The 132,777-nt window shown below is 35.4% G+C and overlaps 12 protein-coding genes and 2 long non-coding RNA genes across 25 annotated transcripts; 7 read left to right on the forward strand and 7 right to left on the reverse strand.

The window, feature by feature from the left end:
- The first annotated feature begins 328 nt into the window (after positions 1–328).
- LOC125221993 (protein KINESIN LIGHT CHAIN-RELATED 1-like) lies at positions 329–5,087 on the forward strand. The gene is made up of 3 exons (XM_048124363.2): positions 329–1,256; positions 3,202–4,110; positions 4,615–5,087. The coding sequence occupies exons 1-3, from the start codon at positions 589–591 to the stop codon at positions 4,847–4,849; spliced, it is 1,812 nt and encodes a 603-aa protein (XP_047980320.1). The 5' UTR covers positions 329–588; the 3' UTR covers positions 4,850–5,087.
- Positions 5,088–14,670: 9,583 nt separating this feature from the next.
- LOC125223855 (bidirectional sugar transporter SWEET4-like) lies at positions 14,671–17,297 on the forward strand. Of its 2 annotated transcripts, XM_048127158.2 has the most exons (6): positions 14,671–14,873; positions 15,827–15,871; positions 15,966–16,002; positions 16,280–16,658; positions 16,753–16,872; positions 16,962–17,297. In XM_048127158.2, exons 2-6 carry the CDS (start codon positions 15,829–15,831, stop codon positions 17,133–17,135), a joined length of 753 nt encoding a protein of 250 aa, XP_047983115.1. In that variant the 5' UTR covers positions 14,671–14,873; positions 15,827–15,828; the 3' UTR covers positions 17,136–17,297. The 2 variants fall into 2 exon arrangements, with proteins under 2 accessions (XP_047983115.1, XP_047983114.1); XM_048127157.2 differs by lacking the exon at positions 14,671–14,873 and having other exon boundaries at positions 15,708–15,871.
- Positions 17,298–22,034: 4,737 nt separating this feature from the next.
- Positions 22,035–26,688, reverse strand: LOC125221614 (protein NLP7-like). Of its 3 annotated transcripts, XM_048123778.2 has the most exons (6): positions 26,410–26,688; positions 25,261–25,838; positions 24,514–24,561; positions 23,519–24,446; positions 23,312–23,385; positions 22,035–23,125 (listed from the first exon to the last, which is right to left on the reverse strand). In XM_048123778.2, the coding sequence occupies exons 1-6, from the start codon at positions 26,612–26,614 to the stop codon at positions 22,244–22,246; spliced, it is 2,715 nt and encodes a 904-aa protein (XP_047979735.1). In that variant the 5' UTR covers positions 26,615–26,688; the 3' UTR covers positions 22,035–22,243. The 3 variants fall into 3 exon arrangements, with proteins under 3 accessions (XP_047979735.1, XP_047979732.1, XP_047979733.1); XM_048123775.2 differs by having other exon boundaries at positions 22,035–23,385; positions 26,410–26,687; XM_048123776.2 differs by having other exon boundaries at positions 22,035–23,385; positions 23,519–24,443; positions 26,410–26,685.
- Positions 26,689–36,082: 9,394 nt separating this feature from the next.
- On the reverse strand, positions 36,083–37,545 carry LOC125218455 (uncharacterized). The gene is made up of 2 exons (XR_016136065.1): positions 37,324–37,545; positions 36,083–36,269 (listed from the first exon to the last, which is right to left on the reverse strand). It is a non-coding gene; the product is annotated as an uncharacterized LOC125218455 (long non-coding RNA).
- A 444-nt stretch (positions 37,546–37,989) lies between these two features.
- LOC125218971 (uncharacterized) lies at positions 37,990–44,125 on the forward strand. Of its 4 annotated transcripts, none has more exons than XM_089069840.1 (11): positions 37,990–38,183; positions 38,758–38,974; positions 39,135–39,206; positions 39,455–39,529; positions 39,680–39,777; positions 40,370–40,610; positions 41,149–41,259; positions 42,544–42,829; positions 43,308–43,480; positions 43,554–43,615; positions 43,794–44,125. In XM_089069840.1, the coding sequence occupies exons 1-11, from the start codon at positions 38,079–38,081 to the stop codon at positions 43,902–43,904; spliced, it is 1,551 nt and encodes a 516-aa protein (XP_088925966.1). In that variant the 5' UTR covers positions 37,990–38,078; the 3' UTR covers positions 43,905–44,125. The 4 variants fall into 4 exon arrangements, with proteins under 4 accessions (XP_088925966.1, XP_047976756.1, XP_088925971.1 ...); XM_048120799.2 differs by having other exon boundaries at positions 43,800–44,125; XM_089069845.1 differs by having other exon boundaries at positions 41,158–41,259.
- A 50-nt stretch (positions 44,126–44,175) lies between these two features.
- Positions 44,176–45,946, reverse strand: LOC125218972 (protein ABIL2-like). The gene is made up of 8 exons (XM_048120802.2): positions 45,766–45,946; positions 45,589–45,671; positions 45,330–45,480; positions 45,141–45,240; positions 45,018–45,078; positions 44,859–44,947; positions 44,500–44,597; positions 44,176–44,424 (listed from the first exon to the last, which is right to left on the reverse strand). Exons 1-8 carry the CDS (start codon positions 45,850–45,852, stop codon positions 44,242–44,244), a joined length of 852 nt encoding a protein of 283 aa, XP_047976759.1. The 5' UTR covers positions 45,853–45,946; the 3' UTR covers positions 44,176–44,241.
- A 2,963-nt stretch (positions 45,947–48,909) lies between these two features.
- On the forward strand, positions 48,910–50,460 carry LOC125221689 (putative xyloglucan endotransglucosylase/hydrolase protein 30). The gene is made up of 4 exons (XM_048123897.2): positions 48,910–49,110; positions 49,174–49,274; positions 49,355–49,563; positions 49,803–50,460. The coding sequence occupies exons 1-4, from the start codon at positions 48,927–48,929 to the stop codon at positions 50,314–50,316; spliced, it is 1,008 nt and encodes a 335-aa protein (XP_047979854.1). The 5' UTR covers positions 48,910–48,926; the 3' UTR covers positions 50,317–50,460.
- A 74-nt stretch (positions 50,461–50,534) lies between these two features.
- On the reverse strand, positions 50,535–60,410 carry LOC125221688 (glycerol-3-phosphate acyltransferase ATS11, chloroplastic-like). 2 transcript variants are annotated; one of them, XM_048123893.2, is made up of 13 exons: positions 60,004–60,410; positions 58,479–58,576; positions 56,837–56,923; positions 56,648–56,745; positions 55,554–55,611; positions 53,451–53,552; positions 53,291–53,352; positions 53,092–53,202; positions 52,095–52,173; positions 51,490–51,609; positions 51,301–51,414; positions 51,025–51,191; positions 50,535–50,945 (listed from the first exon to the last, which is right to left on the reverse strand). In XM_048123893.2, the coding sequence occupies exons 1-12, from the start codon at positions 60,302–60,304 to the stop codon at positions 51,057–51,059; spliced, it is 1,365 nt and encodes a 454-aa protein (XP_047979850.1). In that variant the 5' UTR covers positions 60,305–60,410; the 3' UTR covers positions 50,535–50,945; positions 51,025–51,056. The 2 variants fall into 2 exon arrangements, with proteins under 2 accessions (XP_047979850.1, XP_047979851.1); XM_048123894.2 differs by having other exon boundaries at positions 50,535–50,963.
- Positions 60,411–78,270: 17,860 nt separating this feature from the next.
- Positions 78,271–81,887, reverse strand: LOC125217843 (uncharacterized). 2 transcript variants are annotated; one of them, XR_016134432.1, is made up of 4 exons: positions 81,663–81,887; positions 79,181–79,282; positions 78,816–78,881; positions 78,271–78,735 (listed from the first exon to the last, which is right to left on the reverse strand). It is a non-coding gene; the product is annotated as an uncharacterized LOC125217843 (long non-coding RNA). The 2 variants fall into 2 exon arrangements; XR_016134433.1 differs by lacking the exon at positions 79,181–79,282 and having other exon boundaries at positions 81,663–81,847.
- A 3,867-nt stretch (positions 81,888–85,754) lies between these two features.
- LOC125218895 (putative F-box/LRR-repeat protein 23) lies at positions 85,755–86,838 on the reverse strand. The gene is made up of 2 exons (XM_048120690.2): positions 86,438–86,838; positions 85,755–86,367 (listed from the first exon to the last, which is right to left on the reverse strand). Exons 1-2 carry the CDS (start codon positions 86,788–86,790, stop codon positions 85,854–85,856), a joined length of 867 nt encoding a protein of 288 aa, XP_047976647.2. The 5' UTR covers positions 86,791–86,838; the 3' UTR covers positions 85,755–85,853.
- A 12,410-nt stretch (positions 86,839–99,248) lies between these two features.
- LOC125218438 (lysine-specific demethylase JMJ13) lies at positions 99,249–105,253 on the forward strand. 3 transcript variants are annotated; one of them, XM_089069902.1, is made up of 12 exons: positions 99,253–99,635; positions 100,952–101,330; positions 101,653–101,809; positions 101,901–102,120; positions 102,453–102,506; positions 102,582–102,661; positions 102,742–103,019; positions 103,113–103,511; positions 103,594–103,952; positions 104,057–104,299; positions 104,489–104,812; positions 104,893–105,253. In XM_089069902.1, exons 1-11 carry the CDS (start codon positions 99,633–99,635, stop codon positions 104,789–104,791), a joined length of 2,475 nt encoding a protein of 824 aa, XP_088926028.1. In that variant the 5' UTR covers positions 99,253–99,632; the 3' UTR covers positions 104,792–104,812; positions 104,893–105,253. The 3 variants fall into 3 exon arrangements, with proteins under 3 accessions (XP_088926031.1, XP_088926028.1, XP_088926027.1); XM_089069901.1 differs by having other exon boundaries at positions 104,489–105,253; XM_089069905.1 differs by lacking the exons at positions 104,489–104,812; positions 104,893–105,253 and having other exon boundaries at positions 99,249–99,635; positions 103,594–103,977; positions 104,057–104,232.
- Positions 105,254–105,376: 123 nt separating this feature from the next.
- On the forward strand, positions 105,377–107,664 carry LOC148934398 (AP2-like ethylene-responsive transcription factor SMOS1). Its single transcript, XM_089069917.1, has 6 exons — positions 105,377–106,168; positions 106,246–106,328; positions 106,513–106,601; positions 106,670–106,743; positions 106,805–106,858; positions 106,947–107,664. The coding sequence occupies exons 1-6, from the start codon at positions 105,939–105,941 to the stop codon at positions 107,293–107,295; spliced, it is 879 nt and encodes a 292-aa protein (XP_088926043.1). The 5' UTR covers positions 105,377–105,938; the 3' UTR covers positions 107,296–107,664.
- LOC125218434 (uncharacterized) lies at positions 107,389–111,845 on the reverse strand. The gene is made up of 13 exons (XM_089069910.1): positions 111,689–111,845; positions 111,535–111,596; positions 110,980–111,054; positions 110,460–110,538; positions 110,315–110,385; positions 110,044–110,145; positions 109,608–109,697; positions 109,428–109,502; positions 108,930–108,962; positions 108,692–108,769; positions 108,277–108,318; positions 107,808–107,902; positions 107,389–107,680 (listed from the first exon to the last, which is right to left on the reverse strand). The coding sequence occupies exons 1-13, from the start codon at positions 111,741–111,743 to the stop codon at positions 107,659–107,661; spliced, it is 879 nt and encodes a 292-aa protein (XP_088926036.1). The 5' UTR covers positions 111,744–111,845; the 3' UTR covers positions 107,389–107,658.
- Positions 111,846–123,019: 11,174 nt separating this feature from the next.
- Positions 123,020–127,536, forward strand: LOC125217788 (homeobox-leucine zipper protein HDG5-like). 2 transcript variants are annotated; one of them, XM_089069921.1, is made up of 12 exons: positions 123,020–123,214; positions 123,579–123,770; positions 123,849–124,027; positions 124,108–124,225; positions 124,586–124,774; positions 124,955–125,458; positions 125,547–125,648; positions 125,740–125,952; positions 126,053–126,221; positions 126,289–126,557; positions 126,638–126,733; positions 126,817–127,536. In XM_089069921.1, exons 2-12 carry the CDS (start codon positions 123,615–123,617, stop codon positions 127,243–127,245), a joined length of 2,424 nt encoding a protein of 807 aa, XP_088926047.1. In that variant the 5' UTR covers positions 123,020–123,214; positions 123,579–123,614; the 3' UTR covers positions 127,246–127,536. The 2 variants fall into 2 exon arrangements, with proteins under 2 accessions (XP_088926047.1, XP_088926051.1); XM_089069925.1 differs by having other exon boundaries at positions 123,021–123,214; positions 123,852–124,027.
- Positions 127,537–132,777: the final 5,241 nt, after the last annotated feature.

Below are 132,777 nucleotides of genomic sequence, written 5' to 3' on the forward strand. Positions count from 1 at the left end.
GCCTACATTCATTTCTGAATCACAATTCTTTTTCATAGTTAAATGCATAATAATGACTAATTTATAGTAATTATTAGTTAAGCATAAATGGAAAGCATAATTATTAGTACAATAAATAAAGACAGCACTATCCATCTTATACCATTAATCACAATCATTTTCCGTAGTCAATTAATCGTTCAGCAGAAGATAGAATTGTAACTTATAATATTGCAGTTGTTAAGAAAACAAATACCCCTGCTTTACCATTAGGAATGAAATTCGTGTATGACTTTAATATTATAAATTATCGTTTTCATTAGCATATTTATTCTACAATAAGTATTTTTCTGGACAGAGTAGAACCAGGTATAATCAGATGTTTCTCATCCCACCATCTCTCTATGAACCCTCAACGGCCATCTCTCTTTTTCTCTCTTTCTTCCACAGTCTCACCAGCAAGCGAGCAAGTCATGGAAATGGTGGCCTGTATTAATCCCTAATTAACTCTCTTAATTAAACCTCCCTATTAAATTACTACTACTTCCCTCCATTCCCACTCTCGCTGACCTCACCCCCAATTTCCACGCTTCAATTCACCTTTCAGTTATGCCTGGTTTAGTCTCCGTCAAGACGCCGCCGGACGCACCGCCGCTACGAATCACCGTCCCCGACGAGGCTCCCCACACTCCGATCCGAGCTCAAACCATCAGATCCGAGCCCAAATCCAACTCCCCAGCCACGCGCCGCCCTCCCTCCCCTTCCCCCTCCACCTCACGCGCCAAACCCTCGCTGGATCGGGGCTCCGCCAGGAAGAAATCCCCGCCGGAGAAGAATCTCCTCAATGAATCCTCCCTCGACAACCCGGATCTCGGCCCCTTCCTGCTCAAATTGGCCAGGGACACGATCGCGTCGGGCGAGGGCCCCAGCAAGGCCCTGGACTACGCGCTGCGGGCGTCGAAGAGCTTCGAGAAATGCGCCGTCGACGGCGAGCCGAGCCTGGATTTGGCCATGAGCCTGCACGTGGTGGCGGCGATCTACTGCAGTTTGGGGAAATTCGAGGAGGCGGTGCCGGTGTTGGAGCGGGCAATTAAGGTGCCGGAGGTGGCGAAGGGTGCGGATCACGCGCTGGCGGCGTTTTCAGGGTATATGCAGCTGGGGGATACGCATTCCATGCTCGGACAGCTGGATCGGTCGATTGAGTGCTATAAGGAAGGCCTCAAAATTCAGATGGAGGCCTTGGGTGATAATGATCCCAGAGTTGCAGAGACCTGCAGGTAACTACTTTCTTTTTTCTTTTTCAACTCTTTGAATTTGTTTGGAGCTAACGCTGGGACTGTATTATATTCAAATTTGAGGGGAATAGTTGGTTAGTTATCTGAATTCAGTTATAATAGCTTGTTTTATCGCAAATACAGTATGTCATATGGCTTATTTTGTTCATTCTATGAAGAGGATTCAAGTTTAAACTACATACACGCCTAGACTCACCACCCACACTTTCCTCAGCTCTTTAGATTTCCTCTTACTTAGAGCTCTTTTATTTCCCTGTTCCTTTGAACTGAAATTTGATGGTTGGAGAGAAAATGTAGTGCAACTTGTGAGTGCATTATCTCATCTTCAGCTTTTGGGCCTGGCTGCTCCGTCAAGATGTTGTGGCCTTTAGTCCTTAGTTAATAGTAGTACTGTTTTTTTCGTGGGGTCATCAATAGGCACTTATGCAACATGCCGGATTTCTTTAGTGAACCTATCAGCCCTCCAGGCTAACTCAAAACTGAAGGTTTAGTGTTAGGGGTAAAGATTTCCCATATCAATTTTGTTTGAAAAATTAACTCAACTCGAGTAGCCGGAAAGTCTTATATGGTCTACCCTTAAATTTGATGGGTTTGATCCAAGTTGAAACCTAATTGTTTTGATGCCCTTATATTTACTCACAAATCGTGACTAAAATTGATTAAGTAAGATAATTAAAGGATTGTTGATAAAGTGCAAATTTCTTCATCTATTTCCGTTTTTCTCAATTTTTTGTGTTCCTTGCTTTTTTTCTTAACAACTTTTTCCCCCACCTTCACTTTCCCCTTTTTGCCTTTTTCTCCTCTCTCGTTTCTTCTTCCAACGTCCACCTTCCTAAATCTCCCGGCCTCTTTTTTTTCATGCTTTTTATTGTTCTTCTCCTTTCTTTACAGCTTTATGCTTTCTTTCTCCTTTATCTATTCATTAGGAGTACTACCTTTTTTGCCCTTTTCCCCCTTTTTCCCCCTCTCAATTAATCTTGGTTCAGTGGAGTTCGTCTGGTTCTTTGTTTGATAAACGTCACTCAGTGAGATGGATTCCTATTATCTTATTTTCTCATCAAAGTTTTCATTTTAATGTACAAGACTTGTTCAGCACCTAAGTAACACTTGCAGCCTCAACCAAACCCCTATTTGACTTTATTTTTCATAATTCATGAGTTTATCATGGCCAGCACATTCCTGATTCCTCACTGTCAGGTGACGAGTTTTCCATGCCGGAATAAGTTGTAGATTATCCAAGCAGGGAGGATAATGTAAGAAATAGAAATAAGAGAAATTTCAAGAAGAATAGAAAAAATATGAAAAAATTTATAGAAGAAATTATGAGAAGATTAAAGGATAGGAAGTAAAAGCAAAATAGGGAAAGACCTTAAAAATGGGAGTATTGAAATTATTAGGGAAATCATGAAGTAAATAAATGATACTCCCTTCGTCCCACAAGAATATGCACTCTTTCCTTTTAAATCCATCCCACAAGAATATGCACTTTCCAATTTTAGAAACTCTTTTCTCTCTAATGAGGTGGGACCCATTCCCCACTAACAATACTTTAATTACTTTTTCTCTCTACCTCTCTCTTACTTTACCAATTTTGTATTAAGACTCGTACTGAACCTAAAGTGCATATTCTTTGGGGACGGAGGGAGTATACAGTAAATGCATAAATTATACTCCCTCCGTCCCAAGATAAGTGACCACAAATTTTTCGGCACGGGATTTAAGGAAATGGGGTTTTGTTAGTAAAGTGGAAAGTGAATAAAGTAGAGAGAAAAAGTAAGAGAGAGAGTACCAAAAAAGGAAATGAGTCACTTATCTTGGGACGTCTCAAAAAGGAATATGAGTCACTTATCTTGGGACGGAGGGAGTACTATTTCACTGCCAAATTTTGATTGTTTCTGTTACCAATTGTGATTACTGAATCTTGCAGATACTTGGCGGAGGCCCATGTTCAAGCCATGCAATTTGATGAAGCTGATAATTTATGCAAAAAAACTCTTGAAATTCATAGAGTGCACAGCGCACCAGCATCTCTAGAGGAAGCAGCGGACCGCCGATTGATGGCTCTCATATGCGAGGCTAAAGGAGACTATGAAGCAGCCTTGGAACACCTTGTACTTGCCAGCATGGCTATGATAGCCAATGGACAAGAAAATGAAGTTGCTGCTATCGATGTTAGCATTGGCAATATCTATTCATCTCTTTCCCGCTTTGATGAGGCAGTTTTCTCCTACCAGAAGGCACTCACTGTCTTCAAATCTTCAAAAGGTGATAACCACCCTTCGGTGGCCTCGGTCTTTGCCCGGCTTGCTGACCTGTACTACAAGACAGGAAAATTAAGAGAGTCGCGATCATATTGTGAAAATGCTCTAAGGATATATGCAAAACCTGTTCCCGGAACAACTTCAGAAGAGATTGCTAGTGGGATGACAGAAATTTCAGCTATTTATGAGTTGTTCAATGAACCTGAGGAAGCTTTGAAACTCCTACAGAAGGCCATGAAACTATTGGAGGATAAACCAGGACAACATAGTACAGTAGCTGGGATTGAAGCACGAATGGGGGTTATGTATTACATGGTTGGAAGGTATGAGGTATCGCGCAGCTCCTTTGAAAGTGCTGTAGCAAAACTTAGAGCCAGTGGTGAGAGGAAATCAGCTTTCTTTGGTGTTGTGCTAAACCAAATGGGTTTGGCTTGCGTTCAGTTGTTTAAGATCGATGAGGCTGCAGAATTATTTGAGGAAGCTAGAGAAATACTGGAACAGGAGTGTGGCCCATGTCATCAGGATACTCTCGGTGTATATAGCAATCTCGCAGCAACTTATGATGCTATGGGAAGGTAACATAATCTCATTGACTATCCTCTTTATTCTTCTTGAACTTCAGTGTTTTTTTCATTTCTGCTGTGGATTAAATAAGCTTACTGATCAACTGTGAGCTGCCTGGATTTAGATCTCCACTTAATGTATATTTTTTGAGAAAGAATGTCCACTTGAAGATATAATACATAAGAGGTCCAAATTATCTGTCGTTGTTATCAAATAGCTCATCAAAGATAATTTAACAGCATAAAATGTGCAGGCATTCACTTCAATTTTCCCAATTATAAAGCCATTGATTTTCATAGTTCTAAACAAGTTGTTCCAGTTTTCTTATGCTGTGGTATGGCCAAATTTGATATCTGCATTCCGAGTCATTGATTGTATAGCAAAATTGAATTTGCTAATGTTGGTATCGAGAGACGCTTTTATGCAGTTATATTAGTTGTTTCAAAATGATGGTATGCCTAGTTACACTTTTGAAGACTGCCGCTTCTTTAACAAATCTTGGTTTACATGTACAGAATTGAAGATGCGATAGAGATTCTGGAGTATGTTCTTAAACTGCGAGAAGAGAAACTTGGAACAGCCAATCCAGATTTTGACGATGAAAAGAAAAGATTAGCAGAGCTGTTGAAAGAAGCCGGGAGGTCTAGAAACAAGAAGGCGAAATCCCTTGAAAACCTTATTGATCCTAATTCCAAAAGGACTAAGAAGGAGACATCCAAGAAATGGTCTGCATTCGGGTTTAGAAGTTGAGTGTGGATTTTATTTTCTCACAGGTTATAATAATTTCTTATTGTTTTATAAGGTAGAAGATTGTGAATGGTGTTAAGTTGTAATTTGGTGAGGCTCCTTTGTTTTCCATGGCTTTTGATTTGCCATTGTGTTTATTTCTTTTTTCTTCTTTTTTCTCTATTGTTTTATTGTTGTCCATTTGTTAAGTTGGAATTGTGGGAAAGAAATGTCAGTTGTTATCTTGAAGATGTTCAGGCAACCTGGATTTTTGTCCTCTTTAGATCCAAAATATCACTTAGTAATGTAGCTGTTCTTTTTGTCTAGCTACTTTGTATGTTTATTATATTGTAAAATATGAAACCATATTAATAAGAAGAGAAATAAGAAAGTAATGTAGCTGTTCTTTTTATCCATCTACTTAGTATGTTTATTGTCTTGTAAAATATGAAACTATATTAATAAGAAGAGAAATAAGAAAATAAAGAAATATGAAAGAAAAATACTCTCTCCGTCATACAACATGAGTAACATTTGGTGTGAGCATGCGTTTTAAGAAATGTAGAGTGCAGAACAACATTTTATTGGAGTGGTTTTACTTGATTAATGCAGAATATATTATGTAATATACTATCTAGAATAGAATGATTGGTGATTGATTTCCTCTTGTAATTAGTGATCCTCCTCTCCTATATAAGAGGGAGGAATTGTACACATTACAACACACCAAAAATAATAGAACAAAGTATATTTCTCTATGCACATTCTCTACAATGTCTAGCAACCAATCTTGCCCTACCTCTCTCGATTACCATCGTTAAGATGGTATTAGAGCGATTTCGTAGAAGGAGAATACTTTTATGACTAATCTAGTGGTCAGAGGGAGAACCAACTAGAGATTAATCCAACTAGTGAGCCACTAGATTGGTTACTACCCAGATCCATCATACCCGGATCTGGGTAGTAACCAATCTAGTGGCTCACTAGTTGGAGTATTCTCTGGTTGGTTATCCCTCTGACCACTAGATTGGTCATAAAAGTATTCCCCTTCTACGAAATCGCAGTTCATTGTGGTATATAGTGTTCGTGTTTTTGGGTTATAGCACCTATACCCCTTTTGAGTTTAACCATATCCAAGAAAAACACATTTAATTGCACAAGGTGAGAATTTTGATCGTTCGATTTTGGGTATATGAACAAATACGGTGCATCCAAAAACTTTGGGTTCCAGGCTGAGGGGTGAAGGAATAGGGAGTTGTTGGGAAAAAATATCCAAGGGTGTCTTGAAGTTTAGGATATGTGTGGGGAGACGATTGATGAGGTAAACTGCAGTAGCAATTGCTTCAGACCAAAAAGATTTGGGGAGTTTTGATTCAATGAGGAAGACTCTAGTTATCTCTTGGATATATCTATTTTTCCTTTCTGCAACACCATTTTGTTCTGGAGTGTGTGAGCATGTTGTTTGTTGTACTAAACCCCTTTTGACACAAAAATCCTGCATTTTGGAGTTAACAAATTCCCCCCGTTGTCGGACCTAAGGATTTGGATGGACTGTTTGTATTGAGTTTGCACAAGAGTATAAAATTGAGTAAATTTTTAAAAAACTTCAGATTTTGTCTTTAAAAAATAAACACAAGTCATGCGCGAATAATCACCCACAAACAGTAAGAAATAACGAAACCCTTGGCCCCCATTAACCGGTGCAGGACCCCAAACATCAGAATGAATCAAAGCAAAAGGAGTTTTCATACGAGTATTGGTTAACTTAAATGAATGTTTGTGGCTTTTGGCCAAAAAACATGTCTCACAATTTAAGGAAAAAGATGAATCAATGAACTTAGGGAAAAGTAAATGAAGATATCCTATGGAAGGATGCCCTAACCGGCGGTACCAAAGCCAAGTGTAGATATATGCTCAAATAGCTCAAACACTTAGCAATATGTGGCTTGTGTTTAAATGAGTGTTTAAATCTTAGCCATTGATTTGTTTAGATAAGATAGATGCTTTTATAGTCATTGGATCAACTCTTAAGTTGATGAGTTGTCTTTCCCTATATAGCCGAGAAATTAGGGATTTCAAATTGTAATTCCCCCAAATTGTTTTCAACTGGAAGAAATAAAAGCTCTCTCTCGATTTCTCCCAAACCTCATATGTTCCTTCAATCTTGTTCTTGATAATCAATCCTAACAAATTGGCGCCGTCTGTGGGAAGTGAAGCAGGCGAATTGTGATTTGATCGGAAGCGAATTCACGAGACAAGATGGCTTCAAGGTTCGAAGCGGAAAAGTTTACCGGAAAAAATGACTTCGGTCTGTGGCGAATGAAGATGCGCGCGATGCTCATTCAACAAGAGCTTTCGGTGGCGCTTGAAGCAGATAAGGAGAAGGAGAAAGATAAGGCACCGATTGATCCTGATGAGAAGGCCATCGCTAAACGAGCTGAAATCATGGCGAAGGCTCATAGTATCGTGGTTCTGTGTCTCGGCGATAAAGTGCTAAGGGAGGTCACCAAAGAAACGACCGCGGCTGGGATTCTTGCGAAGCTGGAGACTCTGTATATGACGAAGTCACTCGCCAACCGGCTGCTGAAGCAACGGCTCTATTCGTACAGGTTCATGGAGGATAGAGGGGTGATGGAGCAATTGGAGGACTTTGACAAAGCCATCGATGTGACGATTGCAGATGAAGATAAGGCCATACTCCTCCTGAATGCTGTGCCAAAGGCGTATGACCAACTCCGCGACGCAATTATGTACGGGAGGGAAGGTACTATTACTCTCCTGGAGGTTCAAACGGCTCTAAGGGCGAATGAATTGCAATCAGCAGGTACCAAGAATGTTGATCCCTCTTCTGAAAGTTTGAATATTAAAGAATTCAAGGGAAAGAAAGGATTTAAGAAGAAGTATGATAATCCTAAGCCCTCTGGGAGTGATCAGAAGGAAACTAGGGTGTGCTTCTGGTGCAAGAAACCCGGTCATTTGAAGAAGGATTGTTTCGGGTGGAAAAAGAAACAAGCAACATCTGGTAATCAAGGTGCAGGTTCCTCTGATTGTGTGGAGCTTATACAAGAAGCTGAAGCATTAAATGTTATGGAACAATAGATGGGGCTTCTTGGATAATGGATAGTGGATGTTGCTTCCATATCTGCCCGAATTTGAGTTGGTTTGAGCGGATTGATGAGGCCTCTGGCACTGTAACCTTGGGGAACAATCAAATATGCAGTGTGAAAGGAATAGGATCCATCAGATTAAAAATGCAAGATCAGACTCTAAAGTTGCTGACAGATGTTAGATATATTCCAGAAGTGAAAAGAAATTTGGTATCTCTAGGATCACTAGAGGTGAAAGGGTATTCCTTCTTATCTTCTGGTGGAAAGATGTTGGTGAAGAGAGGGAATGATGTGGTCATGACAGCAGAGAGAAGAGGCAGTTTGTATTACCATTATGCTTCAGTGGTTAAGGTTCAGAAAGATGAAGTGAATTTGGTGAAGCACACAAGCCTAAAATTGTGGCATGAAAGGCTGGGCCATCCAGCCATGGGAAGCATCAAGGAGCTGATAAAGAAGCAAGTTATCTCTGCTGATGACACACAAGAACCAGATCCCTGTCAAGATTGCATCAGAGGCAAGGCCAAAGAAGCAGCCACATCCCACTGTTAAACACATCTCCACTTCTCCTTTAGATTACATACATAGTGACTTATGGGGGCCAGCGACTGTTAATACTATTGGTGGAGGTAGATATTATATGTCACTGATTGATGATTATTCTAAGAAGATATGGATTTATATTCTTAAGGAGAAGTCAGAGGCTTTCAACACTTTTAAGAATTGGTGTACTAAAGTGGAGTTAGAAAAGGGTTGTAAGTTGAAGTGCCTCAGTACAGACAATGGGCTTGAGTATGTGTCTAAAGAGTTTGATAATTTTTGTAAAGAAAGGGGGATTAAGAGGCACAAGACTGTCCCCAAGAATCCTCAACAGAATGGTGTGGCTGAGAGAGCCAACAAGACCATTGTTGAGAGAGTTAAATGTATGTTGTTCTCCTCAGGGATGGGCAAAAAATTCTGGGGAGAGGCTGCTTCAACAGCTGTGTATCTGTTGAACAAGTGTCCTTCATCAAGTATAGATGAAGACACTCCAGACTTCAGATGGTATGGTAAACATTCAAGCTATGCTGATCTGAAACCATTTGGTTGTAAGGTGTTTGCCCATATGAAGCAAGGGAAATTAGACCCCAGAGCATTGATGTGTGTGATGTTGGGATACCAGAAAGGGGTGAAGGGGTACAGGTTGTGGTGTATAGAACCTGGGCAACAAAATGTTCTGATCAGCAGGGATGTAATCTTTCTTGAAAATGATATGCCTTATTTGAATAAGGTGGCTGGTTCTGATGGGGTCAGAGTTATTTCTGATAGTGATAATGACTTTGAGGTGGAGCCAGATGAGGAAAGAGATCAGGGCCGAGCTCAACACACACATGAGGCAACTGATGATGTTAATGAACCAGTACATGAAAGCTCCAGCAGCTCTGTTGATGGGATTAATCAGCCACACACTGAGGTAGAAGACCTGCAAAATTACAAGATGGCCAGAGATAGAGTCAGAAGAGTGCCTAAACCTTCCTCCAAGTTTTCTGATTATGAGATGGTTTTCTATGCACTAATGGCAGCAGAAGAGGTGGAGCTAGATGAGCCATTGACTTATACAAAAGCTATGCAGAGTAAAGAGAAGAATAAGTGGGTGTAAGCTATGAATGAGGAGATGGAGTCCTTGATGAAGAATAAAACATGGGCTTTGGTGGATAAGGTGGAGGGCAGGAAGCTAGTCACTTGTAAATGGATCTTCAAGAAGAAATTGGAGGCTGATGATTCAATCAGATATAAGGCTAGACTTGTTGCAAGAGTCTTTAGCCAAGAATATGGGATAGATTATAATGAGGTTTTTTCCCCTGTGATGAAGCACAACTCTATAAGGATGTTGATGTCTATAGTAACAAGAAAGAATTGGGAGCTAGAGCAGCTAGATGTGAAGACTGCCTACTTAATTGGTGATCTAGAAGAAACTATATATATGGTGCAGCCTGAGGGATTTGTTAGCCCAGGGCAAGAGTTGAAGGTCTGCAAACTCAACAAAAGTCTTTATGGCCTCAAGCAAGCTAGCAGGCAGTGGCATAAGAAGTTCAACAGCCACATGGTGAGTTGTGGTTTCATCAGATCTAAGTATGACTCTTGTGTGTATCTTAAGAAGAAAGGTGGAGAGGCTGTAGCATATTTGTTGTTGTATGTAGATGATATGTTAATTGCTGGTTCTAGTTTGAAGGAGGTTCAGCAAGTAAAGGAGGACCTCAGATCAAGATTTGATATGAAGGATCTTGGGCCGACAAAGAAAATACTTGGGATGAGCATAGTCAGAGACAGGAAAAATGGAAGCATATGGCTTGGGCAGACTGATTATGTTCAGAAATTTCTAAAGAAATTCAGGATTGACATCTTGAAAGAAGTTAGCACACCAATTGCTCAACATTTCAAGTTGTCAGTGGAGCAGAGGCCAAAAACTGAGAAGGAGAGGCAGGAGATGAAGCTCATTCCATATGCGAATATCATAGGAAGTGTGATGTATGCCATGATATGCACTAGGCCGGATATTGCTCAAGCTGTTAGCCTAACAAGCAGGTTTATGTCTGAACATGGAAAGGAGCATTGGTCAGCATTAAAGTGGTTGCTAAGATACTTAAAAGGGGCATCAAAGTTGGGCATCTGGTATGGAGGAGCAAGTTCCTGGTCTGGTGATCCGATTGTTGGATTTTGTGACTCTGATTTTGCTGGTAATGAGGATAACAGAAGGTCTCAATCCGGCTATGTATTCACCATGTTTGGCTCTGCAGTTAGCTGGAAATCAAGTCTCCAGCATGTTGTAGCCTTGTCAACCACAGAGGCTGAGTATCTTGCACTAACAGAAGCATTCAAGGAAAGCTTTTGGCTCAAAGGTTTGGCTGCAGAGTTTGGGCTTGGACAGAAGTCTGTTTCGATTGGTTGTGACAGTAGCAGTGCGTCGTCTCTTGCTACGCACCAAGTATTTCATGAGCGAAGCAAACACATTGATGTGCGACTACACTTTATCAGAGAGAAGATAGAAGAGGGTGAAGTGGAAGTGTTTAAAGTGGCTACTGCAGTCAATCCGGCAGACATGTTAACAAAGGCGTTGCCAAGGGAGAAGCTTGAGTTGTGTAGGAAGCTGATCCTGCTGCAACACATTGATGGAGCTACTTGAGCAAGGTGGAGATTTGTAGATATATGCTCAAATAGCTCAAACACTTAGTAATATGTGGCTTGTGTTTAAATGAGTGTTTAAATCTTAGCCATTGATTTGTTTAGATAAGATAGATGCTTTTATAGCCATTGGATCAATTCTTAAGTTGATGAGTTGTCTTTCCCTATATAGCCGAGAAATTAGGGATTTCAAATTGTAATTACCCCAAATTGTTTTCAGTTGGAAGAAATAAAAGCTCTCTCTCGATTTCTCCCAAACCTCATCTGTTCCTTCAATCTTGTTCTTGATAATCAATCCTAACACCAAGCTTGTTTTTCAGTTAGTCCGTGAGATAGCAACGCAGTACTCTGTTAGGCCACCTCATCCACATAGTACAGTCCGTGTCGTTCAGTTCCACACCCAACTATCGCCCCCGTCTGGGTATCCAGTAATAGACAGAAATCAGGTTGCATTAGTAACTTGCAGTTAAGTTCCTTGGTTGCGTGACTCACAGATAATAATTTGTGGGATAGGGAAGGAACGAAAAGGCAATTTGAGAGTTTCAAGGTCCGAGATATATTAATGGTGCCCGCCCCATGAACTGTTGCTAAATCCCCACTAGATGTTTGGACAAAAGTTTTACTAGAGTTTGAAATTTGTAGAAAATCGTATGCATCGTAGGACATCGTATAAGTTGCCCCACAGTAAAAAATCCAATGACTACTTTTTTTCACCTAATTCTGTTGTAGATGAATTTGCTAAGGTATGGAATGAATTATAACAAGTCACATTGGGGTGTATTTGAAAGTTTCCACATTTTGGGGGCTTATTAGTGAAATCATCATCAGTTTTGGGGTCAAAAAGTAATTTCTCAAAACTTTTGGGGTGCAAGTAGTAATATTAGTGGAAAGGGGTAAATAGAGTGATTTAGGGAAAATTGAGGGGTTCAAATTCAAGAACCCCCCTTTACCTTCACACCAAACCCTCGTCGTCGTGACTGTGACGACCGCCTTCTCTTAATCCTTACTTCTTTCAGCGCCATGGTTTCCGGCAACTGGAGCACCGAAGTTACCCGCCGAATTTTCGGTATAGGCAGCTCGGTGTCCGACCGCCACTACTGCTGATGCCGAAGCCCTTCCTCCTCCGTGATTTTCTCTAGCTCAACGCGCTTTCTTCATCTCCTCCCACCATTCTGGGTATCCATGGATATGGAAGCATGTTTCTCGGGTATGCTTCTTTCCGCCACAGAGATACATGAGAGCTTGCTCTTGTCTTCCTCTATCCTTCGGTTGGTCGGAAAGCGGGGCGGTGGATTGGTTGTTGAACGCCCTCAATCGAATGCTCCAAGACCGATTCCCACTCCAGAATCCTTGGAGCCATTGGTCGTCTTCATGACCTTTGAGTTGGCTGACTCTTGTCTCACAATTCCATACGCTTCCCTCACGGTGAGTAACGGATCTTTGTTCAGTAATTCTCTCTTGATTGTATCGTATTTTTCATCTAATGCCCACAAAAATTAATACAACCTATGTCTTTGTGTGTTTTGTTGTATTTCTCTATTGTTCTAGGGGTGTCCATGGGATTCGGATCCCTTGCATCAATTGAGATCCAGAGGTCCTGGAATTTTATCCAGAGCGCCTCCAGTGTCAGATTCTCTTGCTTCATACCATACGCCTGTCTGTGTAAGTCACCGACTTGGAATGGATCGACACCACTTCCGCATGTAATCGCTAGCCCCTCCCATAGATCTCGGGTTGTTGCATATTGAGAAACCTCGTTCACCAAGTTGATTTCAATATTGTTTATGATCCAATTGAAGCAGCAGTGGTCCACTGCTTCCATTTCTGGTAATCTGGGCTGTTGGTTGAAGGAGGGCCGGGAACTCTATCGATGTGAGATGCTAAGTCCTTTCCTCCGATAGCCCGCTCCATCAGATTCGACCAGAAGAAGTAATTATCACCATTTAGCTTGGTTTGAAGGTGAACTTCCTCAAACGATTCTGGTTTGGGAGAGATTTGGCTTGGTTGTTGGTTTGTTGGCTTCGACTGTTAGCTGCTTTGCCATTTCAGAAACTCTGCAAACTGTGCAGCGAGTTCTGTAGAGGAATTCATTTTGGTTAGTTGGGATTTTTCTTCGTCAGATTCTGACATTTTTGGTGGTTTTGCAGGTATTTTTAGAAAAGGTCGAGAAAGGTATGCCCGGGACGGTGATGAATTTGTTCTGAGTACCAAACCTGCTCTGATACCATGATAGAAATTCATGGGTTCCATCCTAAAACCAATTGGTGATAGGAGGAGGGGCCTATGAGACTTATATAGTGGATTAAGCTCTTTGTGTACACCGATGTGGGATATTGTTACATTCATTTTATATTTCAATTGCCAACACAAGATATATTAGAATTAGATTTTTATCTTATTTTATTTAATTGTTTTTCTTAATTTTTGGAACAATTGCCTAGTTTAGTTTATTAAATCTTTTAGGGTTTTCTGCTTGATTCTTTTCCGAATCGTAAGTCGAATCAAGGAGGGTCTGAACTCTATGTATAAGAGTTCATTAGAGAGTCTATGAAGAAATAAGAAATACTCCATCCGTCCCTGAAAATTTGTCACTTATTTCCTTTTTCGCCTGTCCCTAAAAATTTGTCACATTTCACTTTCACCATTTTTGGTAGTGGTCCCTACATTCCACTAACTCTTTTACACTCACATTTTATTTTAAAACTAATATATAAAAGTAGGACCTACATGCCACTAACTTTTCCAACTCACTTTCTATTACATTTCTTAAAACTCGTGTCGAGTCAAATGGTGCCAAATTTTAAGAGACGGGGGGATTAAAATTCTTTTCCTCAAAACCCTAATCTCTGAAAACCCTAGCTTCATGTTTTTGCTTTCTTTCGTCCAACATTAACGTGCAAACAGGTGCCGAGATTCATTCGATAGACCCCGAGGCCTATCGGTATTAGATTTAATTTAAAAAGATATCACATTACAGACAACAAAATAACATTATAGTACCAAATTAAATATTTTAATTGTTGTGCACTCTTCCTTCTCATATTTTATTCATTCCATTTCCTCTTTCCTAGTACGAATCATAATTCAACAAGCCCCCTTCTTTTTTAGATAAGGATTTAAACTACTAGTAACTACCAAAATATTTTTAAAATCATTGGGTAAACGGATAGGTGTATAGTAAGGCAACAGAAAATGCATGCCACCTTCACATTTTCACGTTGTTACCATGAGAAACCTTCCACTAAACACGATTTTCTCCCTACCCTTCTTTAACTTACTATTACATACATGTCACATTGAATAATATCCACAATATTCAAAATCATTCCCTTAATTTACTAAATACCATTAGTTACCAACCGGTACTTCCCAATCCACATAATTAATGATGTACAACCTCCTCAAATTCAATACACTAGTCTTAAACTCTTAGGAACCAATAGTTAATTAACTACCTATTTTTTATTAGTGTCCATTTTAAATCAAGCCATAATACAATTCATATAAATACAGACATAGTATTCTCAGCAAAAATTTAATTCTTCCAATTTGATAAAGAGACGGCAAGAATTTTATCAACTATCTAACATAGATTGTTGAAAAGAGAAAACGGAACACTTGTTTATGAAGAACATACAAGAGAAGCATCCCATTGCGCCTCTCATGTACACACCGACCTCTATTTGTCCTAGACCTCGACAAACTTTCTCGTTTCTATTTCGATTTAGGAAAATAATTTCGTCGTTGTCCGCCAAGAAAAGCTAACAAATAAGGAACCGGAGGTACGTCTCATTCAAGGCCGAAGATTCGGCCGCATTTTGCTCATTATGCTTACGCATTAAGCTTTACAGCATCGATCGTTATCCTGCATTGCATATATATCGTGACAGATATATAGAAAAACGCGATACCTGATGCGAAACTTGTCGTTCTCGTGTTAGTTTACGTATAATATGGTAACATCAAAGAAAGTTTGTTATGCATGCTAGCCAATGTATTTAGCTAACCGGTTAAATTAATTTGATTTTTCCTAGGGTTATACTATATCTTTTAACAAATTGAAAGGATTATGTATTTGTATGTTCATTTTCATATTTGTTCTTGTAAGGATACTCCAAAATTTTCAATTAAGTGCAACAGAAATCTACATGCATTTATTATCAAAAACATATTGGCAGACATATATCCAATTTACATTTATTATCCTAAATTGTGAAAAAAGGTCAACCTGCATTTTACTCATTGCCAACTCAGCAACCTTAATGGATAAGGATAAAGTTTAGCTCGAACTCAGTGTATGTAATAAACTTTTATTTTTATTTATGTAAAAAGCCGCTAAAAATTGAAATCTCAGTCCAGAATTTAGTAACAATGCATTTTCCAGAAAATAATTAATATTATGGCACTGGTCTGAGAGCTTAGAATATTGTGCCACATTAATTCTGTTTTTTATTTTCATATTTATTTTTCAAGAAAACGAAAATTCCATGTTTTATTCCAAGTGCCGCAGCCAATACATGTCATGCAGGTGACAGAACAAAATTTGGTTGTGTAATAATACTCAAACAAACACCAAACTCAACCTCTTCATCTTTTCCTATCTATATATACACAATCCCTATCTCTAATTCAACATGCATTTATCTCCCTCTCCCTTCCATCCCCAAACTTCATCATCTCCTCTCAATCAAATTTTAGGGTTTTTTCTTCATTAATTTCTTTCTTCTTGTTTCAGCCATGATTTCTAAAGACGATGCTCGTACTATCGTTGGCATTCTAGGTAAGATGGTGACAATTCTCTACCAATAAAAGATAAATTAATTAGAAGTTTCAAATGTTAGCTCATTTACTGATATCTATTTGCTTATTTTCAGGGAATATCATAGCTGGCTCACTATTTCTCTCCCCTTTGTAAGTTTTGAACATTTTCCCATTTTTAATATTCAATCCGTCAATTTTTTACCGGCTCAGATTTTAAGAAATTGTTTAACTTACGGTGGATCCTAATAGTAGTATATATATATATATATATATTAATTTTATAATAAAATGTGACTGAATTAAGTGTGTAGAATGTGGGATACATTTGTTAAAATTGGTAAAAGTGAAATGGAATATTTACTAACAGACGGACTAAAAATGAAAAATGAAACATTTAATGACCGACGGATTATTTTGACGTGAATAGGCCAACATTTTACGCAATATGGAAGAAAAAGGCGGTGGAGCAATACTCAGCATTACCATACCTAGCGACCTTCTTTAACTGCGGGCTTTGGGTACTATACGGGCTGCCTATGGTCAAACCCAACAGCACGCTGGTTCTGACCATTAACGGCGCCGGTTTTGCAATCGAGATCGTCTACTTGTCTCTCTTCCTAATCTACTCCGTCCCCATGAAGCGTCTTCGCTTGGTGGCGGTGGTGGTGGCGGAGTGCTTCTTCTTGGCAGCGCTCGCCCTCTGCGCCCTCCTTCTCCTTAAAAAACCGAAGACCCGCTCTGACATCATCGGCAGCATCTGCATGGCCGGCAACATCATGATGTATGCCGCCCCTTTATCCGTAATGGTAAATGACTTTTACCGCAACAGACTGTTATACTGATGGAGTATGGGTTTCACTTATATATATTAACAGTAATTTTCTTCTTTTTTTTTGGCAGAAACTTGTGATCGCGACTAAGAGCGTGGAGTTCATGCCTTTCTTCATCTCGTTCTTCTCCTTCATCAACGGCTTGTGCTGGACGACTTACGCGCTTTTGAAATTCGATGCTTTCATTCTTGTATGTATACTATTTCTCTACATTCAAAATGTTAATTTTGTGTTTTGTTCTTTCTAACAATGGAATTGGAATTGGAATTGGAATTGAAGGTGCCGAATTCGATAGGATCGGCGCTGGGGTTTGTGCAGCTGGTGTTATACGCGAGCTTCTACAAATCGACGCAGAGGATTTTGGCGCAGAGAAAAGCGCAGGGAGGGGATGTGAACTTGGCAAAAATTGATGCTGAGCGGAACCCCAACGGCGACGTTTTGAATGGAGTTTGATTTTATTTGATTATCCATTTTCTATTTATATTTCTTTCATTTCTGTTTTTGCTCAATGTCGCGGTTGCTAAGCAATCGTGATCTGCTATTGTATCGATTTCCAAGTTGTGTGCTCATTTTGCGTAAATAAAATGTATATATATATGGTGGTATTACAGTGTCTTTTTTTGTCTAAATTACAAAATTTTCTCATTACACTTTTAATAGGAAAATATTACAAAAATTAAAATGTTGCGCAATTATACATTTTACTCAAATATTTACATTTCAATACATATTACTCATATGCATCTAATTTGTAGAATTCTTTCATTTTTAAAAAAAATTGTTTGAGGACAAAATGCTACTTATAAGCAAATCTATGGCTATTAGATTCCAATTCATGAAATACTAGTTATAATCATCACAGGTTTACTTAGAGGTTGAAAAGATTTGTAAAAAATCAATCTTCTACCTATGATATTTGGGCTTGCGAAATGGTCTTCTGAGGATGTGGATCGTATGAGTGATGATGGAATTGGACTCGGTTTGCCTGATGTGATAAACAATTAAAGAGTGATCCTTATACCGGATTTGTTATTAGTATTGATTGTTAAATAAGCTTAGTATATTAATTATTCACTAATATTTGAATGGTATAGGAAATTATCGGTGCATTTTATTCTTCAATGTCAAGAGAGACCGATTACTATGACATTCAAGTCCGTTCGAATTATGTAACTAATTTTGACCGGCCATTGGCACCGAAGAAAATAAGAAAATGACTACTCTGAGGAATTTCGAGTAAGTATTACTTACATAAAAGTTTATTTTGATAAAGCTAGTATTCCAAATTTTCATTTCTTCTACATAATCAATGTTCTAGCATGTCGAGTGTGAGAAGATGTGCGAACCCTTTAGATGAGTGAGTCTGCAAATAGATTCTATTGCTTCATTACCGACTTAAAGAAGAGGAAAGGAAAAAAAAAAAAGGGGGATCGGGATACATTTCGAGCTAGATGTACCCGACGCAAATACAGATTAGCAAGCATTCGAGGAGCATAATGCCTACCCCAGTTATATCTATGGATAAGGTAAGTGTTTTACGTATTATTACTCCCTCCGTCTAGGCCTGGCAATTTGACACGACACGAACCAACACGAAATTAATGGGTTTGGGTCCGACCTTATTGGGTTCGTGTCCTTACATAATGTCTCACTATCTACTAACAATATTTTAACTACCCTTCTCCTCATCTTTCTTACTTTACCAATCATGCATTAATTTACGTGCCGGCCCAAATGTCCTTTTTTTTTACGAAGGACTATATTTTCATTTCAAATTTACTCGCCACGAAAAATATCACAATTCTAAAACAATTTTTCTCACCAAGCTTACTATGCAAAAAAAAAAAGTTGGGACTCGTTCAAGATTCTACTCCCTCCGTCCGTGAATAGGTGTCCCGTTTTTCCATTTTAGTCCGTCCGCGAATAGGAGTCCTGGTTTACTTTTATCATAAATAGTAATAGGGTCTCATATTCCACTTACTCATTTCACTCACATTTCATTTAAAACTAATATATATAAGTGAGATTCATATTCCACTAACTTTTTTCCACTCACTTTTCTTAACAATTCTTAAAACTCGTGCCGCCAAGAAATAGGACTCTTAATGATGGACAGAGAGAGTAACAATTTACATACTATAAGAGCATCCACAATGGCTCCCGATCATCCGGACATCTCGGGAGATCGTCCTCATCCAACGATCGTCCGCCCATTGCAGGCGGACGGACGATTGTCCGGACGAGTGGGCCGACCGAACTTTCGGGACACGGATGAGGACGAGCAACGTGTTTTCTATTTTTTTTTTATTTTTCAATCTATAAATATACCTCATTCTCACACATTTCGCACACAACATCTCTCAAATATCTCTCACTCACTCACTCTTCCAAAGTGTTTCCCGTTGAGGATCCAAATCGGGCTATGGAACGCATAATATTTGCTTTAGGGGACCAGATTCTCGCAGGTATTCGTGTAATACAAAAGCAAGATTAGGCCGAATAGCAAGTCTCGAGGCCCATCTGCCACCGGACATCCATCCGCCGAGAGCATGACCTAGCTCATCAACGTCTGTTCGAAGACTACTTCACTGATGAACCACGGTGGGGACCGACGGTTTTTCGCCGACGGTTTATGATGCGACGAGAACTGTTTCTCCGTATTGTTCAGACGATGAAGGCGCACGATGAGTACTTCCAGTAGCGGCAAGATACGGCCATAGAATCGGTCTATCCCCGCTTACAAAGTGCATGGATGCGCTTCGTCAGTTGGCCTACGACACTACGACGGACATGTTCAACGAGTATCTTCACGTCGGGGATACAACTGGGCAGGAGTGTCTAGCAAAATTTTGTGAGGGCGTGGTTGACGCCTTCAGCGCCACATATTTGTGCAAGCCGAATGGCGCTGATTGATAGTTCCTGATGCAGATGCACGAGAGGGTCCACAGATTTTGCATGTTTTTAAGACCTAGATTTGGTACGTTTTAAATGTTAATCATGCAAATTATGTTCTTTAATTGCATATGTTATACATTTGGTATTTTTGACGTGTTTGTTGATAAATGATTGAAAAAGATAGAAAAAGTTGCAAAAAGGTCAAGGTACAACCGCCTTAGTTCAAGCCGATTTTCCCAGAATTGTTGAAGTCCAATCGGTGATTATTTCATAAGTACTATTCTCTTCGTCTTCGAAGGAGCTTCGTATGGATACCTTGCACGTCTCAATCGGAGTTCTGTGGAGAAAGTTATGACCATTCTACGAATATTGCACAGTGCAGTCTAAGCTGACAGAAATTTAGGCGGAAATCCATGGAAGAAAATAAATTGTTGCCCAAATCTCTCTCATTTCTTGTAGAGCACGAAAATTATCAAAAATGAACTTTTTTTTCAACCTATAAATACCTCTTAACCTAATTTATAAATCTTCATCTCAGAGTCTCCAATCCTTCTCCCCATCTACACATTCTTCCAATCCATCTTCCACAAATAACTTAAGATTGAAGATTCAATCTTGGATTTTATCAATTTCTTTCATGTCTCGTACTTTTATTGTTTTTACTGCTTGCCTATGAGTGGTTAAACACCATTTGTAGTTTTTTTGATGATGTCTATTATGAACATGTTTTGATTTGTTGAATTGAACTTTTTCCTAGCTCTTGAGATTGTGTTGCTTGTTCTTGTGCTTTTATTGTTATTTTGTCTGACCAACTTTAGAACTATGCCCGTCTAACTAGATTAATTGAGAGATAGCTAGTTTTACATGGTAAAGGATCGAATATAACAAATAGGTTTATCTGTACTCGATAGAGGGGACTTGAGTCTTCAGAACTTAAGAAGTTAGAATCTAATCTATTGGAATGAGACTTTGATAGTTAGAGTCTAATCTACTAGATAGGTGCACTCGAGAGATGGCTTATTCTAGAATCGCGATTTTCCTAATAATACTAGAGACACATAAAGATAAAGGTTTTGTATCCTAAAATTCTACATTCATTCGCCTGTTTTGTTTATACTTTCTTTTATTTGTTTATATTTATGTCTAGTTTATAAAACCAAAACCAAAAATACTCTGTATATGACGCTTCCAGATGCAATCTTATTTTCTATGTTCGATATCTCAATAAGCTATATTAGATCTATCGTATAAACTTGCAAGTATTTTTAGTGCTAATAAATAGTGCAACGGTATTTCCAAAATGATAAACAATCAGTCGAAACTTAGTACTTGATAAACAAACAGTCGAAACTTAGTACTCCACTAGAATCAATTCATAATTCAACAACCACTCCAACTAACTAGAATCAATTCATAATTCAACAACCACTCCAACTAACTACGTATCTCCTTGCTAAATAAATACGTCTAATAAAACGACAGTTTAATACTCCCTCCGTCTCATTAAATATGCAATATTTGGAAATTAACACAAGTTTTTATGTAATGTTGTTTTGTGAATTAATGAAGAGAGAGTAAAATAAGAGAGATGAAAAAGTAGAGATAAAGATATTTCTCTTTTAGAAAACGTTTCATTTTTATTTAGACAATCTAAAATGAAAAACGTTTCATTTCTAATGGGACAGAAGGAGTAGGATAAAGCTGCTAAAAGCATTATATGTGAATGAGCAATATAATAACATAGAGGAGTGTTATATTGCTAACTCATAACTTAATTGTTAACTACAAGTAAATAATAGTCATTAGATATTCAAATTAAGGGCTTAGGTCATTAATCCCTAAATGTCAATACGATCAACGAAAAACGTCTATAAGACCATAGGATTAATTCCAAAAAATATCAATAGGGGTATTAATGTCAATTAACTATATGTTTAGTTATAATTAACTTTTAAAAGAAATCTCAAAACTTTAAATTCATATAACATATATCAAATTAAAGATAATTTCATAAGGATTCCAAGGATATCATACGTCCATATGTTCCGACGTCAAAATTTAAAAAAAAAATTGAAATTTTTTTATTTTTTCGTACAAGCAGAAATGTCAACATACTATATAATTATGTCAACATAATAAATGTAGAATGTCAATATAAGCAATGGGTTAACATTCTTAAAACATAGTGTTGACATTCTCAAAGCATTGTGTTGATATTTTGGGAACACTATATTGACATTTTCATCCAAAACCCTAATTTGGAGTTTTTTTTTTTATCTTTTTTATTTAATTAGTAAAAACGAAAATTACACGTGGCAAATTATAGACCACACATTTTCTAAAATCCTATGGTCTTAAATTAATTGTAGTTAGCAATTAAATGATGAATTAACAATTGAAACATAAAGGGCATTTTGCTGATTCTGCACATTTTTTACTTGTACAACTAGAAAGGTGTGACATAAATATTCACAATCTTTTATCAAAGGATGTGAGCAGAAAGAGTTATTCTCCCAAACCCCACAAGATGTACTACAAAAAATTCTGACAAACGGAAAAGGCTGCTCAAAATAAACAAAATTTACAATTACACATGAATTCTCCTAACACAACAAGAATTTCTATCATAACTTAACCATACCTGATCAATAAGCCTAATTTTCTTGTCATTCGCCTGAGCTTTCGCAAGAGCTCCCCAGATTGGCCATGATGTCATGTACCAAAAGCCTGATTATATTGCCACCAGATGATCCTGATACATCGAAGCATTCCAGCAAATCAGCGTCGCAGGCGATTAGGACCCACTCATGATCGTCATCAAGATATTTTATATCAAATGTGCCCAGCTCTAACTTGAACCGCTTTGCCACTTCTTCTTTTAACTTGACGATACCGGAATCTATTGGAAGGCGGAATCTGATGATGTCTTCTCGGTACGTGGCTTTTATGGTAATTGTTTTCACTTCTGGCCTGGCGGAAAACCTTGGCATATGGTCTTCAGCTGGAGCCGCTATGCAGTCCTCGGGCATGGGATCAGGAGGAGTTGGTCTTGTCCAACTGTACTCTGTGACGTGCTCTTCAAACAGCGGTTCTCCAGCTGGGCACAAATTCCTCAGGTCGTGTGAACTTCCTGCATCCTCAACCAGCATTCCTCCAAATGTCCCATCGGGTGGTGGTATAAAATTGCCTGGAATTGAAAATCCAGAAGATAGATTGATTTCTCTTGTTTGTTGACACACCCCACCCTGTGAGCCTCCCAGTTTCATGCGGTGTTCATCCATAGGTGAAACAACTGGATCATTTTGGGGGGAGGTCTCATTTCTGAGAGAAGGGCTACCTTGACATGAACCTTGGGAAGTAGGTGTTCCTGTGCTCTCTTCTCTCGATCCACTCCCATCTCTTGATCGGTGTGAGCCTTCTGCCACAAACCCACCTCCATTAGGAGTGAGTTTCTCGTATTTTGTGCTCCTATCTCCGACAAAATGATTTGAGGCCTCTGCCTGTTCATCAGCTCCATGGGACTTAGTAGCAACCTCTTTCTTCTCTTCCTGAAATTCACATGGTCCAGAGCCAGGTGAGCTTTGCTGGTTGGTTCCATTCATATTAGGTGCCCAAGAAATTGGACCAGCCGTAACAGGACTAGAACTTGTAGCCAAAGAAGTCAAACTGAATGTTCCTTCACCACCTTGAACGGATTCAATTACACGCTTTAGCTTTGAAAGAGAACGATTAACCTTATTTATCTTGCGGGAAGGCCAGCGAGAGATTCCATGCTGCCTACAGATACGCTTCATTGTAGTAGGGCAAACTGTAGAGAAACAATGTGTAAATCATAAGGTTTGTTGAATTTCGATCAGTACAATTACAAACATACAAGGTACACAATATGTATCAAAGATAGAAAAGCTCAAAGAAATGTGTTTTAGAGAGAATGTGCATACCACCGAGACTCTTTGCAGCATCCTTAAGACTACCAGCAAAATATTGCTGCAGAACTTCTAAGCTAATTGATTTCTCTGCCTTCCCCCGCTTTCTCTCGGGCTTCTTGCCTACAACTTTTGCTTCAGCACCAGATGCACCATTCTGAAGTCCAGTAGGACTACTGATATTTCCTTTACCATTTACGCCACAGAATTCACCCATCAATAACTGCCCTTTGAAAGCATCAAGATGTCTGCTTTCCCCGTTCTGTACAGGAGGCCTAGGTGGTGATGTGGCAGCAAAATCAGGCCTCATATTAAGCTTTTCATCCATGGAAGCCTTGATGATCTCAATGGACCTCCACTCATGGTCAAGGTCTTTTCCAGAGGCAACCCTCAGGCTCCCAAAATGCTGTTTCACTGTCACTAAAAGGGAATTCAACAAGGACTGTTGATCCTCATAGCTTTCAACATTAGGGGGGAGGAAAAATTCTAGAACATAGTCGTCATTTCCAGTATGGTTGCTGCGTAGACAAATTGCAAAGCTGCTTTTCAAGCCAAACATGCGTGCATAATGAACTAGCGGGTACTCTGTCTTGCAAAACTCTGTAATATCATGACAAAAACATGAGTTAAGGGATTCAAATGCCCTCCCAGCAACACCCTGCCCCTTTTGCAAGTGATGCTCAGCACAAGCGTCACGGAAACCCCACATATTAGCATCCACCACATAGAATGCTACATCCGTTGTTGACATGCAAACCTGTCCCATGCAGCTCCCATCAAAGCTACTGCAACTTTTCTTAAACCCACCACCATTTGCTAGTATGCTACGATGTCTGCATGGAACCCAAGTTTGAGCTAGTGGTAGTGTGTGGGTTTCACATACAACTGTAATTATCTCCAGTATTTCTGCTAATGCATTCTGCCGACCTTCATTACATATCTGCTACACAAGAACACAGGTGTTAAGATAAGGAATTACATGTAATCATCAAAACAATAGCCTGATTTACCTGTGTACTTTGATGATCCAATATCTCCGAGCTTTTTAAATTTACTGCCTGCAGAAGAACTTATTTTGCGTTATGAAGGAATCCATTAACTCAGGAAACATAGGGTAACACACTGAAGATTAACGAAACCAAGAAGCAAAATAACTTCCAGAATCTTGTCGCAGAAATGATGTCTAAGATCTTCAACATGCATTGCCTTAACAACAGTTTACATCATGAATCACAAAAGAGCCTAGGTTAGCTAATAGCCTAATAAACAGTTAACAAACTTGAAAGATGAACTACCGACTGTCACTCTTACGGCCCATGACTGTTGGAACATGTTATCATATTCAAGAGCAGGTGGATCTTCTATTTGAATAGTTAATAGAATGGTCATCATACATGTAGAATTGGTAGATCTGGATCACTAGATTTTTCAAAACATATAAGAGGGTCATGTATTATGCAGAGGGGAGGGGGGGTGGAGGGGGGGAGAAACCACAGGAATCATCTCCAGTGTTCATATAGAAGCGCTAAAGAGGTTCTGTTCTGGTCTCTTGCAGATTTAGTATAGCACTCACATGATTGCACCGGATGGGAGCCCCTACCATAAATAACAACAATGAAATGGAAGCAACTTACAGCAAGCAATATCAACCAAAAGAGCAAAAATATGCCAAATCTCAGGGATCAAAATGATAATCATGGTGACAACAAAGGGAGCTTCGAAAAGTACATTCACTAAGGGAGGGGACGCAGACTAACCTCAAGTGCCTTGCAGACTTTATCAACCTCTGGAGCATAGTTGATCTTCTGAGATGTCATTATAAGTTCAAGAACACCAACACAAGACTGCCCAGAAGGCTCAAATACAGGTAAAGCTAAAGTTCCTCGGACATTGTAATTTAAAGCATGGCTAAGGCGGGGAAATTCTTTGCTAGTGTAATACTGAACATTCGGTGTCCATTCCGGCAACTTCTGCCGAAACACACGTCCGGGAAGTCCGAGGTCTCCATCAGTATCTCCATCCACAGAGAACATATACGACAGAGAAACCAACCTATACTGATGGAGTCCATTACTATTGGGGTCAAGTACAAAAGGCTGCCCTGAAGTAGTTAGAACATATCGGCTACCATTCTTCACCGGCGCCCATACCTGAGCCAAAACATGCTGCTCAGTCAAATCTTTGAAATACCGAAGAGCCTGAGTCATTCTTTGCTTTATTATGCAAGATCCATCCTGATTGTCAATAGGCATCAACCCCACCAATGGAGTAGTCAGCTTTTTCTTGTCATGATTATCAAGTGCACCTTCAGTTGCTGCCACAGGATTACCAGAATCTGCACAGTAACGCCCCAGTCACTCGCATATACAAAGAAACTCAATAAATCAAGCATTTCCCAACATAAAACACCTGGTAAGTCAAGCAATACTACTCTAACTCAAAATATACAGAGACGGAAATTGAGACTGCAGACTGATACAGTAATCATTTAATATTTCTCTATATATGAAATGAAACAGCCTCTGCATCAGTTTTTGAACTATTATTGGCTTCCCAAAAAGTTGGAATAAGTTAGAGTGAAGCTCCAAGCAGAAAAGATGTCAAAAACAAAACTTTAGAATCCAATTTGAACTCACTTTCTCCATTCATAAACCTATGACTAGAACTTAATCATCTACATCACATGTCACAGCAAGTCAAATCCAAGAAGAAAAAGGAATTTTCGGTGCAACACAGCATAGATTCAATTCAACTACTACTACATAAATAAACAACCCTGAGAAATTACAAAATTATTGAAAAAATAGAAGAAGAAAGGATTCAGCAACGTGGAGTTGAATTGAAACAAAAACTTCCTCCAATAGAGAATTATGAGAAAAACGAAAGAGGCGGATCGAAATTCGTACAGGAGAAGATCTTGGAGGAGTCGGAGAAGCGGAAACCGGCGCCGGCGACGAGATTATCATCAGGAAAGGCCCAAAGCGGGGAGCAGGGCTGGTCGGAGTTGGCGGCAGCAGCGAAGATCTGATCCAAGGGCCAGGAGGAGTCGAGATCGAGATCCAAGTCCATGAGGAGGTCCGGGGGGCGGCGGGGGGTGTCGTCTTCGGGCATTTCGTGGGTGGGAGAGATGAGTGGAGGAGAGAGAAAGAAGGGGATGATGGTGAAATGGTGATTTCCAGCTCCATTTTACAAGAATTGGTGGAATCTAATAGTAGTAGTAAATACAGTTTGTCTACTTGGTGATGAATTCAAGGATAAACAATAGGGAATTGTTCCTCTGTTCCACGCCCCCACTCTTCCTTTTGTCTTTTTCCCTTAATTGTCATTTTTAGTGCTTTTCATTGTACATTTCCTTATATTTTTCTAGATTAAGTATTTAATGATCTAAGTTACAATTCAAATCAGAAGATACACTCAGGCTCAGCCGCTTAGAGCATCCACAATGGATTTGCCCGAGATCGGGCACGAGCATCGTCAGGCATCCAATCGGGTACGGGCATCGTCAGGCATTCATTGTAGACGTTGGGCGCGCCCGAGAACGACCAAATGTTCGGTCGCGACCGATCTCTCGCCCGATCCATCGGGCATGAGATCGGACGCCCATTGTGACATAACACCCGAGCCCGATCTCGAAAAAAATTTATTAAAAAAAAAGTTGATTTTTAAATTAAATTATTTTTTAACTTGAAATAAAAAACTATAATTTCACAACGATCCATACTAAAAGACGGATCCATGAATTAGTGAAAGAATATATTTTGTAGAATATAATCCTTTACACTAAATGAGCTTTTATAGATAGGTTTTCAACTCCAAATTTCTTTGTGATTTCGATGTGAGACTATTAATTTACACTTAAAAGAGAGTTTTTTGTTGCTTTATGTAAAAATTTGTTTGATTTCAATACATAATTTATATTTAGCCTAATGGTAAATGTATCTTGGAAAATTATAGAGATTGTGTGTTCAAGCCCAAACTCAACATATTTTTTTATTTTGACCTTTATTATACTTATCTCATAGTGTATTTATATTTTGCTATTTTTTATTTGATTAAAATTAAATATGAAATTTATAAATTCTTTTTTAAAAATTAAGTAATGCATGATTTTCGTTTAATTTAGTATTTAACTTTTCTGCTTATAATATGTGAAAATATAAAAAAAAATAACATTAAAATTGAAATGAAAAATTGATAAGAGATAGGGCATCCATCCACTAGGGCTCCACCATTGCAGAAAAATAGGGCATGCCGATGTGGTAACCACTAGAGCTCTCACTAGGGCATCCATTATGGATGCTCTTAGGTGCACGCGATTTCAACCATTCACTTTCATCTTGAAATCTAATCCCACTTTTGTAACTATTTACTCTTTCCCTTCCATAATAGTAGGGTTATTTTGTTATTCCCTTTGTCCCAATAAATATGAAATACTATTTTGTTTTCGGCATGAGATTTTATGTAGTGTAGAGTAAGAAAGAGGAAAAAGTAGAGATTATGTTGTTTCCATTTTAGGAAACGTTTCATTTTTAATGGGACAATCTAAAAAGGAAAAAAGTTTCATTTTTAATGGGACAAATGGAGTATTTTGATAGTAGAGTCATTTTCCTTTTTAGTAAAAGTCAACACATTTTTTCTCACTTACTTTACTCTCTTTTACTTAATTCTCTATTCATCTCTCTACTTTATTCTTCATTTACTTAACTTACTTAACATAATTTTTCCTTAAATAATGTGTCAAAAAGAAATGCCTACACTATCGCGGAGTACTTCTTTTGTAAGATTTTTATATTTTGTGAATATTGAAGGTCAAGGTCAAGTCATAAAATATAATTAACCTTTATAATTAGATATTTCATATTTGGACCTAGTTGTAAATATAGCTTGTTCTGTGAAATATGCATAAAACAATTACTGCTATAATCTTTAAAAATTTATAAATAGGGTTTTTGGCTTTAAAAATCAAAAATTTTCTCCGAATTTTAGTTTTTCCCATGAACTATGAGATTTGTTTTTAAAATCACAAACTTTCAATTCGTCTGCTATTTCCCAACTCGGCCCGAATAACACATTTCCAGTGCAGAAGTTGTCCAGCGTGGACAGCCGCAAAAATGACGTGGACGCCGGTTTATGACCCTTAAATGACGTCGTTTTACCCTCAATCACAATTAAAATACTTAAATGATCAAAATCAATCAAAATCTCGTAAACCCTAAATGAAATCTTCAGATTCGAATTCAGTTCGAGTTCAGCCAGATTTTGTTCCATTTCATTTCGAATTCAGTCGTGCCTCAGGTAGGCGAATCAATTTTGTGTGTTAGGGTTCCATCTTCAGAATCATCCTCACATCTTCAAAATCATCCTCACAAATCGTCGTCAAAAATCATCCGCACAAATCGTTCGTTCTCAAATGTCGTGCAGATTTTAATTGATTTTCTTGCGTGCAGGTTGAATTTCATCCTCAAGCTTCAACCTCGGTTGGCCTGAAGGTGAATTCGTAATCTGTAACCATGGAGTTCTGGCTGAGATTGGAACGTCGAGGACTAATAATAATCCGAGAAGACGATTTTATCGTTGTCCGTCTTGGAAGGCGCAGAATCGAAGCTTTGGCAGTTGAAAATCTCCAAATATGCGAGAGAGAAATGAAGAAGAACGATGAGTGAAAAGCCCTAACTTTACGATGTTTTTTGTGCTCTTTTATTTAATTATTGTTGTATTTTGCCTAATATTGTACATGTAGAAAAGCCCCAAATATTGTATTTTATTTAAGTTGTTGTATTTTGCGTAATATATAAATTGTAATTGTGACCGTATATAAATTGTAATTGTGACTGTATGTAGTATATTACCAAATAGGATCCATCATCTATGTAATAACTTTAATGACAAATAGGATTAAAATTGACACTTAGACAACCGGATTTGGCCGTTGACCCGCCGGGGGAAATAGCAGACGAATTGAAAGTTTGTGATTTTAAAAACAAATCTCTTATTTCGTGGGAAAAACCAAAATTCGGAAAAAAAAATTGTTTTTTAAAGCCAAAAACCCTCGTAAATATGACATGAACATATAGAAAAATTCCAATGACACGAAATCTGGCTTGTCTATTCGTATGATTTTGTAAAATTACGTGGGTAATACAGCAAAATTAAGTTATTTTCGTGTCCCCTTCACACTTGTAATTGTGAAACCAAAAGAACTAGTATAGTATTTTTTTTATATACAAGAGTACTTTTCACCACTTCCTATCTTTTTAATACTTTTGAAAGGTTTGATAATTTTTAATAGGGCACAAAAAGTGTGTATAGAAATTATATAATCAATCCTAAAAAAACAATGGTGGACACATTATTTTGACGCCGGGGGTCCAATTCTATGGTGTTTTTTTACTAGTGTTACTGAAAATTATGACATTATAAAGTTGCTGGGAGATGAGTAATGAGATAGAACATTTACTAATGATATGAAAACTAGATGAGTTCAGGGGCAAAATAGAAAATAAGTGGAATTTATTTTTTTTAAATGTGATTAATAATTTTGCAGAAATCGATAATGATATTTTCTCCTATTCAGGAAACTTAGAACGTGTGAACCTCAATTTTTTAGGGACCAATTTTAAAATTCACTGTACATCTTGTATAGCATGCAATAGGAGTATATTGTTTGCTCAGTAATTAGTGTCAAATATTTTGACCACCTAAAATGGCATGGATCAAAGTTTGTCAAAATCTCGAATCACGTTTTTTAATTCGGGTTTAAAGTCATTTATAGTTCGAGCCATATATAATAATGACTCAATACTAATGCGTCATTTCAATATAACCATAACATAAATATATATAAATTAATGATTTGTATTGCATTTTACATTTTGCAAAAACAGTTTTTCCATTATTATTATTATTAAATCCCCTACCTTTATAAATATTTCTCTCTCAACAGATCTCTCCAATGTGTGAAAGCATACGTAAATTGTAACTTAAAAAATCAATCAAGGCACAGTTGCTTCAGAAACAAAGCAATGAATGACGAGCAATAAAGAACAAAAAGTATATCTAACTTTTCAAAATATTCGTATTCTATCTTATAATTTGGTCTTTTTATAATTACTTTTTTCTTGTGAGGTTATAGTGATAAAGCATACGATGTATTCTATAAATAAATTTGACATTTAATATTTCTAAAATTGTCGCAAGTTGTATGCTCTGAAAAATATAGAATGTCAAGATTCAAATGTGAATCAAAGAGACTATTTTATTCGGAAAATGGATTACTTCATTTACTAAAAAATAAATGACCGTGGTATTATTCTTAGTGGGAGGCTGCGTAGGTGAGTCTGTGCTTTGCTTCCTTGTTTTTATCTGAGTAATAATTAAATCCACTGTACATTTACATATACTATAGCAAGTGGCTTGATAAAGCGAAAAATTATAAGAGCTTTATTATGTTAGTTTTTTGTTAATGTGTATAGGAAACTTCGTGTGCTTGACAAAATTATTAAATAAATTAAAGCTTAAACCTACTTTAATCATGCCCATTAATTTACACAAATTGATGGTGATTTGTGCGCTAATAAATACACATGGACCCCTTCAAAAGACATTGATAACCCTGTGGCAACCTGGTGCTCACAATTATCACTGCAAATTGTGTATTGCCAACGCAAATAGTAGTATTAAAATAATATTGCTATACAAGAGAAACTGCATTTACCATTAAATATATGAGATATTATTTGGAATTTTATTGTTTAACTGTGAAGCGACGAAACGAATCCAACGTCGGCCGCTTTCAAAAAAATTAAAATAGTAAATAAATAAAATGATAAAGCATTTGGGCAGCTTTCAAACTTCCAATTCCAACCACTACTCAGTGGAATTTGACGGAGGTATAGGTCATATAGTTCATAAATTTTTTTATTTTGGGAGGAGCTGGCTACGTGACATCAGCAATGGGTCTCGTCGTGCAGCGAGTCAGCTCGCCACGTGCCCGCACCTTCATAGCGAAGGAGAGGGGTGTGTATTCAACTTGCTCTTAGTTGAGTTTGGTTTAGCTAAGTTTTCATTGATGCATCAATGCGTGTATAGGTCATGTCTTAGCTTATTTTTTGTTTGGTTACGTTTTTTATACAACTTTGATACGTGATATATAATGTATCTTGACCAGTTTCTACAATGTCAAGACTATATTGTTTTATGATTATTTATTTAATCTTTACCGCTAAAACTAACTTATTTGTCACCATTTAACCCGACACGAGTTTTAAGAAATGTAATAGAAGTGGGTTGAAAAAGTTTGTGGTACGTGGATCCTACTTTTTTATATTAGTTTTATAATAAAATATGAGTGAGAATGAGTTAGTGGAATATGAGGTCCACTGCCAAGAATGATAAAAGTGAAAAGTGATAAATTTTTAGTGATGGACGAAAAAAAAAATAGGTTACAAATTTTCAAGAATGAAGGAAGTATTATCTTATCTTAAAAAATGAACCTTATCTTGTGATATAAGAAACAATGTTTTAATGCGGTAGAGGGTAGACTATCGCTAAGCTATACCCATCAATACCAAATGAGTTTACTTTTGATGCTTCGATAGATTAATATAAAATAATCATAATTATTTTTACTTGCAATTAAGATTTTATTATATAAAGATTATGATATAAAATAAGACGAGATGTTATTGATTAATAAATATTTAATCAGTTTTATATGTTATTTTAAAACTTTTTTTTTTTTCATGTAGGCATATATACTTGAATAATTTCTAGCGTACACAAACAAATATCGGTGAAAATTTCGCGTACTTTTGGTTGAATGAATTTATAAACTTTCTCAATTTTGATTTAATTTGTGTGCTGGTAGTTAATTCGAATATTTGTATGTTTTGGTATATATAGACATCATATATAAAACTTTTAATACTACTATTATATTATGAGTCGATTGAATGAGTGATTCAGTGATCCAATAAAAATTCACTGCATCGATATCTCGTTTTCGATGTCCCAATTTGACAATATTGATAAAAAAGAGTTCGAAAAAATTCTTTAAATAGTAAGACAACCTTTCCTTTCGATGTCCCGAATTCATACCTTATGGGATAAAGATGTTTCTTTGTCTGTGGTTCTACTTTAGCATTCATCCTAATTATTAGTTGTACGAAAATTAAACTGGAAATCATGTGTAATTTATCCTAAATTTTCAAATAAAACTGATGTTAGTGATTTATTTGAAAATACAAACAGAGATAATTTAGCAAGAAATAATATACAGTAGTAAAAATGAAATTGATTTAGCTCGATATAAAATTTAGACCTACGTACTAAACTTCTAAAGGAAGATACGAGGTTCCCACTAACGTCATATGATTTTCTCCTAAATAAGAGAATGTTTCAAAGAGGTAATAAAAGAATAAAACCCTTTCTCGGGATAACTATTAAGATTAATGAGGTGCCCAAATGGCCAAATCATCAATAAGAAATATCTAGAGGATTGACGTTTGAAACTAAATAAGAGATTAATTAGTTAACCATGCGTATTTATGTCGCTATAAACCGTAATTAAGTTATGTATAAACATAGATAGATAGAATCAAATGGAAATATTTTTTAAGATATTATGGTCCATGTAATGATAGTGACTGAATAAACGTTCCACTCGTCTCACACCTCTTCTACACATCAACTTGCCCTCTTGTTTTGGAGATTCCATGGTTGGGATTGGACTTATCTAATTTATCAACCAATCAATTATTATATTACTCCTATTCGTCTTTTTTCTCATATCTTACTAATTTATTAATTTATTAATATTGATAGTATTAATTTCATAGTACAAATTTAGTATACATATGAACACGTGTCAGCTGGTTGTTGATGGGTGGGGGCTATTCACAAATTAAACACAAGTTGGTCCTCATTGAATAAATAATGTTCCAACCTATGATAAATCGAATAAAAATACGAAACAAAAGGACATTGTGCTCTAAAATCTTCCAGGAATATAAGCAATGAGGTGGAACAGGACCAGCATTCGACTGTCTCTTAACCAATAAATATTATAGAAATCGTGGAGAAATTTTGATCATAAATAGCAAGTCTTTTAGGGACAAGAACGTAATTTCGCAAATCTATTGTATGAAATCAAATGTCATGCAAAAAGGTGATCAAAATTGTTTTCCTACTCACTTTGCTAATGGAAATACTTTATGTGCCGTACACTAACTTAGTGCTCTCAAAATCTAACAATTTGATTTGCCTATTATACTTTTATATTATATCGATATCCCATATTTCAAATCATTATCGAGTATGTTATGTATGCATATTTCTTGGCTATATGAAAAGATAGAATCATTATAAGATTTGATTTTTAGGAACCTTTTTGCATTGACAAGTAGATAACTTAAAAATCTACCGGAAATACCTCACAAAATCATCAAAACAAATGATGAAAAGATACAGGAAACAATAACAGTGAAAATAATAACTCAAAACTCTAGAACTCAATCCTCTAACTAATTAAATAATTGAAACCAGTCTAAATATTTATAGAATATATTGCGCAAAGATCAGCAAGAAAATTTTCCAAATGATCATATGCAGAGATCTAGTGATCATAGACCACATAAAATGTTGCAAAATCAGGGTTACCAACCAATTTAAAAGGTTCATCTTTGATCCTTATTTTTTCGACTTTTGATGCGAATATCACTAGAGGATCAAACTAATATTCGATGACATATATTGAAGTTTGAACAAATCAGGTAGGGATTTTTATGGTGAATTCACGAATCCTATGTTATTCCTATTAAGAAAATTAACTTTAAAATTTCTATTGTCTTCTTTAATTGCTTGCTTTATTTATTTATATATTGTCTTAATTAAATAAAATCATAAGTAATTATATTTATCGTTTGATGAATGCTAAAAAAAATTGATACAGATAACTTTGATAGTCAATACAGTAGTCCTCTTTGCTTTGCTTTAGTACTGGTATTATTTATCTTTCGATTAATGTTTATATTTATAAAATACATAAATTTGATATTCACTTCATTAGTCCTCATGAAAATATTCATTCTCATTACTACTTTACGCTAATGTGCCCTATGCGGTGAGAAAATAATTAAAATAAGTATATTGCGCATGGTTGTTTGAAATTGCTGAGGGGTGAATTCTACATCTTAGAAAGATTTATTTATATAGTAGTAGAGAAACAAAGTAACTAAAGTCAGTTGATTCAAATGCCAGCATCCACTTGTGCTTGCCCACATAAATAACAATACAATATTTACTACTTGTAATATGATCCATTAAACAATCAAGGTCAACAGATTTTGTATGTATATCGTTTATACTTAATTAAAATGAATTGATATTGACCTGTTTATTATTTCGCATTTAACTTCAAGTTTGACATATTGTTTGCCAAACTCAATTGGAAATTCAATTTCAGGTCTGTAATAAAACTATTAGAATTGTCAAAGTGAGTGAACAATAAATTAATGACCAATTTAGATGACTAGGCTTTTTAACCAACTTGTGAGATGTTTCACATTAATAAATCTTGTCTATGCCGTTTATTTCTCATAAAATTGGATTGAAAATTTTATCCTCATTACTTGGATTTCTCTAATTCCACTCTTTGAATGAGATACTCCTCCCCCTCCACTCTCAGTTCTATTTTCACCCAATTGCATGTTAAAAGTCAATTCCTAATCTATTAATTAAATGACTCATTTTACAGTGGGAAAAAAAAAAATCCCCAATCTATTAATTGGATGATTTGGAAGCATTAATCTGCAGCTACTGCGCAAATGGGCCTTTAATTTGTAAGTGGGCTTGTGCATCTATCTTGCAAGAATTTCTGCTCTCTAAAATTACACTACTTTGTTAAGCTCAAAATTTTTGATACAGAATACTCCCTCCGTCCCATTTAAAATGGTCATTTTTTCTTTTTTATTTGTCTCAATCAAAATAATTACTTTTATATTTTGAAAATAACCTCCCCTCTCTTCTCTCCTCATTAAAATATTCAACTACTTTTTTTCTCTCTACTTTATTCCACCTGACAACACTTCCTAAAATCACGTGTCACTTAAGAATGTGACCATAAGTGGGACGGAGAGAATACAATTAATCTTTTGTTTATTATTTTTTTTGAATCTTTTCACCAAAATATTAAAATAAAATGGAAAAAATAGTACTAGTAGTAAAAAGAGAAATAATATTGGATTGAATAATTATTATACGATCTAAATTAGGGGTGGTTCGGTACGGTATACCGTACCCGGAGTGCCATACCGTATACCGTACCGAAAGTAACGGTATGACAAAAACCATACCGATACCGTACCGTAAGTTTCGGTATACCGGAGTTCGGTATACCGGAAATTCGGTATGGCAGTTTTCCATACCGTTACCATACCGTGTTATCGGTATACCGTACCGCATTTCGGTATACCGTACTTTTGCGGTATACCGAACTGCGATATGGTATTCCGATATACCGTTATACCGTGTTTTGCGGTACGGCATACCGTTATACCGTGAAAAAATCTATTATATCCAAAATAAATAATCTAGTTTTCAACTACTTCAAAAAGTCCAAAATAATCAAACTCATCACAATCAAATCTTGTTCATACATCATTCTAACAAATTATAAAATCAAGAGCAACATCATCTTCATTTCTTGCAACCTCGTTGGTGAGTTTGTCAAAAGACATCACTTGTAGACAGGACTGAAAATGGATCCAACCTGCTATTTAGAAACAAGAAATAGAGATTAATTATGTCACATAATCAAAATACGGAAAAGAACTCATTAACAAGTATGAAATGGTGTTTTCATATAGTTAATTAAATACTGAAATAAATGGTTTTGGGTTGAGGAGGGACCATAAACATAATTTGATACATATCCGTAATAAATGGAGTATTTGATTATTATACAACACAATTTATACTAGTAGATGATTAGTATAATACGTGTACCTATGAATATCTAGAAAACAACTACCATAGGATAAATGAATACTTGAGAATCAAGTAGAATACAAGAATTGCTATTTCAGATTATTAACTAGTAGTGCAACACCTTAAATTCCAGTTACTGCCATTACAGTTATATATTTTAATCAAATACATGCATTACACATATCTTTTGCAATAAGCTTCATGAGCATGAATCATTTTGGCTCTCAGACTCTCTGTCCCATGACTCCCATGATCCCATCTACTGCCAACAGTCAAGCAATCTGAAGCTGCATTGTTGCACTGTTCCACTCTGCTCATTGCCCTCTTCACCATTCTATCATTTCATCACACAAATTATTATTTCTAGTCTATTTATGCCCCATTTTACTTAATTCAGTTTGCACTAACAGTTAGATCTAGTCTCAAAAATTCACCTCACTACTGTGTCTTGAGAATTTTCAGATTACTGTAATACTGTCGGATATGATATCACTGCCGGTAAACAAAAACTTCTTGATACAATAGGAGCACTCAGTAGTCACTAGCACGTATAAACTCTGTTTAAAAATTAAGCTCTTCCATTAATTAATTAATTGATACTTAGCAAAATCTGTGAGCTGCTCAAGAGCACATTCAATTAAAGGGCCAGCTGGTGATCGAATTGAGAGGCATTTTCAAGGTAAATTGACTAATATGGTAGTTAATACTTAATACTAGAATTTTAAATTCATAATCTCCAAAATAGCAACACCAAAGAAAGTAACAAATCCCTTTCCATTTGAGTATGTAGTATCTAATAATGACTATAAATGAAGTAATGAATAAATTAAGATTACCTGATGAAGCAGCTTTGAGGTGAGCGACGAGCTTATGGTGGAACTGAGCGGCGAGCTTGTGGACACCGGCTGAAATGGCGAGCAAGACAGCGACCTCGTGGTGGCGCTGCGGAGCAGAGGTTGGGCCGGCTGAATCGGCGGAGCAAGACGGTGACCTCGTGAGGGTTTGAGAGTTGAGAGTTGAGACTTTGAGCGGCGCGGGCGGGATTGAGGTTTGAGACAGAGAGACTTTTGAGATTTCAGAAAATAGGGTTCCCAATTTTATTTCTTTTATTTTTGTATATTTAAAATTCTTAATTTTTTAAATTTAAGTTTAAATATAAATATATAAATATATATTTATATATATATATATATATCAATCGGTATACCGGTATACCACGGTATACCGAAACATCGGTATATACCGAAACTTCGGTATACCGGTATATACCGGCATACCGAAACTTCGGTATACCGCGGTATGAGAAATCTAATACCGTTATCGTACCGATCTCTATTGGTACGGTATCATACCGTACCGAAAACTACGGTATACCGAAAAAACGGTATTTTCGGTATTTTTTCGGTACGGTAAGTCCGGTATTTCGGTATTTCGGTATAATTCCCCAGACCTAATCTAAATATATGAGTTCCCGCCACTACCAACAAGTTTATGTGTTGTGACGCCTTTTCCAAAACAAACATTCATTCCCCTAATTCCGTGTTCTAAGTTTCTGCTAATCGATTGGAGCAATCACTAAATCAGTGTTGCAATGGAGGAAGCTCAGCGCTGGACCGTAACGTACACCAACCACGTTAAGCAGAAGCGGAAACTTTATCGCGACGGTTTTCTAGTGCTTCAATTATCGCACAAAAAGGTTTTGCCGCATTTTTCTATTTCTTTAGTCTATGTATGATTTCGTCTAAGTTCACGTATTATTTCGTGATTTAAGTATTAGAAAAGGGCCACTCACCTCTTCAAAGGCCTCATAAGGGGAGGGTTATCCACAAAATTCGATCAGTTATTATCTTCATAATTACTCTCCTCTCATAGTATTTGTCAAAGAGGACAGGGAAATAGCCTATTAGGCATTAGCAATATGGAAAATTTAAATGCAATCTTTGAGTATTCAAGTTGAATTGTTAATGTTATTGCAGACATTTTAGTAGCCACTTGTAATTGAAGTCCTGGTGTTAACTTGTTTAATTCATCTCAACAATTGAAAGACGACGAGAACCAGATTTCCTCCAGATGTAACATTTTCAACTAGGGTTGTCTTTTGAGTTAGCTAGTTATTTGCCTTTTCTAGATGACAGATGTGAGATTACTGAAGATATTTTTATCAAATTATAATCTCAGTTCCAGGCTTTTCAGTGAACTGTTTCAGCCATTAGTTTCATCTCTGTTTAGTTCACAATAAGGAATTCTATGTTTTATGACATCATGATCAGTTCATGCTGTATGATGAATGGGACAAGCTATTGGAAACTAAGTTTGTGAAGAAAGATGATCTCATCACATCTGGTGAAACTATCACATTTGGTTCTTACCTTGTCGACCTTGGTGAGCTATGTCAAGGCCATCGACCTACATCTATTTTGAACCATCAAGATCAGGATGAGAAAGTTGCAGAAACATCTAATTCATATTACAGCTACAATTCCCAAAGTAATATATAGACTTTATACCTTAATGTTTTGGTTCGTCTTCTTTTTTTTTTATAATTGTTGGTTTTCCATGACTTTGTCGAAATAAAAAAAAAAATCTATATTTTGCACTCCATTTGCTGTATGCCAAATAATTGCTGACTTTTTTGCTTCTGGAAAAGATAGGAAGCCTATGGCGGGGAAAAGAAAAGGACCAGTAGTTAACATAAGCCCATCACAGAAAATGATTAGAGGTTAGCTTATATATCTCCATCATTTCATTTCCAAATTTAGCTACTATCTTAAATTTATCCACCCATTTTCGCATTGAATATATCAAGTTAAAAATCAGTATAGCTTGGTGGTAGTGGGAGGAGCTAAGGTTTGTAATGCCTTTGATGAATAAATGCTGTCCTTACTTATAGTGCATTTGGGCTTATATATGATTCCATCCCGGTCTTTTCTCGATTACTAATCGGACTTAAAACTGGTTTTATTTCAGATTTCAAGAAAAGTGAAGTGAATAAGTTTGGTTCGTCGCCAAATTGTACAGATATGACAAAACTGAGTACAAAAGGTGGGTTGGTAGCTTACCATGCACTAGTACTATATGGTCCATTTATTCATTTGGAGTTATATAGTTTTTCTTTTAATTTGTTGAGAAGTCCGTGAGTTTCTGGTGCCCTTAAAATGAAAGAAAATTAATGGTTTCATTTCTCCTGCTAAGACTGGCAGGTCTTGTACACAACACAAATAACACAAAAGGCAAAGAAATTTCATGATGGCTTTCTTCAACTTATAATTCGTGGATCACAAGGGAGGCAGGTACAAACTAATATAACTAGCTAATGTTCCTTTCTTTTGTACATAACCTCATCTGTGATCAGGCACACACTTCTGTGAATGGTAGATTGCATCAGATAATCAATACATATATTATGCAACTATAAATCAATTGTTCCACGATTCCTTTCAGTGATTTTATGTATTTTCTTGTTTCTCTTAGCTTCCAGTGTTTATTCTTTGGAAAAAATTAGTTCTTCATATGCTTTGTGCACAAAGAAATAGGACATTTGTTTAGTTTACAACTTTACACCTTATAAGTACTCTACGTTTTAATAAGACTACACCAACAATAAAATGATCTTTGGCAAGGTAATACCATACGGAACAACACAACTACATCACATGAAATCAAAAGATATTTCTTTAGCCTATGCTTCTGATTGAGACTGTTATCCAGTATAGACCAAATTAGTTATCCAGGATATTATGAAGTCACCAATGAGTTGAGCTTTTATCTTGATGAAATATAACTTAGTTGCATTTTTGATTTCTCTTGTATCTTTCTTGCAGTTTATTGTCACCAACTTCTATTTAAACCAACCGTATTGTGATTCTAAAGTAATTACTTCAGGTTAAGTTGTATGATACAAACAGAAGACACTTAGATGGCAGATTTCTGAAAAAGGATGAAAAAATTTGTTCTGGTGAATCACTAGTTTTGGATGGTCATTTAGTAGAGATAGGAGAGCAGGAAGAAGATCAAAAGCCTCCAACTGACTTAAACATCCTAGGAAAAAGCTGCGGAGTAGCTGGAAAAAGGGATGTCGTTGATTGCCGAACCAAAATCCCAACTATTACGAAATTTCATGCTGGTATTTTCCCTCTTCCCACAATTCCATGTTATAGCCCTGCTTTTGGGTGAAGTAGAAAGTGGTATCCCTTCTTTTTCAATCTTCATTGTTATTCAATAGTTGTTGGCATTGGATCTTGGCTCATTTCAATTTAGTAAAATCCCTACACTGTTTACATGCCAAAACTAGGTACTTTAGTCGAGGATGAACAAATAGAACCAGTCACTACAAGGTGTCCTTAGCTGAATTTCGTCTTGTCTACCATATACCACATTGGCTTTTAAGTTGGATATCTTTGCCGAACTTATAAGGGTCTACTACGCAAATCTCAAACAGTGTTCTAAAGATTTTCTTGTCATTAACTGCGGCATGCTGAATCATTATCTTTTTATTTATTTTGTGCAAGCAGTTCAAATGCATTTTACAACTGATATAACACTTAATTACAGCCCACTCATCCTGTATAATCAGTGTCACTTGGAAATTTGCTGTCTTCATTCTCCAAATCTAATCCGATTTATTGTAGCTTTTATTTCAACTCATTTTCTTGCGTATTAAGTTAAAAAAGCAGGTGGTAACTCTCAAGGGGAACTTACTAAATTAAGTGATCCAAGCTACAAGTCTGAAAATGCCAAATTAAGTGGGGGAGAAGCTGAACCTAAACGTTCTGGTAAGAGGTCTATTTATTTGAAAGCACAACCATAGGAGCTCATACTCTTTCCTGAAAGTGTACATTCCATCTGAAGATACTGTTGTTGTTTCCAGATTTGAGCTTACTCGTGTTAAGTCCAGTAATTGAGAAAAGTAATGAGATTAACATTATACTAACATTTAGTCTGCCTTTTTGTTTTATATGAATTTGGTTATTGATACTAGACGGTAGATGCTAAAGGTGCTATGTGAGATTGAGTTTGCTTTCAGCAATTTATCTAAGCCGATTGCAAATAGTAGTATGCCTTTGTGTACATGTTGAGCAATAAGCTAATTTCTGATTTTGATATGTTAAGAGCTATTAATTTCTCACAAACCTTTCTTAGATCATAGAAACTTGATTCGTAAAAAGCAAAACTAAGCTCTGTTTTCTAACTCCGCATGCCACAATTTTACTGTTTTGCTATTCATCTTGAACTGAAGACTTACCTACATGCTAGTATATTTTATATTTCTCCTTGATTGTGATTGTTGTTCTTTCAGCTGAGGGCAATGCCACTCCAAAGAAATCAATATTTGTTGCATTCAGCATAGCAATAATAGTGCTTTTTGGGAAAGAACATTTGCATTTAATCATTAAGTGCCATAAGCCAATAATATAGTAGTATTTGATAAGTCTTTTAGCAATCCTTTCCGAGTCACTGAGATAATGAGATTGGTGCCAAGGATTTCAAGCGAAGGCAATAAATTAAATATTCCCTCCATCACATTAAAGATGGTCACCTTTCCTTTTTGGTTTGTCCCACCCAAGATGTCCACTTTCTATATTTGGAATTGGAAATAAGTTTCTCTCCTTTTTCCTCATTAAAATATTCAATCACTTTTTTCCACTCTCCTTTTATCACACTCAATTACTCAACCTAAATTCCCATGCCATTCAAGAATGTGGCCATCTTGAATGGGACTGACATGACATAAACATGCTCCCAGATGTTATAATAGTGTGCTGGAAACCATAGCTAATCTACCTTCTAGATGAACCATTCATTCTAGGTTCTGATTGCAGAAAATATGTCTAATAACCCATGTCATGGATATTGGTTTCTCCTTTTGTTTACTTCTCCGTCGACAGACATGAAATTATGAAAAGTTCTTATTAGTCTTGATATCAGATTTACAACAAAGAAATACTCGGATTTTATTAATTCCATTTTACACCATTTTCATTTCATCTTGTTTATCTTTCTGCTATCCTATAATTGGAGACTGAAAAGTATTAGTAATATTTTTTTTTCTATGACAGTCCATGATATATTGTCCAGTCTCAGACAACCAAGTAAGCAGACGGCTGTCTCTGTGAATAAGCCTTTCACTGAGGAGAACTGTGTCAGATTCTCCGGAGTTTCTGTCTGTACCAATAATCATAGTGGAACGGAAAGAGAGGAATTGAGACAAAAAGGATCAGAGCATGATAGCATGATTAATAAGGTTATAAAATCTGAAGCTGTTGAAGTAATAAAAAATGAAGAGTGTGAAATTCCAGAAGATGGAATAGTACCTCAAGCTAGATCTTCTAACTTTCATCTCAGGTATGAATATGCATTCATTCTGCTGTTTATCTGGTAAAAAGAGGAATAGTCTTATTGGTTGAACAAAATGCATTTTGCTTCTGGTTTCCGTAGCATCTTTAACTCGGGCACTACTTTCTAGGAACCAAGAACAAAATTTCATGGACATATGAAGAGTTCCTGCATACTAGTTTTAAGATGTTTATGTAATATGTAGACGAGTCTCATCTACACTAACTCCAAAGTAAATTCACTTTCTTCTCAAAATAAAGTAATTCATGTAGCTTTCTCTAAGGTGAAGAGTTCAGATATCAAATTAGTATTGATATACATATGAAATAATTCTGGAGATGCTTTTTGTTTGTTATATCCAAGTAAATACTGAATCTCTGATGGCTGAAAACACCCAAGACTTCTTTTTCTCAGATGATGCAAACATGTTTCCTCTTGACCTCAGCATACCCGTTACACTTTACTAAAGAAGCATTCTTTATTACAGACCACGAACAGAAAACTTTAAATCTCCTATCCATGATGTACATTCTTCATCTATGGAGTCTCATGCGGAAGAAGCTGCTGCAGTGAATACTGCTAGCCAAAAGGAAGTCGAATATGAATCTCTCACCAGAACATATAATAATCAAGAACTGGAAATCATATTTCCATGTGAAGGTGAGTTACTGCTATACATTCCCCATCATTGGAGTAACTATTCCTGATGAGTGATTGCATTTTTATCTTGCAGAGGTTGTAACTGGATCAAATGCTGCACAAGAAAATGGTTCGAGCTCCAGTAAATCACCTGAGGTGAAATTTTGAAACATATTGATTTTAAGTTTAATTGACTAAAACTTCAATTCTTTGGTGGTTAAATTACTAACCTGCTAACTAGTTTTTTTAATCATATGAAATGGCTGGCTTAATTAACTTGAATATGTAATTCTTCTTTCCTTTATGGTTAATAAAGATGTTTCTGGTTGCCTAGTTGCAGGAAGACAAGAAGGGAAGCAGTTCTAGATGCAATAATGATCTCAAAGAGACAAGTCTCGAGACAAAGGATATGGATGAGATCCCAAGTTTTGATCTTGGATTTTGAGAGGAACCTTGACAGAATTGTGTTCCATAGAGCTTGATATCTTATCATCATAATCCTCTATACAATCGTTACTGATGAAGCATACTGATATTTGGCCTTGAAGCTGCAAATTAGCTATTTTGCCAAAAGTCGTGTATGTATGCTATGCTAAGAAATTCACTTGTTCAAACATTGAAGGAAAAACTCCACTCTTCTGTTTCAATGCTAAACCTATTCACTCATGAGTTTTTAGGCCTCAAGTGGCATGCTATCAACTAGCAACAGCTGCAAGTATAGCACAAGCTAGGAACCCTTTATTACTTGAAAAGAAATGTACAGCAGCCAAAGGGAATTCTATCTATCTATACATCATTTGCAGCTTATGATTCTCCTTTCTTGCCCGGTGAGCATTAAGCAAAGCTCGGAACAGATTCTTACTTCTTTTGGTATATGACTCTACAATCTGTCCTTCCCTCTTCACGCCCCCTATTCTGCACACTGACATAGCTCTTCGTGGCTCTGATGGACTCTGCCATTGCATCTACCAAAGCTCCCTTACGTTACTAACCAGAAAATACATAATGTTGTGATACTACTCCAGTTATTAGTGGCTTACCTGTTGATTACTGTACAAAGGGGTAGGAGAGACTGATCTGTATGCAGACGATCCAGACCTCTTGAGCGGAAAACTAAGTGGTGAAACTGAACGCTTCCCTGATTTACATGAAAAGGACGAACCTCATAAGACTCGCCTCCATTGTTAAAATGCTTGTGTTGTGCAATTCAAACGAACTACCAATATTGAAATCTTGAACTAATCAAAGAAAGAGACCAGAAATAGGGGGATGCCAATATGCAAAATGGTTAGGTCAATTCTCAGAATTGTTAAGATCTTAGTCTCATCCTCTTACCACTTCTAGTATAGTAATGCACTAACATCAGGGATGAGTTGCTGTTTAGCCACGTAACACTAACCTGTATCTTTCTTAGACATGGCTCGCGTGAAGGGAAAGTGGGAATGATTTTGAGATGGTTCATCTGAAGGAACCATCGGGTGTCCTTTTCTGCACAAGTTAAATTGGCATGATGAATCAGAGGTGAGAAATGCAATGTGTTCTTCGTGTCAGCTTGTACCTTGATAACGGTGGTTGAGGCTTTAGTCGTGCTGCTTGAAAGGCTTTAGCAGATGGATTATCTGGATACATCCAAGTCAGTTTACTGCCAATTAGAAATCAGAAAACAGAATAACATAAATACCTGCAACAATGTACTGCTTATGGTGCTTGGGAGCTTCTACCATTAACGTGTGTCGTGATACGCCTCTCAAGTCGATGAATCCTTGAAATTTGCTTAGTTTCTACAACACATCCACACCCAAAAATATAAGAACCTTTCATTCTTATATAGGATTGAATAATCTAATCAAAGTAGTTATAACAATAGCACCTGTTGAATGCAAGAAATTCTAATATCTGTTGCGGAGAACTCATTAGCCTTTTCATCCAAGAATTTACTGAGCTTATCAGCTACCGACCCCAAATGGTCGACAGTGCTCACCACAGCTTTCGTAACATAATCTTTCGACGATTCCATCACACTGCACACACACATGTGACACATAATTCTGTTTCTCACTACATATACTAGTATAAATTTAGAAACCAATAAAATGTTACAAACTTATGCAAACCAGAGAATAGCATACAGTATTTGGCGATCATCTTTATCATAAGAAGACTCAAAATACTCTGCTGCTGAATACAACTGTTTCTTTAAAGTTCTCAGATCCTGAAATTTCCCAATAAGAAATCAGAATGACTAAACAAAACGCCTCAAAATGGTAGTATTTGCTATTACAGAAACATATATAAATAGGAAAAACCTTCAAGCTTTCTGCAAATTGCAAACTACTCTGCATAAAAATTTCATCATAGTTGGAAGCCTTCTGAGGGGCACTGATTGAATCCATTCCTCTCTCTCTAACAGTTTGCAGGCACTAAGGCCAATTAGGAATGGTTGTGTAAAGCTACCTAAACAAAAAACATGTAGGAAAACAATAAGTAGACAAAGTTGGAAAGAGTTTTGAACCAAAAACAAGTTATAAGATGTAAATTTATCACACTAATAAATAAGTACGTGTGAGAGAAAAGCAGTTTAGTTGGCCTCAACAACTTAATTAATATCATCAAATCATATCCATTAAAGATGGATAAATGGGTCACATGTATTTGTATTTGAATGATAGAGAGAGAAAACGAATGATTATAACTGCACAAAGAGTGAGAGTGAGATAGACAGGTTGTGGGCTTGCAAGAAATTTCAGGATGGAAAGCTTAAATTTTACTACTGCAAAACAAATAATCATGTGAAAAGTACAAAATAAATAGCCCCACGGTTCAGAAATGAATAATGGATTTCAAGAGTTAGATTTAAGTTTGGATATAATCATATGCTATATATTTGTCATCACTACTGAAACTAGGTAGTTAGTGTAAATAATTAAGTAGTTCAAGATTGATTAGGGAATCCATCTCCATCACGTCTTTTATTTATGAAACTCCATTCTATAGATAGCATTTAAATGGATTTTTTTTTATGTTTTCATGTTACAACGGTTACTTTACTTATTTGTAATGAACATGTTACAAAAATGTCTGAGTTGAAAATGAAAGGGGAGAATTTACTGTTGGACATGTGGGTATGTTATAAGCTGTAGCAATAGAGAAGCCTTTACCATTTAAAATTGAAACATTTTCCTTTTTAAATTGTCCCTTTAAAAATAAAACAATTTTTGGAATAGAAATAATTTTATCTCTACTTTTTCATCTATCTTACTTTACTCTCTTTTTTAATTTAGATTATTTTACTTATTTTTGGAATAAAACAACACTACATAAAATCTTGTACAGAAAAACAAATGTTTTAGGGACGCAGACCCCACAATCTCATTCCACTACCTTTTACCCTTCTTTATCTTACTTTTTCTCATCTCGCTATTATTTTACTAATTGTGTATTAAAATCATGTCATTTACAAGTTTGTCTATTTTTTAAGGATGGAGAGAATATATCCAATAAAAATTGACTAAGTTAATTAGTGGCAGAGATGGTTAGCGTTAGTGACTAAAGTTCAATTTTGGTCCCTTACATTTTCCCTAAAATTCTTTTTAGTCTCATACATTAAGTTTGTGATTTTTTGGTTCCAAACATATTGTTTTGGTCCAAAATAACCATTTTCTGTTAAAATTAACAGTTAAAATGTTTGTTCAATTTAATAACTTAATTATAATATAGGACTAAAGTCCAATTTTGGTCTCATAAATTTTCCATAAAATTCTTTTCAGGTCCTATACATTAAGTTTGTGACCTTGTTTGGGACCAAAATGTATCAAAATAATATATTAGGGACCAAAAGGTCACAAAATTAATGTATGGGACCAAAAAGAATTTTAGGGCAAATGTAAGGAACCAAAATTGGACTTCAGTCTTTTTCAAATTTACTTGCACATCTTCTTTAATTGGGGTGCGTTATATTGCTAACTATTTAAGTTGCTAACTCTGCTAACTCATCAATACAACGTATTAAAAATGTCAATTCGGTGATATCAAAATATCAACACATTATATTGAAGTTCAACAAAATTATGTGTTGACATTTTAATATCATCGTGTTGACATTTTTAATACACTGCATTGATGAGTTAGCAACTTAAGAAAGTTAGCAATTGATCACTCTCCTCTTTAATTTTATTTAAATTCACATAGTTTTTACTATTACTATGTAATTTACTCTCGATTTATCTTTACTTACTTACACTCACTTTAATTTTAATTAGACACACAAATTTCTCTTTTATTTATCTATTTTAGTTCCATTTTTATTTATATACGTGATTTTTAATCTTTTTATTTTTTATTTTCTGTTTCACGCACACTTTTTACACACTTTGATTAAAACTTTTAAACGTGCAATTTTAATGATAACCATCATATTATTTTCATCTGTGATTACATTATTATTTGTTTCTTGATACTCTTTTATTCTCTTGCATTCATCTATTACTCATACCAGAAAATATTGATTACTCCCTCCGTCCCAAAGAAGTTGACATACTTTGAAAATGGCACGGGATTTTAGGAGGTTTTGTTTTGTATGTTACATGGAGAGAGAAAATATAGTTTTTATATTCATGTGAGAGAGAACTTTTTCCAAAAAGGAAAATGTGATATCTTTTGTGGGACAAACTAAAAAGGAAAGTGTGTCATCTTTTGTGGGACGGAGGGAGTACATTATTATTTGTTTCTTGTTACTTACTTACTCAATTGCTTTTGACAATATTGATGCCAGAAAATATTCCACAATTTTTAAGAGTGATTTGAGTCCCCAACTTTAAAATCCTGGCTTAGTCACTAAACTATATATATCTTGATTCAGAGATATTGATAAGAAATAAAATGCTGGATGCAGCAAAAATATGTCTACTTTGCTTTCAGCAGAATCATTTTAATTTGTCATGACTCATATGCTCACCTAATCTCTTAACTGTGCTATAAAGCATCTTAATTTCCTCTCATGAATCCTTAACAGCTCTGCCAGGTATTTCCCAACCAACATTCTATTTTTGTATAATTGCTACAAGCCACACACACATAGATTATTAAAGTATTTTGCAAACAATCAGAAAATGTACAATAATGTATGGCTAGTGAATACCAACGTTTTGTTTTTATACCACCATTTACATTTATAAAATAAAATTTGAGTACCTAATCTAGTTTATTTAAATAAGAATTTGATCCAGTGCATAATTTGTAGGTATTAAGTTGGATGCTAATTAAACTATAATACACTGATTCTCTTGTCATACAATATTGCGTGCATACCTACCAAATTATGGGACCTACTAAGCTTTATAGAAATCCATTTTCCCAATAAAAAAGATAAATATAGGCATATTAATTATTACTATGGAGCGAGATAAATGGAAGAGAAAATAAGGAAAAGAAATGAAATGGAATATCCAACACTTAGTCCTCTACAAACATGCCTAGTTGTCTCCTCTTCCTTTTCCTTTTCCTCATATTCATCCCTGGCTTCCTCTCATCAACGGCGTTCAACCTCACCACCCTCACCTTCTCCCAATCCTACTCTCCCCTCTTCAGCGATTTCAACATCAAGACATCCGCCGACGACAAAGCCGTCAGCCTCCTTCTCAACCGCCTCTCCGGTAATAATAAATATTATTCGTCCTTTCATTTTCCATTTTATAAATCTAATTAATTAATTGCAGGATCCGGAATTATTTCGTCTGATTATTACAACTATGGATTCTTCAGCGCCAGCATTAAGATGCCCTCCAAATACACGGCCGGCATTGTCGTTGCATTCTACGTAGGTTTCGATATCAATTAATGTGATTTTTTTATGCATGAATTGTGAATTTTTTTTTATCTATGTTTGTAATTATGCAGACGTCGAATGTGGATACTTTTGAAAAGAACCACGACGAATTAGACATCGAGTTTCTAGGAAATGTGCAAGGCCATGCATGGAGATTTCAGACCAATGTCTATGGAAACGGCAGCGTTTCGAGGGGTAGAGAGGAGAGATACCGCTTGTGGTTCGACCCCAGCAAGGTTTTCCATCGCTACAGCATTCTCTGGACCCCTCTTAATATCATGTGATTCCCTACACATTCTAAAACTATGTTTATTTTACGTATGATAGTGCCATTTATATCACAAAATTTGGTCAAATTTTTATAAGTCTGAAACTAAAAATTGATTTATAAAGTTTCAATTTATATTCTCAATTGTTTCCTCCATGTATAAAATGAGCCGGTGATTCTTATCAGTAGAAGTTAGAGCTCGTAATTTATTTTATCGATAAAAATGAACTTGTCATATTATATGAATACAGATTCTATGTGGATGAGATCCCAATACGCCAAGTGGGGCGACACGCAGGCATGCGGGGGGACTACCCGTCGAAGCCAATGTCCGTGTACGCGACCATATGGGACGCGTCGTCATGGGCGACGAACGGCGGCAAGAGGAAAGTGGACTACAGGCACGAACCTTTCATTGCCGAGTTTCGTGACCTAGTCCTCCAAGGTTGTGTGGTCGACCCCATCGACCAATTACCATCCAGCAATTGCACCGCCGAGATTGCAGCCTTGACGGCGTTGGACTACTCCACCATCACCGCCAACCGTCGCAAATCCATGCAGTGGTTTCGGCGGAAGTATATGTACTATTCCTATTGCTATGATAATGTACGGTACCCAGTGCCCCCACCTGAGTGCGTGGATGTACCCTTGGAGAGGGAGATGCTTAGCAATGGTGGCAGGCGGGCTGACGGAAAGGTTAACGGCCGCCGTGGGAAGGGTGGTGAGCGGCGGAGCAAGGTCCCCAAGCATCAATCTGCTCGCTGACTTTAACTTAGGCTAGAATAGGCTGCGTGTGCGTTTACCTTTTCTAACAAAATTGATTTTGTGGGTCTAATTAATTTGTAAATATTTGTCTTTAGAGAAAATATAGATTATGCAGTGCCATGTATAATTAACAAAAGGCCTTACCTTCTCAAGATTGTTCTATCTTCATCATCAACAATCTTATGGGATAAAGAAGTATTCCCAAACTGGCAGGCATATGTCCTTATAATAAGGTAATGAGCTCATTTCAATACAAAATTAAAATATAAATAAATAAGTTTGAAGACATGATAATTGTAATTAGTAAGAGCGTGGCTAATCTCCCTTATAATTAAAAAAAAAAAAAACCTTAGGCCCGTAACCTACATAATCCTAACTTTTAGTAAGCGCACGGAAAAATGGATCATATGAAAAATGCAGCGTATACACGTATTCCACAGACTATACAAAGCTCAAGTTGTGAGGCATTTGTTTACATATCTAATCTCAATCTTATTTCTTACCGCGTCAACGAGAGTGGAGATACGATTGTTCTCTTCCAGCTCAACTCGGGGCCAAGGCGTTCTTACATTCAACTAAGACCATGCTTCGGCTTATGGTGTCAGTGGCCGAGTCAAAACATCTCTCACCTGCAATGCATCATGGAACTTTATCGGCAATGAGTGTGTGTATCATAGAATAGATTTCATTATTTCTCAAGAATAATACCTTTGGAAAAGCAAAAACGGCTCAAAAGTGAACTACAGCCATGGTTGCGTAAGAGAGACAGAAGAGCTTGATGCCTTCAGACCTTGTTTGCCATATATTGCAGATTTGAGGACATCGTACTGCTGGCAAATAGATGAATACAGCAACTCCGAGTACATGGACTTTGCCTGCAAAGAAGCCCAAACTCAAAAAGAGAACTTTTGGGGAGCCCGAAATCCAAAGCTTTATATAATATGGCCAAAATGTAAATATAGCCAAAATATGTAAAGAAGTAACCTCATCCGGATCATCCAAAGCAGAATAAATTTTGTGATAATCACTTGCTGGTCCAACTGATACCCCAACTCCATGAAATGATATTTCTCGTCGCTCACCAATCTCTTTCTCCACCTAAAAGGAATCCGAGTTATTACAGATGAATTTACCATTATGGATAGATGACAAGAACAACTACTAAAAATGTACCTCCAACGGAGGGGGCATAATTTCATGGCACATTATCGCCAAGGGGTATATATGACCAGGAACTCCAGCATGTTCGACAAGCCTTCTCATGTTGTCCACCGAGGATGAATCAAAAGGTGCCTGGGCCAGCATGAGTAGTCAAACTAGCATACTAAGAATAGTGGACAGGGAAAGATGAGAATTATGAACATCTTTCACAACCATCAAGCAAAATTTACTTCCTAGTGGTATAAATGGTGAGTGGCAGCAGACGATGGCGCTCTAGAACCACATACATATCATGATTGTTTAGTAATCAATGATCACAGGTGCATTAAGAATAAAAGGAAGTTTTCAAGAGTGTCCAAACCTATTAAACTCAAATAAAAAAAATTAATTTAAAAAAATACATAGAAAGGAGAAGCTAAAGAAATTGAGTTCATGATGCTGCAAAAGAGCAATATTATGATAATAGCAGCATATTAGCAATAAGGGAAGTAAGATATCCAAATTTTGACAGGGTAAAACCAATGCAACACCTTTTTTAATCCATCATTATCATATTTGGATCCCGCACCAATTTTAACAAATGAGGCATACTATGTGAATATGGAAAGGAAACGTACTGGATGCCATTCTTTTGTAACAGGATCTGGGCGGTCCCTTCCACCACTTGGGGCTATCCATATTATTTTCGCTCCCGTCCTAGAGCATAGACAGCAAAAGAATGAATCCTTTAAAAATTGGTAGTTTGAAGCTAAAGATAAATATGTTCCCACAATATTGATATTATAACTAAGAATCCACACTATTTTCATTCTACTGTTGGGAAAATTGATTTTATGAGTGTTAAGGAAGCTTTCATCATTTCGTTATTAAGCGAAGTTGACAAATAGCTGAGTTGGAACAAGTCATCAAATTTCCTTTTCCGAAAGTATCACTAACAATGGGACAGACCGATGCATAAGATAATTGGAGAACACATGTAAGTAATGTAGCTCATAAGAGTCTCATTCTCATGATAAAACATTGATTATCTGGTGTTCAGAAGCAACTGACCATAACTATTGCTACTACTATAGTCAACCCATACATGTAATAATATGCCATAAACATGACCATATGGGTGTGCACTGTGCAATGGTTTCATTAGTTCCTCACAGTAATTGTTGTTCATCATATCAAAAACTGCTGCTAGTTTAAAAACAGACCGATCAGTTGTATTTGCCCCAAACAGCTTTACTCATCAATAATCAAGTACTCAGATATGCATTAAAAAAAGTACTCAGATATGCATTAAAAAAAAGTACTCAGATATGCAAATAGACTCCTCAAGGGCTCACAATGTGCCTGAAACCTCCTATATCATGAGGAGACGTTTCATTGAAAAAGCCCCCTTTGCTGTTGGATTAAGCTAACATGTATAACTATATATTCATAGTATGGTTAAGGTAGTCACGCCAAGGACTCTTTTGATCATACGCTTGATGAGCTAAGCACATGTTTCCTACATATCTTTAAATAATACCAATAAGTACAATAATAAGATAAAGAATAACCCAGAACAGATACAAAAATGAACTACGCAATGTCTTTTTAAACTATAGGAAGGATCAAATGTACCTCAGAAGCAGCGCCATTTCTTTTAAGCTTTTTGTGTTTGCTCTTCTCTTCATATCAATGAGCTTAGGATCATCGTTCATGTGTTTTTTGGAATACACACATAGAAGATTCCTGACTAATTAGAAGTTCAGCAAAATTAATAACTTAGCAATGCAAGGCTTACGTCAAACAATATAGTTGTGAGCAGTATATCTATCACCTGCCCATACTAAAGGGTTTACTTAAAGGATCTGTAATAACCCTGTCTCCAGCCACATATATCTGTATTACAGTTAAAATACATAAGACAAAATTACTATTCCGAATATTTATCAGTATGGCATTATAGTAATTATAGTGTTCTTTATTATAATAGTTACCAGATTCTCAGCAATGAATGAGCTAGTGGATTCAAGCAACAAAGCTATAACAGCTGGATCTGCTTCAGTCTGGTGGTTGGACATTAAAATAATATTCTCACCCTGAAATTTATTGTAATGAAGTGCTTATCAAATAGAAGCCAAATTCTAATATAGAGCAATCAACCAAACAAAGAAAAGGCGAAATGGCAAATATCAACAGGGAAGTTTTAGCTGGGTGTATTTTGACATATATGCTAATCAGAAGCTGCTTAAGAAAGTTTCTAATAATTGGGTTGGCAACAACTATGTATATGGACATTTACACAGTAGAAACAGAAGGTGGCAACAAAACAATGTTATGGATGGCTTATGGCGGCTTACGGCGGTAAGCCAAAACACCGCCACAGGGATATGGCGTAGCGGTCGATAAATTAATTAATAAAATATTAGTTATATATGAATAGATAAATTCAAAAAATGTAAATATGAACTACTAAAACAGTTAATAAAGCATAAAGCCATAAGCAATTATATATTATGCCTATAATAATGAGTCTTAGTTCAACCATTAAAATATAAAGTCGTCATCCCCGCGACGAGGGGGTGGCGTCGTTTGGTGTAGCTAGGATTTTTTTGGAGGTTCGCAGCTAGGGTTTATTTGGGAGAGAATCTGATTCTAAGAACAAAACCCTAGTTTTTTATTAATTTGGTCAGGTTTGAGGGTAAAATAAATTTGGGCAGTCTTATTTGCTAATTGGGCTGAGGATTGGGGGCAGCCCAATAAAAACTGACGCCATACCTGCCATGGCACCTCATTCGTGGCGGCAAATGGCGGTCGCCATTAAAGAGTTTCATGGCAGCGCATCGCTATGGCATTTTTCTTGTAACCCTGTTACTAAATATCGGCTATGGCGCCGCCGTGGCGCCATTGCACGGCGGGTTTCAAGAAAAACGTCATAGCAATGCGCTGCCATGAAACTTTTTAATGGCGACTGCCATTTGCCGCCACGAATGAGGCGCCATGGCGGTGCCATGGCAGGTATGGCGTCAGTTTTGATTGGGCTGCCCCCAATCCTCAGCCCAATTAGCAAATAAGACGGCCCAAATTTATTTTACCCTCAAACCCGACCCAATTAATAAAAAACTAGTGTTTTTGTTCTTAGAATCAGATTCTCTCCCAAATAAACCCTAGTTGCGCCGACCTCCAAAAAACCCTAAACCCAATAACTCATTCATACTCACATTTTATTATAAAACTAATACTTTAAAAGTAGGACCCATATCCCACCAACTTTTTCAACTCAATTTCCATTACATTTCTTAAAACCCGTGTCAACATTCGGGGGACGGAGGGAGTATATATTATGATGATGACTTTATATTTTAATAGTTGAACTAAGACTTATTATTATAGGCATAATATATAATTGCTTATGACTTTATGCTTTATTAAATGTTTTAGTAGTTGATATTTACATTTTTTATTATTTTTTAATTTTTTGAATTTATCTATACATATATTACTAATATTTTATTAATTAATTTATCAACACCATATCCCGCCATACTGCTATGCCATATGCCTGTGGTGGTTTTTTGCCTTACCGCCGTAAGACACCATATGCCATCCATAACATTGCTGCCAGTATAAGTATTACAAGCATATCAATAATGGCATAAAGATCCATTATTACATTGATTGACATCAACTCAGTAAAAGGAAAGAGAGCAGCTCCACTCAAAGTATTCCAAACATTAGTAGCAAGAACACAGTTAGATGCTGATACATAGAACTAGTACTCCCTCCGTCCCACCATAAGTGATTTGTAGTATTCCTTTTTGGGGTGTCCAACCTAACTGTACCGTTACTCTCTCTTACTTTATTCTCTCCTACTTTATTCTCTCTTCACGTCTCTACTTTATTCTCTCCACTTAACTCTATAAACCTCATTTTCTTATCCCATGCCCACTACACAACAAAGAGGCAAGTACTACGCAACACAGAGGCAAGATACGTTAGGCTTAGGGTAATTGGATTTCTGTTGATGTACAGCATTGATTCAGCGAACACTGGAGCCAAATATGAAGACATTTTAAAAATGAAGCACGAAAAGAATGCACCTGCTCAAGCTTCTTTTCAATTTCATAGAATATGGAGCTGTTCCCAAGAAATGAATTTCTGAAAATTTGTAGTAAATTACTGTTAGATGCAGCTAGAAAGTCTCCAAAGCACAAGATACATTTATAGACAGTAAACTGTAAAACAGAAGGGTAAAGAAAATTTATTTGGGGCTACACCCAAATTAATGTCGAAAATCCACAATTTGGTATGGTTCCTAATATGATACTATCTCTATTTATCTTATTTTCATGGTAATCTTTTCTTTCCTTAATCTATTCAGCTAGTTAGGGTTTTAGAATAAAGGGATGGACCGAACTTTTGTTTCTGGAGCCCTAGTTCCTACTGTTATTAAGTAGTAGAGTTTAGTCATGCAAGGAGCAGAAAATTTAGTCTTCAAATTTGGATCAGTGATTTGGCTGAGGCAGACATCGCCTGTGAGCCTCGTATTTTTTAAGTGATTTTCTGTCTAATTCAAGTTCAGTCTTTCAGCATCACCTCAATCCTAACAAAATTTTATAGAAGTCCTAAAATACCCTCTGAAAACACATAATTATGCTTCGTGTAGTAAGCAAGTCCCCTAATATTCGTTTGTGTTATTCGAAATATATAACAGCAGAACTGCAGAATGACTAGGAACTAATTCATCGCATTTGAAATTTTGAATATTACTCAGTCACTGGTTATTACTGCACAAATAAGAGCATGCAGTTCTATATATAAGTAAAATTATTTTTTTTAAAAAGCATACAATAACCACAAATGGACCTCTTAGTAAATCAAACTAGAAACTTGGACTAATTTTTCCATTAAAGAGCTCTATCTACCAAACTTTTCTGGCCATCTTTCACTTACAGTAACAATACTCTACTTATGTTTACCACATTAATATTGTTCAGTATGCAGCAGGAAAACTAGAGTAGATTTATACAATTCTTATAAATTCATTCCCCAGAAGGCAAGTTGATTGAAAATTTATCATACACTGATTTGAGATTGGCATTTGCCAGGGTTTAGCAAGAACAGTATTCATGTAAATTGTAAACCATACAATGAGTGTATATTATAATAAAAATCAAACGTCAAGTTGACTGACCTGAAATCAACCAAAGGTCGGATATATTTCTGACCTAACGTGTAATAATCAAATGGCTCCCGAATGGCAGTGTGATATGGTGAGAACTGAAATGGATCCTATGAAATTGGTTTCCGATTCAATAACAAAGCAGAGGTTAGAGAAGTCTCATGTGTAAAATCTAGATGATAAAAGATAGCAGATAACTACCTGCACATCAGAGAAAACACGGTCCAAGACAATAGCCATATTAGACATTACAATCTCATCAGCTTTGGGATGTCCACTTCTCGATACCTGAATTTTGAGAATCCAACAAAGGATTTAAAAAGATATACACAGCTCAGGGATCTGGATCTTAGAAGACATTAAAAAAAAAAAAAACAAGAGAACTTAATGGCCTATCTTGCCACTCAACTAAAAAATAGTCATTCTAAGTGCAACCCATGAACCCAAAGAGTGAGGAAAAAGTGGGACTCCATAAACATGTTACGCATTGCATCTTAACACAAACAATAACAAAAGTGGAAATAGCTAGAGCATGTATGAAGTCGCAGAGAATTGAGAATAGCATTAAAAAAATAAGTTATGTTTCGTTTCCATCATGTAGAGCAATCCATCTGAAAATATAGAGCAAAAGGTACCGAGTGTTTTCATGTAACTATCATGCTAAGATTCTTAAAACATATCACTGATAACTTAAAGGAACTTTCCAAAAACAAATGTGAACAAATGTGTATGAAGACAGCCAGGACTCAAAATTCAGGGACCACGTGAATTTATAGATGCTCAAAAGAAATGCAATTGGAGATACTTTATATCCATATGGTATTCACAGAATCTGAAGTGCTAAAGTAATTGAAATCAGTTTCACATTTTCAACATTCATAGGTTATAGAATAACACAGTGAATGAAAATATCATTTTGTTTATGAAATGGTAATGAAAATATTTAGAAACTAATCTCATCTTTGTTCACTGTAAATTGTGATCCTGTTTGAAAAGCCTAAATTTATTCTTTAGGGGTCTACTCTCCCAAAGAAAAGGAACACTGTTTAATTCTTTAGTCAGAAACAGTCACCAAAATAAATGTTTACCGAAACTAAAGAAAGTGAAACCAGCCTGTCAGCTTAATAGGCAGGACGTGTCATTAATCCAAATCCAAATTCATAGACATGTATTCCTGGATCGTGTTTTCAGAAAAGAAAAAATAATAAAAATGTTTAACAGAAGTTAAATTTGAAAAACAACCTATCAGCTATATCGGTAATTCAAACCCTTCACATCTCAATCATGCAAACACATTCTCACATGTCCTCAGGGGATCTTTTCAAATGTTTGGTCACTGACAAATGTCAAAATGATCGAAAAGGAAAGAATCTCTCTTCCCAAATACAGTCATGGAAAACTTTGGTAAACACAACATCTCTATAGTTTTATATCCTTTTGAACATTTTGTTCAAATCAATTACTCACTTTGAGAACAAACAGTTACAACAAATCAACTCCAGTTTACACAGAGAGTAGCAGCATTAAATATCTCAGCCTTAAAAAAGGAAAATACACAAATTTGTTGATACTAGAGTGAGGTTTTCAGCATATCTACAATTTAAAGTGATAAAGCTTGATTATGGATAAGATAATCAATCTTTATCATAAAGCTCTGACACCAAATTACAAGCAAAATGTCATACACACACACACACTGCAGTATGATACCATAGTTTTCAACCACACGTTATTACAAAATCATGAGGATGTCAAGAATGACATAATCAATAACTTTTCATCGCAAATTCCCAGTAATTGATAACTACATATTTTCACCATGAACAGGATAAGATTATTTTACTGCATCTCGGTAATTGTGATACAATTCTGTCATCCCCTGAGCTATATTAATTGGCAATCTTCCAGCTTCAGCTTCTTTTTGGATCATCATAAGTAGGTCTGAAATATAAAATTCATATAAGAATGCCAGATCAACTGAAATCTTAAAATTTATGCTTATTAAACTGGCTGTATACATGAAGCGTTACATGACAGGGTCCTGAGGCAAAGAGGAACATTGTGTCAGGCTACATTACCCTAATGTAAGGAAGCTGTAACAAGTTGATGGTTACAATAGATAATGTGTAAATCACCTCATACAAATATCATCCTAACTAAGGAAGCTTAGAATTATAGGAAGACCACAGTTAGCCGAAACTTGTTTAAAATGATTTTCATTTGAATCCTCCAACTCCATATAAAACTTCCCAAGCATACCATCATCAGTAGATAAAAGTAGCTTGAACAAAAGAAGACCTTTCATGACAACAAACCCAACATTATGCATATTTCATTTAATTGTTATACGGAAAAGTTATCTACGGACTTTTTCTCATAATATAGCAAAACTTCTGAATTAGTGAATTTAATCATGGTCCTTTCAGATGTCCATTGATGGAACAGAATGTAACTTACTTGAGCAGGTTCCACTTGTAATAGGGAGGTTGAGGTGGCTACATAATTAATGTTAAATACTTCCATATTCTACCTCTCCTCTATGTTCCTTTCTACAATTCCTTGGTTCTCCCAATTCCATATTTCGTAACTAATATTGTGACTCATACTAAGACTAAAGTCCAACGCTTGGAATAAACTTATTGGTGGACCGTCTGTGCTAACTTCAAGATATGCTTCAGGCTTTCAGCAGGCCAATGGCACATGAAAGCATAGTATTGAGGTTCAGAAATGACTCTGTTTTAGTCTTCCAATTGGTTAAATCTAAACAGATAGTCTTAAAAAAGACATGGTGTCGTCAAATTATTTGTTTTAGACAAGCTTAATTGGTTATGATTTCAGCAACAATTGGTACATGAAGCTGACTGATATTATGGTCACTACTTTGACAGTAAATCAGTCAAGCATCTTATAACATAGAAGTACTGGATCACTGTTCGTGCACATATGAATGGTTTATAACAAGCTAAAGAAAAAGGCGACAATGTGTTGAATGGAATAAGTTCGAGCCCTAAATATGCCACACATGCTAGGAGTAGAAAAACTTATGCATGCGTTGCCATAAGAAGTGATTATGTGTTTCTTCCCATGCTCAAACAGGATATAGAAAATTAACTCATGGCTGCTGATACACGCACTTGACATAAAACAAAAACAAAAAAACTAATCAATTGACATTCTAATAGATAACACGCATAAAAGTTATAATTCTATATCCAATCACGCAATTGGAACTGAGGTCAAACTTTAGACGCATTTAGTTTAACTCGCTAAAAAGGATAAAACATCCAAATTTCAACAAGATATCACATGAAAACATGAAAAATACAGAACGAGTGCTACTTCAATTAGTAAATTAAATTAAGAGGAACCTTGTTCACTACGCGCGTCAAGGAATGATCGAGGAGGCGGAGATACGTGATGGTGATCGACAGCGGGGCTGGAAGCGACCGCCGCAACATTCGAGGAGCTGTTCCTCTCGTAGAGCATCTCCGCCGTTTCCCGGGGATTCGGCGCACAGAAGAGAAGACATGAAGAGCGAGTCGGCCTGCGAGGTTCGCCGCAGCCGAGAGATTTAACGAAGTATGAGATCCTGGAAGAGGAATGGGAAGCAGAAACCCTAGGTGCAGTTGAGCAGGCGTAGAGCTTCACTATAGGTATAGAGAGAATCATTGAGAGCGATTGCGAGTGTGAGAGAGGCAGAGGGAGATAGAAACGCGTGAATTTGTGATATTGTAATGGGAAAAAGGCGAACGAAGACTGTGGAGAAATGATTATCTCAGCCCAGTCATCATCGGTTTATACGGATATGTAGGTAGGGAAAAATCAACTACTATAAAATTTAGATTTGGAATTTTCAAAATAATTTAAATCCTACTAAAGTAGTAATCATACAAAAAAAAAGAGAGGATACAATGATACCGGAGCGGATCTCCTAATCCATTTTTTCTACTTTATTCACTCACAACTTAATAAAATAATCTTATACATGTAAGTGATGATTAAGTGATAGTGTGATTATTTTATTAAGTTGTGAATGTGAATTAGGAATGAAGTAGGAAAAATAGAATAGGAGATCCACTCCACAATGATACTAAGGATAAAAAAACAATAGTGCCAACTACATTAAATCGAACAAAATCACTATTAGAAAATGGTTACTTGTAAGATTAAACCAAACTCAACATATTAGTCATTCTCCTTTATTTTTCTAAGAAAGAGACAATATCTTATTTTAATTTGACTTCTTGTATAGCTATAAAGATAGTACTTAATTAATATCTATAACGTCTAATAGTGCATGTAATTCTTTTTACAATCCGCATATTCACCGGCCATTTCAGCGACTAATTAATTTTTTTTTTAGAAATCTCAGGAGTACTAGGACAACTAACTAAAACATTTAAAATAAAGATAAGTGGTCTAATAATTTAAATTTGCTAGTACTTAAATCAAGAATCTATCCATTCACCTTTGATTAAGGATGTACTGTATAAGCCAAGTAGGGGAGATTGATATTAATTTGAGAAAAAGATTGATTTATACTCCCTCTATCCCATTAGAAATGAAACGTTTGTTTTTTCAGACATGTTTTAAAAAAATAATAATAAATAGTTAAAGTGGAGAAAAAATAAAGTAAAAAAGAGAATAATATAAAGGGGACTCTCTTCTACATTATTCCATCTCTTACTTTATTTTTTCACCACTTTAGTTATTTATTATAATTTTTCCAAAACAAGTGCGTAAAAGTAAACGTTGCATTTTTAATGGGACGGAGGGAGTACATGTTCCACGATCAACAATTTTTGAAAAATTATAAAAGTGTAGTCCACAAAATATAATTAATTAAAAATAGTACCCCAGTCAAACTATAATGCATCGAAGAATCACACAAACATTGTACAGATAAGGGTAAACCATGAGATGCATACAGTTGCAGAGATTTAGAACTCTAGCACCTTATAGTCACCACATATTGATTTTTTTTTTTTTTTAATAAAGAATAACTAATTAAGAACTCTATCACCTTATAGTCACCACATATTGATTTTTTTTCTAAAAATAAAGAATAACTCATTATAAAAGTGTTTCTAACGTAAAGGAAAGTTGATTTTTTTTTTCTAAAAATAAAGAATAACTCATTATAAAAGCGTTTCTAACGTAAAGGAAAGTTTGCTTAAGTTTTTAATACTACCTACGTCCCACGTTAAGTTTAAAAAATGCAAAGAAAAGTGGGTTGAATAAGATAGTGGATTATGAGTTCCGCTTATATATATTAGTGTTATATTAAAATGTGAGTATAATTAATTGGTTGGTGAAATGTGGGGTCTACTTACCATTTATGGTAAAAGTGAAGTGTGACTCTTATTATGGGACGAACCAAAAATGGCAAAATGTGACAATTATTATAGGACGGAAGTAGTATTAAACGTATTGGTTGTATTGCACATTCTTAAATTAGAAAATTTTGTTTTATATAAAGTAATCAGAAAAGATACGATTCGATATTTTGGAATTTAATTTATTTATTATATCCATTTGAAAATTAAAATACTCCTTATGTCCCAATAAATATGAAACATTTAGTTTCCGGCACGAGATTTTATACAGTAATATTTGTGAGTTAATGAAGAGAGAGGAAAAAATAGAAATGTGGTTTCCATTTTAAAAAATGTTTCATTTTTAATGGGACAATCCAAAAAGGAAAACGTTTCATTTTTAATAGGACAGATGGAGTATAATAAAGATATTTGATATGCTGAGCGCTCAAAATGAGCGCCCAATGAGCGCCTATTTTCACAGAGTAATAAATTTCATCTTGCAATTCTTCGTCAATTCTCTCTTCTTCTCTGCGTCTCTTCACGAGTTCTTTACTTGTGTCTTTGTTGTCTGCGACCTCTTCAACAAGCTCCTAATTGTTGGCCTTGAATTCCAATTTAATTTCTCTCACTTAATTGATTAGGCTCCTCTCCGATCATGACTAGTCCGCTGCCAGAGTTTTTGCGAAAGAGGGGAATATCAGTTCCTCAATCAACCTCCTCTATTTAAATGCTCATTTTTCGAGTCGGGAGTTTGCCGCGTCTCCCTGATCGTTTTTGCCAACTGCTGGGTCGTGATTTTCATCGAATTGTTCAAATCGGCTCGGTTATAGCTCAATCACACTGTTGCGATTCAAGCTCAACTCAGCTAAGATCGCAACACAAACACAATCCACAACCAATCAACACAGTAAATCAAGCAACAATTAAACACCACAGTGAACAAGATAACCACCGATCATAGATTAATAAGAGAATCACAATAACAAGGTAATAATGGAACGATAACACGATAATAAGAACTGATAGAATGCTTCGGATCCACGATCCTCCGCCCTAGGTGCTCACACCCATATTCACACCATTTTCATGACTCTGTTGAAGAAGAGAGTCTCTGCATTGATACCCACTTTGTTTCATTCTCTACTTTGCATTTAGACTCCTCAACTTTCATTCTCTCTCATTTTCTATTTTGGCTGGGGTGGCCCTCCAGCTGGCATATACTTAATTGAGCTTAGCTTCTTTTCCCCTCTTAATTTGTGACCGTAACAATCCACCCCCCTAAAGATTCCTTGTCCGCAAGGAATCACGGAGACAAGCCTCTTGACCTTCTTTACTATTGGTCTAGGGAACCAAGCGAACAACCACTCCCACAAAAGGTAATGACCTTGCACAACCAACAACCTCTTCAAGCACAAGACTCGTCCCCTCTCACCAGCTGCCTCGCTCTCATATCAGCCCATTGCTCCTAACTGAAGCCTCCAGCAAATGAGCCACTGATCTCTCTCATATCCATCTTAACACTATCATCAATACATCAAATGTTATTATCAGCAAGCATTGGTGTGTCAGTCTCCATGGAGATTCACCCGTCTCCAGCTCTTTAGCCAAGCTTTGCCAACATTCTCTGTAAGCTTCATCTTCCCCCATAAGCCATGCAATTGTGATCGTATCAACACTCCCCCCAGTGAGCTTCCTTGTCCTCAAGGAAGGAAGGAAACAAGTCATTGTCAACAAGAATAAAGTGAAATGTAAGCATCTTAAATGGAAGGTACGAATAAGGGAGCTCTCAAGCCATGGTCCCGTCTTCGTCCAGAATCTGATACGGACCAAAATCCACAAGGGCTTGAGCTGAAAATTGTAACAAAACAAGTGATCAACTTCAACAAATAGTGTCTCCAATTTCTCCACTCGTTCAAGTCCTTCATCAATATAAAATCTCCCTTGACACACATAGTGATTGCACAATGATCACAATTGCTCCAACTGTTCTATACCTTCATCAATATAGAAACATCTATCAAATGACATATCTCCATGTAATGGATCTTCCTCTCTTTTACCACCATGTTTCTTGCCTACTAAAATTCCAATTTCTAAGATGAAAATATCCTTATTATCTTTCCCATCTTGCTCCGGCACCTGCACATCCTTCGGTGTAAAAGTTTTTCTTTCAAAACCATAGGACAATGAACTAACATCCTCTGTGGAAGTCTTTCGAGAGTCGGGAACTTTTACTATTGCTCTAGTGATCTTGTCACTCATAATCTTGATGCATCATCTACAAACTGTATCCCTTCTCCCAACTCTTGTGTAAGGGTAGAAATTAGGTCTCCTAGTTCCACTTCCTTCGTTTTCATCTTCACCTTAGGCCTCGGAAACCAATTGAGCAGCCACGATAGTGACAAACTATAACTGGCTGAGATAGGTAAAACCACAGTAGCTCCCTCACTGGGGCATTTTTTCGAGCATGAGATAGGCGTTCAATTATTTGGAGTTGATTCTGCTCTAATTCCATGCCCTTCTTCACCTGTCCATGGTCAATTTTTCCACCAGCCTTTGCATCAAAACAAAATTACAATGAAAAATTGCTATATTTCCCGAACTCTTCAAAATTACTAATAGCATACTTCCTTAACATCATCGATTCTCCCTCCACAACACCACTAAGTTGCTCAACTACACCACCTATGGAATCCATTCCATGTCTAGAAGAACCAGTATCACATATCTCAGAGAAATAATCCTGACTGAAAATTGATGTCACCAATGAAATAATTACTTCCAACTTGCTTGCACATCTCCACAACAATCCCAGGCTGACACTATTACAATGGTGACTGAATTTAGAGTAGAACTCAACACAATCAACGCTACACTTCATCTTCACCTTGGGCTTATCATCACATTCCAACAGCCACTTCGAAGCAACATTACAATAAACTGGTGTAGGCAAACTTACAACAAGCTATTCCAGTTGAGCATTTTCTCGAGCAGGTGGTAGAATGAGGATTCCTTGATTCTGTGCTCCAAATTCCACCGATTCCTTCCTAGAGTTTTCCACCCTTAGGTAGTCCTTTAATTCTAGCGATGAGCTCAAAACATAAGGCTCTGAATCAATATCGTTCACCTTCTCCAAATTACAGTTGTGCCATGGAGTCAGCGCTACCTCCGAAATTTCCATATCCTCAATTTCCTTCGACACTCTTGCACAATCCTCCACTCTGATCTTCAAATCTATATCCATTTCTTCATATGTCCCACTGCTATGGTGCTCCATTGGATCTTCATCAGCAATTGCTCGATCAACATCAATTGATTTATGAAAATCCAGATCGTCGGAGAATTTAGGAAGCTCCAATTGTGACTTATCGCTGCCGGAACTCACATCCTTTGTCTCCATCGTCGAGCGCAGGCTTGCAATCACCTCAGTATCTTATCTAATTTCGCCTCTTGTTCTTGCTGGATTTTGCAGAAAGATGCCCCAATCCTCTCCCATACACTCTCCCACTCCAACTCTATCTTCTCCGCCTCCGTCAATCGCGTCGCCGACGTCATTTTTCGAGGAACATTGGCTCTAGATACATTTGTTGCGATTCAAGCTCAACTCAGCTAAGATCGTAATACAAACACAATCCGCAACCAATCAACACAGTAAATCAATCAACAATTAAACACCACAATGAACAGGATAACCACCGATCGTAGATTAATAAGAGAATCACAACAGCAAGGTAATAATGGAACGATAACAAGAACAACACAATAACAAGAACTGATAGAATGCTTCGGATCCACGATCCTCCGCCCTAGGTGCTCACACCCATATTCACACCATTTTCATGACTCTGTTGAAGAAGAGAGTATATGCATTTATACCCACTTTGTTTCCTTCTCTACTTTGCATTTAGACCTCTCAACTTTCCTTTTCTCTCATTTTCTGTTTTGGCTGAGGTGGCCCTCCAACTGACATATCAATTAAGTCAATTGAGCTGAGCTTCTTTTCCCCTCTTAATTTGTGACCGTAACACACACGACCCCGACGCAATTAGATAGATTTCCGGCATTATAGATATCTGAATCGCTTTAGTTCAAGAAGGAGCAACCCCTATTTTTTGTAATTGGGCAAGGGATAGTTGTTAATTGCATCCATTTGCCGCTTCTAAGTTCTAACAAATTATAAATTTTACAGGGAATTTTGTTGCAGTTATTCTGCGATTGTTTTGGAAACAAGATATGTTTGGGAATTGGGGAGAAGACGACTTAGATCTATTTCCAGCATTGATGTTATCTAAATTGCTTTAGGAGAAGGAGGACAATCCCTTTTTATTGCAATTGCTCAAGGGGAAAGTTTCAAGTTGCAGTTATGCATTCAATTCTTGCTTCAATGGAAGAGAAATTCCAAAAACTTGTGGAAGGAGAAAGGATTATAGAGAAAACGCTTGGGAAGAAGACGAAGAGAAAGAAAATTAGAGAATAAAAAGGAAAGAAAGAAAATAAAAAAAAAAGATATTGATGATGTGGAAATAGGCGCTCACATGTGACGCTCACTCTACACGCGCAGCATATCAAATCTCGTATAATAAAATAATAGTATAGGTTATGCAGTTTTGATTAAACTTAAACAAGCTCTATTTAATTTGATTGAAAAAATTACACCTAAGCTTACTTTGTATTAGAGTGCATGCTAGAAATCACGTTTGTAAACATATAATTACAGTCATGCTGAATATATGCAATTAAACGATAAATTGTACTATACGAATTCAAGCAATTGAATTCAATCACTTTTTCAACTTTGATTTCAACCACGGATCTTCTGATTTATTCCCTTAATTCAGAATTGACCTTAGTGTGGCAAAACACGTCAAAACCTCAAAGCCTAGACAAGAATTGAAGACATGAACCCTGAATTTTCGAAAATTTCCTCTCTACTTGAGGGGAACAAAAATTTTGGCTAAAAATTATGAAGACTTTGGATTGCGGAAGACTTTTAAGTTACCTACAACTTTCACCAATTTTATGGTCTATTAAAATTAAGTTTAATGCTTATAAACTAATGTTTGGATTACGAATGCATTTTACGTCACCTACAGCTTTCACCGGTTTTATGGTCTATGTGGACTATTAAAATTGAGTTTGGTGCTTATACACTAATATTTGGATTGTGGATGCCTTTTAAGGTCACCTACATCTTCCACCGGTTTTATGGTCTATTTGTTCCATTAAATTTGAGTTTGGTGCTTATACAACCTTCACTGGTTTTATTGTCTATTTGGTCTATTAAAGTTATTTTGGTGCTTATACACCAATACTTGGATTACGGATATTGTGAGACTATAAAGTTCTACTTCTGATCCTGTTACAATCTTACTCAAAATGTATCGGTAAAATCACGTCTATATGAATTATGTACTGCTAACTGCTGGAGACCACTTGTCTTTTAGTGCTGCCAAGAGGTCGGACCAAGCCACTTAAAGGAGCTAGTAGCTATTTATGTCTCTGTACTTAAACTATAACTTCCTTTTTGTGTGCAAGATGTTATCCCATAAAAGATTATTTGTTCGATTGTGTTATTAAAAGGTTGGTGTGAATCACCAATATACAACGTGTAGCCTTTTCTACTGCTTCTCTGTGTTGTGTGTTTGAGGCATCCTTCAACTGCAACTATCATCGCCTACAACTTCCATTGATTTTATGGTCTATTTGGTTTATTAAAATTGAGTGTGCTTATACAATATTATTTGGTTGCGGATGCCTTTAAGGTCACCTACCATGGTCTATTTGTTCCATTCAAATTGAGTTTGGTGCTTATACATTGATACCCTTTTCTTTGATTTAAGGAGAAAAAAAATATTGTCCACTTTATGGCTTATACTCTAATATCCTTTTCTCAAAAAGAAAACGTAAAAGTGTCTTTAACATGTCTTGAGGTGAGTGTTTCATATATATAAATTGTGTTTTTGACTTAAAAAAAAGCTTCTAATCTATAATTGTTATTTAGAGGGTGTTTTTGACTTTAAAAAAAAAGCTTCTAATCTATAATTGTTATTTAGAGGGTGTTTTTTACTTTAAAAAAAAAATTCTAATCTATAATTGTTATTTAGATGGTGTTACACCTTTGATTCAAGTTTTTCAATACAATGTTGAAGCTTACAAACATGGAGAAAGGTTGCAGAGAGAGCTGAGGGAAAGAGAATGCTAAGAGAGGCAGTTGAGGAAAAATAGGCAATTGAGGCAAAAGAGGTAGTTGAGGCAATTGAGGAAGTAGATGAGTGTGGTATACTTCACCCGAGCACGAGCACGAGCACGTACATATAGACCTTCCCTCCAAGGCTGGGTGTGACGCCCCAGAATTTCGTTCCCTTCTTTCGAGATAAATCGGATTTATTAGCTTAATTAATTTCGTTTAGAAGATGTGTAATCGTACATTTCCTCGTTGTAATTCGACTTTGGGGTAATTTAAGTATTCTCGTTGGATAAAATAAAGTGCAAGAAAATTTAGTTTCAAGAATAAAAGTGGAGAAAATACTTTTATTAGATAAATGTGAAAATGCTTGGAGAAATAGAAATGCATGGGATGTAATTGAGAATAAAGTATTTAAGTACATACATCTTTATTTGGTACAAGAATGAATAGTGACAGCTACTGCTATCCTAATGGTCTCAAGACCTAAGACTTTGGCTCCAAGCTAGGAGTAAGAATGAGAATGCAAACATAGTGGGGATAAGATTCTCTCTTCTTCTTTCCCCCATCCTTCTCGATTTCTTCAGCCCATAAGACTCCAAGGTTCCAGCCTTGTACCTGCAAATTCGCACAAAAAATGGGGTTAGAAGATGACTCACAAATAAAAAAAGAAGGGAGACACAAGCTTAATTAAGAAAGGGAAGTAGTAGGCAAGGTAGAGGCTGCAGTATAGAGCCTGAGGTTAGCCATTTTTGGCACATTCTCGACTAGCATCAAAGAGGAACCAAGACAAGAGAGCTTAGTAGAATAAGGCTCTACACAAGCCCAATATAGACATGAGCAAGATTCTAGTTTTCCCAGCGATCAAGGCTGAGGAAACAGCCAAGAGAGAGACAGCCACACATACACCAAAGTAGTAAGAATAACATGAACATGAAGCTCAAAAGAGGTAGAGCTGGCAGCCCCAAAATAGGAGCCTTTGCCTCCAAGTCTCAAGCACAAACTGCCAAAATGGAAGCCTATATAAGCAGCCCCAATATCCTTCTCCTCCCCTCATTCTCAACACTATAATTTCACCAAATAAGTCAAGGAATATAGCAAGGAAGGGAGGAGGAGCAAGGAAGAGAGTTTGAGGCAGGACATCAGTCCCACCCAAGAGGATTCATCAAACTTAGGTAAGACCACAACCAAAAACTTTGCATCTTGTAGAACAACAAATAGATAGCACAAGAACTTAGAACTTCCATAGGACCCTCACAATCAAGTATGGATCAGTAGCAAGAGCCATCAATGTCACACCTCAACCCTTATGACTTATGCACTTACTACAAATAAATTCAAATTTTTCAAAAGCACACATATTATATATAATTTTAGAAATCAACAGCTATCAAGTACATATTTCAAAACATTCTAACAGTAGTGGGACCCTCTCACCACTCTATATTCTATACATTTATCAACATGCAAAAATGATGAGAGGAGAAGGTTGTCAAAACGTGTCAGCCGCCGACCCTGATAACATGTGCAATTCCCACGACTCATCTCAACCAAAAACTTCACTCATATCTTATTCCTGAAAAATATTAGTGGTTTATATGAGCCACAACTTAGTGCATATAAACCTTACCTTTAATTCCACATACAAATATCAAATACATTCATTTACCAACATATATCACCGGAAGTAATAAATATCATAAACAATTTAATATTCATATGCATATGTCTCTACATTCTTTTTATTATTCTGTGACACATCAAGCCTGATATCTGCCCGGGATTTCCATTGTATACGACCTGTAGGTCCCTTTTCATTATTTGACCTTTCCACGAAGGCCTCTCTTTGCATATTGACCTTTCCACGAAGGCCCCTCTTTGATTTGACCTTTCCACGAAGGTCCCTCTTTGCATATATTCTTTGACCCGTAGGTCCATTATCATTGAATATGACCCATAGGTCTTTTTCCATTGTATATCAGATCTAGAGCAAGACTGTCACATATCCTCTTTAATTCCATGGTTCAAGTAATTCTAATACCATGCATCAATCATATCTATTGCACCAATTACATACCCATATATTCCATCAATTAACTCCAATACTATAGATAAACATATCCATTGCACAAATCACATATCCACATAATTTACAACATCAATATCAATTACACATAACCATTTCAAGCTCACATCATATAATTCAAATATTCACTCTAATTTAACATGTAGCAATCAATCATATAAAATATGTAAAATTAAAAGTGTGATTTATACACACCTGAATACGATATGATAGATAATCTAGCCAAACTCCCAATTTTGTCTTCTAATCTGCCACTTACGCTTCTACTTGTGTCCGAAAGAGTGATTTTATTTCAGTGTTCGATGTAAAATTTTATTCTTCAACATACACGTCTCAAGCTCTGTTTTTCCTTTTCTCTATAATTTTTCCAATGCCCAAAATGTACTCCGTATCTCAAATTATATATATGTCGGCTAAAACTTTGTTGAGTCACTTTACCCATTTTAAAAGGAAAACACGTAATTAGTAAAACTGAAAACGTGTAGTTTTATAAAAAAAACTTGAGCTGCAAAATAATACATATATAAATGCTTACTTGATAAGTCACGCTTCTTCCACTACATTGCATGTAACTTTAATTTATCCCAATACACGCATAAGTATTATATTTGTACACATAATAATGTGGGAGTACATAACTAGTACTATATGGTACACAATCACACATATATAAAATAAAATTGCACATATATATAATATAATATAATTTATACTGTATGAATGAATTTATTTTAAAAACTCTAGTGAATCAAGACTATTTATATATTAGAAGTCAGATCGTAAAATCAAATATATATTTGATGGCATACTTAAATATCTCTATAATAAAAATAACAATATACATATGCAAAGATAAATAAAAATATGTCAATATGCAAAATGATGCATGTTTCAAGTTAGGGATGTCACAAATCTTCTCCTCTTTAAGAATTTTGTCCGCAAAATTCATTTCTTCCTAGCATCTGTCTCTGACTTACCATCTTTCTGATGGTGAAAAACATTACTAAAATATAATCATGTCTCCATAGATAGTAAATTGCGGACTTCTGCTAGACATAAAAGATAGAATACCATAAAATCGTGCTGCATCTTTCGCGTACTTTTCAGCTAAGTGATATAACAAAGAAATCCAACGTATAGGTAAGAAATGTGCTAACTTGGTCAGTTATGTCTACAATCATCCGAATAATATCATTTCCTCTTTTGTGTGATCGATGGCCCTATAATCACTATGCCTGACTTGTAACTCAAAGCATCTGTAACAACATTAGCCTTCTTAAGATGGTATTTCGATAGTGTAATCATAATCTTTAAGAAACTCCATCCAATGTAACTGATCAAATATTTCAATCTCTCATGATCGGCTGAAGTTCAAAAAGTCTCTCCATGCAGATAGGATGTCAAATCTTCAAAGCAAAATAATGCTACTAATTTCAAATCATGAACATAATAAGAAACTTCATGTACTCGTGATTGTCATGACGCATAAATAGTAAAATTCCATTTTGCATCCAAAGATAACCAAATTCCTGTTGCAAAGCATCACTATAGATAATATAACATTATGTACCCGTGGAAATCGTCAATATAGGTGATATAGTCAACCGATGATTCAACTAATCAAAACTGTTTTGACATGCTTCACTCCATATAAGAGAATAATTCTGTCGTACTAACTTCATTATCAATTGAATAATAATCGAGAAACATTTCCGGCTGAAAACCAGCTCAATCTTTTGTAGATCCACTTATATTCCATGACCTGACACCACGTGTCCCAACAATACCACATGTTCTAGCAAAAACTCACAGTTACTCAACCTTGCAATAATCTGTTTATCTCGCATAACTTGTAATATTGACTGCAAGTGATTAACATGCCCATCTGCACCTCATGAATATAATAGTAAATCAATAGAAATAATCACTAACGGATCTAGGAATAGTTTAGAGAATTTGTTCATCAATGCCATAAATAATTGTAGGTGCAATAGTTTATTCGAAAGGCATAACCAAAACTCATAATGGTCGTACTGAGTTCAAAATGGTGTCTCTGCAATATTCTCTTTAGCTATCTTCAACTGATGATATCTTGATCGAAAATCAGTACTCGAAAACAGTTGCATACCTTGAAATTGATCAAATAAGTCTTCTATTCTCGGTAATAGATATTTATTCTTCATTGTCACTCGATTCGACTTCCAATAGTATATATAATGTCGCAGTGTATCATCTTTCTTCTTCAAAAATAATATTGGTGCTCTTCAAGGTAAAACATTAAGTAATACATTTCTCTGAAAACTCTTGTAACTGTTTCTTCAACTCTCGAAACTCTAACGAAGACGGTTGATAAATATAAATAAAAATAAATGCAGTGCCCAATAGAGAAATATGTCTCCTGATAAGGTGAAAATCCAGATAAATCTGCACTTCCAATAAATCAAAAAGCCGATCTAGATAATATAAGAAAACCTGGAACAATATATCACTTGATCCCGTCTCGATGATTATATTACCATTTCTTTTGCTTGACAAGCTACCTTGGTTCGATGAAGTGAAAACCAATCTATACACATAATAATGTCAAAACTTGTTTATGAATAAGAGAATCAATATCCACCGACAGATCAATCGAATTAACTCGCAATACACTCTTTAGAAAACCGTGTATATTGAAATAATGTCAGCTCATAATCAACAAACATAAAACCTTCTCTGCTTCTTATCACAATACACTTCTTCGCATATATTTAGCATTGAGTTCCCTAGAAAAATCGTCTTAACTGAATACCAGAATACCAGAGGTTGTATCATAGCTTGTGGGACTGTTTCCCACCAAGAGTAAGTATTGCTTCAAATAAGAGATACCCTATAATCAAAACCTTCTTCTGACATACAACTCATTTGATTGAACACCGGTTCTATCACTTTTAACTATATCCCAGTCTCAGTCAGATTAGTCTCATAAAATCAACAACTTCTACTCGAGCTCTTTAAATTTTCTACCTCTTTACCTCATCACTAGTCCATGCACTCTTTGTTCTAAAAGCCTGGGTAATCCCTATATGATGCAACATATATATGAAATGCACTCTATAATTAATTGATGATGCAGGGCGGCTGACCCTTCTCTCCTCGGTGACACATGTTCATGATAATAAAAATACAAATGAAACTTATGACCAAAATGTATCATACGATATGTACGAATGCTATGTCCCAGCGGGATTCTATCCCCGCTCTGATACCACCTAAACTGTCACACCTCAACCCTTATGACTTATGCACTTACTACAAATAAATTCAAATTTTTCAAAAGCACACATATTATATATAATTTTAGAAATCAACAGCTATCAAGTACATATTTCAAAACATTCTAACAGTAGTGGGACCCTCTCACCACTCTATATACTATACATTTATCAACATGCAAAAATGATGAGAGGAGAAGGTTGTCAAAACGTGTCAGCCGCCGACCCTGATAACATGTGCAATTCCCACGACTCATCTCAACCAAAAACTTCACTCATATCTTATTCCTGAAAAATATTAGTGGTTTATATGAGCCACAACTCAGTGCATATAAACCTTACCTTTAATTCCACATACAAATATCAAATACATTCATTTACCAACATATATCACCGGAAGTAATAAATATCATAAACAATTTAATATTCATATGCATATGTCTCTACATTTTTTTTATTATTCTGTGACACATCAAGCCTGATATCTGCCCGGGATTTCCATTGTATACGACCTGTAGGTCCCTTTTCATTATTTGACCTTTCCACGAAGGCCCCTCTTTGCATATTGACCTTTCCACGAAGGCCCCTCTTTGATTTGACCTTTCCACGAAGGTCCTTCTTTGCATATATTCTTTGACCCGTAGGTCCATTATCATTGAATATGACCCATAGGTCTTTTTCCATTGTATATCAGATCTAGAGCAAGACTGTCACATATCCTCTTTAATTCCATGGTTCAAGTAATTCTAATACCATGCATCAATCATATCTATTGCACCAATTACATACCCATATATTCCATCAATTAACTCCAATACTATAGATAAACATATTCATTGCACAAATCACATATTTACATAATTTACAACATCAATATCAATTACACATAACCATTTCAAGCTCACATCATATAATTCAAATATTCACTCTAATTTAACACGTAGCAATCAATCATATAAAATATGTAAAATTAAAAGTGTGATTTATACACACCTGAATACGATATGATAGATAATCTAGCCAAACTCCCAATTTTGTCTTCTAATCTGCCACTTTCGCTTCTACTTGCGTCCGAAAGAGTGATTTTATTTCAGTGTTCGATGTAAAATTTTATTCTTCAACATACACGTCTCAAGCTCTGTTTTTCCTTTTCTCTATAATTTTTCCAATGCCCAAAATGTACTCCGTATCTCAAATTATATATATGTCGGCTAAAACTTTGTTGAGTCACTTTACCCATTTTAAAAGGAAAACACGTAATTAGTAAAACTGAAAACGTGTAGTTTTATAAAAAAAACTTGAGCTGCAAAATAATACATATATAAATGCTTACTTGATAAGTCACGCACATATATCAATTCTTCCCCTACATTGCATGTAACTTTAATTTATCCCAATACACGCATAAGTATTATATTTGTACACATAATAATGTGGGAGTACATAACTAGTACTATATGGTACACAATCACACATATATAAAATAAAATTGACATATATATAATATAATATAATTTATACTGTATGAATGAATTTATTTTAAAAACTCTAGTGAATCAAGACTATTTATATATTAGAAGTCAGATCGTAAAATCAAATATATATTTGATGGCATACTTAAATATCTCTATAATAAAAATAATATACATATGCAAAGATAAATAAAAATATGTCAATATGCAAAATGATGCATGTTTCAAGTTAGGGATGTCACAATCAAGTCTTTACACAATGAGCTAAAGGCCCCAAATGAAAAATTAGAACTTTAATACCATAGCCAAAGATCATTCCAGTAAGCACTCAAAAGATTGGATCATGGAATTTAAATACTCCAACAAGATCATACGAAATACCATCAATCTCCAATCTACTAGAATTTAAAGAAATTGAGTAAAGGAGAAAATGGGAGGTGACTTAGCTTAGGCGGAGGGGCTGCCGGGCAACGAGCGAGCGTCGACGGAGTCCGAAAATTTCCGCGGAACGGCTACAGAGGCAGCTGAGAGAGGAAGAGGGAGACAAGGCCCTCCTCTCCGCCGCTGGATTCGCCGAGAAGGCGACGAAGGCAGCGGCCCTGCTCCACGGAGCTGGAGGCGTAGGTGCGACGGCGGACCTCGGAGCTCCAACACGCGAGCCGGGGAGAGTACGCGCAGCGCTAGGAGCTCCCCGACACTTGCTCGGCGGCGGCGGCGCTGCGATCTTCGGAGAAAGAGAGAGAGCCCGACAGTGAGGGCTCGATGAAGAGAGAGAACTTGAAGGAGAGAGAGAGCTCGCCGGAGGAAAGAACGGCGGTGGCAAATTGAAGGAGAGAGAGAGCTCTACAGAGGCGGCGACGAGCTGAGGAGAGGAACCGTCGCTGCTTCTCTGTTCTTCTAATTTAGGGATTTTTTAGTTTTGGACTAAATTGGGGTAAATGTGCAAAATTGGGAGAAGAGACGGAGCCGGCGACGCTCCGGCGACGCAGAGAGGCCTCGATTCGCCGGAGAGACGGCGATTTTGCCAAGGAAGGGAGTAGAAAACCGCTGCTGCATGTTCTAAGTTGGGAATCGACTTTTGGGAATGTGAGAAGGGAGAAGTCACGGTGGAAGGGGAGAATATAATTGGAAGGGGAGAATATAATTGGATTGACTCCCAATTTAATTAACTGTTGGGCCTAATGAATTGAGAGGGAATTGGGCCGAGCCCCATAGGAATTAATTAAAGAGTATATTTTGTGATGGGCTATTTTAGCTTGGGCCATATGAGTTAAATGAGGTGATGAGATATTTCCATTTAATTAGAGGGCCAAGAGATTTATTGTTTGGACCAAGATTTAATTATGAGAAGTTGGAATTATTTAAGAATTGAGATGGAGTTCAATTAATTAATTTCCAAATAATTTAGATTCCGGGAAATAAAGTAGTAAAGTGGGAGACGCGAAAGCCGACCGGCGTCGCCCCGCGACGCCATGGGCGGCCTTAAGAAAAATCCGAAGAAAAGAATTTTAGAAGAGACTTTCCAAGAGTTCCTATTCTTGTTAATAAGGGCCGAGTATTTGTTTAGAGAAAATAGAATTTCTCCAAAGTTAATAAAGAGAATAAATAAACTCTGCAGAGTAGTAAAGCCGAGGCAGGATTAAGAAAAAAATCCTATAAGACGAGACTGAGATATAGGTGTTATCCAATAGGATGCGTGCATTCTTTCTAAAGAGAAATAATTCAATTATTAATTAGCGTGGTACACTATTTATTTTCAAGCGAGTGAGGCCAAAGCGAGTAATTGAGTTGAGACATAAGCATATCAAGTGGGCTTTCTTTTAATATCCAGCACTATAGTATGGATATAAAGCAAATACTTGTGAAATTATGAAAAATCATCTTTTCTCAAAATGGAGCAGTGATTTATTTTAAAGTTGTTGTCATGCCATAAAATGTTTGTTTTGAGGCCTATCTATTGGGGTTGTAACCCGCGGGTTTTGGCGATGCCAGCCCGAGTTTAACGAATTCGGTTCCCAATAGAACCGCAAATCCTGTTCGGAATAACGTGCACGAGAGCCGTGAGCCATCAGCGGTTGGCCGGCGATGTGTCCGCTGAAGGTGGCCACCTTCACGGTACACGATTCTCAGATAAGGCGAGGATCCAAAGAACTTAGATTGATCAATCGAACTTTTAGCTCACAAAAGAATTTAGTATGCTCGGGCCTTTTAAGAAAAACTCTCGTGCGATACTGTGGATGGATGACAACTATATATTGTATGTTTTGTTTTCGGCATGTGTCCACTGAGTACTCCTGTACTCAGCCCTGCATGTATTTATAAATGTGCAGGTTGAACGTCAAGAGGATGGAGAAATGATCGGAGTCGATGCTACTAAATAATCCAGTGGATCTTTTTCACGATTCGTGTCTTCATACACGAAGTCGTCTAGTATGGACTTATTCCGCTGCTCTTTTGTGAAGTGAGACATCTTAGAATCTCACCTTCGAACTCTGATTTATTGATGTAATGTTTATTCTAGTTCTAAGACCATGTAATGGTACATTTGACTTCTATTCTATGATATGATCGACTTGGCCTTTGGGCATATTCACAAGTTCTTTTCCCTTTTCTTTCCCCGTTTCTTTAATCCCTCTCATTAGTCGCAATTTACCCGCTTTCGCTATCCTTAGCAAAGTGCGATCGTGACACTGGGCATGTACAAATAGACATTCCACGAAGTGGTATACTTCTCTTGCACTGCATGATTTGTATTTCATAGCAACCACATGCTAACATCTGATATTTTTTTAGGTCACCAACATTTGCAATGAAAACTTGAAAAATTTTCAATGATAAGTTGACCATGTATACTGAGACATTTGCAGATGAGGAACATAGTGTTGATGAATGGCTAACAAAAGATGATTATTGGGTTGGGAGCACTGGTGGATCCATGGGGCAAGAGGGGGCGAACGCCCCTACTCGGCGACCAATGACACTTTGGTAGTATACAATGAAATTAGAGTAATTCTAAATAAGAAAACTTTTGGACAAAACTAAACTCTACTAATAATGTGGATACTACAAATCCACACTGCTTCTAGTATCTTTTTTTCTCTTTTACATTATTAATTACACATTAAAAACTCGTGTCATTTCAAGTTATAGTATTTTTATGATTTTATTTTGGCCCCTCCAATTTTGGATCCTGTATACTAGTTGGGAGGCCAGCTCCTGTCTTTGTATAAACGTTATGGAAAGTGGAGCTAATGTTTGATTAGAGAGATCTAAAAATGCAATTAAATGAACATGCATTTGAATACATTTGTACATCTGAAGTAGGTAAAGGCGAATTTTTGCACGAGAATACATTTGTAAATCTGAGAATAAATTTGACGTTGACCCATTAGTCTTTTGTCACATGATTGAACAAGTTTTTACAGTTGTAGAATCCTACAATTAAATGAAGAACACACTGATGAAATAACATTTTATAGTCTCCATTGAGATTGAAACCGACACCACTCAATGAAAGTATAGTCTGCAGCGTGGAGTAGCACTTTTTCCAGGCACCGAGCTTAGATTGAATGTTGGGGGTAGCCTTAATATCTGTTGTAGGGAGCTCTCTGCGTAATGCGTCCTCCAGCCTCTTAAGGTAGCCACCCCGAAATCCGTTGTCGGCCTTCCACCCCTGTGCAACAAGCTCCTTTAAGGCCGCAACTAGGACCTCTTCCTCTCGGTCGCTCCACATGCGCCTACTCCTGTCGCCTTTGAGTTGTTTGGGACGAGGGACATTGCTAGTTCCTGAATTAGAGATGCATACCAAAAACCATGTGTAATGTTTGAGAACTAAAAACAAAACTATAAAAAGAACTCACACATACCACGATTAGCGAGAGCTGCTTCCATAACTGCTTTGCCACGACGGTAATCAGCCATTTTATGTTTATCTAAAAAAAGAAAGGGTTAACATTCTATACTCTACACTCACAGCCGAACAGACACCGTTGAAAAAATTGCAACATTTCACATCTTCACCAACACCCACAATTGTAAACAAATTTTAGCACACAGATAAATTGCAAAATTTCACATCTCCACCAACACCCACAATTGTAAACAAAAATTAGAACACAGCTATATTGCAAAATTTCACAAAAGGTTTGACATTGCACACATAAAATCAGCACAAATAAATGGTACATACAAAATTGAAACATCCTTGTTGAAATGGGTAAGGGATTGTTACCTTCCAAACACCAATAAGCAAGAGATTTCCTAGTTCTGTTTAAATAGACCCATCCACAATGCTCCTAGTTCTGTTTAAATAAACCCAGCCACAACTCTTCGGCTACCATACGAAAAAAAGAGAGGGAAAAAAAGAGAGGGAGGGAAAAAAAGAGAAGAACATGAATTATGCTTTGTACCGAGAATATACATTCAATGCTAAAATAGAATTTTAATAATATGCTATCAAACAATGAAAAAAGAATTGGGTTGGAATTAAATATTGCCTATCAAACGACTGTTAAAGATAACAAATTTTGGCCCACCAGGCCTCCATTCCTTGATTACTAACTGGGCGATTTTTTATCCTCGTAGGCTATCAAACGGGTCCTTAGGATACAATAACCCATTTAGGGTGCCAATAACCCGCATAGGGGTGACGATAACCCATACTGAGTGTCAATAACTCGTATTAGGGTGCATAATAATTAGATTCAACCACACTCCAAATTACAAGGTAACAAAATGGAAAAAACGGGACCAAAATGAAAAAAACGGGACTCTTATTCGTGGACGGAGGGAGTATATACACATGAGCATATTACGAATTTACTAAAATATCTATTTATTGATGTTTCTTTAATTTGAAGCCATATTATTCTAGTTGGAGAGGGTAACTGACGCATTATTATTCCTCCTCTCAGTTTCCAAAAAATAAGTACTTTTAAAATGACACGAGTTTTAATACAAAATTGATAAAGTATGAAAGAAATGAAAGGAAAATGTATAGTACTATATGTTAGTGAAAAATGAGTCTCATCACATAACGGGAAAGAAGTTTATCAAGTGGAAAGTTTATATATTTAGAGAACGGACCAAAATGAAAACAGTTTCTATTATTAAGAAATGGAGGGAGCATATATATGATTATCCATCTAAGGTTTTAGTATCATGAACCAAACATACTAATACATATGTATTCAATCATGAGCTATAATCTTTCAAATTGAACAAGCTGTGATTGTGAACCAAGTTAGACGGGAACCATGAGCTATAATCTTTCCAATTTGATCGTTTTACAATGAGATTAGTTTGATTGATGTATACAATTCGTCCGTAATCTCCACATATTACTCGATAGTTTCGATTTAAGTAGACAAAATTATTATGATAATTGTTTTTCACTCTTTTTCAGTAAAATTCGTTCATGTTATTGTCTTGTGCCAAAATCTTAGTATGAATTTAAATTACTGAATTTAAACGAAAACGCATCAATCCAATTAATCTTGTTATAAATTGTCAACAATTGCCTGCAAATTATTATTATTATTATTATTATTATTATTATTATTATTATTATTATTATTATTATTATTATTATTATTATTATTATTATTATTATTATTATATTGTTGTTGATGTTGTTATTATTATTATTATTATGATCATCATCATCACAACCATGATTCAATGGAAGTAATTACTATCACATAATTCACAATTGTACATTAATCGTACCTTAACCATTCTTGATTAATGATTCATTCCACGTTTAGTTTCTCTAACCAATTTCCAAAATATATCAATAAACACGTTTTAATTGAAACTTCTTCTTTCATAACGATTTCTATATAGATCTTATATAGTTACTTACAGTTACTCAAGCATCATGTATTATATGCGATCATATACCATATTCCACAATCCCAGATCCTGTATCGTATATTTATGCTCATACTAAATTTATAAGGTTTTTCCATTTATCCATACATGTTTACTTAATGATCTCAAAAAATTCTCAATTCCATCGTATAGCCTCCCTATTCAATTATCTACCATACTCTTTATACTTATTTTCCATATTCAATACATCAAATAAATTCATGAACTTCAGTTTTACTATTCACATCATATAATTTGATGAAGTGAAATATATTGAAATTAATAATCATGTTAACAATTATATCGCACTACTAGATTCTAACTTCAAAACAATATAAATCAATTTAGTAGCTATGTAATCTATAGCTCCCCTGTATTTTATATTTGGTAACTAAAATAAAATACATCTATTAACATCAAAAACACAATCTTTATGCTTGATTAAGACTTCTGGTAGCAATAGATCAATCACATTTATTCTTCCATTTCTCTCTCTATTTATAAATAACCAATTTACAATATCAACTAAAATAAACCCGAAAAATATTATTTAGATCACATTTAACTTTAAATCCAAATCTAATCTCTATACTAAAATAATTGAATAAGTTCTCAACACAGGCCTATCTCATAGTCTAAACATAAAACATATGCTTTGATTTTCATTCAACTTGAATAACTAATAAAAACATGCTTATTATCATTCTTCTGTGAACCTATATCCATCAACTATTTTAAGAATTAACTCATACCTCCATGAATCCTCAAAATAACCATAAATTTTAAGCTAACAAGTTCAACACAGTATAGATTCATGAGATAGATTAAAGTAAGAAAGATACCTTAATTTTGCCCCACACAATCTCATATCGTACTCTTCTTGAAATGTAGCCTAATTGATTATATAAAAATTCCCTTCTTCTTTCTTTTTCTTTTTTTTTTTTTTGAGGAAGAGAGGGGCCGGAAGTCTCCCCCTCCCTAAAATGAGGGAGTAGAAGGCTTTATATCTCTACCCCTTTCTTTTCTATTTACTATACACACACATATAAACTCTATTCAATATTACTCCAATTTATTTTTGTGGAGGTAAAGGTGGACAAATGTCATTATCTTATGTAGTGTATTTATTTAAGGGTTTTTGGCTTTAAAAACCATAAACTTTTCCCGAATTCCAATTTTTCCCACCAACTTTAAGATTTATTTTTTAAACCACGAACTTTCGATTCGTGTGCTTCTTCCCACGGCGGGTCAAAGGTGAAACCCAACTGGTCTATATGTCATCTTTAATCCCATTTGGCAGTAAAATCATAAAGGGAAGTCCTATTTGGCAATGCCAACTATTTTACCATATTCTCATTTCCCACCCTTTATCTTTCCATTATTCCCATTTCACACCCTCCTTCCTCAATCCTCTCCCGTTAACTACTTCGACCTCGAACGCCTCAGCCGCATAGTCAGCGGCGCCATCTACAAAACTAGCAACCAAATGCGCCGCGAATTCATGAACCGAAAGAGAAACAAAGAGATAGAGCATAACGGAGGCGGGAGCATCTTCGGCGGGTTAGTCGTGAGTAGGAACAAAGAGAAACTAGCAACCATTTAAACATGAGCTAGAACGGAGGCTAGTCGTGAGCATCTCCGGCGGGTTAAGGTTGAAAACGGAGGCGGTTGCATCTGTTCGCTCAAGCTGCCTTGAATTCGGCGGAGGCGGCAGCGCTGCGCGGCTGTGAGAGAGAATTGCGGCAGAGATGGGAAAGAGATTTGGCCGGTAGAAGCGTGAATGCGTCTGGTTGAAATTTGCAGATTGAGGAGCTCTCAGTGAAGAAGGAGCTCAAGAATTGCGGATTGAGAAGCTCGAGAGTGAAAATTTGCTCGAGAATTTACAGAAATTGGTTGAAGATTATTTTTCAAAATTATGCGGATTGAGGTCTCGAAAATTGCAAATTGCATCTCCATAAATTTTCTTCAAGATTATTTATTTAATTTTAAGTTTTAATTCAGAAAATAACACCATTACACGGTCATATTTCCAGTTGTCCACGTTGGACAATTTTGCACCAGAGATTTGGTATTCGGGTCGGGTTGATAAATAGCAAATGAATCGAAAGTTCGTGGCTTTAAAAACAAATTTTAAAGTTAGTGGGAAAAAACAGAATTCAGAAAAAGTTTATGGTTTTTAGGGCCAAAATTGAAAAATAATAATGTATGAACTCTTCCATTAGTACTCCATTATATAGACATATAATATTAATATCTTGATCTTCCACACTCACAAATCACAATAGTAGCACCACATATCAGCCCATTAGTAATTAGAGGTAGAATTTGTTTTAATTTCGATAGACTACTAATTTACTCACACCTATACAAAGATATAAATTAAATCTAATTTAGATTAAAATGTAAATTTCTTCTTGTCCATTTTTTTAGATGTTATAACAATATTAGTAAATTTAATTTAATTTGATCTTAAAGCTATGCATGTAATTTGTTCCCCTTTTTCTATTTCTCAAATTAGTAAATTTTGTTGGTTTTCTAGTTTTATGGATTTTCTCACATTAGTAACTTTTACTATTTTTTCACTAGTAACTTTGTATTATAAATCATTATAATTTGTAATCATAAAAAATGATTTTTATAATTTAAGAATATAAAATAATTCTTGTGATTCCATAAATATTTTAAAATATCATATAATATTAATAAAATCAATTTTAATGTGATGCCCTTTATTGTAAAAAAATTCTATAATAACAAATAACTCTTTGATATAATAAATATGAAAATATATCATATAATATTAGTATAATTTGTGCTATACTCTAAAAAATCTATTCAATAATTAATTTGCTCATCATTCATTTCTCACGCGTTGCTTTTCATATTGCTCACGTTCGAGTTAATTCCGCGTCGTTAGCACTGAACTCACTCAACACATTTTAATGGTAGTTTGGGCCCTCTACTGTTAAAATTCTGGTTGTGCCACTGGCTCCAGTAATTCACTCTTTTCAAATCATATTAGTTTGGAAAGGGCTGAAAACTGTTTTCAATAATATCCCCAAAAAAAAAAATTAACCATGTTTGGTCGTTAGGATTCTGTCTGGAAAAGTAATTTGATTCCTTAAATTTTAAATTCATGTGTTTGTTTCAGTTTTTTATCAAACTGTGAAAGTAATCAGAATCTCGGGAACAACTTTCCAAGATTATGAATCTCAACTTTTCTTAGGTATTCTTTTTCCAAATTTTGAGATTCTTACATATTTAATGCAATATAAGTATAATTTTATTATTATTACTATTACTACTATTATTGTTGTTATTATTATTATTATTATTATTAATTACAATGTATTAAAAACAATATAAAATTATAGATTATACTTAATTTCGGTATAATAAATAACTATAATTAAAATTATCATAATTATAACTATACTATTATAATATTTATATATATTTGTTATTATCAAAATAATAATTAATAATTTATTAAACTATTAAAATGTAATATATAATATAAATTATATAATAAAAAATTATTATTATTATTTTATAAATTAATATTAATCAATAAAGTCGTAGTGAAATTTAAAATTATAAAATTTATTCAGTTATAATATCCTTGAATATTATAATTATACTTATAATTATAACAGTCTATTTATTATTATAATCATTTATGATTATAATACTCCATGTAGCTATAATTATAATTATATTATATATTATGATGGATAATTTATATTTAAAATAATAAAAAGATACATAATAATATACTAATTATTATCATTTGTAATTAATATTCCCTCCGTCCCGCTTTAACAGTCTCATTGACTTTTCTGCCCTTTTTTTATAAAAATGATAAAAAATAGTTAAAGTGGAGAGATGGTAAAATAAAAAAGACAATAATGTAGATAAGACTCTTCTCTATATTATTCTCTCTCTTAATTTACCATTTCTCCTCTTTAACTATTTTTTATCATTTTTACAAAAAGATGGCAGAAAAGTCAATGAGACTGTTAAAGCGGGACGGAGGGAGTAATTTATTAAAAAATTTATATTATTATTCTTTTTTATAAATAAAATAATACTCCCTCTGTTCCGCTTTAGGAGTCTTGTTTGATCAATTTCGAGCGTCCCGCTTTAGGAGTCCCGGTTGGGATAAACTTAAAAAGTGCCTACAAAGTAAGTAAAAAAGTGTTAAAAGTGGATCCCAACATCCATTAAAATATTTATTTATTACACACTCAATTAAGAGTGAGTTTCAACCTCCACTGCAACAGTTATTTATTACACATTCAAACACTTTCTTAAAACATGTGTCCGACTCAATCGGGACTCCTAAAGCGGGACGAATAGAGTAAGTAGGAGTATATTTTTAGTTTGGTGTTTAAATCAAATAGTATAAAATTTAAAAAATCTTGACATTTTCCAAACACGGGAAAGTAAAGTTATTAGGAATCATATTCCTGGGATTCATTTTCCTAAAAATAATTTTTCGTGCGAACTTTACTTTCGCTCAACCAAACATGGCCTTCAAATCATATTGTGGTTTGGAAAGGGCTGAAAACTGTTTTCAATAATATCCAAAAAAAATTAAAAGGTAAAAGAAATATAAAAAAAAATTCATGTTGGAGGGATTTAACCCCTCGTTCCCTCCATCTGTGCCTGCCAGTGATCATACATATGGAATCAATATGGAATAGATTTCAATAATATTGGTGGATAATGAAATTTTATCCATCAACTCACTTGCTTGGCAGTTTGGGGAAGGATAATGAAATTTTATCTTTGTTTAATTTTGAAAAGAGAAAAAATGAAAAATCAGAACAATTTAATTATGCTAATTTTAAATTCTTAATATTCACACCGGCAAAACTATTCAAGGAGAATAGAAAAGGAAGAAGATAGAATAGAATGAAGCTTCAGATATGTTGCCAACTAAACCATTCGAGTTTATAACCATTCAAAAATAAAGTACAAGAAACTGCAGAAGGGATCATATTTAGACTTCCCATATTCATTGTCATTCATCATCCAAAAATTATTCCCTTAAGCTCAGTTAGTTGTGGTTGAATTTGTTTCATAATCCAACCCAAATAACCCATAGAGGCAGAATCCTCAAAATGGAGCCTCAAATCTTTTATTTGGTCGGAACATCTTTTGCCTAGCTCCCCTTCCAAATCAAGACCGGAGCATCGCTGAAGCTCAAGTGATTCAAGGCGGGGACAGCCATCGAGGATCGCTTCCAGTCCCTTATTTTCCATCCTCTGTCCAATAAGTCGGAGATGGCACAGATTAGACATGGTTTTTCCAATTGCGACAGCGTGCTCTGTAAATTCTAGATGCTCATTCCAACTGTTGCTAAATGTAAGTGATTTCAACGTGGGGCAAGAGATGCCAATGTTTTCAAAGTCAGTGGGACCGACAGTATCCATCTTGATAAAGTGCAACTCTTCCAATTGTGGGAGTTTCATTATTGCCTTAGCATAAGCAGTTCCGAGTACATCCTTCTCTGTAAGTGTAAGGCATCGAAGCTGATTTGATCTGCCAAAAAAATACTACTTATGTTAAAATGAACATAATAATTTGATCATACAAGCAAGAAATATTATACCTCTCGGCTACGTAGTTTAGGAAGTCATCCGCTTCGTAACAGAAAAGCTTTAGTTCGACCAATTGTCCCTGGCTACGATCCACTGCACATAGGCAAATTTTGTCAAATTTGCTGGCAGCGCAACGTCTATAATCCAAATCAATCACGCGCCACGTGATGGGATTCTTGCAGACTCTCCACCATGTGGTACACACTTTCTGCGCACTCTCGAGCGTCTCCTCAGCACCCAACCTTTGCAGGATATTCGCCGTCAAATCATCGGGCAGTTCGATCCAGGGCGGCGCCGGCGCGGCTGTAGGAATTGGAGGTTCAGTTAAGATCATCGGCTTCGATCTTTTTCCAGTGCCCAACATCTTCGTTTTCAGGGGTTAGTGATTATATCATGGTTCGTGTATATATATTATATTGGATGATGATGATATCAATATGAATATGAATGTACTCCTGTTTAAATAAGAGACTGCTCGGTCAACTTCCCATCTTTTTAGTCTTTTACGTGAGAAGTCTGTTTAATTAGTGCAGGATTTTAGGAACTTAAAATATCTCCAGTAGGGTTATAAACTTATCCTAAGTTAAATTATCATTCATATAAATTATCTGTTATAGTTTGTTCTACATGTTTGGTAGATTATAGGAAATATTCACTTTATTTTTTACGTTGTTTGATAGAATTTTCAAAATAATAGATTAAAATAGGAAATGACAATATTATCCTTTTTAATTAACTTCATAATCATTAGGGTTACTTTCAAAAATTAGAGAAAAAGGGGTACTCCAGCCTCCATCTCCATTACTTCTCTATCTCAATTGATCCCAAAACCAAATTCATAAAGCCGAATTGTGCCAAGGCGCGGTGTGATTTATGACGGAACTGAAAAATCATCAAAATTATTAGCGTAGGATGACGGAATTGAGAATTGCAATTGTTTCGTTGCAGATTCATATTATTTTTTTTTGTCAATCTACACATTCTTTGTCGTGGAGTTGACATTAGTTTTTTGTGAATGATGGAACAAATGTAGAGAAATAAAAACAAAGGATATTTGTGTAAGAAGATAGATTTGTCAGGTTTCAAAAAAAATGGAGATAACTAATTTGGAGACCGGATAATTTATCTATAATATTAGAGTATATTATATCGGATCCGTCCTTAATCATAGACTTTAGAAAAAATAATCTATGCTATCAAATGATCAATAATATAGGTTAAATAATCTAATCTATAGTTATCATATCTACTAAACTATGCCTCCAATTATCTAAACATCTAGAATTTATTTATTTATTTTTTCAATCAAACATTCTTTACTCTCGTTGAAGAAAACGCAGGTCTGGGGCATTTATGTTTTCATAGGCCGAAAACAAACGGGCCTGTTCGTGATGAAATCTGGGCCGCTTCTTGTTAATAACTAAGGGTTGTCCTCATTTAAATCATTGGGCTGTGTTCATTTCTTTGATGAGCTCTTATTTTAGTTACTTAGGAGTATTAAATTAAGGCAGCCCATTTTCTTAAATTAAAACAGTCCATTGCTTTTAAATTAAGACAAGCTATTATTATTTCCATCCCACAAACATATAAAATTTGGGATATACTCGTTTTCTATTTTGGGTTAGAAGTTAGAACCTAAACAAAAAATATTGACATTACTAGTTCGAAGCTAAACAAAAATATTTTAATGTTTGTTTGATGATTGAGCATGCGAGATTTTCTGATTTTAAGATCCTGTTATTATAAAAAATTATTAAAATTTTGGACTTTTTCCTTGTTTGAATAACGTGAAAGCTATTATTGATAGTTTGATACATGCTTTTATTATTATGATAAACCAATACCTATTTGATAATTGGTATGTTAGTCTCCAAAGTGATCTAAATTCTGACCACAGAGTTTTGTATGGATGTTAAATTATTATAGTCAACTTTTGTCATGCTTTAATTGAGTACTTTGAACACACACATAAATAATTGTCTCTTTTTACTCAAGGTCAGGATATAAATTCTGACCCAAATATGATAGTACTATATATAGTAGTATATGACTTAAGACATTCAAAGTTGTGTTTTATGTTTAGAAGATCAATATAGTTTTGAGCATTTTACAAATTATATTCGTGACTTCTTTTTATTCGCAAGTTTCATCATCTACTGGGAATTTTCTTTTAAGTATTCCAAAATCCAATATATATAAATGTGTAAACAATAAATATTAATGTCTAATGTGGACTAAACAAGAGTGATGCTCACAGATGATGCCCGCATAGAATATATAATGGTAAATATTGGTGTAAGAAATGAGAATCTTATTCTCTTTGACCACAAAAGACTATCAAGTATGCATCTCTTTACTAAATGTTGATGAATGCACATATAGGTTCAGTCACATTATGAACGAACATTTTATGTTTATTTGTTCATATCTTATTCATTAATTTTTATGTGCTTGTTCGTCATTCTCTTTTTTCATGAAAGATCCAGTCCCCACGTGATACATATGTGCAAGTCTTTTTTTATAATTTTAACCAATAATGTATGGGTTAATATCTTAAAGATTTGTTTATTAAAGTACAATATTACGTCCTTCTCTAACAATTTGTCATTTCATAATGTAAAATGGGCAATGAATTTAAGATGACATGCGTGTTGCAAATGGAAAATTTTAGAAAGCTCATGATTTGATGTTCAATCAATTTAAGACGACGTATGTCTCAAACACATACATAAAGAATGCCATATCTTGTCTTGTTGCAATTTAAATGCAATCATGGTGTTATATCTTGTCTCATCATATACATATATTATCAAGTAGTTTAAGATAAATTTTAACTTAATAACTTTGCATATTGTTCTGTTTCACACTTATTTGGGTATCATGCACTCCAATGCTCCATACATAATCACCTAAAAAGTGAAAATGGTGATCAAATTTGAACAATGTGAACCATGCATAATTATGGGATGCATATTGCAAAAGTTGTTTAATTAAAAATGTAAGCTACAAAGGGTGCCAAATGTTTTGGTTTAAGTGGAAATGTCTGAGACATAAAACAACATTTCACTATTTTGTAGTCTAAAGTTTCAGGTAGTGCATCTTGATGCTCTCTTTAAATTATATTTGATGATTTAACTTTTCATTTGGTGGTTTACATATTGTCGGCTATATTTTTTTTTTGTCATTGTATCATAAAGACAAGATTTATAATTTCTTAACGAAATTATAAAATTTGTGAATGAGATACAATGTTTTAATCAGTCTATACAATTGATATAATAAGTTTTATTTATTTATTTTTGCAGTGCATAAAATTGAGAAAAAAAATTAATAGAGTAATAATTTTTGGGCCATGATGTAAGCTTAATTTATCTTATCAAGTGGAATCCAGTAAGAAATGATCAATTGGTCTATGTCATATGCTATACATGAATGTGTATGTGAAAGACATAGTACAATATATGTGGATGCATGTAATTGTTGTAATTAAAGTATTTAATATTATAGACTGGTATAATTAGAGTAGGAATAGTGTATTTGATTGAATGTTCTTTTCAAAATAAATAATGGCGGTTGTTGTTGTTGACCAATTCATATTGCTAGATATTGTTGACTAATTTCTGAATTTCACAAAAGACAAATTGCAGATAATTAGTAAGGAGATTAACAGCATCTTTGGAGATTTTGAAATTTCACGTGTTATACATATACGTTGTTGCAATATTATTCTTAGTCAACTAATTGGAATAATACTAATACACTTATAAACCTAAAAAATGTCAATAATACACTTAGTCAAATGAAAATATTCGATTATTTCTATAGGAAATAATGTGAATAGCATTTTATGGGATTGAGATTCCATAATCACAAATTACTGTAATCTTCTCCGAAAACGTGTTCACAGAAGAATAAAATATTCAAAACGTCTAAAAAGGACAGACTATTAGTATATAAGTTCAATTGATTTCAGTTTTTTAATTACAAATCCAAGAGAGTATCGAATTATAAATAAATGTTATAGCAAATTTTTTTGTCAGATTATTCAAAGTGAGAAGATTTATATGAGACTACTAATGGGAGAGGGGGAGAAGGGTCTGACAGCAATATTAGAGGTTTGGTCCAGCTCAGTGTGTTTCTGAGTGAACGAGATTTATTATTCAGGATTAATGTCAAAGACTACTTAGAGAATTTTAAAATAAAAATGTTATTTCACAACTAAATCAAGATTTCAAAGTGTGTGTAGTTTGATTTTTGATTTAGTTGTTTAGGATTTATGTAGTATTAACTAAGTGATTAGTTATTTTATTATTATTAAATTATTTAATAAAATTAACTTGTGTTGTGATTTGGGGTATGAGGTCACGGGATTCTAATTAGGGGAAGTGGAAATCATGATTTAGCAAAATTATGACTTAATTTAGAATCTGGATATAGATGTTGCATGAGCGTACCGATGCCTGTAGAAAGTACTATACCATTGAACACTATTATTTAATACTAGTATTATCTATTAATTAGCATCATTATGTTCATACCCAATCTAATTAGAAATTTGAAATTAGATTTCGAGAATCTGATTGTGGAGACTGATAAAAGTAAATGATTGGGTCAAATGAAAATGATACATATGAAAGCCGAAATTTCCTCTAGTCATCCGTAGAAACCAACAATAAAGCATTCTTCCTCTATTGCTGTGACCGAATTCTTTACGTTACTAACTTTTCAATGGTATTTCATACTATAATTACATTTGTCTTACTCTTACCCCATAATCCATATTGTGCAAAAAATATTAAATATATAGTTTACAATAAAGAATCTCGTGAAATTTATTGACCACTAGGCACTAGCTACTTATCATCATATTGTTATACCTACTTTAGAAATTACTAATACTACTTTAAATAAAATGGGATATGAGTTGGACGTACTCTTTGTATTACAGACATATTTTTCTCATACAATAGTAGTTGAACTCTTTCTATTTTGAAACCTCTCTGACCGTAAGATATGAATATTGAATGTTACAAGTATTTGAATTTCACCTACTCGATAATGCCACAATTCCACTACTCATATTTATTTATTATGTTGTTAGGAATATTTATAATTCATGATAATAAGATAGATAGTTGACTAATTTTATGTAATTAATTTACTAAAATTTCCCCATTTTACCTTTTTAATAGGATAAAAATAAGTATAATAAACTTAAATGACATAAGTGATCACATAAAGTGGGATAGCCCAAACTCTAATCCTTGAAAGTAAAGAATGAAATAACTTATATACCCTTTGTCAGAAATATTTAATCGTGTTCTGACTACTCAGTACTGATTTTTAAAAATGTAATAAAAGTGAAAGATTATGAATAATAGTTTGACAATAGATATATCATACACTTAAAAATAGGTTTACATCCAAGTCCATGATCTAATCTCACATGTTGTCCAAAAGCATGCCACAACATTTACACACTTTTTAAATATTCTTTCCATGAAATTTGCTTTCTTTCAATGATACTCCACTTTGTTTGTACTTTATAGTTCAACCACATAATATAATTTAGAATATATAATGATTCTTTCAGTATTTTAGACATACTGAGATTAAATTATATAAACTAATACTCCCTCCGTTTCTTTATAATTGAGTCATTTTTCTATTTCGGAAAGTTTCTTCATAGTTGAGTCATTTCCATATATAGTAATTTTTTTTCTCTTTCTTACTTTACTCCCTCTTACTTTATTCTCTCTACTTTATTCACTTTATACTTTATTCTCTCTACCTTTTCTTATCTATAGTACTAATTTATCTATTTATTTAACACACCCAACATTTATTTCTAAAATTCCGTGCTGAAAAGTTCCGCCTCAACTATGAAGAAACAGAGGAAAGGAAGTATATAAAGTTACCTGTAACTAAAGAATGGCACACCCAAAATACATTTAAGCAGAAAGCGAGATAGATTCTTTGACTTGAAGTTTTGGAAGCATTCATTTGTACCAAAATTTTTAGAGCAATAGGTTTGATCAATTCAAAAAATGATAAATAATTGGTAATAGCCAATTATATTATGAACTTTTGTCCATTGTCTCATATCTAAAAATTCCCACATCCTATCCATCTTTGGGCATTTTTTCCTCCCAGAGTCTCTAAAGATAGACTTACAAGACAATTAAATATGTTAAAGACTACAAAACATGAAGTACATGTAAGGCACTATATTTTGGTTATGGACAAATGAGGAAATTGTTAATGTTATACTATAATCGACTATTTTTTTTAAAAAAAATTGAAGGATTGACTAGAATTTTCTAAATTTAGTGGGTTTTCTGACAATTTACCTATATTTTCTCATTTTGTTTTGGATGTTACTCTCCAATAATAATAATAATTATTATTTTTATTTTTATTATTAATTATAATAATAATAATAATTATTATTATTAATTATTATTATTAATTATTATTATTATTATTATTAATATAATTAATAGAATAATTTTGAGCTGTTTGTTAATGACAATCATCCAAACAATCAAGTAGTATGTACACTGTCAATTTGATTCATAAAAATGTAAATAATTTGAATTAAGTGGAATGAGATGAACTTGGATGGCCAGAATACAGATGAAATAAATGACAAACATGAACTTGGATTTTCAAAAAAACCACAACCCTGATTTATCTGACGTGTAATAAATTTTATCAAGTGTTTGTTCGATTGATTTGACATTATAATGAGTACTAGCAAGATTCAATAGGCGGGGACAAGTCAATACTCCCTCCATCCACGATTAAGAGTCTCATTTCTAAATGACGCGAATTTTAAGAAATGTTAAAAAAAATGGGTGGAAGAAAATCAGTGGAATAAAGATCCCATTTGTTTATACTAGTTTTAAATGATATGTGAGTGGAATGAGTTAGTGGAATGTGGAGTCTCTTTACTATTTATGGTAATTATGAACCGGAACTCTTATTCGTGGACGGACCAAAATGAAAAAACGAGACTTTTATTCGTGGACGGAGGGAGTATATACACATGAGCATATTACGAATTTACTAAAATATCTATTTATTTATGTTTCTTTAATTTGAAGCCATATTATTCTAGTTAGAGAGGGTAACTGAAGCATTATTATTCCTCCTCTCAGTTTCCAAAAAATAAGTACATTTAAAATGACATGAGTTTTAATACAAAATTGATAAAGTATGAAAGAAATGAAAGGAAAATGTATAGTACTATATGTTAGTGAAAAATGAGTCTTATCACATAAAGGGAAAGAAGTTTATCAAGTGGAAAGTTTATATTTTTAGAGAAGGGACTAAAATGAAAACAGTTTCTATTATTAAGAAATGGAGAGAACATATATACGATTATCCATCTAAGGTTTTAGTATCATGAACCAAACATACTAATACATATGTATTCAATCATGAGCTATAATCTTTCAAATTGAACAAGCCATGTGATTGTGAACCAAGTTAGACAGGAACTATGTTGTTTTTTATGAAGAGTATTAAGTATTAACCGTCGTTTTCTTTTGCGATGGAAATATTCCAATACAGCCTATGTGTCAAGATTGATACTGAAACTATGCTAACGCATCATGAATTTAATGGATCATAGGCGTCTTAGGAAGCTAAGTTATCTTGATTTAATTATAAGTAGAGTCAAGTGGAACTAATCACTAAAGTTATTAAAGAGGAAATAATCACTATAGTATCAATTTGCAGTTATGTTTTGCTCGATGTTTTGCTCGATGAGACCAATGATTCAAAATTGGTAATCGACTTCACTAGAAAAAGTATATTGACTCGTTTTGGTACATCATATGCTATAATTAGTGATAAAGAATCACATTTCAACAACAAATGATTTAATAATGCAAAGTATGCTGCTAAAATTTTGTCCTTTTACAATGAGATTAGTTTGATTGATGTATACAATTCGTCAGTCATCTCCACATATTACTCGATAGTTTCGATTTAAGTACTTGGACAAAATTATTATGATAATTGTTTTTTCACTATTTTTCAGTAAAATTCGTTCATGTTATTGTGTTGTGCCAAAATCTTAGTATGAATTTAAATTACTAAATTTAAACGAAAACGCATCAATCCAATTAATCTTGTTATAAATTGTCAACAAATTGCCTGCAAACTTTATACATTATTATTATTATTATTATTATTATTATTATTATTATTATTATTATTATTATTATTATTATTATTATTATTATTATTATAACACATTCTTCATTAGTTAATTATGCCAATAGAATACAAACACATATTCGAGGATAGATAGCCCCACGCCACCAAATCTTGTTTATCTGTACTTAATCAATAATAAATTAATAATTATCCATATCCATAGATTAAATTGCAACCAAGTAGTCAATCGATCATGAAAATTGGGATTCTCTTGTACAGTAATGTTTTAAAATCATTATAGTAGATAAAATGAAAAAGTTGGAAGAAATGGAAATCCATTTAATTTCTTTTCTGTAAAGAAGTATACTCCAGATTTCACGCACAAAAAAAGAGATTACACACATACACTATATATGTATATAAAGAAATTAGGAGAGAGAATATATATTGTGGTGGAGAGAGCTGCAACAGGATAGAGAGAGAAAGGAAAAGGAGCCACGCGGCATCACGCAGCGTTCGTGAAACCGCTTTTAACGGCCAGCTATATGTGTCCCAGCAATCCACAACACGCACGCACACAGTTACAACGCAAACCCCCACCACTTTTCCCACTACCTTTTCTCATTGGGCCACGTCACTTCAATCATTTCTCGTAGTCAGAACTGCTTTCAACCAATCCGCCGTCAGTATTCAAGTTTCTAATTTTAAAATTCATCACGCTTTTTATTTTATTTATTAATACAACTACTATTGAGTTACCCTCATAAAAGTTGGCGTCTCTCCATCATTAATGAAACCATCTTTATGCCGGTTTTAGAAGTTTAAAAATGGGGAGGGGTAGAATCGGTAGATTAGACCACAAGGAGTAATATAACTTAAAGTAGCAGCCTAATTACTATGGGCGGTGGTTACTAACATTTATTTTGACTTGATGGTTAACTAGTCATTCTTCATTTAGAGTCTGTGTTCTTATTTTTGCATGCAAATTCGAGTAATTACTCTATTATTATTGCTGCCAGTTATTTAAAAACCACCCATCCCATTAAATTACTCCTTTTTAAGTGTCCCAAAATTTTAGTCCGGTCTCTTAAAAGGGCGTCCACAGTAAGCTAAAAAAGAGTAGTCAAAACCTATTTTTGTCAATGTCAGTATTTTTTAAATTTCAGCCACATCTGCGATAAGCAAATTCCAAAACAAATAAAATGAGGAGCTCGAGTGCATAATGTATTATTTTTCACGTCATTAATGAAGAAGATCAAAAATATACTTCCTCCGTTCCATAGTAATGGAGGCGTTTTCTTTTCGTCACGAACATGAAGAAAAATTATGTTAGATGAGTTAAGAGTATCTCCAATAATGGCGGCTAGCGGGCCGGCTAGCCGCTCCGCGCGCGCTCGTCGGTGCGCTGCTAGACCATTGTAACCGGCGAGGGCGAAATCGGCGAGCTCACGCCGATTCTCGACCGCTAGCCGGTCGCCTCGCCGCCATTGTGGCGACCCGATCGGCTAGCGACCGGATAGCCCCCTTTATTAATTTTTTTTTCGAAACTCTATATATACGCGATTTTAACGTCATTTTCATTCGCACCACTTGTTTTTACGAGTTTCTCTCTTTCTTACTTCTGTAAAAGATCACTATCGCGAAATGAGTAGTGGTGGTGGTAGTGATGGTGGTAGTGGTGGGGATGCTGAGGAGTTCAAACGACGATTGAACGAAGAGTTGGACACCTATAGGTCCCGCGAGATAAATCGGCTAATACAAAGGGCCTTGCAGCCGCAGCAGCCGGCGGTACCTCGACCCATTGTCCACCGGCGAGCTGTGGTTGATCGGGATCACGTCGCTGCACATCAGCGGCTATATGAAGACTACTTCGCTCCGGAGCTGCGGTTTGGGGCCAACCTTTTCAGGCGGCGTTTTAGGATGCGTAGGGAGCTGTTTATGCGTATCGTTGACGCTCTAAAGCGTCGATACCTGTGTTTCCGGTTCAGGTACGACGCCGCGGGCAGATCCGGCTACACAGCTATACAAAAGTGCACTGCGGCAATCAAGCAGTTGGCCTACGGAGGCGTGGCAGACATGTGGGACGAGTACCTCCACATCGGCGAGAGTACCCTGGATTGTCTGAAGTATTTCTGTCAGGGCGTCATTGAAATATTCCGTGAGCAGTATCTTCGAAGCTCTACCCCCGAAGACTACCAGGATCTGATGCAGATGCACGGCTGCATGGGTTCCCGGGGATGTTGGGCAGCATAAATTATATGCATTGGGAGTGGAAGAACTGTCCCGCCGCCTGAAAAGGGTTCTACACGACCGGCTACAAGGGAAAGAATCCCACGATGATCCTCGAGGCCGTAGCTGATTACCGGCTGTGGATTTGACATGCGTATTTTGGTGTAACCGGGTCAAACAACGACCGCAACGTCCTCAATTCAACGCCCCTTTTCAACGAGCAATGCCAAGGTGTCGGTCCGGCCATCAGTTTTATTGCATTTTCCCGTATCTGTGTCGTAAATTTAATTCCGTATTTTGCGTGATTGTAAATTTATTTATTTTTTATAATTTTTCTGGCCTATGGCTAGGCTATTGCTTGTCCTGATGATGTGGCAGGAGGAGTTTTTGGCTAGGCCTATGGCTGGCCAAAAGCCATTGGAGATGCTCTAAGTAAAGAGAGAATAAAGTGGAAAATGAAAAAGGTAGAGAGATGAAAAGAGAAAAAAGTAAGTAAGAGTAAAGTATGTGGAAACATGTGTAGACTTTTACTAAAAAAGGAAATGACTCTATTACTATGAAACGTACAAAAATGACAAAATGACTCTATTACTATGGAATAGAGGAAGTAATTAGTAGATTTTATTTCATTTCTATTAAGTCATAGTAGATTTTATTTTATTTATATGACGTTGTAATTTATTGGAGTATTATTTTTGTAGTTGTACTCCCTCTGTCCTACACTAAGTAGAGCAATTCTAATTTGGCACGAGATTTTATGTAATGTTGTTCTTTGAGTAAAGGGAAGAGAATAAAGTAAAATTGATGGAAAATGTAGAGAGATTGATGATTCTATATTTATAAATTAATCATTTAGAGTGGGATGTACTAAAAAGTAAAATATATCAGTTAGTATGAGAAAAAATAGAATATTTGTATACTCTTATTTCAATTTGAAAGTAAAAAAAATGAATAATATACAAATTAATTCGAGAGACGTGGCTTATTGTAAGAATTTTGGCTCAATGCATAAAAAGAGTAAATCGATAACATGGCGGGTGGTCGTCAATTTGAATCCCTAATGAACATATTTGTTCATCTAAAAATTTGCTCCAGTAATTGTTTTTTTGTAATACAGGACAGATACCTTAGCTTAGCTAGAGATGTTAGTGTAGCCCGCAACCCATGGATTGGTCCGAATAGCCCGCAAAATTTATAGGATTAGGCCTAGAAATTTCTAGCCCGATTAAATTAAAACTTGATTAGCCCGCACCCGATTAATCCGTAACCCGTTAGGGCCAGACCCGAAAACCGATAGACTGGCCCGAAAACTCGATAAATTTCTATTATACTATTTTTTTACTCCTAATTCGACACTTCATTGATTAATTTTATAATATAGATAACTAAAAAAATAACTTTCAATTTTATTTATATATACAAATTATATATTGAATTTTATTAATATAATAATCGATAAATAAATAAAAACTTGAAATTCAACAAAAAAATATTTAAATTTCTAAAACATGCATTAAAATTTCATGAAATATCTCAAATATTAGTATTTGATCATATTTATGATTGAGTTTAAGCATATGTCTCAAAGTTATCATAATTATATATTTTACATTTTATGAATATAACTAATTTTCATCATTATTTATTGGATTTATCATATGTTAATCTTATCGGTAGTGATTTACCTGCTGGGTTAGCCCGAAACCCGAGCTTTTAGGGTTAGAGTCGAACTTTTATGATCCAAAAGAAATCACAATCCGATTAATCCGCTTCCTATTGATCCGCAACCCAAATAGAATTGACCCGAAACTCGATGGACCAACCCGATTGACATTCCTGTCCTTAGCTGGAAACTGTTGACATGATTTAATGGCATTCGCATATTAATGGAACAGTAGATAAAAGGAAAATGGTCTGTGGAGCGCCGGACTTTTTCAACCAAGTGAAGACCTGGTCAAAGGGGTGTGTATACGTGTCAAACGCGCGAACATAATTAGAGCACATGGCAGCCGTTTTTTACCCGGGCTTGTTTCGTGACCGCCCATACCACCATAGTCAACGTGAAGATCCGACGGTGTACAAACCCCTGTCACACTTGATTATATCTCCCCCCCTCAAACAAGGAACATTTCGTCTTTAACACCGTCACATCAGTATCTACTTTTAACCCTCGAAACCACCGCTTTTCCCTATCCGAATCCACCGGTTTCCCCCTCCTGTTTCGGGGGTATATTCGGTATTTCATTAGCTGGTCAGAAACGGCGTTTTGTTCAACCAAACTAACAACTACTACTACCACTTTCCTTCGTAGTTCACACTTCTTTCCCCCTTTTCGTCTTTTCGCTTAAATATTGTATTTTACGTAATTATTAAACCCTTATATTCGTTTCCAAATTGGGTGTAATTGCTTTATTTATTGGAAATAAATAATTACAGTAACGATGAGATGGGACAATACATATTGAAACTATAAACGATAATTCATCCCTTCTTTTATAATTTTCCTTACTTCCTGCAACCTTCAACTTTCTCTCTCTACACCTCTCCCAATCTCTCTCTCTCCCTCCACGGAGCGGATTCCTCGTCCAGTTCGCAGTCGCCGGCGAGTGAGTCCACTCGCTGTCAATTGCATTTTCGGTATTGTAACAAATTGGTTATTCTATTTTGAACGTGACTCGCTTCGCTTCGATCCCGGAGTTTGACTCGGTCCTGGAGCTACTGTGTGAATGCGGAGAGTGTAATTCAGTTTGGTTGGTTATTTTTTATCCTTCGGAGAATACGGAGGCGTGGGTTATACATTTGGCGGATGAGATGGTGATTTTTCTGTTATAGTTTGGTGCTTGATTTGTTGTTTCAATTTTCTGTGGTTAATGTGTGTTTCTCGTCGATTTCTGGACTCATTTGAAGATCAATTTCTTATGTGCCGAATAATGATCTGCTTCTTCTGAAAATTCCGACCTGTTGATTATAGAGCTTATAAACTACTGTGTTTTCTGCAATTTCGCATTGGATGAGTCGCTGTCGTGGCCGAGAAAATCAGGCATTTGATTCTCTGTTTGGCATCTCTACTATGACCTGTGTATTATGAGTTATTGTATTCAACATTTGATGTTCTCATGTGGATCGGTGCTTTTTTTCTTCTCTCTCTGTAATGTTTACATATGCAGATTTTGTTAATTTATCATTGTAGCGATTTTGGGATAAACGCTCTTTTTTATTTGTTCATAGTTTAATCTTTCTTTATTCAGTTTTTTTGGGATCTTTCATTTTCTTTTTTTCTTTTTATTTCTATCTGAAACTCAAAGTACATATCCAGGAGTTTTGGCTTTGGAATTTGTCTGGTTTCTGTGCCAATTATCGATTTTTCTAGCCGACCTTTTTGACTTGATTGGTGAACTTTAAGGATGTTTCATTTTCTGGAAAATGAGCATATACTGATATCTTTTTCTGGAAATTTTAATTTTCTATTCCTGTTCTCATGTTTGACTTTTTTTCATATCCTATAACAAATGGCCACGGTGCTAATTGGTGTGGAGACATTTAATGTATTCTTATACTTTGATAAAAATGATAGAGTAATTAGGATCAATGGACATTTGCTACAAGTGGAGTCATCATCTTCATCATTTGTTTTAGTCGATCATCCCTTGAAAATTTATGATGTTTCACAACTATTTTTTATATACTGCGATTACACATGAAACAACAAACCCAATTGATGATATCATATGGATGTTAATGTTAAGAGAAAAGAGAATCTGACATCAAAATGACAAAAAGGAGATGTTATTTCTTACACGTTTTACCAATTGAATGTTTTACCCGTCATGGGTCTAGGTATGGCATGTTTTATGTGATATTTTGATAAACACAAAATAGTGCGTAAAGTAGTACATTTTAAAACTTGAATTGAACTACCATAGTTGCTGCAGGCTTTTTTTTTCTTACTTTTCTTAAATCTGTGAAACATATTGATAAGTTTATTTAATTGTACTAGATTTTTATGTCGTTTTCACTTCCTATTCCTGAAGCAGGTTGGCTTTTTATGCTTTGTTGTGTTGACCAAATGCTTTAATTCAAATTTTCTTTCTGCATGTTTACATTAATGCTCATGCTTTTACGTTATGCAGGTGGAGGGAAGAGTTTGTTCTTCTAGAGAAGCTAAACTTGAATTTTTAAAGCATAAAATGCTAAAAAGGAGGAAAATAGAAGCAGAGAATGAATCTTACATTGTTAGCAAGACCCTGAATAGGAGTGGTGGTGATGCTTTACGAACTTCTTCTCCTTGCGGTGATAGTTTGCACAATCAAGCTGACCTATATTCAAGATTTGGCAACAGTTCCACTAAGAATAATGTTTTCTCAAAGAGAAAAGTGGCTAAGTTTGACACTTTAGACCTTGAATGGACAGAGAAAGTTCCAGAGTGCCCAGTTTATCGTCCAACTAAAGAAGAATTCCTGAATCCCTTAGTTTATATCCAAAAGATAGCTCCAGATGCCTCTAAATATGGTATGCTCAATGCCCAACTGTGACATTTGAATTATATGAGTTTTTAAATTGGATTGAATATTTGAAAGTTCCTTCGATTCTATACTTGATTTGTGGCATTAAAAATTCAGTGATGCTGTGTCTTTTTTTTTTTGCTGATAGAGTTCTTGTTCAGTAACTTGTTGTGTTGTACTAGTTGGCTACATATAAATGGCAGACATTAACTACTTTCTTTTTCAATGGCTTCCTTTTTTAAGATCCCAGACTTTTATCCTCCGTAATATGCCTATCCTTAATGTTTATTTGGATAGAGAAACATCTAAGGATATGCTTCAATCTCCAGGTATTTGCAAGATCATATCCCCTGTAAGTGCTTCTGTTCCTGCTGGTGTAGTTCTTACAAAAGAGAAGGCTGGTTTCAGTTTTACAACCAGGGTACAACCACTTCGTTTTGCTGAATGGGATACTGATGACAGGGTCACCTTTTTCATGAGTGGGATGTGAGTTTTTCCTTTAATATCTGCATTGATGTACTATAATAGTAGTATATTACTGTCATTTCAGGCTTTAAATTTGAGTGTTGTTTTTCAGAAACTATACATTTCGTGATTACGAGAGAATGGCAAACAAGATTTTTGCTCGTAGATATGGTAGTACTGGAGGCCTTCCTGCCAAATTCATGGAAAAAGAATTTTGGAATGAGATAGCTTGTGGAAAGACTGAAAGTGTCGAATATGCATGTGACGTTGATGGAAGTGCATTTTCATCATCTCCGACTGATCCGCTTGGAAACAGCAGATGGAATTTTAAGGTACTCTTCTCATAATAAATGTTTTAGCTTTATTTTCTGCATGAATGGAATTTGTATAAAAGATGAACTAAATGTTAGTACAAAATAGATTCTGAATGTTTTTGGCTGTAGAACAATATTTTATAAGAAAATCCATGTTGAGACACTTCCTTGGAGTGCAATTAGCAATGATTTCTACTCTCTCTGTCACTCATCTAGACATTGCAATTTTATGTCTTGCCTCTATATACATCTCATGTCCTCTTTCACTATGTCATTATTGTATGCATAGATGTCTTGATCTTTTGTGGGAACGTGACTAGTAATATCTATTGTATCGTACTTGTTTACAGAAAATTCCTCGGCTGCCAATATCTACCTTGCGTCTTCTTGAAACAGAAATCCCGGTATGTGCTTAATATTTCTTTGAAATAGTTTTAACTTTGTTTTCACATTCCTGACTGATATGTGGTTCATATTAGGGTGTCACTGAACCTATGCTTTACATAGGGATGCTGTTTAGCATTTTTGCTTGGCATGTGGAAGATCATTACTTGTATAGGTATGTATTATTCTACTTAAGCTGTATGGTGTCTGATATGATTCTTAACTTTTGCTGATTGTAGTTTTATGTGTGTACAGCATCAATTATCACCATTGTGGAGCTGCAAAAACTTGGTACGGAATTCCCGGTGATGCAGCTACTGCTTTCGAAAATGTGGTGAAGGACCATGTCTATGCCCATGATATCTTACCTGGTGATGGGGACGATGCGGCCTTTGATGTTCTTCTAGGGAAGACAACTCTTTTCCCACCAAATATATTGTTAGAACATGATGTCCCTGTTTATAGAGCCGTACAGAACCCTGGGGAATTCGTAATAACTTTCCCTAGAGCTTATCACTCAGGATTTAGTCACGGTAAGTGATAAATATGCTGCTGCAGGTTGAGATTGTGCAGTTATAAAGTTCGGTCTTTCTTATAAATATGAAATAATTTCTTTTATCTTTCAGGTTTTAATTGTGGTGAAGCCGTTAATTTTGCAATGGGTGATTGGTTTCACTTGGGATCAATAGCAAGTCAGCGCTACGCTCTGCTCGGAAGGATGCCTCTCCTTCCCCATGAAGAACTTCTGTGCAAAGAAGCAATGCTACTACATTATGCAAGACCCGAACTTGATAAACAAGAGTACACACATGGAGATTTGATATCACAGAGAAGCATAAAGGTTTCTTTTGTTAATTTGATCCGATTTCAGCATTATGCCAGATGGTGCCTGATGAAATCAAGAGCATGCACAACTGTTTCCTCTTTTTCCCATGGAACAATTCTCTGCAGCCAGTGCAAACGTGATTGTTATGTAGCATATCTAAACTGCCAGTGTTACTCGCACCCTGTATGCCTCCACCATGGTATTACAAAGTTCATATAGCTCTGGTTTTTCTCAGAATACCTTTTGTTAGAATATTTATGTATCGTTTGGTTCCATAACAGATATCAGATCACTTGATTGGCCTTGTGGAGGGAATCCGACGCTTGCTGTAAGAGAAAACATTGTTGAAATGGAAGTAGCAGCCAGACAATTTGAGGAGGAGAAGGATATATTGCAGGAGTTCGAGGAGAAGTATGGGAACAGCAATGACTTTGGTTTACTGTTCCGCATGTTCTCGGGATCTGAAAATGATAGCTACATCCCTTATGGAAAGATTTCTCTTGTATCAGATGAAGAAATATCTGGATACCCATCTGTTTTAACCAGTTGCAGCGAAAATACTAGGACTGAAATCACGGATGCATCTGTTTCCTGTATGTCGTCGTCGAAATCAACTAAAAGCCTCAACATGATTGCCAAAGTAAAGATTCATTATCCTTCTGAAGGTTTTGTTATATGTTATTCTTTTACTGAAGAATCATTGAAACATAATGAAATGTTAAACTCACATGTTTACTTTTGCAGGCTGGGCAGGACCATGGGAACTCCAACTTGGAGACTGATATATATGCAATGCCTTTTGGATATTCCCAACCCTTGAACAGAAAACCTAGATCAGAAAGGAAAGTTATTCAGGTGGTGAACACTAGAAATGCAATCTATGAAGACGAGTCAGATTTCGAAATATTCAGGGTTAAGCGAAGATCTAAAAGCAAAATGGAAAGAAAAACTGCACGTGATTTTACATCTGTAAACACTGCCCAGCAGGTACTACATTTCATGTCTGAGTTGTTACCTGTATGCTAGAATACTTTTCTATTCTGCAGTTTTGTGGTTAAATTACTCTGTGGTTTACTTTTTGCAGTAACGGTGATACTTTTCTGTTGATAGAGTGCTTTCTTGTTGATATGATAGAGTGAAATTTCAAACTAAAAATTGTGACTTTGATTCTGTCAGGGTTTCAAGCGACTAAAAAGGCAGCAACTGGAAGTTCGGTGTGGGGGCTTAACATCATCAAACTATCCTATCCCTGATGATCAAAGTCGTCATTCTGTTATGAGCTCTACTGAATCTAAAGAAGCTACGGTTAATTCTAAATTATCCGTAAGACGCACTTTTCCTTCCATCAAGTTCAAGAAAAAGCCTAATGAGGATTTAGGTGGAGAACTGGACGGAGATCAGAGGCATCGCCATGAGTCAAGAGAAAACCAAAAGCAAGAGCGACATAAAGCCAAGAATAGTGACAGTTTTAGGTGGTGATAGAAAATGGAAGTGAATTAGGTGACAGTTGCTGAATTTGACTGGTCTGCAGCTGAAGAATCTTCAACCTAGCTAACTCGGCTAATGACATTCTTTTTCAGGAATCTAACAACAGAGGAAAGTTAGAAATACATATTGATGAAGCAGTGACATGAAGTTAACCAAAAACCATTAGAAGTTAAGTCATTCTTTGTGCAAGCTCCAATATGAGGACAAATTGCACAGTGATTCTTTTGCGATTCTCGGCTGGGGTTTTAATCTTTGGCAGGAGAACTCTCTTAGGTACATACAACAGATAGTTTTTTAGGTCAGTTCTTTTTCACCTTGTACATTTGTTCATGTGTAGGCAATTCCCATTGATGTTGTCTCACTTTGCTGCTTCCATTGTAGCCTTCTGTTATTCTTTCTTGTAGCTATTGACATTAGACTACATCAACAAAATCTGAGAAATTCCTTGTTTCATTCTGTGTTTCCACAATGTTTGATACTCTTGTCACTCATTATCATGGGTTATTCATACTTTTGTTTAGGTCTCGTTGATGTAGTATCGTGCTTTCGTATGTATAAATGGGAGATTCGAGAGTAATTTGCAGTTGTGGAAACGACCAAATTCAGTAGAGCATTATGTTTTTGTTCATAGGAAATCAACATTGGGTGCAAATAATACAATGATCTGCAATTGTGTTAATATAATGCCAAGTGAAGTAAATAAAACAAAAATGAGAAAAAACAGGAAAGAAGTGAAGAAGCCAAAATAAGTTAAGGTGGACGAAGACTCCAATAAGTATGATTCACCAATTTGTTTTGTAAACATGAAATGATGCTATTTGGCCTTACACTTGTCATTTCTGGGTAATACAATCTTTTGTCTGTGTTAGAGATAAAGTTAAATAAATCCCATTGGTTATGGTGTTAAGGTCCTTGACCATATCCATATTCCTTTTGCACTACTAAATTCATTTTTTTTGGAGAATGTTGGTATTAATTCAAGTGTGGAAAACATCGTTTGGTGAGTAAGTGGGGCTGGAACACTAAATGGAGAAAAAAGACAGCAAACATGCTACTGTGATAATCGATTTTCCTGTCCTTTTTTCCATCAAGACAAGCTGTAGTAACAAGAAGAAAACAAGCACACGACATCGTATGCATGCTTATAAGAACCTTAGCACCCAAGTGTCAAAAACTCGTATGTTCCTCCATGGCTGAAGCTGATGCTCAAGAAACAAAGTGTGTGAAGAGACGACGCAGGTCTCCGTCTCTATTAGCACTCTGTAATGAACAACGACCTCGACAGTCATTCCATCTAGATCACACTACTACTACGACTACTACTACAACTATTATCAAGAGGAGTTCAAGATTTCGTGGAGTTAGCAGGTAAATCTATTCATTTCTCATAGCTTTCTTATAACAGTATATAATGAATTCCCTTTGCATTTTATATTTTTCTACAGACATCGGTGGACAGGGAGATTTGAAGCTCATCTATGGGATAAAGGGTCTTGGAATGAAACTCAAAAGAAGAAAGGAAAACAAGGTTCATTCTTTTGTTTTGAACTATTCATTTTGAACATCATTATTATATACTAATACGGAGTATTACTGTGTTGCCTGGAATTCTTGTTGTGGAGCAGTATATCTTGGTGAGTTCCTCAAACTTATGTGATTCAAACTTTTGGTGGCAAACATGTTCTCATCATAAACATCGATTTTGGTTGCAGGAGCATACGATGAAGAAGAAGCTGCAGCGAGAGTGTATGATTTGGCTGCAATCAAATATTGGGGAGCCTCAACATATACTAACTTCCCAGTATGATTCTCTCTATCCCTTATTTATCACATATGGCATTACAAATGATGAAAACATTTTGATTACAGATATGTGATTACAAAAAGGATATAGAAATAATGCAAAACATGAGCAAGGAGGAATACTTGGTCTCTCTAAGAAGGTAATGATTAATGATTTAAGGTTTTCGTCGCGACACTTGGTTATAGAGTTGAATCGTGCAGGAGAAGCAGTGGTTTCGCAAGAGGGGTGTCCAAGTACAGTAGAGGTGTTGGAAGGTGAAGATTTCATTGCATTTTAGCTTAAAACAAGTAGAGAGTTCGATGTTTAATGTGCTGATAAATGAAGTGATTTGTTATGGTGAAGGTCAAGGCAGCATCATAAAGAAGAGTTGAGCAACTATATTAGATGGATGAGGCCTCAGACTAACTGCTTGGATTTGTCGAGTGGGAATTCGTTTACAATAAAGAATCCAGCAATATCTGACAAGCATGAGATTATTGAAAGGAAAATGCCTCTCACCCCTTGGAATAAGCCCACCACCCCAACAGCCCTCAGTCTGCTCCTCCGCTCTTCCTTGTTTAAAGAGCTCGTTGAAAAGACGACTACTACTGCTACTACAACTATTGCTGCTGGTGGCGGTGATGACGATGATGAAGAAAAACCAACAGGATGGCCGTTTTGGAACACATCGATGCAATGTGTCAAGTATTAGATCTGAGAGCTATGTATGAACAATAAATATGTAACATGGTTGAAATAAACCAGCTCTGAAAATCAATTCAATTACAGGGTTGATACAAATAGATTATGAAAGGAATATAACCTTCTTCCCAGGCTTCATTTATTCAATGTAAGTTCTAATTATCATTTACACAAATTCCAAGCCAACAAATTAACAAATCCATGGGCACAGCACACATGGTAACTACAACATTATTTCTATAACAGTATGCAAAATATTTACTTGTATACGTGATAATCGAGAAGATTGTGTTGCATAGAGAAGACACTAAAACAGCAGCAGCTAGCAGCACCTGTTTGAAGAAGTAGCAGTGAAAAATGTGGAGCAAGTAGCTCAACACTTGTTTGAAAAGGTCCTGCATGTCAAATACACTGGTCTTAAATGCATGGAAATAATTGTATGTGTGCAAAGAGATATCAATGAAGTAGAATTCAGACTGAGAGTAGAAAAAAGTTGTTGATTATAATCATTTTAGTATATACCTCGTTATGGTTTTGTTGAGCTTCTCAGAAGAGAAGTCTTGAACACTCCCATCTGTCAATAAATTTTCAGGAGAATCTACGATGGCTCTAAGACCCTGAAAATAGTTAAACAGAGCAGTAAAGGAATTCAGGAATTTCACCAAGAACAAAAAAGATTCTTCGCACTGTTTCCACTTTCCATATATAGTTTTTGCAATTAACCTATATTGAAGAACTTCTGACTAGATTAAAATTTATTCAATGCCACTAGCTAGCTTTAAATTGTTCAAGGATGTAAAATTTTTGTAGAAACAGTCATCACAATTCACCAGTAGATAAATTCGTGAAGCCTTATTCAAAGTGCAACCGTAGCATGTAAAGGGCTAAAGGCTCATCAGTATACTATAAAATCATGTATATCTCCTTAAAAAAAGTAATGGACTCCAAAAACTTAGCATGGGGAAGCATTTAGTAGAATTAAATGAGGTACCATGAGACTTTGCATTGAATTTCCAGCAAGTTTAAATTGATCCTGCACCAAAACATTGAAAATAAATTATTGGTTAGTAAAAAAAGGTTGCTACCAACTAACTGGATTTTACAGTTATGATATGACTCTATATTAAATATGGCTGGAAATCACACAACATGCTTCCCCACACCCATGAAGAAAAAAGTATCAATATATCTTCTGAATAACAACTGAAATGAGCAAGAGGTATAAAAAAATCTGCACGGCTAAAATATTTTTTTCTTGCCTCAAAGGCCATCATACCTAGAAACTGAAAAGACAAGAAATGGCATCCTATAAGAAAACATCAGATGAATTCACCAGAGAGAAATACTGATTTTTGTTACAAAAAATAAAGGAGAGAAAAAAACACAGGCACAAAAGAATAACCAACCTGAATTCTGTCTGGCATGGGCATCCTTTTTCCATTTACAATGCTACACAGGTACATCACCCCAGCATTTGCAAACTCCTATAAACAGCAAGAATGGGAAAGTATTAAGTGCAGCAGAGGTGCAATACTGAAGCACATATTACTTGGTTGTTGGAGAAAATTCAAGCCAGAATAGTAACTTGCAGAGCAAACAAATAGAGAAGAGACAAATACTCAATTGAAAGAAAAATAGTTTTACCTGCTTGTCTTCTAGTGAATGGAGCTTGCCATCCTGCAATAGAGCACACGAGGTAAGAGTCAAAAAAGGAAAAGCACTACAAAAGAAATAAAATAACAATGCAATATGTGTGAACCAAACACGTAGATATGATGAAGCAACACCCCTGACAAAGTCCCATGCCTTGAATGTGTAAAATATAAAGCAAAACTAACTTGAATTGTCTTGCAATAATGAAGCAATGGAGCTAGAAGGTATGTTAGATGGATGAATCAGCTATTTCATGTTGGATTCACAAAAAGGTCACATAAGTTAAATATGCAAAATGATAATGGAACATTTAACATATACCTAGCATATATAGGTGATGATTCTAAACATCAAGAAAAATGTAAAACGACATTCAACAGAAGAACAAATCTACATGTGTGGCACCTTAATGACTATAATTAACAAAAGCAACATCAATATTTCTTGTACTGGCGACATAATTGAAGAAATGACAGAACAAAAACTGACCAAACCAGACACCATCCGATGCAAATCGTTCAAATCAAAGCCAATTTGAGAGAGATCAGCATGTGCATCATTGACCTGTTTTGAGAGTATAAATTGTTTTGAGAAATGACAATATTCTTTAGATTACTAGTTAGTAGCTAACGGAACAGAAAAAGAAATCAGTAGTTCTATTGCATGTACCTCATTTCTAATCAATTTAGAAATTTCTATTTGCTCATCGATTTTTCCATCCAGGTTCTCAATTCTCTGAGTCAAGTGTCTTTTTGCTGCCTGCTCAGAAATCATATCGACAATCAATTTACGTAGAAATTTTATATGCAAAATAGTCGGATCAGCAAGGTTGTCGCTATTGTAATGTTTCAAGTTCATGTGAAACAAGGAATATATTCTGTTACAAAGCAACATGAGAGTAAATAAATCTAAAGCAGATTAGAAAGCAAAGGCATGTAATAAAGAACTACTCTTGTTCCGTCAATCATCATGGAAACACTATTACCGATACAGGCATAAAGCAGACGCAACAAGCTTCTTGATGCAGGTAATCACAAAAATGTAGGGATTAAGGAAAAGAAAATATGGGTCCAATAAATACCTAAAAGAAATAGCTTATACTTACAGCAAGAGCGTCAGAAACATGATCCAAATGTTTTGTCAAGTTTGTAACAGCATTTGCCATATTCTGCTTCGTTACGTACATCAGGTCTCCAAAGGAAAGACCCTGACATTTTGAAGATGGAGAATTGGAGGAACCATGTCATGAAAATGGGTATCAGTTAGGTTACTAAAGAAGACATGCTGCCAGAAGAAAACAGGATGCATAGAAGAGAATAGCCTTTAAACGTAGAAATGCCTAGGCATGAAAATGAATGTAATATATATGTTCTTACCTTCCACCACATGTAGCCATATCCCACAGCTCCAACAGCAGCAGCTGGGACAACTAGAGATGCTAAGTTACCTACGATAAAGAGAAAGTGTCAACACTTGCAAAACTATAAGGGAAATGCTCTTACACAAACACAAGATACTGACTCTGGGTAGAGTTCCCATTTAGAACAGTAATCTGCCTGGATGAGGCCAGCTGGCGAACCTCCATGGCCAGTCGACGGACCTGAAAATGCGCAAACCATATATTAAATCCGTAGAGCACATCTTTTTGAAATATTCAGGGGCATTTGTGCTCATAAGATAATTTTAACAATAATATACCAAGTGCACTGAGATCCTTAATGAAAAAGGAGGGTGAGAAACCCAACATTTTTGGTGGATAAGGCAAAACCGTAAATTAAAAGCCATTTGCATGTGGAGAAATGTAGACAAAACCTCCCAGATGAAAACATGAAAGAGGATGATATCATAGTTCTAACGATTACTTTGATAAAAACGAATGATAAGCATCAAGATCCATTAGCATTCCAGTCTAAATAATTTGCTAAACCATCATACAAGCCATTAATCGATTAAGTGACCAAAAAATACTCCATATAAAATAACAATAAGCTCTAAATCATTAACGTCAAGATGATAATTTCATCTGTTACCACGCACAAACCTGGGTAGCAATGGCGTCAGAATGATCAGAATCCCCCTCCAACTCGCCTGATTTCTCCATGCTTTTAACCAAATTCTAAAAAATATCCAGGAAACATTTCAAAATCAACCTTTAATCACAAATTCACAACTAAAAAAAGATTGCAGCTTAAGAACCTTCAAATCACTAGGGCTTACTAGCAAACACTCATGATACCACTAGCATCAACTAAGAAATACTCAAACTTTTATGTCACCTTCAACTATTAAACTAGTATTATTTATTTCCAGAAGAAGAAATAACTTCTCAAAATTTATTCTAAGAACTCAGAATTATTTTAATAGCCTTTCGCATTTTGAATTTCGTCCATATCAGGAAAGCATACGAACTTTGACATGCATCTGGACCAAATTACAAAGATGCGGTCCAACTACAGCGTGAAGAGAATCTCTCCAGCGCTTGTAACAGAAGCAACACTAAATTGAGATGATACAACTCAAAAATTCAACAAAATCAAAAGAACAAAATATCAACACGGAACTAATCTGAAAGGAATGGAGATGGGAAATTCAATACCTGCAACTCCCCCAATATATCTGATAATTTCCCATTCTTCAACAATATAGTTCCCGTGTAACCTAATCACACAAGAAAAAACCAAAGCAAAATATATATACCCCTTTCCTTAAATCAAACTACAAAAAATGGTTAAAAAAACGCAATAAATTACCAGCTCCAGCAATTAGAAAGATCCTGGATAATCCGATTCCAGCTTGCATAGCCATGGCGGGCGATCAATGAAATTGGAGCTCTGACGAATTTTAGTTCAAAAGAGAAGGTGGTATACGACTTTAAGCTTTATACGTTTGCTGAACGTATCGTCCGACGTCGTTTCATGCATAAGTTCAATAGTTATGAAAAAATCATAGCAGTACTTATTTAAATATAGTAATTTGATATTTTTTTTTTGTTATTCAGTCCCAGGTTTAGGGCTGACAATTTTTGATACATGAAGTTAATCCGAAAGGGACATGCAATTAATGAGTTTGGATCCCTAAAGGTAGACTCAATAAGAATTTGATGATATTGGGTTGAGTTAAGGTCGGGTTAGTGTTGAGTTTGGTTATCCGTTAAGAAATAAAATTATTATTTATTAATTAAAAAAATTTAAAACTTTAATTTTATTATACATATTTAAATCAATATAATTTTTTAATCATATTATAACGAGTTTTAATAGTGTAATATCATATTTTACCGTGTAATATCAGGTTTTAATCGTGTAATATCATGTTCTGGTAATTATCGGATCGTGTCACTAAATTGTATTGTAACTTACTATCAAAGTCCCTAATTCCTTCTAGCCCAAATCCATCACCACTTCCATATACCTCATAAATCGTTTGCTCACAAAAATACTCGATCACAATAACACACAAGTGTTATCCACCTTAACCAGTATACCACTAGCTCTATCTCTTGATCACCGTGTCTTCAGATGTTCGTTCTTTGTTCATGTCCCCAAACATGAGAGAAATAAATTCTCCACTTGTGCAATTAAGTGTGTTTTTATTGGGTATGGTGTTAACTCGAAACGGTATAGATGTTATGATCTTAAAAACTGGCAGATTATCACCATGATGAACTGCACTTTCCAGAAACATAAATTATTTAACAATACTCTACTTACCAGTCAGGGGAAGAGGGAAATAAATGAAATAATAACGAAAGACGTGATAAGTTGGCCGCCCATAAACCATGACCACGAATCCCCTTCTAATAGATCCACTGGAACTAGTAAGTCCTATCACTGAGCAAGTTTTGAAAATAGTCGACTAGTGGAATCAAGTGCTTCCCCAACATCTCAATCCAATATCTGAGGTAAACAATCTTATTGAGAATTCTGATACTATTACAACTGACAGTACATCCTGCCCCCTCAGAGTAGCACTAGTGGGATCCCACCCAAACAATACTCCCTAGAAGGAGTATGAAGACAACCAAGGTACCTAGTAGGCAGTATGACAGAAGCAAACCTGACGAAATTGGCTAGAGCTTTTGAGGCAGCTTTGTACAGAGAAGAAGATATCCCATAGACAGTAAACGAAGCCTTGAAGATTTCACACTGGAGAGGATCAATGATGGTAGAACTGTTGGCTACCAAAAGGGAAATGAATTTTAGGTCGCAGATGAGTTTTCACCATCAAATGAAGACTTGACAGAACCATTGAGATATACAAGGCTCGCCTCGTAGCCAAAGGGCATACCCAGACCTATGGAGTAGATTACTCTGAAACTTTTTTACCAGTGGTAAAAATGAATATGATTCGAGTACCACTCTCCATTGCAGCAAACAAAAACTGACCCGTGTACCAGTTCGATGTGACTAATGTGTTCCTACATGGGGAGTTAAAAAAGGAAGTCTATATGGATACTCTTCTGGGATTTGAAGATAGCTTTGAAGAGGGAGAAGTATGCCAGCTGAAGAGAACCTTGTATGAGTTGAAACAATCTCCAAGGGTGTGGTTTGGGAGATTCACCGAAGTTATGAAGAAATACGAGTACCAGCAGTGTAATGCAGATCGAACACTATCCATAAAGAAAAAGGGGATAGATCATTTGTCTGATAGTCTATGTCGATGACATGATCATTACAAATGACGATCCAAAAGAGTGTAACTAAAGAAAAATTTGGTCACAGAATTTGAGATGAAGGATTTGGAGGCACTCAAGTATTTTCTGGTAATTGAAATTCAAAGATCAACGGAGGGGATCTTTATCAACCACAAAAAGTATACTCTGAGTCTTCTAGCAGAGGGATGATGGAGTGTAACCAACATATACACCTATCACTGTAAATCATTGCCTCCAAATCACAGAAGGAGCTCAGCTAGCTGACCGAAAGAGGTATCAAAGGTTAGTAGGAAAAGAGTAAAGGTCAAAATTGGTCCTGAACATATGGTCATTTTACGTTTTTTGTCCTAAACATTATCTTTTGAATTTTGTGGTCCTGAACATATGAAAATTTGATCATTTTAGTCCTCCGTCAACATTTCCGTTAAAAACTAACGGTCAACAGGTTTAATCCCAATTTTGACCACATTAAACTTTTAATTCTGATTTTTACTGCCTAATTAATTCTCTAATTATTTTTTATAAACATTCTTTTAAAATTAAAATTAAATATTCTCAATCCTCTTCCTCTTCCCCTCATCATCTGCAGCGAAGGAGACATAGGCCGATAACAGCGAGAGGGAGAGGAGAGAGATGAGCTGTGATCCGTCTCGATGGAGACGAATATTCATACCTTTGATGTGTGTGAGGGAGAGAGACAGTGGGGGAATGACTCAGCTAATGGGGATGCATAGTTTCTCTCTCTAGAAAGCTATTGTGTGTTTGTCCGTCAATTCTACTGGGTTTCCCTTGGCAGCCGAATCCAGCAACGCCGATGGGTTCCCTAAGGACGGAATGCGCGCAGCCAATTGTGAAATTGGAGAGGTTTAAGGAGGGGAGGGTGCCATTATATAGCTTAGCGACGAAGCTGCCGTCGCCGTAGGCGTGGTATGAGGGGCAGGAAACTTGTGGCAAGTGCTCAATTTGATGGTTTCGAGAGGGCAATTAGTGATAGCGCAAAGATAGTAAGAGGAGAAGGAAGAGTGTGGGGTGGAGCAGAATGGGGAGTTGCAGGGAAGGTGGTGGCACCACCATAGCTAGTGGAGAGGAAGCCGCTGAAGTAGTGGCGCCACCACGTAATTCTCACGGCAAATGGTTAAAAGTTAAAACAGTCCGAATTCGCATCAAAGTTTTTGCTTTATTGGGGAAGCTTTCACTTCTCGTCTCCTTTTGCTGCAGTGGCTGTCGTTCTTGATCTGGGTTTTTGCTGATGGAGGGCAGCGGCGGGGGGGGGGGGGGGGGGAAGAAGGGAGCGGCGCGGTCGGAATGGAGAGCCCGCAGATGAAGCTAATTATTTTATTTATTAGGGAGTAAAAAAATCAGAAATTAAAAGTTTAATGTGGTCAAAATCGGGATTAAATCCGTTGACCGTTAGTTTTTAACGGAAATGTTGACGGAGGACCAAAATGATCAAATTTCCATATGTTCAGGACCACAAAATTCAAAAGATAATGTTTAGGACCAAAAACGTAAAATGACCATATGTTCAGGACCAATTTTGGCCTTTACTCGTAGGAAAATTAATCCATCTATCACACACTAGATATGATATAACATATGCAGTCAGTGTGATAAGTTAATTCATGCATCAACCCCCAAGTGATCATCTTGAAGCAGCATTGAAAGTTGTCAAATATCTCAAAAGAACGTTTGGCTATATAATAATGTTCAAGAGGGGTGAATATCTGGAAATTCATGGTTATAAAGATGTTGACTGTGCTGAAAATCCAGTCGACAGAAGATCCACCACTGGATATTTCATATTCGTTGGGGGAAATATAGTTACCTAATAGAGCAAGAAGCATAAGGTTGTAGCGTTGTTAAGTGCACAAGAGGAATTCAGGGGGATAGGTTGACCGAGGTGCTATGGCTTAGAAGATTGATGAGTGAATTGAATTTCGCGCCACAAAGAACCAAAAGCTTTTTAGTGATAACAAGGCCGCAATTAGTATCTCAGAAAATCCGGGTCAATATGATTGAACAAAACATGTGGAGGTTGACAGACACTTCATAAAATAACATACTGAAGCTGGAATTGAAGAGTTCCCATTTGCTCGATCAGAGAATCAACTTGCAGATATTCTAACAAAAACAGTGAGGTCGAAGAATTTTTCAGAAGTAATTGGCAAGTTAAGTATCGAAAAACTCTGTTACTCATCTTGAGGGAGAATATTGAATTAAAGAAGAAAGATCACACCAAATATGACATGATATTCAAAGAAGGAATTTGGGAATCTCTTACCTTTTATGCATTGTAATCTACTCTTTTCCTTCGTGAAAATTTGTCATTTATTTTTATTTACGCTCGTTCCTAAAAATTTGTTACATTTCACTTTTACTATTTTTTTTTATAGTGGTCTCCATATTTAACTAACTCATTCTCGCTATATTTTATTACTGCTGTAAAACTAAAACATCATATAACTTGCCAATAACTTTTTTAACTTATTTTCTATTATATTTTTAAAAATTTATATTGGATAAAGTGGTGACAGATTATTAGGAAAAGATAAGAAAAGAGGGAGTATGATTTATTCAATGAAATACTACAATATAACCGATTCAGTACAAATTAACACAACTTGCCCATAAAATTTTGTTATTTAAATTTGAGTTCAATTTTCTAAATATAAGAAATTGATGTGAACATGTTGTGTTGTTCAATCAATTAATAGACAAGACAGGACCAAAATTAGTAGTTTAGTTTATTTAACAAACTACTTGGATAATCGCTCTTACAAATTATTGTCCTGACCTATGGGGCATCATACACTAAATTTTTTCTACTTTAATTCCAATATTGACTTTTAAGATAGATGCATTAACTATAATTAACAAATTAGGAAAATCTAGGTAAGAAGTTAAGCCATGACTCTTGATTCTTTCTCCTTTTGTTTCAACTATACTCCTATTCTGAATGAAGCTAAACTGAAATACAATTATTGACACAAAATTTAATTTTTCATTATCTAAAACATCTATATATGCATCCAATGATTTGAGTACAATATGACAGGCCACCTCAGTTCCATCTAAATTGAAATGAACCATTTATTAATCCAAAACAAACACCAATATATCTATGGTGAGTTGGAGAATGTTATTTATAAGAGCCAGCTTGCTGCAATTCCTCCTGGACCTTTGCAGTAGGCAGTACTATTCAATTCCTTTTTTAATGTTTTTCAAAATCAAAATTAAATCACACCATCTCCCACCAGCCTTTTTTAATTTATTGTACCATCATGCTTAATGGATGGAAATAAATGCAAAAATATATACACTACAATTAAATATGTAGTCGAATTTTGTTAGATTAAAATCGACATTATCGTATTAAAAATCAACAACTTATAAAAGCAATGGAATGTCATGTTGAGCAATTAGCATTGTAATCCAAGACTTCAAATAATTAGTAAATTAAGGTTGTGTTATTTATGTAATTAATTAATTAATCCAACCACAATCAACCAAAACCGCAAAATGCAAGATTAGCATAACAACAATATAAGTAGAAGGAGAGCGAGCAACAGCCACAGGGAAAAAAAAGGAAAAAACACTTAAAAAAAATGACATTTTAGCATAAAATATTCGAATGAATTCCTAGTTTCTCATTTAATTAATCCTTTTCCTATCTATTCACACGCAACAAGCAACAATGTATTGCCAATGCTTTAAATCACCATTATTCTCATTTATGATATTTCTGTTGAAGTTATTAATACTATTATATATTCTGCACACGGCTTGAAAATAAATATGCTGCTAACGAACTAACATATATACAATCACTTTCGTTACAACTATATTTATTATAACAGTAACATAAGAATTGCGAAATCAATGCTCCTTACTATTAATATAACAATTGAAGAACAAGCAACATACCTGAAATTAATATCCTACCAAAACACATTTAATTTGTTTTTTCTTTTTCGCCCATGAATGTTCACCAACGATATTTCCTTTACATAAACGCGTAATATTTATTATTTCTGTAATAAAAACTTGATCTAGAAAAGGCCAAAACTATAAAGTTTAATTATGTTAGTTAATAGGAAATTATATTTTGGTACCACATATGGTTGAAATTGTACCATTGCATAAGGTATGCCTATGAATTGGTATTAATTAAATGGACATACACTACAACAACAAAATCCGTTAAGGAAGTTTTTTTATATAATTAAGGACGCTAATTTGTGTTTCTAAATATACCATCAATGGTTTAAAAAACGTCTTTATAATTGGTGTCCCAGCTAACACTAGAGAATGCAAATAGGATCGTCCTAATAAACCAAAAGATTAAGTTAATTTATCCTTAATTTAGGAATGCTTTCTTTTGCGTTCTAAGTTATTGTTACTTTTTAAAATTTTCCAACGCAAGTAATTGCGTCTCGTTTTGTGTCCTTAAAAATTACTCCAAGTTTTTGGTAGTGATATTTCAAATTTTCAGTATATTTAAGAGCCACGACTCATATAAAAAAAATCATAACTTGGCTCTTATTATTTTTTTATAGAACTGACATTATCTATGTTTCAATGCTAATAGTGTATATATAAAATTAAAATAAAATCTTTTTCCTAAATTTTGATTTCGAACTACATATATACATTGAACAAAAAAAAAGAAGCAAACACACCTACCACCAATACATAAAGCACAAAGAAAAAAAATATAATTGTGCGATCACTAAAGATAAAACACCCAAGGACAATAGAAGTAAGATGGTCACATTTGTATCGATCAACAAATGAAATATTGGTTCTTCAATTACTTTATGATCACCTTCTCTAACTTAGAGCAACTTGTCACATATCTCTCTTAGCACAAAAAGAAAATCTAGTCACCATCCCTTAATTAATTCATGAACCAAGATATTTAGAAAATGTCCATCCAAATTTAAAAGCATGAGATCAAGTCTTTAAGCAAGTTGATAGTGAGATTCCATCCATTACAACAGTAATACCACAAGATATTTAGATTATTTATACCCAAAATTCAAAAATGATAGGCTCGAGTTTCTCGCTTTTTTCTTGCAAAAGAAACAAAGATCAATTTCACAGTTAGACAATCATCAACCTTTTTTACAATTATTTTATTATTTCTAATTTAGTCAAGTTTGTCCGTGGAACGATGTCAGTTTGACGTTGTCTTTTGCTTTTTTTCCTTTTAAAATATATAGAAATTTTTCTTGGGTACAATGAAACTAACCATATGAATAAAATTTTTTTGGAAAGGAATTAAATTCACTGTTTGAGAGAAATTTCTTAAATTAGTTAATTGATAGATTAATATAGTTTATGCTCTGAATTTCGAAGCAATTACTCCCTCCGTCCCTAAAAATTTACTATTATCACTTATTTTTATTTTCGTCTATCCACAAAAATTCGACACCTTTCACTTTTATCATTTTTATGTAGTGGACCTCACATTCCACTAACCCATTCTCACTCACATTTTAGTATAAAAAATAGGACCCATATATCACTAATTTTTTCAACCCATTTTCTACTATTATATTTCTTAAAATTCGTGCCGAGTCAAATGATTATAAATTATTAGAGACGGAAGGACTCGAGAATATCGGATCTTCCAACATCATAGTTCAAATTCGAAAGTGTAAGAAACAAATATTGCAGCTCCCATAGAAATATAAGTTTGGGACAATCATTTGCATTTTCTAAAGATCGGATCGTTCTACAAATTCCATAACTTTTGCATTTTATAAGTTTAGATTAATTTTGCAAATACTCTAAAGTCAAAACTCTCATTTCGTTTTATCTGTTGGGAATAAACACAATTTTAATTATAACTAGTTACTGATCTTACTATTCTAAGGTTGTGTTTGGTTTGTATGAAAAGAGCATTTAGTGGCTGCTAACCAGTGTGTTTGGTTTGATATTTAGTGTATCTTAAAGGCGCGATGAAACGTCCAAGGCCCAAGCTATGGAGGCTGAAATGAGTGGTTTCCCTATCGGTCAAGTTGGGTGCCATATGTATCAGGATCATCCAGATACATAACTGAAATTAATTAGTTACCCCTTTCTTTGTGCAAATATGCTTTTTTGTTATTCAGATTTTATTCAATTCTTTAGAAAAGTAAGCCGATTTGAATCATACATGAATATTTGCGCATTCCACACATGTCCATGTATGATTCTAGTTGGAGGTGGGGCTAATGTATACCTTGACCAATGATCCATGTGATATACCTTGACCAATGAATATTTTCTCATATTCTAAGACTGCTTGTTCATGTACGATATCCAAAATTTAATTCATAATCAATGACTTTATTTGTAAGGGATACTTATAAATTGTAAAGAATAAAGAATAAATTAGATTCATAGAATGAATTGGATTCACTTGTCAATATTTTCACAGAAAAAAAATATCTAAAATGAGCATTCTAAGACTTATCATATGACGTGATGAGCATTTGCTTTTAAATGGACCGGTAAGAGAAATTTTTACATATACTTTCAATTTTCGTAATATTGGTACAATGGTACACACTTTCCTGCCCCATGTCAGCCAATCTAAACTTTCCTGCCTCAAGATCATACACCTCTCAGCTAGTCTACTTTTAATCTAAATTCTCTAACTAACCGTTGATCACACAACTAATTAGGTCACTCAAATTGTATAAAATCCAACATAACACTTCGAGAATACGCTCATCCAATTATAAAGGTTAATTAGATCTCACAAAGTACTAGTTTAAGCTTCACTTGTTATTTGTCCCAATCAAATTAATAAATTAACCTAGGCATAACCTTACAAAAACTCATCGTTTAGTGACAGAAAAACTGTCACTAATCTTTAAATTTTCGACGCTAAACAATAATGATGGATTACCGCCGGATACACGCCATACCAATAAAAAGTATTAATGACAGATTTGTCTATCACTAATATTACCCACAACCTTACCAAGCATATTGAGCGTACTTGAGCGTAACAAAAGAATTGAAAAGGTGATTGGCAAAGTTCCCTACAAAAGTAGTAGAGTAAATCTAAATCGTGAGTATTTGACAATGCACACTCCATGCATTGTCAAACACACATTAATACGATATTATCCGTTTTGGGCCAAATGCTAGTTTTGTTTTTGAACACTTCTCAAAAGGACTCATACTAATGAAGTATGTTGGGGTAGTCCTTATACATTGCTTGCAACTTTTTTAATCTGTGGTTTGCACTTTGCACCCCAAAATTTTTCCCTTAAACCAAGACCACACAAGCCACCGGTCACCACCACAGGTCTTGATCAAGCCTACACAGGAACACGGACACCCAGAAACGTGCAAACCAATCAACCAAACCCCGAGCCACACATGCACGATCCAAACCAAAGCTCTGATATCACTGTGAGGGTTTGATTAAGATCTATGGTGACATGTGTCATGTGTAGTGTGACACGTGGGTGGTATTGGTTCGAGAGAAGGTTTATTAGGGTGCAAACCACATCCACATCGGGGAATAAGTAAAAAGTTGCCAGCAATGCATTAGATTACCCTCAACTCCATTAATATGAGACCATTTGGAAAGTGTCCAAAAATTGAAATTTACCATAAGTTGTTGGTCCAAAGCGAATAATATTATACAAATGTGTGTTTAGATGTGCTATCTTTCTTCCTTTCCGGCATACTATTAGCTACATCACTTTCCTTCATAAGGGAAAATTTAATATTTTCTTTAGTTATAAGATCAATCTTTTTGTTTTGAAGTCGAAAGTCCTGGAGGCACCTTCCCTGTCCAGACTTGCCATTTTGTCAAAAGTGTCTTCTCATACAAATAAAATTACTATTTGATTTAGACAACTTATATAAAGATAAAAGCACAAAAATTGAGCTCACATCCTAAAAAAAATATATTTAAAATAAAATAGTGGAAATATAAGAAAGTTAAGAATTTTTTTTAATCGATAAAAATTTAGAAAAGTATTGAAATTAAGAAGTGTGATTCGGATATGTTAGAGAAGAGATCGAATGTGGTATGTCAAACTTTAGAATATTTCACAATGTATTAATTGTATTTATTAAATCATGAGTCATTTGCTCATTGTTGGATTAATTATTGGTGCCGCACGATGGTTGTGTAGTTTGTTGTTAATTATTGGTATTATGGTTGAATTGCTGCTGGTGTTCTTGAAATTGTTGTGTCTTTTTGTTGGTTTAATTTCTTGGGCGTGGTTGTGATCTGAATTTTTTGTTGATGTTGTTTTCATTGATTTCTGGATGTAAATTCTATCTCAATATTTACAAATTACGGAGTATTAAATTTATAGTACCTAATTTTTAAATTTTTTAGCTAATCTATCACCGAATTCAATTTCCAGTATCATATTAGTGACACGGTATACAAAAAGCTTATGTAATTGTATAGATACATTATGTGAAATGAACTATATATGGGCTTTTATACGTGAATGTTGCAGTCTTTTTTTTATATTACTACTATTCTGATAGGAGTAAAATAATGTGATAGATTTGTATACCATTTTAGAATTTTAATTATGGAGCGGATTTTGTTTTGGGAAATGACATCTAGGATTTTATTTGACACATTATTTTGAGTTATTTCTAGAGGAGAATATATATACATATAATATGATAGTAGAAATTAAATCTGATGATATATTTAATAAAAGATTGAAAATTAGATAGTGGAGTAAAAATTTGATATTTGAAAAGTTGGGATACATTTGAAAGGATGAGATAGAATCTATAATTGACTCTTGGAGTTTCACTTGCTTCTTTTGCATTGACTTATTTGGAATCATGAGCTGTATATTTGTTTTCTTTTGATTTGAACTAATGAATCTGAACTGTAAACATGCCATGGTATTAAAATAGAAAATAGAATTGAAGTTTAGTGAATACTACATTGATATTGGATATGAGTTTTCAACTAAAGTTTGTATTGCTCTCAACTAGTCAACTGTATTGATTTTTTGTCTCCATTATAAGTATTTACTATTTATAGGAGTAATTCTTATACTACCACTTAAATATGAAATGCAAATAAAAAACACAATAAATGTTTTCTTTTCACAATTAGACTCTAATTATAGAAGATATCTTTCTTGATATACTCTATTACTAAAAACCTCAAAATATATATTCCTAGTAATATCACAACTTAAATAGGTGAAGAGAGTAAATAGTAAAAATAACCTAAAAATGAATGAAAAGAAGCGTTTCAATGGAGAGAAAAGAAAAAGGTTTGACTTGTGTGTGTGGGGGCTCAGTCTCACATGTAACGCGTTTTACAGCCAATCAGAATACGGACACGTGTCGGCCAAACAGCCATGAACCGGTTTGCAGTTAAAGCTCGCATTTACCTCGCCATCCCATTCCCTTATCGTATCTCCCCCATTTACCAATTACTGTTACACTCCTTAGAGAGAGAAAGAGGAGCGAGAATCGCATTAACAGCTGCTCTGCATCGCTGTTTGAGAGGGATAGGAAGAGAGAGAGAAACGACAAAAGATGTTTGTTTGTGTTTGGTGAAGAAACATATATAGAAGGAGAAATTGCAAAGAAGAAGAAGCAGCAGCAGCGACACCACTCTCCTTTGGTATTCACTCTCACTTCTTCTTATTCGATTTCATTTCATTTCGCTTCGCATATTCAATTTTGTGATGTTTGAATCAACTCTCCTTCTTCTTCACTACTCCACTCTTCACATTTTCTGCATGTTTGTCGCTAAAACCCTCACTGTTTTTTTTTTTTTTTTAATCGAAGGCGTTTGCTACAAAATTGATTTGTGATTTCACTTGATTGCTATTTTCCTTTTTTCTCTTCATTTTAGCCTTTTTTGTGCGGAAAGCAAATCCTGGGAGGAAATTGACCGCATTAATTTGGACTAATTATCACACTTTTATTGCTAGTTTCCGTTTCTGCACTTTATTAACAATAGTTTCATTTTTCCAACTGAGAAGACAAAGATTGAGATCGTGAAATAGAAGGAGAGAAGAATGTATGGAGATTGTCAAGTTATGTCGTCATCAACGGTGGGAGGAAACCCTATGTCGTCGGATAACTCATCGCTGTACAACTCCACCATCCAAAACCCCAACTTCAATTTCATGGCCAACATCAGCCCTTTCAACATGTTCTCTCCGATTCTCCCAGTAAGAGCTTCTAAAACCATCGATCTCCTCTGATTTTGCGGCAATTGTGAAAAATTGCTGACTGATTCTGAAAAAAAGCAGAAAGAAGAATCCGCAGCCGCGATGGCGAAAGCCAAAGAGGATTTATTGGAAAGCGGCTCCGGCAGCGAGCACATCGAAGGAGCGTCGGGCAACGAGCAGGAGGCGGAGCAGCAGCCCCCCGCCAAAAGCAAACGCTACCACCGCCACACCGCCCGCCAGATCCAAGAGATGGAATCGTAAGTTTCTCTCTCTAGAAATGCAATTAAATAAAAAAAAAAAAACATTTTAGTAATCAATTGATTTCCACGTGATCCAGATTGTTCAAGGAATGTCCGCACCCAGACGACAAACAGCGCCTCAAACTCAGCCAAGACCTCGGCCTCAAACCGAGGCAAGTCAAATTCTGGTTCCAAAATCGCCGCACTCAGATGAAGGTGAGTGGGAGCTTCTTTCTCTCTCATCAGGAACCCTAGAAAAAAAAAGTTTTTTTTTTCTGTTTTCCAGCTGTTAGAAAAGGTCAAAACGAAATACCTAACAAGCTGTATTGGGGATGGCGTATGTTAGCTAGCGTGCACCCACCATCCTCCATGAATTCCTACCTCATTAAGTTATGTTACTTTCAAAGCCTGGCATCGCCATTAATGCCCTCAGTGGGTGGTGCGCAGTCAACCCCAACTGCTGCCTGCATGGACTCCCCTACACTTTAATGCGTGTGGTTTAGGGTTTGTCTTGGACAAATCACCCCTTAATTACATCCTAATTTGTTAATTTACTTAATTAATTACGTGTTTTAGGCACAACAAGACCGGCAGGAGAATGTGGTGCTTAGAGCGGAGAATGAGAGCCTCAAGACGGAGAATTATCGGTTGCAGGCGACGTTGAGGAACATTGTGTGCCCCAACTGTGGAGGTCCCGCTGTGCTCGGGGAGATGGGCTATGACGAGCAGCAGCTACGCATAGAAAATGCACGTCTCAAAGAGGAGGTACCCTACCTAATTCCACCCTATTTAAATCTTCAATAAATTGCCTGTTTAGGTTTTAGTTGCACAATTAGGACAATTTATGATACTATTGTTGTCCTTAGTAGATGAATTAATATTGATTTTACATAAAATCAATTACTAATAAAAAATATAAGGAATGAATGTATATATGCAATGCAGTTTGAGCGTGTATGCTGCATGGTCTCGCAATACAACGGGCGGACAATGCAGGCCATGGGGCCGAATTCCGATCTGATGCAACAACAGCCTCATTCACTGGAACTGGACATGGGCGTGGGCGTGGGCGTGGGCGTGTATCCAAGAAAGCTAGATGAGCAGCACATGAGCAACTGTCCTTCGGACATGATGCCTCTTCCTTTTATGCCCGAAGCCTCCCATTTCGCAGGCAACACTCTGATCTTGGAAGAGGAGAAGTCTCTAGCCATGGAGCTGGCCATGTCGTCCATGAACGAGCTGCTGAAGATGTGGCAGACGGACGAGCCTCTTTGGGTTCAGGAAGCGGATACGGGCAAGTATGTCCTCAATCTTGAGGAGTATGCAAGGATGTTTTCTTGGTCTGCAAACCTCAAGCAGAATTCTCATCAGCTGAGGACTGAAGCAACCAGAGACACCGCGGTTGTTATCATGAACAGCATCACCCTTGTTGATGCTTTCCTTGATGCAGTAAGCCACACATTCATATACATTGAGGGTTTTTTCTTCCTTGAATAAATACTCATGTCTTGGATTTTTATTATCTTTTTGGTTGTAGAATAAATGGATGGAGTTGTTTCCTTCTATCGTTTCTAGAGCTAAAACACTTCAGGTAGTGCACTCAGAGGTTCCTGGCCATGCTACTGGTTCTATTCACTTGGTAAGTAGTAGGAGTAGTAATTAATCTTCATTCAAATCAAACACAATGACTAAAAATAGTTAATATGATTGTGATTTGTAATTAATGGCAGATGTATGCTGAGCTACAAGTACTCTCACCCTTAGTCCCCACGCGTGAGGCTCATTTCCTCCGCTACTGCCAACACAATGCGGAGGAGGGAACGTGGGCTATTGTTGATTTCCCAATTGATGGATTCCAGAATGACTACTCTCCTTCCTTCCCTTTCTACAAAAGGCGCCCTTCTGGATGCATCATTCAAGACATGCCTAATGGATATTCAACGGTCATTGCCTATTCATTTTTGACACATTGATTTATACTAATTGATTGATAGTATATTGCATTTACCTTAAACGCCTGAGTGTATTTTTATGTCATTACAGGTAACTTGGGTCGAGCATGCTGAGGTTGAAGATGGACCGATCAACGCTGTCTTCAGCAGTCTGGTCAGCAGCGGCGTGGCCTTTGGGGCACAGCGTTGGCTCGCAGTTCTGCAGCGCCAGTGCGAGAGGCTTGCCAGCCTAATGGCTAGAAACATACCTGATCTTGGAGGTAACTGTTTCAGTTTTAAGATCATACTAAGTGCTAATTACTAATGAACTTTACATGATCATGACAGTGATCCCATCGCCTGAAGCACGAAAAAGTGTGATGAATCTCTCACAGAGGATGATTAGGACATTCTGTCTCAACATAAGCACTTGCTATGGTCAATCTTGGACTGCCCTCTCTGAATCTGCTGAGGATACTGTTCGAATCACTACCAGGAGAGTCACTGATCCCGGACAGCCCAACGGCCTCATTCTTAGCGCCGTCTCCACCACTTGGATGCCCTTTCAACACAAGCAGGTTTTCGACTTCTTGAGAGACGAACGCTCCAGAGCTCAGGTTCCATTCCCTACATCTCTATCCATTTTTTTCCATTTTATTAATCTGTATAACCAATTAGTTTTGAACTTGTTTCACAGCTTGACGTACTCTCAAATGGGAATTCACTGAATGAAGTAGCTCACATTGCCAATGGCTCAAATCCAGGAAACTGCATTTCTCTTCTTCGTATCAATGTAGGTCCAACTAATTAGGGTTTATTTAATCTATTTCTTCATTCCTTCAATTTTTGCCATTCTAACAATTTACATATACACAGGTTGCTAGCAACTCTTCACAGAGTGTGGAGCTAGTGCTGCAAGAGAGCTGTACCGATGATTCAGGGAGCTTAGTAGTGTACGCGACAGTGGATGTTGATGCCATCCAGATGGTGATGAACGGCGAGGATCCATCCTGCATCCCCGTCCTACCCATGGGATTCGTCGTCGTCCCAATCACCAACAGCAGCAATGAATCAACCAAAGCATCCGGATGCCTCCTCACAGTCTGCCTCCAAGTTCTAGCAAGCACAATGCCGAACGCAAAGCTCAATCTCTCAAGCGTCACCGCCATCAACCACCACCTCTGCAACATTGTGCAGCAGATCACCGCCCTTCTCAACAACACCAATGCTGCGGCCGCTTTCACCACCAATGATGCTGATGCCAACACCCCCGCTCCCGCCCCCTCCCCCACCGTGGCTGATTAAAGTTTTAACATCATCGGATATTTGTTCCAAGTCATGTTTATGTTTTTGGTTGGTGGGATTGAGGTTTTTGATATTGATGGAGACATTAAAATTAGGGTTAGAGTGAGTAGGAAAATAGGAGTCAAGAGCGCACCAGATGGGAAAATCTAAGATACAAATCCTTGCTACATGTTAAGGCTCATAATCAAACTAGTTAATTTATGGCCTCACCACATAGCAAGGGTTTGCTTGGTTCGGGTATTGACTTCTTTTTCTCATTCATTTATATCAAATATCCAATATTTTCTCTCAGTTTCTTGATTTTGCTATGTTTGCATATGTTTCGCTTTCTTGATTATTGGATTCTGATTTAATTGTGTATCTGAAAAGAGATGTTTAAGGTAGTTAGTCGCATGGTTTAATTATCTTAATGATAGTGGTACTCTTCGTTGTATAATGTTTTGTTTTGGCTATTTATAAACAAATTAATGTCTCGTTGTACCTTTTTCTTACCACAAATAGAGCAACCTTATTTTTTGTAATAATTTTATTTTATAGGCCAAAAATTTAATTTTGTCAACAATCACTGATTCACTTTGTACCACATTATTTGTCATTCTCTACACCATAGTAGTATATTTGAATCTATGAGTGTTATAATGTGTCATGTTTCTAGCAATATTCAGTTTTGGAATGTGTGCATTTTCGCAGAGTGGGTAGGAGTCTTTGTGGTGGGTTGAATTTTTTTTTTTCCAGAAGTAAAAATTAGACACAAAAATATTTCCTTTTCAAGGCGAGATACATTAACATATTTCGAAACATCACTCACTTTTTAATGTTAAAACTATCGACTTCGACCAATTAATTAACATACATGTATAAGGGTGAATTTTATTTATCGTCACATATATACTCATTTTTATTTTTACTATTTTTTAATTTAAAAAAATTCACCCCCAACATGACATTTTCAATTTACGTGGCAGTAAAAGAGTTTTGGTTTTACTGTTAATCTGTTATACACTTGTTTTCCGTCAAATCTTTTCATAAAATTTGTGACGATTCTACTCAACTTTTAGTCACCAACAAATTGATATGATAATATACAGAAAACAGATTTGCATTTATTGGATATTCACCAGTCAAAGTCTATTGATCATTCCAAATATAATTGAAAAAATGACGATGATTTATTGATGGCCTTTTTTTATTTATGTAGATAAAGCGGGGGTGGAGTTCTTATAATTAGTTGGGTTTGGGAAGTGAACTCTTATGGTGGTTAATTAAGAATCATAAGAATAAAATATCAAAATCCAAGGTTCATTTTTCCGGGTATGCAAATTCAAGATCTTAAATTTTTTTTTTTGAATTGAAGACTGATATAAATGGGTACATGAAGAGGAAGGGAACATCCTTTCTCTTTATTATGTTCCATTACTTTTCCTAGCAATGTACAGTTTAAAGTTTGGACCATTTGTTGTTTATGGAGGGAGGTTTCAAATTTTGAATCACTATGTTTTGCATAAAGAATCAAGCTAGATTACATCCACATGAAAAAACAATGAAATTTGTGTATTGAAAGTTGTACCAATTTAATGTCTCTTCCATACATAATGCAGAGTACTAGAGAGAAATTATTTCAACTTTAATATGTTCTCTAATTATAGCCTCCCCGTGTGATTCTTAAAAATCCATGAAATATATTTTTGCAATTTTATGTGTAACTTTGCCTGAACTACAGCTTGAATTGTATAGCTATGATTTCAATCTCAAAACTTGTAGAAGAATTGTGGGAAAATTCATTTTATTAAAATATACGAAGAGTCAACGGTGGAAAATATTAACCGCTAGAATATAGTAATAATCTATCCATATATAAAAGACGAGTTTTTACCGTCATTTTGAATATTTGTGAATTTTGGGCAAACTATTAAATATTTATAAATTTTGGATTTTGAATGTAATTTTTTATTTATTTTGTTTATAACGCTGAATTCAATCACGACATTGTTACTTGTAACTGCCATATTACTCATGACTAGTATCACACTTGTGCTATGCACATATTAATATATTTTTAAAATATTAATTTTCAATTTTAAATTAATTAAATAAAATTAGAATCAATAGTAACAATGAATAATATGAGTAACAATTTTAGTTATATGAAAATAAAAAATCTACACGAATCAACATTGAAGTATAATAAATTTGAAACAAATCACATAATATAATGTTTAAACATGAAATCATTGAGTAGGAAGATAAAATTCTATCACAATAAAGTATTAAACACAATGGATAATTACTCATCATTTTAAAACTTCTTTATACACTACATTAACTTTAAAATTAAAATCAATCTCATCATTATAAACTAAAACCTTCAATTCTTTACAATTCGTCACTCTTCAACAGAACTCGTAGGTAAAGCCGCCTGCCTCACCTACAACTACAATTTGCAATGCACAAAATCAATAATCACTATGTATTAAAACGATCATCCGTAGAACAAAACATAAGAATTAAGATATATGAAACCCACGAAAGTACACAATCGAACAATTCACACCATATAATTTTGTGGAGACTTCCCTAGCCATCCAAATAAAGAAGATAAAACTATAGTGACTACAAACTAACATCAATCAAAGTGAGAAGTAGAGAATAAAATATGTTTCTTGTGTGAGAATATATATAGCATAAATGATTCAATGTATGTAACCCAAAGAAGCGTCAATAAGAAACAAATCCAAAAGGCCAAAACTTAACATGTTAATTTCACCAAAATCAAATATAAATATAGTAGTAATTGTATACTATCACATTAAAGAATTAGAAAGAGAAATAGAGTTACATGTTGCTCTCAACCAATCAACGACCGGAAACTACACAAACAACCATCATGATCTCGTGCTTCCAAATTCCATCCTCGGCCGCCTTTTTTAATTTAATACAACTCCAAAACTTTTGTGATAAAAAATGAGAGAAAACAACAAACAAAAGTAAACAAAAAAAAACAGTGCTAGCAAACACAAAAACGGATACATATGTGTGACTAGTAGTGCGAAGATCGAAATGCTACCTGAAGTGGCGAGCAGAAAATTTTCTGCAAGGGTTTGTCTTCTCCAGAGAGAGAGAGAGAGAGATTTAAGGCAGAATATCTTAAAATTGTGATAAAATAATTGATACAACTCCAAAACTTCTGTGATAAAAAATGAGAGAATATCTTAAAATTGTGATAAAATAATTGATTAAGAGAGGAATCCACAATTAACGGATAGATATGAAAATAACCTCCCACTCATTTACAAATGTATGAAACATGAGAAACTAATCTCCACTAATAACAAATGAATTGTAGTACCAATTAAGTAGGATTAATTTCTAAATTCTATATTAATTGCATTTACATCCTTCAACATAAAATAATTATTCAAAACCTCCCAAAACTCCCCTTTTATATATTGTATAGATAGATTGTATTAATGATAATTCAATTTAAATTTTTACTATTGCTGCACGCTTTAGCCTTCTCATATGTTCGAATTCATTACCATATTAATATGGAAATCATAATATTTATGTTGATGGGTGTATAAATATTTAAATATGGAAAGAATCGTTTGATACTGAGAATAAAATGTATAATTGGAATCACTAATGGAGTAACAATGAACGATTAAATTAGACATTAAAATATAGCATTACAAAAATTTCCTGAATTCTCAGCCATTTTTTCTTCTCAAATATTTATTGGCCCTATTAATTTTTTATACCGCTCTTAACTTTTTTTCTCGCTATAAATATTCTTATTTATAGAATCATACATCATCAAACAATTCTACTTTCGTGAATAAAAATATCAACAGAAAAACTCAAGAACTTTCTCCAATAAATGGTTGTTGTGCTAGCATCATCCACCATGATTTCGGCAAGAAAACTAGAGTTGAGATCGCCTGAAAGTACGTCTCAAAATGACGATGAAATGTTAGGAAAAATATCTTGAACAGCCCCAGCGGCGTGCCGTTGTAAAACGTCGGTGGCGGTGGCCTTACATGTAGAAGGACTGAGATGGTGGTGCTGTGGCAACTAGGGCATCCATTTCCCACTTTTATATGTACTACTCCCTCCGTGTCAAGATATTAGAATTCTTTCTTTTGGGCACAAGAATTTAGGAGATCGTGTAAAGTGGTGTAAATGGAGTTGGTAGTAAGATAAATTTTTATCATAAATAGAAATGGCTCAAATATGTTGGGACATCCAATAAGGAATAAGGGTCTAATATCTTGGGAAGGAGGGAGTATTATAAAGTATAATGAGTAAGGTATTAAATGTGGTAATTGACATTAAAATAATATTGTGATTGACTAATTAGCGTGGCCGTAATTGATACTCCACTAAATAAGAAATTGTGATTAATTTAGTTTTCACACTAATGACTTACCCTTCTTATTGATTTAATTAGTATAGATTTAAGGATTTGATTAGTATAGATTTGATTTTGCAGAATAATCCGTGAGATTACATGTTACGTGTTACATGTACTAGTATCACCCACGGGCGATGCACGACCCATTTTCTTTTATTTCAACTTATTTTATAAAGTAAATGATTTTAAATTCATAAAAATATCATTATATGAAATCTAAAATCATAAATATATAAAATAAAAAATAATTATTAAAAATATATAAAATCAAACAAAGAAAAAAAAACACACAAATATATTGATTCGTGATTTTGGCAAAAATATACATACATATTATTATTAACATTATTATAGTTTAATTAAATAATTTTATCTATTTTATGATTAGTCAATTTTAAATCATAATTTCTTAATTGATTTTTGGTTCATTTCATAAGTTATAAAAGTAGGTAATTAAATCACCACTTTTATACATTTCTCAATCCCATTACATGTTTCACCAATTTTTTGTGATAAAATTTTAATGAAATTTTATATTTAATTTATTATTGCGCTAATATTATAAATGTATTTATTAGTATATTGGATCTGCATATTAATAATGTTACATACTATTTTTTTAAATCTTTATAAATAGATTATTACTAACGGTGGAACATACATATGAGATTGATTTGTACTCCAAATTCCAAAACAACGATTGATCAATTAATCAACATTCAATAACGAAAACTAAAACACAAACTCACCAGAAAAACAAAATCCATACAATAATCAAAATCATTATATCCAAATTTCCAGCTCTCCATCCCACAATCCTGTATATATTCTTCCATTCTCTCTAAAAAAATCAACACAAACCTCCCACTATCTCTCATCACAAAACCAACAACACACCATGGCAAAGATGCCTAGCATGGGGAAAAAAACCCACCACCAAGTCAGCTTCTTCAAGCAGGCCAGCGAGCTCTGCACCCTCTGTGGAGTGGAGATCGGTGTCATCATCTTCTCCTTGGCTGAGAAGGTCGTCAACTTCGGCCACCCCTAATGTCGAGCCCATCATCGATCGCAACCTCACCACCTGCAACATTGAACCTCTCCAGCTGCCTCATCTGATCTGC

The sequence above is a fragment of the Salvia hispanica genome, chromosome 1 (assembly GCF_029641045.1).
Source record: "Salvia hispanica isolate PSC_SH4W2 chromosome 1, Shi_PSC_v1, whole genome shotgun sequence".
In the NCBI taxonomy this organism is placed as follows: Eukaryota; Viridiplantae; Streptophyta; class Magnoliopsida; order Lamiales; family Lamiaceae; genus Salvia; species Salvia hispanica.

What these genes read in the sequence shown, in the direction of transcription:
- LOC125221993 (XM_048124363.2), top strand. Translation starts at nt 589, where the DNA reads ATGCCTGGTTTAGTCTCCGTCAAGACGCCGCCGGACGCACCGCCGCTA. An exon ending in AGAGTTGCAGAGACCTGCAG is followed by an intron (nt 1,257 to 3,201) that starts GTAACTACTTTC and finishes TGAATCTTGCAG; the next exon opens with ATACTTGGCGGAGGCCCATG. An exon ending in ACTTATGATGCTATGGGAAG is followed by an intron (nt 4,111 to 4,614) that starts GTAACATAATCT and finishes TTACATGTACAG; the next exon opens with AATTGAAGATGCGATAGAGA.
- LOC125223855 (XM_048127158.2), top strand. Translation starts at nt 15,829, where the DNA reads ATGATTTCTAAAGACGATGCTCGTACTATCGTTGGCATTCTAG. An exon ending in TCACTATTTCTCTCCCCTTT is followed by an intron (nt 16,003 to 16,279) that starts GTAAGTTTTGAA and finishes TGACGTGAATAG; the next exon opens with GCCAACATTTTACGCAATAT. An exon ending in AATTCGATGCTTTCATTCTT is followed by an intron (nt 16,873 to 16,961) that starts GTATGTATACTA and finishes TTGGAATTGAAG; the next exon opens with GTGCCGAATTCGATAGGATC.
- LOC125221614 (XM_048123775.2), bottom strand. Translation starts at nt 26,614, where the DNA reads ATGCCCGAAGACGACACCCCCCGCCGCCCCCCGGACCTCCTCATGGAC. An exon ending in CTCCTCCAAGATCTTCTCCT is followed by an intron (nt 25,839 to 26,409) that starts GTACGAATTTCG and finishes GTTACTGTGCAG; the next exon opens with ATTCTGGTAATCCTGTGGCA. An exon ending in TGCTGCAAAGAGTCTCGGTG is followed by an intron (nt 23,386 to 23,518) that starts GTATGCACATTC and finishes GTTTCTCTACAG; the next exon opens with TTTGCCCTACTACAATGAAG.
- LOC125218971 (XM_089069840.1), top strand. Translation starts at nt 38,079, where the DNA reads ATGGAGGAAGCTCAGCGCTGGACCGTAACGTACACCAACCACGTTAAG. An exon ending in GTGGATCACAAGGGAGGCAG is followed by an intron (nt 39,778 to 40,369) that starts GTACAAACTAAT and finishes TAATTACTTCAG; the next exon opens with GTTAAGTTGTATGATACAAA. An exon ending in TCTTCTAACTTTCATCTCAG is followed by an intron (nt 42,830 to 43,307) that starts GTATGAATATGC and finishes TCTTTATTACAG; the next exon opens with ACCACGAACAGAAAACTTTA.
- LOC125218972 (XM_048120802.2), bottom strand. Translation starts at nt 45,852, where the DNA reads ATGGATTCAATCAGTGCCCCTCAGAAGGCTTCCAACTATGATGAAATT. An exon ending in AAAGATGATCGCCAAATACT is followed by an intron (nt 45,481 to 45,588) that starts GTATGCTATTCT and finishes GTGTGTGTGCAG; the next exon opens with TGTGATGGAATCGTCGAAAG. An exon ending in TAAGCAGTACATTGTTGCAG is followed by an intron (nt 45,079 to 45,140) that starts GTATTTATGTTA and finishes GGATGTATCCAG; the next exon opens with ATAATCCATCTGCTAAAGCC.
- LOC125221689 (XM_048123897.2), top strand. Translation starts at nt 48,927, where the DNA reads ATGCCTAGTTGTCTCCTCTTCCTTTTCCTTTTCCTCATATTCATCCCT. An exon ending in GCATTGTCGTTGCATTCTAC is followed by an intron (nt 49,275 to 49,354) that starts GTAGGTTTCGAT and finishes GTAATTATGCAG; the next exon opens with ACGTCGAATGTGGATACTTT. An exon ending in TGGACCCCTCTTAATATCAT is followed by an intron (nt 49,564 to 49,802) that starts GTGATTCCCTAC and finishes ATATGAATACAG; the next exon opens with ATTCTATGTGGATGAGATCC.
- LOC125221688 (XM_048123893.2), bottom strand. Translation starts at nt 60,304, where the DNA reads ATGATTCTCTCTATACCTATAGTGAAGCTCTACGCCTGCTCAACTGCA. An exon ending in CATTCATTGCTGAGAATCTG is followed by an intron (nt 53,353 to 53,450) that starts GTAACTATTATA and finishes ACTGTAATACAG; the next exon opens with ATATATGTGGCTGGAGACAG. An exon ending in TTATGCCCCCTCCGTTGGAG is followed by an intron (nt 51,415 to 51,489) that starts GTACATTTTTAG and finishes GATTCCTTTTAG; the next exon opens with GTGGAGAAAGAGATTGGTGA.
- LOC125218895 (XM_048120690.2), bottom strand. Translation starts at nt 86,790, where the DNA reads ATGTTGGGCACTGGAAAAAGATCGAAGCCGATGATCTTAACTGAACCT. An exon ending in CTAAACTACGTAGCCGAGAG is followed by an intron (nt 86,368 to 86,437) that starts GTATAATATTTC and finishes TTTTTTTGGCAG; the next exon opens with ATCAAATCAGCTTCGATGCC.
- LOC125218438 (XM_089069901.1), top strand. An exon ending in ACAGCAGATGGAATTTTAAG is followed by an intron (nt 102,121 to 102,452) that starts GTACTCTTCTCA and finishes ACTTGTTTACAG; the next exon opens with AAAATTCCTCGGCTGCCAAT. An exon ending in CTGTAAACACTGCCCAGCAG is followed by an intron (nt 104,300 to 104,488) that starts GTACTACATTTC and finishes TGATTCTGTCAG; the next exon opens with GGTTTCAAGCGACTAAAAAG.
- LOC148934398 (XM_089069917.1), top strand. Translation starts at nt 105,939, where the DNA reads ATGCTTATAAGAACCTTAGCACCCAAGTGTCAAAAACTCGTATGTTCC. An exon ending in AAAGAAGAAAGGAAAACAAG is followed by an intron (nt 106,329 to 106,512) that starts GTTCATTCTTTT and finishes TTTTGGTTGCAG; the next exon opens with GAGCATACGATGAAGAAGAA. An exon ending in TACTTGGTCTCTCTAAGAAG is followed by an intron (nt 106,744 to 106,804) that starts GTAATGATTAAT and finishes TGAATCGTGCAG; the next exon opens with GAGAAGCAGTGGTTTCGCAA.
- LOC125218434 (XM_089069910.1), bottom strand. Translation starts at nt 111,743, where the DNA reads ATGGCTATGCAAGCTGGAATCGGATTATCCAGGATCTTTCTAATTGCT. An exon ending in CTGACGCCATTGCTACCCAG is followed by an intron (nt 110,539 to 110,979) that starts GTTTGTGCGTGG and finishes GCGCATTTTCAG; the next exon opens with GTCCGTCGACTGGCCATGGA. An exon ending in AAATGGGAACTCTACCCAGA is followed by an intron (nt 110,386 to 110,459) that starts GTCAGTATCTTG and finishes TCTTTATCGTAG; the next exon opens with GTAACTTAGCATCTCTAGTT.
- LOC125217788 (XM_089069921.1), top strand. Translation starts at nt 123,615, where the DNA reads ATGTATGGAGATTGTCAAGTTATGTCGTCATCAACGGTGGGAGGAAAC. An exon ending in TGTTCTCTCCGATTCTCCCA is followed by an intron (nt 123,771 to 123,848) that starts GTAAGAGCTTCT and finishes TCTGAAAAAAAG; the next exon opens with CAGAAAGAAGAATCCGCAGC. An exon ending in ATGCACGTCTCAAAGAGGAG is followed by an intron (nt 124,775 to 124,954) that starts GTACCCTACCTA and finishes TATGCAATGCAG; the next exon opens with TTTGAGCGTGTATGCTGCAT.